Raw genomic sequence first — 144,179 nt, 5'->3', positions numbered from 1 at the left:
ATAAAATAACATTGTTTTATCGCGAGTTTTTTATAATTTGGTAAGTACAATTTTATATTATAATAATGTTAATTGCAGATAATAAGCAGCAGTGACTGAAAATAACAATTTATTATATGGGAAATATTTTTCCCTGTGGTCCGCAAAGTATTTATTTGTGTAGTATTTCTGAGGTATTGTGTTAGTTTGTAACTTTGTTTGTAAGGGCTAATCTTCGGAAATACTAAACCGATAATGAAAAATCTTACACAACAAAAAGCTAGACTATTCAGGAGAGCTATATTATGACTTATTATATTATGATGCTTCATTATGATTGAGTGGAAATTAGCAGGAATACGCTAAAATTTTACAAACTATTTTTTTTCTAATAGTATATTATATTTTTTCTAGAAATGGCTAGAAAGGGTTGTAGAGAATTTCATATTGGTGATGAAGATATAATACAGCTGCTGATGGCGGATAATAGCGACGAAGAAGATGACCTACAGTTAGACGAAGAAGACCAACAGTTTATTGAACAAGATGTAGAAAATGGGACTGCTGTAGTTTTTATTGAAGATTCCGTTTCAAATGAACGGGACCAGAACAATCAAAGCGCGTTATCTTCTTCTTCAGAAACTATCTCTATTTTCGGTTGGAGAAAGAACTCATACGTACCACACGAGTTTCATGAAAGTGAGTATGAATTTGGGCGTATAAATATACTCTCTGACCGGCAGGGCATGTTGTTACCAATGGAGATTTTCATGGAAGTTACACAACTTGATCATTATCTGATATCATAGTAAAAGAAAGTATCAAATATGCACAACAGAATGGGAGACCTTTTACTGTTAGTTTTGACGAAATGAAGGCGTTTTTGGGCATGAATTTTGTTATGAGTTACCATGTTTTGCCAACCATTAGAAATTACTGGTCAACTGATGAAGACATGAGTGTCCCGTTCGTCGCTAATGTTATGCCTAGAACTAAGTTTGAGCAAATTCGTCAAAATCTACACTTTAGTGATAATGATAATAACCGGCAATCAAACGATCGAGCATACAAAATTAGACCCGTTATGCAACACTTCAATTTATGTTTTCAAGCAGCAATGAATAACTCAAAAAGACAATCTATTGATGAGCACATGATCAAATTCAAAGGGCATAACATAATGAAACAGTACATCAAAAATAAGCCAATAAAATGGGGGTTCAAGATGTGGTGTCGAGCCGAGTCTTCAACAGGTTACTTGTACCAATTTGATCTGTACACGGGCAAAAAAACAAACACCGAAGTCGGACTTGGCGAGTCTGTTGTTCTAAATCTATCGGAACAGCTAAAGGGTCTAGGTTGCGAAGTGTATTTTGATATTTTTTTCAATTCGCCTGCTTTACAACATAAACTAATGATTCAGAATACAAAAGCATGTGGTACTGTTCGCACAAATAGAAAAAACGTGCCCAAATCATTGCCGACGGATAAAAGTATGCAAAGAGGTAACATTTATGCTGTAAGTTCAAATGGAATTACATTTACCAAATGGATGGATACTAAAGCAGTTCACATGTTGACAAATTTTATATCCCCAGTGCAGACTATTACAATAAAGAGGAGGCAAGCAGGAACTGCCCAAAAAATAAACGTTACTTGTCCGGAGGTAGTTATGCAATATAACAAATACATGGGTGGTGTGGACCTCATGGACCAGCGCAAAGCCTGTTATGAAGTTGATCGAAAAGCAAAAATTAAATATTATTTGCGCCTATTTTTTGATATGCTAGATATTGCCATGAATAATGCGTACCTAGTCTACGTAAAGTTGCATGAAGCTCACCGAGTGGAAGGGCCACTTTTGACTAGTCTAGAGTTTCGCCAGCACATAGCACGGGGTCTAATAAATAATTTTACATGCAGGCAGCGATCTAGGCCAACTTTAGTGTCCTCTGAAAAGTTACGTATTGGCAACAAACGCAACTTACCAGCTCATAATATGCAAAAAGCTGAGAAAATGAAAAGGTGTGTCAACTGCGCTAAACGGCGCATAGAAAATAGGACATATAATATATGTGTCATGTGCAATGTACACTTATGTTACACAAGTACCCGAAATTGTTTCGCGGAGTACCACAACTAACATTTTTTTTTTTCATTTTTATTTATATTTTTTATGTTAGGCACTAATAAATAAGAGTTTATAAAATCAACCTGACTGTTTCTTTATTTACCCATATGGCCCATAGGGAAAAATGTTTCCCATGAAATATTATAAAATCTGTTTGATTTATAAATTATTTTCAGTATTATTTCTCTTTTTTACATGCAATTAAACTAAAATAAATAATCACACACTCATAATTCGTCTTGGATATCTTATGGTCATGTAAGGGTTAAACAGCGAAGGTTAAATAATTTATTGCTTTATCAATTCAACGTTATCAACAACACCTTCCTGGCGATTGCCCCCAGGGTAAATCTTAAATCCGGGAAAAAGTGTCATAGATTCCCAGGTAACATGAGACATCAACAACCTTATCCACATTTGTGAATAATACGCAATACAACAGTAACCAATTTACGACAACAATAATTACATCTATACTGAAAACGCATTCAGCCGCGACTAGCAACTGCAGAGAAGACAGTCGGTGACAACTACCCATGAGTGGCTAGCTCAAGAAATTACATTAAGTGAGTTTTTAGTTTGTAATTTAGAATAGTTTTTTATTCATATATACATACATACATATGATCACGTCTTTATCCCTTACGGGGTAGACAGAGCCAACAGTCTTGAAAAGACTGATAGGCCACGTTCAGCTGTTTGGCTTAATGATAGAATTGAGATTCAAATAGTGACGGGTTGATAGCCCATCGCCTAAAAGAAGAATCCCAAGTTTATAAGCCTATCCCTTAGTCGCCTTTTACGACATCCATGGGAACGAGATGGAGTGGTCCTATTCTTTTTTTTTTATTAGTGCCGGAAACCACACGGCACGGCACATTATTTTTTTTTTTCATTATTATAAAATAATTAATATTAGTGTATATTATTTAATTAGTTATATTTGATTAATTGTATAAGATAACAAATTAATATATTTGTTAAAATATTACAGATTCAATAAAAATCATGTCTCTTAGATTAATACATAATCGGCTAACTTTATATAACTTCGGGTTTCGGTTCAAGTTATTAATGCCACCATTTCATTTTAAAGTGAGTCCTGCCTGCAACCCTGAAAACAGGGAGCTCTAACAACAGAGGAAACAAGCTTCTTTTTTTAAAGAACCGTTACTAGCACCCACCATAACCACAAGGTACGAGCACCAAACACATTTATGTCAGGAGTGTGTACTGGTCTCGCTCCATTGCCTTGCTAAATGTAATTATTCTACCTCTCATCATGAGTTATGTTAACCACAAATGGGGGGGAGGCTGGTTTTCTGAGATACAAGCATCTGCTTAGTTCAGACACCAGTCTCTCATATTCTTACCTTTGTTATGTATTTACTACTTACTTGATATTTGAGAGAAAATAAAATTATAATAAATAATATTTGATTGATTGGATTGATTGATTTGATTTGATCTTTGACTCTCTGGAGAGGCAGCCGGATACATCTTTGGACCATGATCATGCAAGCTACGTTGTTACACGCCTCCATCTTAGCTCCGCAACCTTTGTTTGAACCTAACCTGTCGAATCGTGGTGGTGTGTTGCTATTACCATAAACATCATTAATTTTGAGAAATTACATTACGCGCAGACCATTAACCGAGTATTGGTTAAAATTAAAAGCAGAAGCTACAAATCTTGAATGCGTAACCTTAAGTTGGATTTATCTTTGTTTTTCTTACCCCGCAACTTCCTCCCCATAGTGTTTACTCAACGGCTTTATAGAGAATACTTATAGCAGACTTTCATATAAGACTTTTACAAATGATACTTAGAAAATATTGTGAGTCATATAATAGCAGCTAAGCATATGTATGTAACAACGCTTACATCAAAGTCCTGGTGAAAAGTTAGTATTTAAAACCATTTACTTTGAGCATATTTAATGCATCTTATTTGGTCGACAGAACCTCGGGTTATTAAAAAAAGAAACATATACAATAATACGAATTAAAAAAGTCCTTAATTTAAAAAATATTGACCTGATATCCAAACATAAATGATTAATTTATCATTTTCTAGACTTTACTAAGCTCGCCCTTCAAACAAAAATACGCAAGCATGCGAAAAATATTAAAAAAATTTACAACGCCACAAAATATTTTACGACACCTCGAGCGAACTAATTCGTCTGATGAACAATGTCTATGCAATCAGAATGTATTTATTCTCACCGTATAAAAAGTCAATATGAGAGGCAATAAAAAGAGGATCGAGAGAAATAATAAAAACTCATAGACCACCATGCAAATAGACAACAAATATACTGGCTTTCTAAAAGCAAGATGTCACTGCAAACTACAACTGTATTATGTCTCATTCATTGTACAATAAATCATACATGCATACATATGGTCACGTCTATATCCCTTGCGGGGCAGACAGAGCCAAAAGTCTTGAAAAGACTGAATGGCCACGTTCAGCTATTTGGCTTAATGATAGAATTAAGATTCAAATAGTGACAGGTTGCTAGCCCATCGCCTAAAAAAGAATCCCAAGTTTATAAGCCTATCCCTTAATCGCCTTTTACGACATCCATGGGAAAGAGATGGAGTGGTCCTATTCCTTTTTGTATTGGTGCTGGGAACCACACGGCACACAATAAATCATTCATTCATTTATTCAAAAAACTATGTAGTGTATGAAATATGCTGAAATAATTATATATTTGTGCTGGAATAAAAGATGATAATTTAAGTAATCAGTCAAGACGTTTTTTTTTTCTTACTTTAAATTATATATTAAATATACACTTTAGGTTGCTATTCTCCTGTAGTTAGTCCCAGCTATGTTGCATCCTAGCCCATATAAGAAAGGAGCGGTGTATGTGTGTGCTTGTGACCATAATCCTGAAATCAGCATGACCTTTGCAATTAAGATTGCATACCAACGTATGCCATCATAATTTAATGAACATGCCTTAAAAACATTTTCCTATTTGAACATTCCAAGTTTTCTATTCAAAGATATTTGATCTATTTCTATGTGCATCTATGACAGTAACCTCTGGAGTGAATGGAATGAGAAAAGCCCTTGTAAAGAATGTTTGCGTAGTGGATAAGTAGCGATCAGGGGACACCTCCCCCAGCTCAGCGGCGCGGTGAAAAATTAAAACAGTTTTTTGTGTAACCTCTATATAGGTATCTAGTCTATGGAGATGTTTAGTTGAAACTTCCATTTCCGAACCGCTATCAGTTAGCAATACAAAATAACTAAATGTTATATTGAGACAAGTGACTGTTGGATACTTAGTCTTATGTCTACCGCATCACAGACAAACATATTATACCTATTTCTGTACATTCTTTTTATAAAAATATGCCATGTGGTTCCCGGCACCAATACAAAAAAGAATAGGACCACTCCATCTCTTTCCCATGGATGTCGTAAAAGGCGACTAAGGGATAGGCTCACAAACCTGGGATTCTTTTTTAGGCCTCTTTTCTTTTTTATCTGTCGCTATTTGAATCTCAATTCTAGCATTATGCCAAATAGCTGAACGTGGCTCTGTCTACCCCGCAAGGGAAATAGACATGACCATATGTATGTATGTATGTTTTTTTTATAAACTTACAGATAAACAATGCTTACATTTCTCTTATTATTTGAATGGGATTAACAATACAGACAGACATCACGTCAAACTTACCTTGGACTAATCTTACTTTGTACACTTCTCTTTAGACTTTGTCTGGCTTGAACTCAAAAAACTTTTTAACAAATTCATTTACATAACAAGTTTTTAGTCTGTACAAAATATCTACATATTCTGCAATGTTTAGGCGAAGCAAATTTTAGTATTTTTTTCGTAATAATTATCATCGAATCATAACGAAAAAGTAAAACAATATTTAGATAATCACAAAACTTTAATAATACTTGTAAAAAAAAATCTAATAAAAGCCGCTCTTATTGGTAAGAGCAGATATCTTGCTTACTTCAAAGTTACTTTTCATTCATTGTTATTAATATTCTTATTATCATTCAAAGTTTCGGCATCAGTGGTAATAATTACATCTTTTTTAATGAATTAACGACTTTTGTTTGTAAAGAGTGATTAAAATAATGAAAAGTGTCATTATGAGTGCCGTCAATTCTCTCAGAGGGACCGTTAGTGTTTTACCGCTCGTTTTCTAGTCATAAATGATGACTACACAGTCTAAAACACTTTTATATCAATGGTTATATAAGTTTTCGAAATTTATTAGTGAAAATCGACTTATATTAGATTGATAGTAAGTATTTTGATTGGAACTCCAATGTAATGTAGTTATCAAAAGAAGAAACTTAATATCTGAATTATATTTTGAAGCAACTTTCCATGCCTTGATAAGCTTAAATATATTTCTTTCCCAGATTTTATTGTACTTGTACATAAATATAATTTTTCTCCTAAAGGCAAACTTTTAAAATAAAACAGGTATTAACGGGTAAATTTATCATAAAAAATAAAATTACTAATTAAATTTGAACAAAAATATTTTATAAATTTAATTTGAATATAAACTTACAGTTGTGACAAACCGTCTCTGTGTAATATAATTATATTAGTTAAAATTTACTTACAAATTAATTATAAACATTCAAGAGTTTAAGATTATCTCATCCGGTGTTTTGAACTTCAAGTTACATTATAAAGATACCACAATTTTCACGGAAGTGCAATGAAAATTTTGTTATCTCGCGAATGCTTGGTTTTCTGCCATAGAGCGGCTCCAAGTATTAAGCTAGTTCACATTGGTCGAGTTATTTAGGCAAGCGTAACGTTATAACGTCTGTCGGTATTATTCGAAATAAATAGATTTACTGTTTTGTTTTATCTCTCGACCTTCTATAACAAGACTCTAAAATGGAAATTATTTCTGACATATGATCTCTGCAGATGTCTCCTACAATATTGAAAGGAAGCCCAAGCCACTACTGAAAAACAATATAGATTTTCAAATTAAGAACTCCCCATTTGATCAAGAAGAAAAATAGGTTCTTAATATTGAATATTTTTAATTGCGTTTTTATCTAATTAAAGTACTAAGTGTTCAATTAAAAAAAAAACATAATATTTGTTGATGGCAACATTTTTGTTTTGCTGTTTCCTTTTCCGTTTCTATTCCGCTTTGGTGTGCGTCGATTTATCTTGTTAAATTAATAAATAAAACATTTTAAAGATTTCAAACGTTTTTATGTTCTTTCCCGAACATAAAATTGGTGCCGAAACCCGGGAACATATAAATATAATCTCAAATTTAGTAAAAAACACAAAATTGTTAAAAAATAAAAATCCGACGCCGTGCCGTGCCGCCATTTTTGACGCCATTCAAGGAAAAGCTTTATAAAACACGCATACCAACAATTCGGGAAGCCAAGGCAATATTATAATTATAAAATGGCGCATAAATCTGCGATTTCAAATGATCCAGCATTCCAGAGAACCAAACTAATAGCCCAAATTGGACAATTTAAAGGGCAGCTAACAAGGGCGCAAAAATTCGCCATGGAACAACAAGAACAAGTACTCGTCGATTGCGAATCCATCGAGCTACGAATTAAAGGTCTCCAAGATTCGCTGGTTTCTTATAGAAACCACAAATTGAGTTTGCAGCTTCTAGATGATAAAATTGACGACTCTAATTTTGAGGAGGATGACTTAGAAGAACTGTGCTTATTTACAATAAGCAGCATGAAGAAAATATTAAATTCTGCGAAGGGGCCTGAAAACCACAATAGCACGATTTTTAAGGATACCACGCCGGAGTATAGCGCCATGACCAGGAAGTTACCTCAGCTTGAAATACCATACTACGATGGAAAGGATGTGGTGCAGTACAAAACCTTCATGGATATGTTTATGGCAGTAATCGGTGGTGATACTAACCTTGCTCCTATACAAAAGCTATTCTATTTAAGAAAATATTTGAAGGGAGATGCGCTAATGCTGGTTGAAGGTCTACCTCTAGTAAATAGCTCTTATGATGATGCATTAAGGTTGCTAAATAATAGATATGACAATAAATGTATTCTAGTAACTCATCATATTAATAAGCTGCTAGACATACAAGCAATCTCTAAAGGTACTGCGCAGAACTTAAGACAGTTTGTTTCATCAGCTCGTCAACTACTAGGAGCTTTAAATGGGCTTGGTCAAAAGACGGAGCATTGGGACATGATAGTTATTACCATTTTAATGAGAAAGTTAGATTCTTATTCTTGCAGGGCTTACTTTACAGATAGAAACCAAGATGCCTTACCAACCTTGGATGATTTTTTCAAGTTTGTGGAGAAGAGAGCTTTGAGTTTTGAAGAAAGTCAGCATTCAGAAGGTAAGTCTCACATTCTTTCTAAACCTCATGTCTCAAATCATGCAAGTACATCCCCATCTTGCAAGTTTTGTCAATCATCTGATCACAAGTTGTTTATGTGTCAAAAATTTCAATTATTAGGCATTAATGAGAAGCTAGAATTTGTTGAAAACAATAAACTGTGTAAGATCTGTCTTAACCTTCATAATAATAGATGCAAGTTTTTCTTTAAATGTGGTATTTGTAAGAGTAAGTCGCATCATACAGTATTGCATGAGGATGATAAGGTGTGCTGTCAAAATAGTGCTTCTTATGGGAGTATGGTGTTGTTGCCTACAGTCAAAGTTAAGATTTTTAAAAGCGATGGTTCCTTTATATTAGCAAAAGGTCTTTTGGATTCTGGGTCTCAGATTTCATTTATTTCTTCCGATTTAATGTGTGAGCTAGGTTTGCCCACATTCAAACATGAAGTTAATGTATCAGCCTTAGGTCAAAAACAGCAATTAATCACCAAGGCTGCGAATATTATGTTAAATTCATTGCACAATGATTATATATGCAATGCAATGTTTTCTGTGGTAGACAATATAACTACCTATCTGCCACAAAACAAATTCAACTTAAAAGATATAAATTTGCCAGACAATATTAACTTAGCTGATGATGAATTTAATATACCAGGCCAAATATCTTTCCTTCTCTCCTCTGACATATTCTTTAAAATTATGTTACCGGACAAAATTGAATTATGTGAAGGAAATTTATGTCTGTTATCAACTAAGTTTGGCTATGTTCTTTCTGGAAATATAAAAAGAGACGATATTTGTCTTGTCAATTATAATGAAAACCCTGTTGTTTTAAATGCTATTTCTAGTAATAATGAGAGTGTAGATTCCCTCCTTCAAAAATTTTGGGACGAACAACATATTCCTGAAATTGAGAAAGAGGGTATAGCAAAGACCGAAGTGTGTGAAGCCGAATTTAAAAATTCGGTACAGATAATCGATAATCGATTTCAGGTGCGGTTGCCACTCAAAATACCAATCGAAGATTTAACATTGGGAAACTCATTCAATTTAGCATTGCAACGATTAAATAGTTTAGCGAAAAGATTTAGCAAAGATCCTGAACTAAAGAAGAATTACACTAAGTTTATTCAGGAGTATTCTGACCTAGGACATGGCAGGTTTATCGATTTAGCATCATCAAAGATGCCCATCGATCAATATTACTTTATGCCCCATCACCCTGTCATAAGAGAGCATAGTCAGACAACCCGTCTCCGAGTTGTTTTTGATGCAAGTGCCAAAACAAGTTTAAATTTAAGTCTTAATGATGTTCTTTATAATGGGCCCACAGTGCAAAGGAAGTTGTTCGAGATATTAGTATTATTTCGCTCATATGAATTTGTAGCTTTGTGTGATATCCGTCAAATGTATAGGCAAATAAGAATTGATCCTTCACAAAATCATTTACAAAATATCCTTTGGAGAAGTAATGTTAATGATCCATTATTGTGCTTGCAGCTTCAAACTGTTACATATGGTGTCAGGAGTTCCAGTTTTCTCGCCACGCGATGCCTGGTTGAGCTAGCAATAAGGTATGGAGACAAGTATCCATTAGCAGCCAGCGTGTTGTTGAATAATACCTATGTCGATGATTGTCTTTTTGGGTCTTACAGTATTGAGCAATTAAAGCAGGTATGTAATGAATTAATTACTTTATTAAGGCTTGGAAGCTTTGAGCTACATAAATGGAGCTCAAGCAGCAATAAGGTATTGTCTGATATTCCAAAGGATAAGCAAGTATTTTCTGAACATCATCAATTTGATAACAATGAAGCTGTTTTAAAGGCTTTAGGATTATCTTTAGATATGAAAAATGATCAATTTAGAATATGCAAGCCAGAAGGTAAACTCCCTAAAGAGTGGACGAAACGAACTGTCTTAAGTTGTATTGCGACATTTTTTGACCCTTTGGGCCTCGCTGGCCCTATTGTCACAAAGGCAAAAGAATTTATACAAAAACTATGGATTGAAAAACTGTCTTGGGATGATCCACTACCTGATAAATTGTTATTATCTTGGAATAATTTCTTTTGTGATTTAATGAATATGGATCCCCTTATAATAGACCGAAATCTTAAAATATGTAATGCTGACCATGTAGATCTAATTGGCTATTGTGACGCATCAAATATTGCATTTGGCAGTTGTGTTTATATAAGAGCTATACATGGAAAAATGGTGCATGTATCATTAGTTTGTAGTAAATCAAGAATTGCCCCTGTTAATGCAAAAATATCCATACCGAAACTAGAGTTAAATGGTGCAGTATTGCTGGCCAAATTGTTTAAGAAAATATTATCATTATTTCATAATGTTAATTTTAGATATAAGTATTTGTTTACTGATTCTCAGATAGTACTTTGGTGGTTGAAATCTGATAATAAGCCACAATATATTCAAAATAGAGTACATACTATCAATGAGTTAACGAAAGAATGTAATTGGTTTCATGTTAATGGGTCAAACAATCCGGTTGATTGCTTGTCTAGGGGTTTAAATCCCACTCAATTGGCTTCTTGCCAAATTTGGTGGCAAGGGCCACAAGAACTTTATGATGTAAATTTCATTCCCAAAGAAATTAGTTTAAATAAGGTTATATCAGACGATATTGATGATCTCAATGTTGTTAATTGTAGCATACAACAAGAAATGTTTCCTATTTCAAATGTATCAACGTTAACTAGGTTGCAACGTATATATGCTTATGTTCTTAGATTTATAAATAACTGTAAACTTGCCAAAGATGATAGGAATTTAAGAAATCTCACTGCTTCTGAAATTAGATACTCAATGTCACGCTTGATTGTGTACATTCAATCTTTACACTTTAATCAAGAACTTAAATGTATGGCAAAAAACATACCTATAAAAACAAATGTTAAATCTCTTAATCCTTTCTTAGACAAATTAGGGATAATGCGCGTTGCGGGAAGGTTGGAAAATGCCAATGTGCCTTATAATCAAAAGTATCCAATAATTTTACCAAATAAATGTCATTTTACAACACTTATCATACGCAATGAGCACTTGTCACTATTGCATTCAGGATTAAAATTAACTTTGTCTAGTTTAGTGCAAAGGTATTATATTGTAAGTGCAGTAAGAGAAATAAAAAAGGTAGTTCATAGATGTACCATATGTTTCAAATTTAGAGCAGAACGGGCTAGCCAATTAATGGGATCACTACCTGGTGCTCGAATTACTCAGGATAGGGTGTTCAATCAGATTGGAATGGATTATTGTGGGCCATTTCAAATTAAACAGTCAACTCTTCGCAGATCCATTATTAGTAAAGGCTATGTGCTAGTAATAGTTTGCTTTGTAACTAAATGCATTCATTTAGAGTTAGTATCTGATCTCACTACTGAATGTTTTTTGGCAGCTTTTAAAAGATTTTGCTCCAGGCGAGGAATCCCAGCTACCGTTTTCTGTGATAATGCATCAACTTTTAAAGGTGCTAATAATAAGTTAAGGCAATTATATCTTTTGAATAATTCTCAAGTCCACAAGGACAATGTTTCAGATTTTTGTACAACAAGGGGAATTGAGTTCAAATTCATTCCATCTTATAGCCCTACTTTTGGAGGACTTTTTGAAGCTTCTGTTAAACTTTTTAAATACCATTTTAAGCGCGTTATTGGAGAAATTTGCTTCACATATGAACAGTTCTACACATTAATGGTTCAAATTGAAGGAATATTGAACTCAAGACCTTTGACATCATTATCACAAGATGTTAATGATTTTTCTTTTTTGACTCCGGCTCATTTTTTGTGTGGAGCTCCAATAAATAGTATTCCTGAACCAGATTTGACCTCTAACAGTAACACAAATATTTTGAAGTTCTGGAGAAAATGTACAAAGATCCAACAGGATTTTTGGAAGGCGTGGCATAAAAATTATTTGTCTCAGCTTATATCACGGCCCAAATGGCATAAGGCTAAGCAGAATATTAGAATGGGGGATTTGGTTTTATTAATTGGAGATAACTGCTCTCCACTTAAATGGCCTGTTGCTAGAGTCATAAATTTATATCCAGGCTCAGACGGTAAAGTAAGAGTAGTGGAGGTCAAGTATGGTCAGAGTGTTCACAAACGAGCCATAAACAAGGTAGCTGTATTGCCAATTTATGATGATTAATAAGTTTAATATTAAGAATATATATGTCAACGCTAAGTTTATTAGTTTATAATTCAGGAGCGATTAGTTTTATTTTTTTGCAAGGCTCCTCGCCAATTTATGTTCAATTAAAAAAAAAACATAATATTTGTTGATGGCAACATTTTTGTTTTGCTGTTTCCTTTTCCGTTTCTATTCCGCTTTGGTGTGCGTCGATTTATCTTGTTAAATTAATAAATAAAACATTTTAAAGATTTCAAACGTTTTTATGTTCTTTCCCGAACACTAAGCATATAGAAATAGACTGTAAATTTTCTGGAATGTAAAGTTTTCTTAATTTACCGGTTTTCTTTTCACAAAGCATTTTGTTTGAACTCGTCTAATGTGAACCATGTCTTAGTATCCGACTTTTATCAGCCACCCTCGAGGATCAATTAAAGTCTGGCGGTAAAATGTTAAGGACAATTTTAGGTAAACTTTTCGTATAATAATAGCCTTTAAGTATAAACACAGTCTAAATTTCCTCAAGAGACTTTTGGGTATTTTTATATGAAATATTTTTACGAGAATCGTCCAACTAAACTTATACAAAATCATAGACACGTGGTTTTAGCAAAAAAAACTACACGCAAATTTTTATACAACGTACTTTGTATTATAATTTACTACTGTTACGTTTTCCTTGCACATGTTAGTCTCATAATTAAAGTTTCTAAGTTCTATAGCGAAACAGAAACAAAGTGTGAGCTAGTTGCGTCTCTTGTCTAGCAGCCTGACAATATTCCTAAATCTTAATTCTATCACCAACTCAATTCTATAACGTGACCTTCGAATTTATATCACTACATACGAGTATTCTAAATTAGGATTCCCCATTTTCTCTATATGTAGGCATGTATCTCTAAAAGTTGGGAACAGATTATGTTCCTGTTTAAAATATTAGAAAGATGGTTTTCTGAGAAAGGTTTATAATTTCTAAATACTACCAGTTCGAAGCAAGGGCGAGTAGCTAGTGTAAAAATAAATTCACCTTGATATCCAAAAAGTCATTATCCTTTCCCCAAAAAGCCGGCGTCGTGTTTACAATAAAACGTTTAGTGTAACAAACTTCCATATTTTATTATGATCGTTATCGTAAATGGTGCCGGATACCCGCCATTTAAAAGTTACAAGACAACCCTCGCTTTACCGATTTCATTACAGAATTAAACTAAAACTTGAAACAAACTTGGTCCAAACTTGGATTTCGCATTTCGGATATGTAATATCGTAATAGAATGGATTTAATATTAAAGCAAGTATTTATGAGATTTTGAAATTTATGTCAAAAAAAGACGAATTTGTAAACATCTTTGAGTGATTACCGATATTTTAGAAAAGGACCACTTCATCTTCTTCTCTAGATGTCAGAAAAGGATTTAAATAATGAGAGCTTTTACTCATAGCGTAAGAGCATAGGTTAGCACTCATACTAATTTACACAAAAAAAATATACCTACGGTCGAATTGAGAAACTCCTTTTTTTGAAGTCGGTTAAAAAGTGTTATTGTAACATGGCCGAGGAAATTTGAAACTGTTCATACATAGGTATGCGTAACAAACATTTTCAATCGGAAACGTTACTGATTCGATATGGACATGGACAAGCTACTCGTATTTGTCACTATTTACATGAAACTCGTTTAAATATTGGCTCTAAACGTGGCCTATCAGTCTTTTCAACACTGTTGGGGGTACACTACCCCGCAAGGGGTATATACGTGATTACATGTATGTATCTATATATAAACAAAAAGTAATATAATCGATGATGTAGCTAAAACAAAACAAACCCGCTGAATCTAGTCTATCACTACATCGGAACCCTCGCTCATTGGACGGAAAACACATAAATTGTTAGAGCTCCTTTTAATTGTCCAACTCTCACAATACCTCACCAATTACTACCCACTTACGTTATTTATTTGTTTTGCAAAGGGAACTGGTTATTATTGCCTTGGAAACCTCGTCAAGTACTTGTGTTACCTTAAGAGTATTTAAGTGTTTGTTCTATGTATTTAATTTGATGATTATTCGACGCTACAGAAGAACGATGCCTATTAGAATGAAAATTCGGGGAAAAATATTAAAAAGTTGTGATGTGTAGAAAACGATTGCGAATTCTAAATTTGATAATTCCGAAATTCCATTTGAGAAATCATATTTATTAATGAAAACTTTTTGCAAGCTAAAACAACATATTGACATTTTCTGCTGACAGTTATTGTTGATATTTTGTGACCCGTCAATTTACTTCAAGATAATCGGCTTCATAATTATTATTATTGCAACTTAGACGGAACCTTAATTATATGATTTTACTTTAACACCTTCATGGCAACACACCGCAACATTTGAATAGAGAACGAAAAAAAAAATACCAGCGACGATTTTTTTTTATTTGGAATAAAACCCAACTAGTGAATCGACAAACATTCGTTTCGATAGTTCGCGCCTTTTAAGTGCCATTGACGTGCGTCAAAAAAAAAACACTTTTTCGCTCCAAAAACGTGTAGTCTCAATTGTGCTAACTTACACAGCATTGTTTACGTCGGACCAATCAACAGCTCGCTAACAAAACCAATCAACTTCGTCTCGCCTGTATTTGCTTAAAAGACCGTCACTTTTTCCTTTTGGACCCTCGTTTTGACCCTAGCCGTCACCCAGTCCACAGGTACGTTCCCATTGTCACCGATTTTTTGGCATCTACGAAATTTTTCCAATAATAATTACAGTTTGTTATATTCGGTTTCGCTAGAGAAATACTGACATAAAATGCAGTCTGTCTTTAAATAAAGTGTTCCGTAATTTTTCAATGCTATTTTAATGCTAGGTACTTCATTTTGGTACAATATTGGTGTGCTCAATCAAACATTAACATACCGATAACATTAAATATAGATATTTTTAGTTATAACTGGCTTTAGTGCTTTGCGACGAAGGCTTTATTCTAAAGTACAAAAATTTCAGTAGGTAAATATAGGAAAGCCCATCAATTGCGTACTTATTATTTTATCTCCGGAGATCCTAAATTACCAGATCTAACACCCACAATCAGTCATTTCAGTCAACAGGGCCATCACCTCTAGTACCATAAGGAAGAAACCGTTTCACGGATATATTTGATTAAAAAATAACGTCGTCAGAAGCGTCGGCGCTGCACACGGCCAGCACAATAGGAGCAAAACTCCTGAACGTGCGGCTAAGCCATCATTGTCACGTTTCTGCCAGTGGACATTTACCTTTTGTAGTTCCACTATCTGCGGAACCAAAAGACGAGGATCCAGTTTGAAATTGGAAATTATTGGCCCTCCGTTGTGCGCGCATCTTTTATTAATAGGCCACTTTTTAGTGACGGCCGGGCTGCGCACAAAAGTCAAATAGTGCCTCCTAGAACAATTGAAACCGATTAGTCGGGTCGCCCGCTTTCAGTCGCCCTTAATTGGTTTCGTTTCAGTTTGGGCTAGGTTTGTTTTGTGAGACATTTGGGCTTGATTAGTGTTTGAATATGTATGTATGTGTAATATTGATTCTGCCTTTTCAGGAGAATATAATTCTTAAGTTATGAATAACTGAAATGATGCATATATTATCTTCCTAGTCACCAGTAAAAGGCAATCATTCTAGTGGATTTATGTTGAACGTGTTTATTATAATTGGACAGATGAAGTCTCAGCCTACCCGGAAAACAGGCATGATCATAATATATTATGTAGCCCTTTGACAGTAAAGGTCTTCAAAAAAAAAAAAAACAAAATTTTTTATTCATTATTATAGGATATTATTATATCGCTTAATAATTGTCGTATGGTTTAACAACTTGGTTGACGTCAAATAAATTACTTAAAAACTAAGTTTACTGCCGCTTCCAAGGCGTCAGTGCAGAAGAAGCGGTAACAAACTGCACTGCAGCATTTTCATCAACAACGTCAACTTCACAATATTAAATTATACTTAGAATAGAATGTGGACGGGAGAATACATTGTTCACGGGAGATTTATATATTTATGAGATTTAATATTGAAAAAAGAAAAAAAAATAATATATATATATTTATATATAAATATATATATATATATTTTATGGATTGCCAATTTTAAAAAGATTTATGTACAGAGTGTACTGAAATTTTGATTTAAGTTCAAATTAAACTACAATTAATTACGAGGTTCCTGTGCCAAGCTCGAGCCAGATGTTTTTATCATTAAGGTAATCATCAGTCCTATAATAAGCCTTCTCACAAAGTACTTTCTTTACATACTCTTTGAATTTTCGGTTGGGCATATCAAGAACAGACTCCGGCAACCTATTATAAAATCGTATACAGTTCCCCATAAATGATTTACTGACTTTGCTAAGCCTATGAAACGGCATGACTAATTTATGTTTATTACGTAAATTTCTATCAGTACAGTCTGTACTTCAATCTTCGCAATATCTAAAAGTCTTAAAATAGGATCACTTGAACTATCAACTTATCTTATTTTAAGACTTTTATGAAGGGTATGAATAAAAAAAATATAGATCTCTAAAATTCAAAAGAAAAGTATTTGTGAATACACTCTAAACAAGAAAAGGTGGGAGATCGTAAGTCTATAAATTTTCCGATATTATTCAGAACGGGTAGCCGCGGGTATAAATCAGGTAGGCTCCAGTTAGCACGTCCATTAGTGGCCCACAGATTCTACAAAAGTAGGTAAATAATTTACATGATACCTTTACATGTAATAAAATGTTTTATCTTAAGGCCTTTCTTTCTTTCGCCGTGTTAATTTTACAATAAGAAAACATTGAGAAGTCATTATTATTATAGGGTGATTCTAATTTTTTTTTTCACCGCTGAAACTCTGCTTGATTGCAAAATTGAAAATGTATAAACAAACATAAACATATAGCCTACTTTAGAACTTAAGATGTCAGTAAAATATATTTCCCCGCACCACGCAATAGGAAATTGTAAGAAAAGGCGATTTCCTGGGAGAGGATTCGAACCACTCTCCGAAAAAGATTTAGGATCGCTACATAAGTAGCCATACTTACCTCCTGTTTGAATCTATTTTAACTCTTGACGTAAAAGTAGGGTTATCTCCGAATTCACACATGAGGATAATTATTAAAAAAAAAATTAAATGACTTACATTATGAGATTAAGAAGACGCTATTTATAGAAACCAGTTTAAGTAAGAATAAAACTTGTTTTTGTATTTTTGTATCTCAGTCTTCATCACTAAACGGATAGTAAGAACAAAGTCGACGTACTTCTCTATCTGTCTTAAAGATTTCGTCTTTGAAAAGCCGGAATGGGTCGCTAGTTTGAAATACAAGAAGGGTCGTTAAGATCACATCGGCCACTATCAAGCTAAAATGCAAATATACACAATGCAACCCAACAATAATAATTAAATACCTACATTAAAAATGGAAATGTCCACTCGCGTATAATTTCACAAAACGGTCCCCAAAAATATTAATGTATTAAAATAACTCGCAGATTATTTTTGTATCAAAATTATGCACACTCGAGTGGGTCGACTTGTATAAATCAGGGCGAGAATTTTGGGTCTCTCATTACCAGTATTTATGCGAGATAAAAATATTAGGGACATAATCGGAAACGGATGAACGGGACCCTTAGGAAGGTAAACGCGTTCAAATTTAATTTAACACTTTTTCCGACCAATGTGAATTTGGGATCCGAGTACAAATATGTAAAGCATTCGGTTTTTGTACGAATGTTTAAAAGTGGAATGTCGTGTGTTCGAAATATGTAATTTTCCTTGATTTTGAAATTACTTGAGATATTTTTCACTCTTCTTGCACTATTCATATAATTTTACAGTCTTCAAAATGATAATGGTGCCAGAGAGTGTAAGAATAGTATTATTAAATGAACTCCAATTGTCACCGTTATGTCACGTAGAATTCAGCATCAATATAATCTTACTCGTAACCAAAGCACATTTGAAACTTAAATAAAGGCGTAATGACGTAAACACGGTACTTAATGTGTGTCCAGTATTTATGTTAAACTTCTTTAATATATGAAGATTAAACTTGAATAAGCTATCTATAATTTTTTAACCTTTACTATACACGCTCTTTTTTAATCGCCTCACAACAAAAGCCAGCATTTATCATGGCCGCACAAAGTCATCTGATGTTCAGGACAGTTTTAAACGGCTAAATTAATTTCCCCAGATTTCCTTTAAGAAGTTGTACCACCCTGGGTGGGGATAATGCGATGATATATAAAAAAAGGTCCCGGTGAAGCTGAACCCCTAATAAATTATACCCTCGATAACAATGGGAATTTTTGCTGCCCCTTTGTTGCAACTTTTGATATCACCTGAAAGTACTTAGGTCGTTAGAAGTGAAAATGTACGGTGAAAAATATATCTTGTTTGCTGATAATTGGCCCATAGCTTCAAAACAAATACTTACTAGGACAATTGACAAAAGCTAAATTTTGAAAAGTTTAAAACAACTATTAAGAAAGTATATAAGTAGGTATGGCAAACTCAACACAGTTTTTATCGCGCGAAAAACTATCGCTGTTTCGCCTTTTGAAACGGGACAGTAATAGTTTTTCGTGCGATAAAAACGATGTCACGCATGCTACTACAGGGGCAGTTTCATGTTATTAATTTGAGCTTTTGAAATCCCTAATAGCGTTCAGAAGCTACTTACTTACTAGTTCTAAAACTCCAATTTATGCTAATAATATTGATCTGTAAGTGAATATGACAAACAAAATGGCAACGGTCACTTCCTTCAATATAACGCTACAATACTTTTGTCCCAAACTATAAAAAATAAAGCCCTAATATCGTTAAATGGTCCTTTGGGGAGTGACTGGCCAAAGCGGAAAATTTGGTCGTCAGGGCTGCCACAAGCAACATGAAATCATATTTTTATATTTATAATGCAAAATCTTATGTGGTCTTAGTCTCTTGACTGTTGTCTCTGTATACCCCGTAAGGTATATAAATCCTCGGGCTGGACGATTACGTCAGAGGTGCTAATTTTAGCGATAATAATAAATGCCCTACTTATGGTTAGCTCCATTAACTCAAACTAATTCAATCAAAATATACAAGTACATCATATAAAATTCTTCCATTATTGAGTAAATGACAGACAAAATACAGCTGAAACTACTGAGCCTAGAAAGTTGGTACGACACACTAAGAGAGGATTTCCCGAAATTTCCACGGGGACGGCAGTTCGAACGAGAACGGGTTTATATTTTACACGGGCAGAGACTCTAGTAATCCATCAGGAGGCAACCCTAAACAATCGAATGGGCTGCGGACAATTTATATTGCAATAATCCTCGCGGACATTAAGGCGGGCTGGGCGACAGTGTCGGGAGGTAAAAAACGTTGCTAGTTTCAGCCAAAAAACGGCCACTCATTTATCGGCTACTTCGCACTTCTATCACACCCCACACTCACACACATGCTTTGATTAAGCGACGCTTTGGGGTAGAAATACTCAAGTTTTGTCATGAAGTGTTTTGTTCCATGCGTTGGATCAAAAATTCAATTGTTTGTTCAATGCTTTATAATTATTCTTCCTCCTTGTGTGTAACAAGTTAGTGTAAAATTATAGGTAAAATGTAGTATTTGGTTGTTAATGTTGCTTACATATTATTGAAGTGACAATTAAGTAAGTCGTTATATTGTTAAAAGCCCACAACAACGACTCTTGTATATGTGTAAATTACTGAATTTGTAATAAAAATATTGTCTGAAAGAAATGAATCGCAAAAATTCCTTTTGAGAAATAAATATCTTAAACCGAAAAAGGAACTTGTTTTCTTTTTTTTTCAGTTGTCTATACTTATTTTTCATATAACTGTTCCACGTCGATTATGTTATATGTGTGACATGTTTCAATTCAAATAACCAAATAAACAGATCGTTTATTTCCCTTCCAAAGTCAACAGCGAACGCGCCATTGGGATGTAATTGAAAAATCGCAACGAACTACCGTTTCCATTATTCAGTTGACAATCACGGGAATTTTCGAAAAACAACGCGAAAAAGGCCCGTTGTCCGACGACGATTCTGTTATAAAAAATTCAAGGAGTTAATCGCATGGTTGGTAAACAAACGAAATTCGATGAATCGCCTACGATTCGCGTCAATTTGCAACACTTACCTTGCGACAACAAAGTTACAATGCTTTTATGAGTCGAAATTATTGACGTTTAAAATGCATGCTTGTATGACAGTTCAATGATATGGCTTCCTATAAAAATATTAATAGCGAGGTAATTCGGTTAATTAAATGCTCTTCATTAGCATTTTCCTTTTATGGATGCTGCAAATAACTTTTTTTTAAGTGAATGATAAAAACCCAAAGGTAAAAAAGAAATATTCGGTTTTAGTTAGTGGTTTGATTTGAAGGTACAAAAGTTTTTTTTTTTTTTTTTTTTTTATTTGGTTCACAAAACTGACATGACACAGTAATAAAACAAAACATAAAAGTACAAAATACACGTACAAAAGTGGCAAGTCTTCTAGATGTGAACACATCGTGCATACAAAAAATACAAATTTCTGTTAAAAATTACAGATACTAAAAAAAATTTTAAATTAGGTTTACTTAATCAATTACTGACATTTAGCTAGCATTATGCTTTTAATTGAATTTATAGATGCACTAAATATATCAAACTGAGAAGAGACTTTATTGAATTCAGTGCACATGCGATTTATTGGCGAATATTCCAAATATAGAGTACGAGTGACTGGGACATGGAAGGTTTCTCTGTTATGAAGTCGACTACTCTGACGTGGAATAGATACGGAAATCTTACGGAGTAAGCTAGGACTGTCAATAATTCCCATCACTAATTTACGCAAAAACAGAAGATCGGCAACATTTCTTATCTGATCTAATGGAATTACACCAAAATACTTAAGTCTAGAATCATACGACTCTAATTTACGGCATAAATTTTTAGCAAACGTAAGATGGTATAAAAATCTTTTTTGGATTCTCTCCAAACGTTTTGAATGTACCTGAAAAAAGGGGTTCCAGATTATACTACAATATTCCAGAAGTGACCTTACAAAACAGTTAAATAATAGAATAGTAATTTCTGGCTCATTGAAAAATTTTGATTTGCGTATTATAAATCCAGCTAGTTTCGCACCTTTCTTTGCAATATGATCAATATGTTCTCTAAAATCAAGGTTGCTATCCATTATCACACCAAGGTCACGTGTTTTAGAGACCTTTCTTAAACGAACATTATTGATGAAATAGTCAGAATTAAAACTAGTTTTTTTTCGTGTAAACTTTATATGAAAGCATTTCGCTTCGTTAAGGACCATTTCATTTTGAACACACCAGTTGCTAATTTTATTAATGTCGTTTTGTAACTGAACAATATCATCGTTGTTGCGAATAACACGATATACTTTGAGATCATCAGCAAACATTTGGTAACTTGATGATATTGCTTTATCAATGTCGTTAACGAAAACAAGGAAGAACAAAGGTCCAAGATGGGAGCCCTGCGGTACACCTGATAGTACACCCTTGGAAGCCGATTTAAAACCTCTTATTGTAACCAACTGAGATCGGTTCCTTAGGTACGACTCACACCATCTAAGTAATGACCCACAAATTCCCGCGTGACCCAGTTTCTGAATTAATAAAGAGTGATCAACCACATCGAATGCCTTTGAAAAATCAGTATAGATGGCATCAACCTCAGCTTTATCCTCCAAAGCATCATAGATGTCACAGACATAATCAAGAAGGTTCGAAGCGGTTGACCGACCCTGTAGAAATCCGTGCTGATGCGTGTCGATAATAGGTTTGACATGTGACATAATTTTTACCTGGACCAAGGATTCAAATAACTTAGGAAATGCAGACAGAATAGAAATAGGTCTAAAATTACGAATATTACAATTGTCTCCTTGTTTGTGTATGGGAATGACGTATGCAGTCTTCCACTGAGTGGGAAAGACGCCCCTATGAAGTGACTTATTAAAAGTAAGATATAGGGGCTCAACTAGCTCCACTGCACAATTTTTGAGAAATATAGGAGGAATATAATCAGGCCCTGGTCCTTTATTGATATCAATTGATTGAAGTGAATTCAAGATTTCTTCTTCCGAAAGATGAAAATAACCAAGATATGAATAACACGATGGTGAATCTAACGCAAGGGATGGAGAAGATTGCTTTTGCTTATATACAGAATGAAAATAATCTGAGAAAAGGTCACAAATCTCTTTGCCACCATGGGCAATATGGTCATCCAAAAACATTTCATCCGGTATGTCGCTGCTATTAGATCGGGTAGATTTTATGAATGTCCAGAAGTTTATATGCGTTCTTGTGCTATCTGGGTGCGATCGATGATCCAGAAGTTGGCTAGGCAGATAATAACCTGACCCTATTACCCAACCTAGTTGGGTCATAACTGTTGCATTAAGTCAAAGTGTTAATTCCAACAGTCACCTCTTACGACATCAACGAAAAAAATATATACATCATATTCTAATGTACCGAAAACCACACGGAACTCATTCTTGCTTCCATTTCATCAGTAATTTTTATTTTTCTAAGACGATTTCCCCCAAAGCCGGTACTAACTCAAAAATTGTGCGTACCAAATCATTATTTTTCTTGCATATGCGGGCTCATCCCTCGAAGGGGTAGATAGAGCTGAGTCATCAAAACAATAAACAAAGTATCGGAAGATCGGGCCCCATTTTATTATATTATTATGCACACCCTATGATTTACGCTGCATAACTCAATGCACGTCGTTTCATTCAACATATTTTCATTAAAATACATTTAAAAACAAAATTGTTGCTGTGTGGTTCCCGGCACTTTTAGAATTGGTCCACTCATCATAAAAGGCGACTTAAGGAGTAGCTAATAAGCTTGAGTTGATTTATATTATTTATTTTTTATTAATAAAGGTATCTAATTTTTTTATGTTTGTGTGGTAAATTTATTATCGGTGGCTTGAATGTGCTGGTTTCCTTGTATTTTTTTCTCTGTTAAAATTTAAACTAAAGCAACTAAGGCAACGGCACAACGCCGTTTCTATCGCGCGAAAAACTATCGCTGTCCCGTTTCACGTCATGATTAAAAACGGAACAGCGATAGTTTTCCACGCGATAAAAACGGCTTCGCGCGTGCCACGCTGTGGGAGCTGAAGTTATCGAAAGAAGGTTCATAAAACAACTAATACTATGAAATTCCAATGAGTGTTCTACGACGGAGTTATACTGTTATCTACATACATACATACATACATTTAATCACGTCTATATCCCTTGCGGGGTAGATAAAGCCAACAGGCTTGAAAATACTGAAATTCCACGTTCAGCTGTTTGGCTTATTGATAGAATTGAGAAATTAAGATTCAATAGTGACAGGTTGCTAGACCATCGCCTAAAAGAAGAATCGCAAGTTTATAAACCAATCCCCGTTATCAGTATTTCGCTAAATACTTTAGAAACGCGAGGTTTTCGCACCATTATCAATCAAGGAGCATTTCCCGGTACAAATTTATCACGAGCTTCTTATTGTGACCCGGATAACACGATATCCACCGGATATCCGGAGGGGAGCCGACATCATATTATCATCATTATGATGAAAAAATTGTGAAAGATTAATGTGGACTGGAAAAACAAAATCAACTATTAATATTGCGATATTGTTGTGACCTTTTTAACTTAAACAAAGAGAAATTTTAATTTAAAAATGAATAAAAATATACCTACATAGTAAAGGAACGTGAAAATAAACTTTTATAAATTAAATAGAAATAAAAATTTAATTAATTTTTTAAGCATTCATTCAGTTGTCTACCTACACTTTCTTAATAAATGAGATATTTGCAGCATTCAAAAAAAGGAATACTTATAGAGAGCATTAAAAACTCACCATCAATATTATTATCATAGGAACCACACATGCATGAAGAAATAACAAATATAGATGAAGGGAAAGTAAGAATCCTGCCAAGTAAAAGGAGGAGGTCTCTGCCTTTCCCGCCAGGAAACAGGCATGATTTTATGTATGTATGTATATGAGTGTAATATGTTTGAATCGACACATTTTCCCCAAAAAAATATAATAAAATTCATTTTCAACACAATATGTAAACGTTAATTTTGTTTTTATTTCATTGTAAAAACAAAACAATTATATTTTCTATTTTTTATATTCAATTACTACCAAAAACAAAATTCTCTTTTTATCAAAAAAAAAAAAAGTAATCCCACGACACAACTTTCTCGAACATTTAGCGAATGTCCGCAAATTCTTTCGTTGCAAATTTTGAACGGTGTTTTTAAAAGGGCGCTGCATATTATTGGCTGATAAATGATATCTCAGTCACCTAGGCGGGATTAGGATGAAAACAAATTTTCCGTTCGCGCCTTCATCAATTCTATCCACACGTATATTCGCTTTTTTCCAGACTTCAAAAAAGGAGGTTCTGTTTTAGTTCCCCTTGTAACGATCATTTTTTTTCGAACGAACTTATTTACAAACTTTAGATTATCTAATGCTTGTTAATAAGTTCGTTAATAAAACCCTTTGACCTCTTTCCAAAACACTAAATAGGTATGAAAAGTTTAAAAAAAATATTTTAGAATTACTTTATGCATTGGTATACTATTGCATCATCAGAATATGCCTATGCGGCCTTTGCCTCAAAAAAATTACGAGAGCAAAAACAACTGTCAACAAACAATAGTTTACAAAAAAAATTAACAAAGAAATTCGGCCATGAACCATACATTCGTAATGTTAAATTAAAATTGCAAATTATTGTCCATGAAAATTTATATGCTTTTAATTTAAATCTACCGTTTGAAACAACCATACGTTAAAAATATAATTCGCAATACCCACTTATTTTAATGTTATTAAAAAAAATTATTTTTTAAAAGTATGTATTTACTGGTACATATTTTAATTTGTTACTTAGGTACATAAATGTTGCAATAACACAAAACAACATCAAAAAACAGGGTCCTACTGTAATGTTATTACTATTAATTACTGTTCTATTCTTACTTTTATTTTTCGTATCATTTTGTATACTTGAATAGGTAGATAATTACTGCTTGAATTAAATAATGATAAATTTTTCGGGACTTGAAAATCATGACAAACTAGCTTTTACACGCAGCTTCGCCTTTGCTTCGGTGAATTTAGTGCCACCTGCAAAAGAATACAGGTGTTTCACACATCCCACGAGGACTGTAGTTGTGGAATTATTGATTCATTAATATACGAGAAATGTAAATGAAAATATAAAACTTTACAAGATTACAAGTTATAGGTGTGTAAATTTGTGTACAAATAAAGTTTGCGCAAATGACATAAAAATTTTAGTTGCCACTGACAACACAATGTTATTACTATTTTGGGCACTACGGGAATAAAATTGCACGTGGCCCGACACGCACTTGTCCAATTTTATCATAAAATTTTAATAATTCGTCCAACCATACATAATCCAGGAACAATTGAAAGTACTGGGTATTTAATCAATCGTCTAGAAAGTTGGCGCGATCAATATGCGGATATCGTGTTAACCGGCCGAAGGAAATGCTGAAATTTTTCAAATTCCCGTGTTCTGGCGACAGCCTTCTAGAATTAGCAGAGTTATAACGGAGGATTGTCTAAGACAATGAGTAAATAGAAAAATGGAGTTTGATTTTTGATGAGATGATTATTTTATTGAGTCATGATTATTTACTCGGTAAAAATGTTTATTCCTTTAGTAGCCTGTGATGATCACCGCCAGAAAGAAATGGAGTTATCCCGTTCTATCATCATCACTATCACATACATTTGTTTTAATTTTTAAAGACTCTACAAAGATTCTAAACTCATTGTTCAGTGCGAACCTGAAATGGCAAAGTGGCGGAGGCGGTAGACGCCCACTTGTGGGCGTTCCCCAGAGACATATTAAAATTAATACTTACATAACGTCTTGTAATAACGAGACGAAGAACCTATGTCTTGTAAAATTATACATGTCTAGTCTAGTCTATAAAGAGGTGTTAAATGTTTTTCTGGATCAGTTTATCGTGATGAATGAAAATAGTAAAATTATCAATGTAAATAACTAACGACACTTATAAAAGTTATGAAGAATAGGTACTTGTTATAATTACAAATGTTTTGTCTTAAAATATTATGAGTAATTTTTAAAGGACATTTTTTGATGCAAGAAAAATTAATAAGATATTTATACTACTAAATGTACTACTAATATGTTTGACCGCAGATCCGTATATTATTCATTTATCGAAAATCCCAAAGGAACAGTTTCGTTTTTTATGTAATCGCCTGTGTAGAATAGAAGTTTACTAGAACAGTTATCTTCTTAAAATTCGCACTATTCTGTTTCCTAATAAATTAGGCTCATTGCTTTATGTACAGACAAAGAACTTTCTTATGGCATGTTGAGTTGAATTAAATTTTATGAAAATATATTCCTATTTAAATTTGACCATTCATTTATTAGATCAAAATAACTAATTTGTGATAATTGAAAAGGCAGGTCACTAATTTTTTTAATGGAATAAATGTGGAATTTTTACTGCAAATTTCATTTTAAATTTTACTATCTACCTCGTAACTATAGTTAATACATATAAGTATAGTTCGTAAAGAAAAGTTCTTCTACAAGGTAATAATTGAATTAAAAAATTATTATAAAAAATCAAGACTGAACATCACACGTCTACGCCGTAGAGCCATCTACGTCGTAGGCGGAGTTTCGTAGTCGAAACCGAAGCTTTCCGATCGCCTACGACACTCAGCAAGATAACTCACCATTTAAACTTGACCTCGGGTCCTTTTTACTCGAACTCAAATTTCAACAGTCTTGTAATAGCGTGAAGGGGGGAGGGGAGGTCAAAGGAAATTGGTTGTGTGGTTGGAGGATTTCAGGATTCTCTTACGTAACAGTTGAGTGGACGCCGCGGTGCGGATCGGTCGTGTTTCGTGCTTAGGGGAAAATATAAATAACAACAACGTGTTTGTTGTCGTAAACAACTTTGTTTGGGAGTAGCGCGCAATTTGAGGTAAGTCATTTTGATATTTCTTTTGATTTTATATTTTCTTTCTTTCCATTTATATTTAGTTAAAAATATATATTTTATTCTGTAATATTATATTATGTAGTTTTTTTGTTAAAATTCAAGTAAATAAATAAATCACATAACGAATTTGAATACAGAATACATTTTATTTGATTTAATTTTATACAGCCATTGAATATTAATTTGATTAAAGCTAAATTAAAGGTACTAAACATTTCTTCATTTTTTAATTTCATGCCAAATTTTTGGGTGTGGTTTTAGCAGTTGATGATACCTTTATACGGATATCCGATTATATTATTAATTAACCTCTAATGTATAAAGTATTACCGCAAATACTTATCCGCATACTTACCTCAATAATTATAATGAAAGGTTGGTTGTGTCATGTGTGTATGAAGGCTAAATTCCATTTCCGATTCAGGCAAATATTTAATCAGACTTTTGGTCTTCATCTTCCTTCTGGCTTTAGTCCCGATTGCATCCTCTCGTCTCTGGAGATGAGCCCGGGGTATACCTTGGAATGGTCCAAGGATCCTAGATTGGGTAAGTCAGGTTTTTACACGAAGCGACTGCCATCTGATCTCCGCAACCTTTGCAGGAAAACCTAAACCGTATTGAATCGATCATGGATACACACCCAGTCGCCTGAATCTGCAAGTTTCCTCACGATCTTTTCCCTCACCGTAAGACCATCGGTTAGTATCCAAACTAATGTGCATAACTTTGAAAAGTGTCACCTGTACATGGCCGAAGTAAAATTTGAACCTGTGCCTGTGCCAATCATTACCACTGAGTCCCTTAACGAATCAGAGTTTTGTTATATTATATTAAACTAGCTGTTGCCCGCAAGTCCGTTTGCAACACGCAAACGGACTGGTAATATGAAGGTTAAGGTGTGAAATTTATTTTGGTGAATATAAGTAAATTTTAAAAAAAATTAAGAATTAAGTGTATTTAATAAATTTAAATAAATATATACGGGACAAATTACACTGATTGAGTTAGCCGCGAAGTAAGTTCGAAACTTGTGTTACGAGATACTAACTCAACGATACTGAATTTTATAATAAATACTTATATGGATAAACATCCAAGACCCAGGCCAATCAGAAAAAGTTCTTTTCCCATCATGCCCTGGCCGGGATTCGAACCCGGGACCTCCGGTGTCACAGACAAGCGTACTGCCGCTGAGCCACAGAGGCCGTCAAAACACCTATATTTTATTTACTCAACTTCACCAAAATAAATTTCAACGAAATTTGACTTTACATAGGATATAATTTGGATTCACAAAAAATACTTATCGCGAAATTCTCACAGCAGCGGAGCCCCGGGACACATACAGTTTACTTCAAATATTTAATAATCCGTACTAATATTATATAGAGAAAAATTATTCGTATTTTTGTTTGTAGCTATTTTACTCGAAACTAATGGACCGATATTTTATCAGGTAGAACAACTTTTGCTAAGACGTCATTTCCGTTCATTTTATAGAGTAGCTGTAATCTTACATTTTTTTTTTCGCCAAAAGAATATGCTCATCAGGTTGTATAAATTTTGTTAAGATGTGTTTTCCATAATTGGGATGATTTAGTTGGACTAAAATGGTTTCTTATCAGCTGTTCCAAAATAAATTATACCCTATATGTTGACCAGGCAAAAGAGCGTTACAACAAAAAAAAAAATCATTCAAATGCGTTCAGTAGTTCCGGAGATTAGCGTGTACAAACAAACATATCTATCAATGACCTCTACTAAAAGTGTAAGTTCATTCCTAATTATGTATATGTATGTAGCAGTTAGGTAAAGGGCCCTCGCATGACATAGCTTATCAGTGATATATCAACTCTTGAAAATACTAGAAATATCGGTAAATTTTTTTGGTGTTATATTATATCGAATTGTTAGATAAGCGTATGAAGTAGCAGATAGTCACTAGTTCATACTTAGACCATTACTCTAAAAGTTGATAGGTACATACAAACAAAAAAAACACACATGTTTCCTTTTTTTTTTGAATTTTATAAAAATAAAAAAATGGTTTGTTACGCGTAGGTGGCAGATTGCAAACCGAAAATCACTCAAATTATCAGAGTATCATATTCAGTACAATCCTTAAAAAAATTGTATTGACTTTTGTGTGTAACGAATAAACTCGAAAAATACATTGAAAAGTCAACATTTGATAGACATAATGATAAACTTTGAAATGATGGAAGACGATTTAAAACGAGAAAACTTTATTTTTAATAGGAGCACATGTACACTTCGATAATGTCACAGAGTAGAGAGAGCAGCGACATGAAGTGAGTGAATGAATCCATGATTCTATAAAGGCGCGAAGTTTGAATTAAATTTGACACATAAATTGTACCATTCCTACTTTGTTCTCGCGGCAGCGAATTCGCGGGCAAAATTGAAGTATGAAATAAAACGTCACTTGTATCGGAAGCTGCAAGGGCGCTGCACCCTGCACCCTTGTTTATCTGTTGTTTGCGAGGGTCGCCTTGTCTCGCAAACACCTCAAGGGGTGATTGGTGGATGTTTATTTTAATAGTATAATTTGGTAGAAATTAGCAAATGGAAATTATTTTCTTTTTATAATTTTATTTTAACAAAAGCGATACAATATATAGTATAAAAAATATAGCACCCCATGCAATCTTATGTATGCATACATGTGTATATATAAGTCTGAATGCTTTACGGGTAGACATAATCAACAGTCTCTAAAAACTGACAGGCCACGTTAAGCTGTGTGATCCAATGATGGAATTGAAATTCAAATAGAACATATTTATTTATGTACACAAAATTATATACAGGAGCATTTAATACAGTTATTCTAGTACAAAGGTGCTACTTATTTCAAAAGAAATCTCTTCCGGTAGACCCATGAGAGGAGATATGAACATACATACATATAGTCACGCCTACATCCCTTACAGGTAGATATAGTCAACAGACTCAAAAAGACTGAAAGGCCACGTGAAGCTGAATGATTAAAAAACATTGAGATTCAAATAGTGACAGGCCTTTGCTAGCCATAGCCTAAAACAAAAGCCACAGGTGATAAGCCTTTTTCTTAAATCACTTTTACAATCTACACGGGAAGAGAAATAACTGGCCCCCTCAACATTAACATTGGTACCGCACCCAGCCAAGCAAAGCCTGGCCCAGTCTAGCTGGATATACCAGGGGGCACAGATTTTATAGGGAGTGACACGCTCAGGGATGGGAGAGGAAGGCCGACCAGCCGCAGCCAGTCGACCGCAATCGACCGACTTTACAGCCTATAGCCAATATAGGAGTTGAGGAAGACGGGTATTGCGACGGAGGAGAGCGTTGATGTGTCGCGTCTTTCCTTCTTTCTTGTTTTCTAATTCTTCTTTTAATTGTTCGTTATTAGTTTCATATATTTCGTAGGTATCTCGTGCTGCTGTGATGAGTATCGTTATTTGTCGCGACGTCTGCCCAGTAACTGGCCCCCTCTATGTTTTTTATTCGCTAACAGATCAGCGTGCAATCTTACTGCGCACAAAAATAGCGCATCTTTCTATAATCTGAATATTTAATGGAATAACTAGCTAGTAAAGTCTCTGACTTTTTCCGTAATTTGGAATGTACCGTTAATTTCTGCTCTAAAACGGTTTTTTTTTCCTAAAAGACTAATTGTATTTCTTATGAAAATTTTCGGCAACAGAAAGATTATCTTAACTGCTCTCTGTTACCCCAGCATCACTCTCAGCTAACTAATTAAGAATATCTCTTGAATATTTGATTATATCTGAGGGTAATAAGCTTCAGTTCAAATTAATGAGAATATAGAAAGGAAACGAATTGCTATTTATAATTTATTTGTTGCGAATGGTAAAGCGTAGTCGACGTTGTTAAAATTTAGAATTTGTTTCAAATAGGTATTTATAAGACTTACACAACAGTTTTCGTATGACAAATAACAGATTTTCAAGCTGTCTGACAATAACATATTTACATAAGACGTTTGTAATTACGTAAAATGAGTTAAAAACATAAAAATAATAACATTACGTAAACTGGGCAAAATTTTTACAATTGCAACGTACCCCGAGTCACTTCACTCTAATTTTCTGTGCCTTCTTTATTTTATGATTCGGATTAATAATTCACAGAATTGGCAATTGAATCGCGGTACACCTGTTATTAAATATGTAAATTAGTTATTTATTCAAGTTCTACAAAGGGCCTTTGCCACTTTTGGAATGGAGACGCGTCTGTATTAGCAATGAATGTCAAGTTTTGACTTGTTCGTAAAGTTATTACTTTCTTTGAACTACGTTTTGTTCACAACTTCAGCTTTGGTTATTAAACTTAATTAGTATTGACCTATTTTATAGTCAAAATACTTGAGAATGCCTATGTCTATTAATATTTATATGTGATTTTCTCATCTTTGGTTGTTCTAAGTTGCACTTTAAGCTCCTCGCTACCCTGAATCACAGTATTGTTAAAATAAATAAGTTATAAAAAGTGATATTTTCTAGGAAACCATAGAGCAAAATAATTTAGTTTTGTTATTGCACTATAAAATTTATAGTATTTTATTATATTTTTACAAAAATATTAACAATAGAATGCCTAATCGCATAATATATTTGGATTAATAGTAGCGTTTGCACGTCGTCCTACCTATACCTGAGTACGTAGTCAAAAAAATTCGCAAAATCATTTTTGACGATGGTTGATACTTTTAACAAAAACGTTTACATACCTACTTTATCGCCTTACAACATCTACAGGTAAGGAGAAAACACACGGCACAAATATATCAAATTAACTTTTGAGTTAAAGTTCAAAGAGTTTTTGACCATGCAGGTGCCAGGGACCCAAAAACGGCCTCTGTGGCGCAGCGGTTTTACGCTTGTCTGTGACACCGGAGGTCCCGGGTTCCAATCCCGGCCAGGGCATGATGAGGAAATAACTTTTTCTGTTTGGTCTTGGTCTTGGATGTTTAAGTTAGTATTTCGTAACACAAATCTCGAAGTTAACTCAATCTGTGTAATTTGTCCCGTATATATATATTTTAATTTAAAAATATTATCAAATATTTGACGAATCGAAATTCTTCACAATCGCTTACTCGGCGTTTACACTGAATAATCAAAATTATTAATCGAAGAATATTTAACAATACTCGAAGTATCGCGGTCTCATGGGGACCGTTTAATTTAAATTATTTATTATAAGCCCGCCGGCTACGAGAGCTAATTTCCAAAATAAATATTGGTCCAATCAAACCGCCTTGACTTGCCATTGTTTTACTTTAAAGAGAAATTAATAATTTTATATAGACTTCATACAGATCTGTGAATGCAGATTGTTAATTTAAGGGATAAGGGAAAACTGTACTCTCATTATGAGGACTCGTTTATCGGTCAATATTTTTGCCTATTAAATATAAGCATTATAAACGTTACGTACATCATAAACATTAAAAATATTAGGCGGCGCTTTAGCTAGAAAAATGAACTATATCGATGTAAGCACACTTAAAAAAAACTAGGCTGTTCTAATTTAATTTTGATACGATCTACGGGAGTATATCAAAATTAAATTAGCTGCATATCTATCATTAAAACTTAGCCATTTGTTTTAATGAATATTTAACTAACCCACGAATAACGTAGCAAATTCGCATTCAACAAGTTTGCTGATCGTCGTTTAGGTAACCTTAGTAAGTAATTAAATAGGTGATTAGTTATTTTTTTAAACTTTTTTTTTTGCAAAATACAAATGTATAGCACAATAAGCGGACTTTATGTTAGAAGCATTTTAAACCTATATTATACCGAACATGTGCAAAATAGAGATGCGTTTTGGAACGCATCAGCTCATGCAAGTGTTCTGATTCGTAGACGGAACTTCATACTTTATACCCTAAAACGTAAACATGAGATATAGTCAATGGCATCACAAGACATAGCTTGAAGGAGTATTGTTTTCAATAAATTAAGGCGAGGGCAGACCTCTGTCCACAGCCGCGGGGCTCAGTCAACACAATTATTATACTCGGACAGCTACCCCTGACGATAAACACCCTCTAAATAAATTAACTGGACGCTTACATTCCGAACGCAATGGGATGAGATGGTTCTGTTGTTTATATAAATTAAGTTCTAGGGAAAGAACAAATGTATTTTTATATGTAAATGTATACTTAAATCACGCCATTAATTCTTATGGGGTAGACAGGGCCAACAGGCTTCCTTGATGAATTTGAGATTTAGGTAGTAACATATTGATACATGACATATTGATTGAACATCGTAATACAAAATATGCAGGAAAACAAAAGGATGAATGTTATTCTCATAAAAAAATTACAATGGATTAGGCGTAATACATCGTAAAAATATCATAAGATAACACGAATCGTAAATTTTAGCAGCATTTTTAAATATAAGTATTTCGAAATATTTAAGATTCAAGACTAGAAGTACGTGTCTTGAAAATCATTCCAACTAATTTGCTAATGCAGATTTACAATGATAATGTAAACTTTTGTTTAACAATTACAATTATTGTTTCAGAAAACATCAAAATGGCTGCACGACCACCAACAACGGCAAACCGGACGAAGAAACAAAACCACGCGAACATTCCGTGTCCCATCGAGAACTGCGCACGATTCACCTACGGCAAGCTGCCAGACCATCTCACCAAGATCCACGGCCTCACCGGAGCAGAGAGAGACGCTCTCAACGAACAACAGAGAAAGAGATTCTTCAACGGAGAACTCTGCCAAGTACGATTCCTAAAAGAATCAGCCATCCGCGATCTATGGGGAGCCGATTACGAAGATCCTAGGATCAAAGCGAAAATACACCAAAGCTATGCACTCGTCAAGATTAGAATAATACCTTTAGCTGCAACCCAAAGAACCCGTCCGCTTACAGAGCAAGACGCCAACGTTTTAACTGCCTACAACGCTAGAACAGCGCCTCGGCCAGCGCGAGTCCAAAGACAGAAGACCAGATCGCGACCGTATCCTCCTCCAGCAACAAATCAAGAAGAATGCAGAACATCCAGCGAATCTAGCGAAGAAGAAAACACTAGAAACCCTCTACCACCGTCCCCTCCACCGTCATCTCCATCTTTACCACCGTCCCCTATTCCGTATGAAATTCAACCAGTCGAAACTCGATTGCCAGACATATTCGATTCCAAAATAGACGCCGGCTACAAAGCCGTTATTGATGACATGAAGAAATCTATGACGATGGGAAGAAGTCTTGGCACAAGGAAGCGGAAAGCATATAGAACATACAGACGTTACGCAAAGAGGTTGATAGCGTATCTACATCGGCAGCATTCACCTTTGGCGTACGATGTCGATGTCCTTTTATGCGGCGAAAGGCAAGTGTGTGAGTTTCTGGAACGCATCAGCTCTGAACATAAAACAAAGACGTTGAGAAATTACATTGTAGCTGCTATCAAGTTGTTGGATTCCCGCCTCTTTGCCATTGAAACTGACCCTTCGTGTAAAGAGAAAGTTGCCTCAATGACACGAGTGTACGAAGTATTGCATGGTCGGCTGAACGAATGTGACAGATTGTTAGCCCAAAAAGACAATGCTAGTCAGAAAAAAACAACTACATTCGATAGTGATATCATGGAGCATAGTTTTTCCGATACGTATCATGATTTGCTGTAAAATGTATGTAAATTATGATTACTTAGAAGTTCTTGTTTATAAAAACTCTCTAGACTGTGAATGTTGATGAAAAATTTTCAAATTGTAGCTTATTAATAAGTTCGTTGTTAATATTTCAAAAGACAATGTATCTCATAAACTTATCTAGTACTCGTGCCAAAGAATTTTCTGTTAATTATTCAGTTTTGTTTGTATAGATATTTATAACTACTTATAGGCATACTATTACCATAATTAGATGATATTTGTTTATTGTCATACTTATATCTACGCAAAACAATATTTGCATACTTATAGGATTTTGTAAAAAAAAAATCAATATTACTATCATATTTTAAATTAATAATAAGTCTAACAAATTATTACATAATTATAATAACTTTTGGAATTGTTCCATAAATCTATCTCGAATCGATCTCAAATTGACACTTACATTGTGTTTAATGTTTTCTAAAGGTTGATTAGTAGAGAATGCTAATCATTAGCATTCTCGGTCAAGGTCATCTATTGTACTTATCTTAAAGTCTCGACAAAGTTTTAAATACATAATTAAAGTACATTACATAATATCAGTAATATTTTTGAATTTCTATTATATTTTAGTTAACCATGATGAAAACCGATTACGATACATAGGTAACACTTTTTATTTTTCATGCTGATAAAATTAAAATAATTCTATCATTAAGCCAAATGGCTGAGCGTGGTCTTTCAGTATTTTGATGACTGTTGGCTCTGTCTGCCCTGCAGGGGATATAGAGGTGTTGGTTATATGTGTATATAATGTTAGGTTATGAAAACCCATCGCCTAAAAAAGCAATAATTTTTTTTATATAGCTTCTGCAAATATTGTTTACGTAGATATAAAGTGTAGGCACTTAAAAATATCGATTTATTAATTTATTTATTAATCAATAATTACAATTTGTAAATAATTTCAATACGTGTTTTAAGCAATAACATTTACATGTCTCAATATATATAATGAAAAAAAAATATATATTTAACTTTATAGTTAGAGTAATTCCTTAATTATATTTATTAATTAATTAAACTGAAAGTCATACTTTCCATGTGCAATAAATACCAAATAATTAGTCATTGTATAAATGTAATTTTAGACTATATATATTTGAATACGTACATAGTCATTTTTATTTACTTACTAGCTTTGATTTTAGTTATCTTTACACTAGTCAGTCGATTGTATACTTTTAACTATTTATGTAAAAAATATGATCAATAGCGATTCAGAGGTTTAGCTGTAAAAAGTTAACGGCTACTGTTACTTTCTCATTATTAATAATATAGATTTGTCTTTGTTATTTTTAATAACTTAGGTAATAGCTGTCTGAGCTTACATTTTTTTAAATATAAATGTAAACGAGTAATGGTAATAAAAATATTTCATTCAATATTTATTTTTATTTAAATGATCCAACTCATGTAACGGTCACTTGAGATATTTTTTAATGACTTACTTAACACAAACAAAATTAGTACTTACAAATCTTCGAAAAGATCTCATGAAACAATTGAAGTAAATGTTGAAGGAAGTGGAAAAATGAAGTCTCTGCCCACCTCTCCGGAAAAGAAACGTGATCACTGATTGAATGTAGATCGTATGTATAAATACCTTGATCGCATCAATAATGTAATCATTCTACTGGCGTAATGTGAATTAGGTGAAAATCTATCCACTTAATATCTCATCCACCCGTTACAAACGACTACGGTCTTCCCTTGGAGACTGCTGGATGAAAGTGATGACTGATAAATTAATCTTATTTTGAAGTGGGAGAAACCATAATTTTTACACATTATAAATAAATAAATAATTTTAAAAGTTGTTAAAAAAATTGCAAATACTACTTACAAAAACTTTCAACCTTACTTATTAATTATGAAAGAAACAATAGCGCCATCTATTTTTGTGCCTTGAAACTATTTATGACAGGGTCTTTGAATGCAAAATGTTTATTTAATTTTCCATTACATAATAAAAATATTGTTTTGGATAACTATTTTATTTAAGTATACTGATAAATACTAATTAAATAATAACTAAAACGTATTATTTTTTTATGTTGTGGCAATAACTTAAGAATGGCGTAAAATATGTTGACTGCTACTCACCGCTAGATGTCAGTAGTAATACAAATTCCAATACTACGGATTCTTTATCTTCGTTAGACTCATGTTATCCTAGTACTTGGCGATCGTAACTGCCTGCTCCAGATTCTCCACCAGCGGACGCCTACGTTCCTAACGTTCCATTATTCTACGTCAAGACGCTCGTATGGATTGATCTTTTGAAACACTTTTAATTTTTAATACAGTAGAATCTCTATAACTCGAACCTCGTTAAGTCGTAATTCTCAGTAAGTCGGAAAAAATGCCACATACCCTTCCGCTGAACCCTCTATCTCGAAGCTCTTTTTACTTGTTTGATGATTTTTGTTTTATGCTTACGTCTATAACTAGGTTAGATATTTAATTGTTCTCATGTAGGTAAAAGTTTTTTGTAATATAAGGTTTTTAGGAGATTTTTTATGTTATTTTTTATTTTCTCATTTGTAAAATTACTGTGTGACTGTTTTGTTATTCCGTTTTTATTTAATGACATGAAAAGTATTTCAATAATTTATTTATTGAAAAAATTCACGAGTAATTATTGATGTTACCTATGTTGAAAATCAGTTAATTTTTTTATGTTGATAATAAAGTTAATTTTTCAATTATAATTCAACAATTTTTCAATAATAGCTGAAGTCTTATTACGACGTCTTTTCTTGTTGGCTCTGTGTAACCCATAAGCGATAAAGACGTGTTTATATGTATGTGTGTGAATTTTATAGATAATACAGTATTTTTTACACCTAAATATCGCTGATATATTTACCTATCTTTGCTACGGATGCTTTGTAGTCTTCTGTCTGTCTTAAAATTCTCTGTTTGAAATAATTTAGCTGTAAGCAGTAAGTCCCACGAAAACACCTACCTGAATCTATCGGACGGAACGTCTTTAAATAATTCTTGTTTTTAATCACATTACGTACTTACAGGTTTATTTCAAAACGATAATTGTTATATACCTACAGTGCTTAGACAACAGTGAACTTTATATAAAAGCAATAAAGCTCATATTGACTCTGCGTGATAGTTAGAAAACGTTTGTATAGTAAAAAGAAAAGGGCTGTTTTTAGGGTTTTTCCGGAAATTATTGGAATTTTTCTCCCCGTAAAAACCATGCTCGAACTTTAACGAATATATTAAAAAAGAATTGGCCAAATTTATCCAGGCTATGTTGAGTTATGCGCTTACCAACACATTCTGCGATTCATTTTTATATTATAGATTAGCTTTTTCCCGCAACATCATTCGCGTGTTACAAATTCCATGGAAAAAATAAACCGTAAAATTTATGCGGATACTAAACTGTTTTTCAGCCATTGGGCTCAAATCAGAGAACCAAGAAAAAAAGGTCTTTTAAAATTGTAACTCGAAAAAGCTAATAATACATCCGGGAACACAAAATATTACTATGATTAAGTCGGAGAGAGATTGATAAATCAGACAATTTGCAATCGGGTCATTCGGCAAAACCGTAAAAAATTTGAATAATATTCAGATTTCTGTTATTGGATCGAATTAGGTCGTATGTAAGTATGTATATAAGAGAAGCATACACAATGCAAGAAATAGTGTTATACTATCCCAACTACTGCCCCAAACAAAATTAGTGAGTGACGATAAAGACAGATCGGCAGACGTCTCTCTATATAACTGTTTCGCCAAGTTATTTTAAGAAAATTACTCACAAGCTATTCCCGCAGCCATTCTACCTTGAACTGGTCACGAAGCACCTATTTCGGTTTATTGAATAAACGAACTTTCTGGCCACAAAGAGATTTAATTTAAGACAACTAGAATAGAGAGAGTGGGATGTGAGTAGGTTGTACTGGACGTCAGAAAAGAAAAAAAGGTAGCACGTTAAGAACAAACAATGAGACGAATAAATTTGAAGAGAAAAAACAATTATTTTGTATTAGATGCAGCTTACAGTCCTTAACGCTAATAAATCCTGCTGCAACCAATATTCTCAGGCACTAGGGTTACATCTCATTTTAGTTAATAGCTATCAATCTTTTCAAATACTTCATACTCGAAAGCCTCTTTAGGCAGCATCGCTCTCGATGCTTTACTTACATAAACTAGTTACTGAGATAAGTGAATTATTTTGAACTTAATATTTTGCTAGGTCGTAGGCAGACCTGTGTAGACATCTGTTCTTATAAAGTACTTTATGCACCTTTGTTATACCACATATTGCTCGCGTAAATTACTTTTGTATGGCTCAATTGAAAAGTGCAGTGGCAAACAATGCAGTGCACGAGGTGACGTCACACGCATTCGGTGCAAAGTGCATTTATACATCACCTCCTTCCACTCCTGCCGCCTTAGTGTTTGTTCCTTTTGTGAGCGACACCAAAGGGGCCCTATCCCCTTTGAGCACCCTTCTCTGGGTCATTGATCATCTTTCGGTCAATCACCGTAATGACCTTCATTCGCAGTTATAATTTGTAGAAGCGAAATATTTTAATGAGCAAGATATTGAATTAAAAAATCGACAATATATTTTTTTTTTTGTTGTTGTTAGTTGAAATGTTTTTACTTAGTAGGTACAGATTAACTGTAAAATATAAGATTTATCAAATATCTCGTTGGAGTAATCTACGCTATTTATAATAAATAAGAATAGCTGCCTTACCTTCATGTTTTTCGTCGTTATTTTTAAATATTTTAATATATCGTTTAAAATCTTTATACCTATTGGATATCCTAATTTATTTTACAATACACTTGCGAAATAATTTCAGTAAATACATGCTCGCTCACGCAACAAAGATTGTTTGCAAAAGGTCACCTAGACCTTTCCTTTTAAAAATAGTATCAAGTATAACCTGGTCCAAGATCATTTTTTAATTTTATCTAAAGAGTGACTATTTAACTATTATTAAGTTTACTATTTTCGACAATACACTGACAATCTCGACTACTATATTTTCATGTACTGTAACATTTTAACTATTAATAAAAAAATAGTCATAAAAATTATAAAGTGACAGAGAGAAACAAAAAATTCACATTTTAACTACGAAATACGAGTAGTGAGTTTAGAATCAAACAATTAAATGACTCAAACATTTCTTGGACAACAAGCATTCCACTGGACTCTTCAGGCGTACACCAGGAACTTGTTAGACAAGGATTGCAGAAAAGTGCAGTAGTTTTTTAAATATTGTTGCAGCTGCAGTATTCAGGCAAAATGCACTTAAGTTTAAGATATGTCTTGTAAAATTCATTGCTACTCAAAACGCGTAGGCATAAAATGATATTATTTTTTAATTTCTAAAAACCAAGCTTCATACTTTCAGTTAATTCATTAATGAGTGATATTTGTATATTAGTGGGAGATATAGCGATGAAAACACCAAAGTTAGTGCCCCATAATAAATTAATTAGTTCTACAGTTCGTAAACTATTAAGATGTAAATTAGTAATTTAAGTAGCCTCGTTCCAGTTTATTGGAGAATCCAGAACATACTAAAAATACCTACTTCGCTTATATTTGCATGACACCAATTTGGTTCCTTTAAAAGATTCAATCAAATCTTTTAGACTTTTGGCATTATCAATTCATAGACACCGAATTTTATGAAGAATTATACTACTATTTCATTGTCAAAGTTAAATCTAATTTTATAAATTAAATAAAATTCAATGTGAATCGTTTTGCTGTTTTCTCCATTTTTCTTTTGTCAAAAGGAAATATAAAAGTTTAAAAAAAAAGTTTTTAGTCATTAGTTTCAAGATGGTGTAGAAAAAACTCAAATTAATATAATAAATTAACAATCCTATGTTATTTAGACTACCCACCCACCAAAGAAATATACATATAGCGATGAGAACAGTAAAAGTATTTTTATTTATCTATGGGGTGGCAAATCAACATAAATTAGCTGTCTGAGCAGGTCATAAAAATTGAGAATTGTGAATAAAAAGTAAATTTCGTGTTCAGCTAGGACTGTTTTAAATTATAATGAAAGGCAAGTACATATCGCAAAAATCTATAAGCATACAATGAATTTTATGGTACTTGATGCGTAAAGAGATATTTTGGTCGATTCCAAGTTCTGCCTCGTGTCCATCGCGCAAGCATTTACACCAATAGCGTTTTCCCGAAGTATAAAACACGTTTTATCACCGTACCGTGGCTATTTTATCCAGAACATTGGTCTGAGAGCCATCTATTGGCGAGCTTGTGAATATAAGCGCGCGCGTGTGTTTTGTGTTGTGATTTTTTTTAATATACGAATTCCACAATATGCCTGGACGTCCTATTTGGCAGGTTTGTTTCTCACATTTATTATATAGGGCTTCGACTCTTATCTGTGTAATAACTTTTTTTAAATTTACATAGATAATACCTAAATTATTTATAATCATTCTATTGTAATTATTTGCTGCAAAACCATTTTGGTATGAATTTAGGTTAAAGCAATATAATATTCTATTTTCATGACCTAAATTTTATACTTTTGCGGTAACCAAAATGTTAATAGCACCAACTTATACTCTAAATAAATGGCGGTCAGAAATTTATTTCTTACGTAGCCAATACAAATAATAGTTCTCCATGTACAGAATTAATTTATTACGAAGTAACTTCATCGTTTATTATTTTTTTAATACTTACTATGCTGATACGTAAAGTTCTATTTTTTGATAATTTCCGTTTTTTTGTTGCGTTTTTGGTCTCATAATTTATTAGTTATGAGACCGAAAGTTTGTTTTAATAAAATATTGTCTTTTTCTTAAATTACCAGACTCTTGCCCTGGATATCGCCACCTTGAATAGAACCATGATCTTATCTATCTGTGTGTGAAATTTCATCAAAATAAGTCTTGTAGTTTTTAAATTTATACAATCCATACTTAATTTATTTTTATTTGTTTGCTACCACTTCACAGTTAAAACCACTGAACCGATCTGCATAAAATTTTGCATACATATAGTGGAGTGGAGTACGGAGAAGGATACTTTCCACGCGGGAGAAGCCGCGGTTGAAAGCTAGTTCCAAGTAAAATGTAAAAAAAGTTCTCATTGTAATTATATAAATAATGGATTGGTACTATAAATATTATAAATAATTCTACAAACAAAACATCGTCTTTCGTAGTTGTTCTCGGTTGCATCTTCCTTTGGGACAGACCACGATACAGAAGTGAGTCAGGGAGAGAAATGCTGCAAATAATATTAGTCATGTATTTTTCAGCCTTGAAACACCTGAAAATAACAGGTGGTAAACAACGTAACGCGCCGTTATACGAAATTTTCGTTTTGGCATAAAGCCAGGAATGCTGTTACAGAAAGTTTAAAAATAAATGCGTCGTATTCATCTTATCTTTCTAACCTACAATATTTTAAAAAAAGCATGTGGTGAAAACTCATTCAAATTTTAAATTACAAAACACTTTTCCAGTTTTTATTAATTTTTAACATAATGTTATTGAGGAATATATATGATCTCATGAAAATCATTTTTAACTTTACATTACAACGAAAAGTTTCAATGTATCTAACATTGCGTCCAAATTTTACTGATTGATTATAATTTAAGTTTATTATTAAATATCACATTCACATCAAACTAAATTAACAAAATAATAAAATAAATGGAAGTACTAAAAATACATTAGCTAGGTAATAAAGCACTACATAAATATTCTCCAAACTTACATAAAAATAATATTATGTTGTAGAATTTCTTACGAAAAAAGTAAAAAATCATAATTTATGTTAAATTATATTACTAAGTGCTTATTTTATGTTTTCTTCTCGTTCTTTTTGTTCGGATGATATTTTATGTCGCCAATCATGAAGTTTCCTGGCAAATGGTTGAACAGATGCTGCATGAAGCCAAGAAGGATGTCTTCAATGGTTTTTGACAAAATTGGTCGCAAGGATTCAGAAACTGGCCGCCAATTTGCATTCAAATACGCATTAGTGCTGTCCTCTAGAATAAAAAAATACTCTTGAAATAAAATAAATTAAGAAAAAATTGTGATAATACAAGGTTTTTTTTTAATTTCACCTATATCGATGATTTTTATAGTGATATTATTATATCTAGTTATTTTTGTAATTGTTTGATTTAAGATTTTATGTAAATACTATAAATTTTTCGCTGATATGAATAAATCGGCAAATGTGAGCGAAGGTTGCTTCGATCGACTCAACTACACTACGCCTCAGTGTTGCAATTTGCACTACCACACTACTAGGACTACATGAAATAAAACAACTTCACTCATGCTTGTTCCAAGTCTCACTCAGGCTGGCGTCAAGATTAGAAGCGCCACCTACACAAATATTTAAAGTTTTAGCTACTCGACGGCAGATGGCGCTTCGTTAAATTTTTGCTTCATTATTTTTCAGATAGATGGAACTATGTAATTTAGAACATGTTTGACAAATTTTAGTACCAATTTTAGTACTAGAAATTAACATATCCTATAAAACATCTATTTTATTTAATCATATTGCAAGAAATAACAGTATTGCAGTAAAGTAAATGCCTTTCAAATCTGTTGGAATGTTTCACTCAATGAGAAATAATTTACTTAGGTAGGTATTAATTTTTTTTTATATACTACCTATAACTATTTAAATATAGACAAAAGACTTACCTAAAGCGTTAATTCCGTCAAACAAATTATTCATTCGTAGCGTCAACCCTCCGATGGAATATTTGACATGAGCCCCGGTTACATTAAAGAATATAAAATCGTCTTTTTCATACAGCTTAACGTCGCTTATAATGTCTATGGTCATATTAGCTGTAAACAAAAACAAATAAAATAGAATTCAATTATGTATATTGTACCTTAAGTCAAAAGCACCCATAACAAACGCGTTTGCATGAAAAAAGTTATGAATGTGCATGAAGCAAAATAAGTATGCAGGGAGTATCGTGACATTTTGAAAGATTAAAGCTCTGCCAACCCCTTTGGCGTGGTTTTCCAATATCTCGTACGAATTTTGGGAAATAACTTATTCCCATTAATGTTGTAAAAGGCGACTAAGGGATAGGCTTTTATGTATAGGTAGAAACTTGGGATTTTCTTTTAGGCGATGGGCTGACAACCTGTCACTATTTGAATCTCAATTCTATCTTAAACCAAATAACTGAACGTGGCCTATCAGTCTTTTTAAGACTGTTGGCTCTGTCTACCCCGCAAGGGATATAGACGTGATTTTATGTATGTATGTAAATAAATAGTGTTACTTACTTGGTTCAAACCAACACTGCCCTCTACCAACCAAAGGTATCAGCAATATCTTGCCTTTCAAGTCGTAAGTTCCTTCTATCCTGATTTTAGGGACTCTTACTCTTGTATAGAAGTCATAGGATTTACTGTCCACCCTGAAATGAGACGAATAAATTACAAAATAAAATTTTAGAATAAAAATGAAAGCGGAAAAATTGTTTCTTTTTTTAGGCAATATTTAAATTTTCATGAAAATCATTTCAAGAAAAAATGAATCTAGTTTTGTTTTACAAATTCAATATTAGTTTGGTCCCAGGTTCGACTGGTACCTATAGAATGCAGCAATAAATAATTAAAATTATTTAATTATTTTGTTCATTTTATTTTGTAGACACGTTTAAAGAATGAAAACAGGATTTTAAATTTACCGTTTAAAATTTAATAAAAAAACAGTTGGTTGAACATATGTAGTTTCAGCAGAAAAAAAGTTTATTTTTCATGCAAAGTTTATTTCTTTTTGTCGCTTTGGACGCAAATCGGAATCCGAATCAAGGAATCGTTTTTGCATCGCTATCGAACCAAATGCATAGAGATGAGTCAACTCGATTGCGATTACTCGACTCAGTCGATCAAACAGTCGACGGCGGTACCAGGCGAGCATAAACACTAGGCGATTCAACTTACTGGCTTAACAACACTTCTGTCTTGCCGAAACCGGTCACTGTGACGTCATCCAACGCTGCGTTCACGTTGACCGGCCCTTCCCCTTGTAAGATTCGAATCTTTGGAATTTTCAGCGGGTCTAAAGGTGCCAGGTTTATTTCTGGTAAACCTGTAAAAGAGCATTAAAAAATTTTTTAAGTCACATTAAACTTTGTTAGAATCAAAATTGCATTGATTCAAGATTGCATTCCTTTCAGTTTCAATGCAAGTCGACAAGCTAGCCTACGGAATTCAAACGCTGTATTTGCTCTGGAACTAGTAAATGACATTATTTTTTTCCTTCGACATTCTTTTGATAGAGTCAAAAACCTGACATCTGAATCCATGCTAACTGTGGCCATAGAGTGTTTACTAAACTATTAGCTCTATCTACCCCATAAGGATAAAGACGTGATAAAATATGATAATTTTCACATACTATAGGAAGATTACCATTGCGTGAAACCGAAGCGCACGGCTAGTCAATAATGACGGTTGATAGCGGCAGGTCGCGTGGATGAAGAAACTCCCGCTTTCGCTTTCCGTAAGTTATGTACTGCGTTTCGTAATCAGGCTATGCGACTAGAACGGCTAGATCCTACAGCTAAATATGACATAGTGTAGTGGAATGATACTCATAATCATACAAACATACATTTGATGTGATTCGACAGATTTCGAAAGCGTCGGTGGCATCTTACCGTTAGGGATGCAAGGGCGGTTCTTGTATCAATAAATGTATCGATAATGTTATCGAAGCGATGAATGTGTCAAGAATCAATAATATCGATATTTGAAATATGTATATAAATCACCCAAGCTTATGCTGTAATTTTTTTTCAATCAAAGGCAGTGGTCGACTCTTTACTCGGCTAGTTGGATCATGGAAACTCGCCGTTTTAGGGAACTTCTCATATTATACAGAAGCCTTTTACGTTATATGGACCACAATTATTTTTTAAGACTGTCGACATCTGTAGTATTAACTCGTAAGTAAAGATTATGACTTTATTGTATAAATCTAAATAAATAATAAAGACATCAATCTGAATAAAAATAAATCTACATTGGTATAATAATAAATCGGTCTCTCAGATAGCGCGCGAAATTGGGACAAAATATTTATGTTATAAAAACAATACCAAGCCTAAATAGAAAAGAAATATATATTTTTATATATTATACTATATAAACAATGGAATTCGGATAGGGCCGCAGAAATGGCAAGGAGGTTACTGGCAAGTGGCAAGCGTTATCTTGCGCAAGCGCAAATAACAAGTACTAGGCAACTGCGTTTGCGCAGTATAAACATAGTTCCGAATGAGGCTAACACCAAAATGTTACATATGATATTTGTATATTACGATAATATCTTCCTGTAGATTTATTGTTCTTATTTTATCTTGAGTTACACTACAGCGATAGGTTATGTATCACTACGACTAGGAATAAAGTTAAGAAGTTAAAATGTAAAATGTAGTCCCAGAGAGGATAGGAATGACGATTTTATCAATTGTATAACTTTTATATAATAAACTGACATGGTAGTATACCAACACATCTTTCCCAATTACAAAATATAAAATAAATAGTCTTGATACTGGAGACGCTATAGACCGGACTAAGTGGAAAGGGAAATGATGAAAAGTAGGCTCCAAAGCACAGCTCAAATGTATTTATAATCAACTAGTTTAATATTAAATTATGCCCACAATAATAATAACAATATTTTTATATATATATATTAATATTATATATAAATTGATGGCTTACCTGGGCCCAATGCATTGAATAGATGTTGAACAGCATCTCGCGAACAGTCGTCGAAGTCAGGGTCACTCTTGAGGCAAGTCTTTATGAAGCTTGCTGAAAATTTTATGGAAATCATAAGTTATAGGAATTATTATTAATAAAACATTGATTTAAGTTACACACTTGTAAGTGGCATTTTATAAAGGATTCTGGCGGCGCAATGACGATAATCATTATACGACCAATATTTACATATTAATAATATCAACCTTACTCAAATAGTTTATAAATTCGTAATTCGTCCGTAACGACAAATACACAATACTATGCGTCTTCTATTGTCTATGTATTGCTGTAAGGAAATCCTTGACATTGACCGAATACTTTTTAAGTAGGTAATTCAATATGCCGAAGCGCTGAAGTAAATATATATTGTTTAGGGCACACACTATATAGCTACTAAGTCTGTCTCATAATTATTTTGCGTAGTATAAGAGGATAAAAAGGATCCGACTTTACGCTTTTTGCGCTTTCTCCCAGAAGGGTAGGCAGAAACTACATTCGCCTTGCCACGATCCCTGCATACCTATTTCAATCGCTTCATACACATACACATACACATAGACACGTATAAATCCATTGCTGGGTAGACAGAACCAACAATCTCGAAAAAACTGAGAATTCAAATAGTGACAAGTTGCTCGCCCAACGCATACAAGAGGAATCCCAAGACTATAAGCCTATCCTTTAGTCACCTTTTACGATATTCATGGGAAAGATATATATTTTTTTTTTATAAAAGATATGGATTGGTTCCATTCTAAAGTTCCGGTAACTACACATCACAATCGCTTCATCCACATTCATTATTCATTGAAAATGGTCGGTTTGGGTACTCTTGATCAAAATTTTCGCTTACAAAACGAATTTTATTGTAAAAAGAAGATAAAAATAAAGATTAAAAAAGGGGAAATCATGTGAAGAAATATTTTTGAAGTAAGTATATCAACAAAGAGTTAGCGTGTGGCAACAGAGACATGTATGTCACGCATTGCGAATTATGTTTTACGTACCACTTACTCGAACCGGAATTATTTTACGTGTGCAGTACTGTATACGTAAGTATTAGTAAGGATTCCCTGATACATGGCTAGATTTAATGTAACTCTTTAATGTATCGGAATATGTATGATCTCTTTAGTGTATGAATAATATGATGTAAAGATATTTACATTAACTTCAGGCCCTGAAACTGAGGCTGTAACTGGGAACAAGCAAAGACGAGAGAAAGATATTAATAAACTTAATAATTAGTATATACTCGTATTAAAAAAAGCACAAATTAAAATTTTCTCTCGCTCCAAATAGCCGAATAATGTAAAATACAAAAGTTCCTTTTTTGTTTGCAAAATTTTAATTATTTCAATTTAAAAAAAAACAAGTTATTTGAATTCAAAACTCATTTATCCCATTATCCATTCGCATCTTTGTTTTCGCGAAGTTCAGAATGAAGTCCAAACTACATATTGGCGCAAATTTTTAAGGTTTTGTTATGTTGTAAATTGCAGATGATATATACACTTTCACGTTTAATAATAAAAGTAGTGATGAACCAAATCTTAATAAAAACAATAATGTACTGTCTTACAAGCATCAACGTAACTCATGATATAATTCAGAATCGATTTACGTAACTAATAACTCGATTGCGAAACGAGCCGGCGTTCATCTCGATATGATTTCGCATTGGCTGGTAAGAAAAAAAAATACTTACGTTTCGTTTTAAAATACGCACTAGTGGAGGATAGCACTAATGTCACAAAAATGAGTTGCAATTTCATGATTTATCGATATTTTTATCGATGTTAAAACTTGAGCCGCTGGCCTCAAGAGGTAATGGTTAGATACTAAGGCCCAGAAACGAAGTCTGTGCACAGAGAGTGGCAGGAGGGGATCATGCGCAATTGTTAACTATGTAAATAAACGCATTGCCTAAGATTATACTTATTACTTGTAACAGGTAAACATACCCTTTGATAAACGCTAATTCCATAATGACTCGTTTGGCGCTTACATCCGATTCTAGTACAACACTAAAATTTTAAACGGATATGTATAATGAAGTAAGGTAAGACTAAGTTAGGTTACATGTGACATAAAGTTTCTAAAGCACGTAATCTTATGTACCTACTATCAGCTTAATGCAATATTCAAACTGGACAATTTGATTATATTTAAAATAGATTAGACTTGGTTCAATGGCAGGATCCATAATAAAGTTTCTGCATCGATCTCAATAACCATTATTTCAATTTTATTTGCCGCAGCCATAACACATAACAGGTGCAATTAATTTTAATATACCTACTCTTTGACAAATTACCCTAAAGCACAAAACTAAGTTTTCCGATAAAATCTGATTAAATATGTTATAATTACGACCACCATCACACATGAGGATAACCACTTAGAGAAATGACATAAAGGTCACCAAGGTTTTCCACATCAGGATAAGTATAATAAGTATTTTATTTCCGTCAAGTAAATGACGTTGTTTCCTACACGTTTTCTTTTACCTGTTTATCAGAGAACCATTTACAATTTACATACTTGCTCATCTTCATGTAATTTAAAACGACATGTATACGAGGCGTGGATTTTTAGACTAAGTCTCTATCACGTCACTTTCATATAAAATGTATAAAAAGAGCGCGCCGAAAACATACAGAAAATACTTGTAATGTCTTTGTACTTCTACCTTCATAATAAATTCTCTCTCTTTCTCAACTATGCGTGTTATCGGTTGCCCGGGGTCTGCTTTCCGATTCTTCACTTCACACTGTCTGGTCTCTGACATCTTTAGGAAGAAAAAAATATGAGATGGTAAAGTTTTCAATGAAGATTCTATCTTCTTGTCCTTTGACAGCTAATCAATACACATACATACATAAAATCACTTCTCTTTCCCAGAGGGGTACTCAGACTCTAATTACATCTTTCCACTGTCCACGATCCCTGCATACTTCTTTCGTTTGATCCACATTCATAACTCTCTTCATGCGAGTTCGTCGGTTTCGGGAACTCTTGACCTGACATTTTGCTAGGCAATTTGTTGTGGTACACATACTTTGGAAATTACCACTTCAACTTCATTAGGTGCCCTGAATATAAAACATATAAACATCAAAATGAGCGATGCTCTCCTAATTAATAGACGGATATAGCTCACATGTCGAGGCCTATATTCTGTCATAGACGAATCCAACAGTTGGCTCATGGTCAAAATAAACATGCCCACGCTTTTTTTGGTACTGGAGTGAGTATACTGAATGTTGTATGCAATATGTCATCGCACTCAAAATATACTGCCTGTCGTTGATATTTTGGCAATACTACTTAATAAAAACATGTAGGTAATGTCTATCTGATGGTAAGCGGTTACCGTAGTCTAGTCGAAAAACAGAGGTTGACACGCGCGTGTTCCAATTAGGCACACATAGCGGCGTCATATCACAGAAAAAGCGGTTAAGGTTCGATAAAGTTTAGTAGGCACCAATGCATTTCAGTCTTGCGACTATCCGATATATTTTCTCTTCAGTTCTTATCTCGATCCTAGTTTTTGGAGTACGGAGTAGAGACGCTCAACTGGATAGCTTAATATATTGAGATTCGGAGACTGACTGCTAGTCGATTGCCTAAGAAAACCCGAGTGTACTCCAAAAATAACTTCCTAACTAAAGATAAGTAAGTACCTTTAGTTTTTAATTTTATTGGGATTTGAGCTCAATCTGCCAGTGGTAAAGTAGATAATGTCTAAGGTAGCGTGACGCAAGAGTAAAAAGGCATTATCTTTTCACTCTTACCTTCAAAATCTGTAAGTTTTATGTATCGGGCAGATATTTAACGGCCTCTGTGGCGCAGCGGTAGTGCGCTTGTCTGTGACACCGGAGGTCCCGGCCAGGGCATGATGAGAAAAGAACTTTTTCTGATTGGCCTGGGTTTTGGATGTTTATATATATAAGTATTTATTATAAGATATATAGTATCGTTGAGTTAGTATCTCGTAACACAAGTCTTGAACTTACTTCGAGGCTAACTCAATCAGTGTAATTTGTCCCGTATATATTTATTTATTTTTTTTAGCAGTTTCAACATTCATCCATCTTGGCTTTCTCCTTCCTTTCTTACAACCTTCAACGTACCTGATGATACGCAAGCAAAAAAGCATAGATACAATGCAAATGTCATGCATTTTATACTAAGAAGTGTGAACAGCAAAAATATTACGAAATGACAAATTGCGGAAAAGAACTCGCTTACTTCGACATGGTGACATATGTAGGTGAGAAAAACATGTTGATGATAGGACCCTGTCGAATGAAACATTCAGTGAATCAGAGGCGGTGTGCACAGCTGGCACAGAGTTTGTTTTCATTTGTTTGCCTTTGGAGTGGGTAGCAAGGTCAGTTGACCCTGTCTACCCTGGTGTCGAAGTACGTAAAATAACGTGGTACGAGTAACTAACGAGGTGTTGCCGTCCAGAGCACTAATTAAATTACTTCATTTATACGCATCCTTGCTTGAAAAGATTGTTGAAGGAAAAAAAAAATGTTTTCTATAAAAGATTTGAGTGCGTTTGACCTCAACTACTATCTTAGGCCTCTTGCGTACCGTCAGACAGATTGAGCTGCACATTGAGCACGTAAGCTCAAATAGTGCTTATTCATTCCATACAGTGGTTCTCCTGTTAACATGATCATAAGATTGATCGGAGAGGTTTTCTTCATAGATGGACGATACCGTGATAAAGATTTAGAGAACGCAACGTTTAAAATTAGATTTTGAAGCTCATTTAATATTCGCTGTTAAATTAAGAGATAAACTATATTGGTTTGACAACAAATATAATAATAACATTGACGTCTACAAGTGCCAAGCCAGAGAGCACTTCGTAACTAAACACATTATAATTACGTCAATAAATCACTTACAGTGAATTTAACTGGTCTTTGTGTGTGTGTAAGACAGTAGTCTCTACAGCGAAATATCTTACAGCTATTCAAATACACATTGCATTTTTTTTTTAATTTTCCAAAATTAATTCCTGATTAAATGAGTACTCGACTGTTTGCTTTCACGCTAAAGATAGTTTAAAATCATTCATTAATTCCTTCGACAAACTATATTCTTACCGTAGTTCTTAGGTACTTATGTAGAGTTGGAATTTGCGGCTTTCAAATTCCTGATTAAACTATAATTTGATTTTTTCTTTTACAGTACAAATTTGACTTTCATAAAACTACTATCTTATCTTTCTATGAAAGTTCCGATTATAAACATTACGTATGCTTATGTCTTAAATGCCTTTGCAGCCTTAAACCTCATTTAATTGAAGTGCATAAAAATTTTAGACCAAGGCTAGATATTTTAAATTAAGTCGCTAGACGAGTTTGAATAAGTACGACCATTTTGGGTCGATCATTTTATAGTTGCAAAGTTAATGTGAGTTAGATATTCTGTTCAAAGAAGTGATAACTTTTAAAACAATGCTCCACAATTCATGATAACTTACAGAAATATTAATAATAATTCAACTTTCTATATTTTCATCCTCCTCAGAGTGTAACCAAGTTCGCTTCCGGACATTTTCTCTCCACATGTTATTTTCATAGTTATAACGGTATATTCCGTGTGATCCTGTCTGAAGTATCATCGTCTTTCCCTCTTAAACTTAACGTCTTCTACTACTTATATGTATGTAAATTGTCTACATATAAATAAGTATATGTCTCACACATAATGGTTTGTTCAACACGCCAAGTCAAAGTCACTTTTTATGATATCTATGAGAACCATACGACATGGTTCCTGTACCTTGTCACAATAAGTCAATCAGTAAGTATAATAAAGTCGTAGGTGATGTTCTTATCACATTGTAATTCTTATTTAGGTACGTTTTCTTTTGGCACCAACTCTTAGTATTGTGTTCACGTCAATCTAGCTGGTACAGCAATATTAGGCCAAGGGATTACTGCATCTTCCAGGGCTATTTCGGTCACAGCCACATCCATAGTGTAGTCAATTTCAGATTAAAAATCACGAACTTCAACTTGAAATATACAGTTTTTTGACAACTTGGTTAAATACCTTCACGACTTTGGAAGATATGTTAATGCTGAAGCTTAATGGAAAGTTTATTAAGAAACTTATTACTCAAATGGGCTTAAATAATTTTCAGTTTCAAATTCGTTTACATATATATTCTTAATAATTAAATTTGTTTCATTAAATTTACAAGTAATTCATGATTTTTTTTATATATCTGTATTGTACATAATAGTTGTATGTGTTCTGGTTCATGGTAGAGAAAAATCTCTCTACCATCATAACGTATTCAAGTTGGCATTGTCCATTGGCAGGGTGACACGTCATTGTCCAAAAACGATCATCACTCATATCAACAATTGTCAATAGGTAATCACTTATTTATTTTTTATTAAATTTTCTCTACTATGAGTGACTTAGGTTGTACCTACTAACATCTAAGCCGACAGTTAGCACATCTCATGTGATATTAGAAAACTGTAATTTGGCATGTAAATATGTCATTGGGGATCATAAGAAAATATTTAGAGACAAGTATAGGAAATGAATTTGGTTTTTCCAAGTTGATGGGTCACGTGCAAAAACTACTAAAACATAAATTCTTACAAACAATGTTTATTAAAAATATGTTAAATATTTACATTGGTTTACATTTAAGTACACGTAAAAAAGTCTCAACAAAATAGTACTTGTTATATCAATTAATACTTATTAAATAACATTCAATCTACCACACCATCTTGAATGTATCGTAGACAATAAACAAGCTTTAGATTATTCACAAGATGAAATTGGAATAGAAATTAATGGTGTACTTGAAAAAGGATAAAATGATTAACAAATTTTTGATCTGTAGAACATGTAAGAGAATATTCAGAAAATTACTAGAACCAAACATTTTCGTTTAATCCTAATACAACTTTTTCTTCATTAATCTCTGCAGTTACTGTATAGTAATTTTTTCCATTCCGCATTGTAATATTTAATATTCAATAAATTATTTGAATTGGAATCCATACGGATTCCATATTTAATGTTCATCATTCTGTATCTTAATTTTTTTAGTAGTATAATAAATAGCTTAGAATGTTTCACTTTGGATTAAAATCCATCAGATTACATATGACGGGTGTTACCGAAGCCACCATGGCCAGATTGAGAGGCACCTTTGTTGAAGCCCATTTGGAGATTCAGCTCAGCATTGTGTGCTCTGAGCTGCTCCTCAGTGAAGGTTCGCTCATTCTTCTCAGCCATCTTAGGTCCAAGTTGAGGCCCGTTGTATTCTGGGTGCTTTTGGGTCTGAAATTAACGAAGAAATTTTATAACTGTTTGTTCATTGGTTTCTTTAAAGATTCTACCAAATCTCTCTTCTTTTTAAAGATTCAGTCACTATTGAAAGGAAAACTAGTAAAAATATTACTTATAGAAGAATTGGTAAAATACCATGAGCAATACGAGTATAGGAGTCCAACCTTACTTGATATAAAAATTTAACTTGTGAATCGCACTGATCCGTTCTTCTTTAAGTATCGATGGCAAAACGATTGTTTTGACATGTTACAGTATTAGTAAACCTAATGACAATAATGTGAAATGAATGTAGTCCTTACAATTCTGCCTAAAGAGTAAAGGCACAGAGTAACTTGAGGAATGTTGCGCCTTTCGAAAAGGTCAGCTGTTTGGAAGATTTCCTCCTCGGGCACGCCATATTTCTTGATCGCAGCTTGAAACCTGAAACGTGAGAAGTTAATCTTGCAAAAATATTTTTAAATACTTCATTTATACGTTAGTTAACAAATTAAAATACTAAGTATAAAATAGTATTGTATGCCTTTTTAAAGATGATTTTGTATTTGTCTATTGTTCATGTAGTTAGAATAATCCGTAATTCAAGTTCTCCATATTCCTTTATCGAAATAGCTTTTTTTCTTTTACCTTTGAATATTCTCCATAAGCTGAAAATTGGTTCCTTTCTCTTGGATCTTCTTAACGGAGCCAGGGGCAAGTTTGTTAATCAGTTTGCATAGCACGACGCCATTTTTGAGGATATCTTCATAATCTCCATTGGGTAGAGGCTCTCCAAGTACTGCAGAGATCCAAGTAAGGACCTCCTGTTCTTGTTCCTTGTTTCTGGCCTGTTAAAAAGTAAAAATAGTAAATAGGATGTTCATTAATACTAAACGAGACAATTACACAGCTGATGTAACTGAAGTTAAAGATATTGTATTGCCTGGTAGTTCTTTAAAAAAAGTCAATTTTACCCAGCATTGTTAGACATTTCGTAATAGCCAAAAACTTTTAGAGCCAGCGTCGAGCTTAAAGATAATGATGGTGACCAGTTATGTATATAAACGTGTTAATGATGGTCGTTAAAATACTGTATAGCAACGAGTGTTAGATGTTCGTGATTGCTCGAAAAATATCTAAACACATGCAAGTTTTGAACGTCGGCCATAAAACACGCCAGCTCCAGTGCCAAGTCGTTCGTTGCTGATTCCAGCATCCAAAAATAAACTGAGTGATTATTATGGTTTCTGGAAAGTTTAACTTCTATCGCGATCAGGAAATACACCCGATACTGTTCTTGAGAAGATATTATTTAAGAGTAAAATAACTTTCAATCGCCAATCCAGAACTTTCTTTTCTTAAAAAGAGCTATCAATGATTATTACGCTTTGTGATTATGTTTTTGGAACTAAAGGCTTCATATGCTTGCATTAGAATCCTCTATTTAGAATAATCACTTTGTACTTTATTAACCGTGATAATTTTATCTATTTATTCGGTTAGCAATGAAACATTGACGTCAATAAATCTAGTAAATGTAAAAATTTTGCAGTAACAATATGTTGGCATTGTACCCATCATACAACGTCACTGATCTGTAACGTGAAATTTATTTTATCACTTTCTGCTGCATGATCTCATTTCGCGAAAATTATGGAAGGCCACCAAAACAACAATGTTGATGTAATGAAAATGTGGTTTATTTTATTGGATTAATAGCGTACAGCGGAGATTATCTCGTACTTTTTCGTAAAATACGATTAATGTTTGATTGTTTAACTAAGTAAATTAATTGATTCACGTTGTCTTAGCGTATTGTTGTGAATATTTTTATTAAAGTTCTCATTTTAAAGTCCTCAAGTTTCATGTCCGAATTATCTTTTGACGAAACATGCCTACAGAATACATAATGTCTTTATTGCTGATGAAAAAAATCAAAACATGAAAAAATAACTTAAAAACTAATAGAGGACAAAAGTACATGACATGTTACACCATTTTGATTGATATTTGTGTTACTTTAATATATATTAAACGTCAATTTTAAGTTAAGGGGCATGCCCTTAACTTAAAATTGACGTTTCAATAAAAGTAAAACACATATCGTATATTTGGTTAACAAGAATAAAAATCATGTCAACAGGCGCTCGCGCAGCTGTTAATCCAGAAGCTATTGACGTCATCGAATACATCTTTATTTCTTTTTTTTAATATGAAAGTCACTTTCACGATGGATCACTTTTGAAAAAAGTTAGTAAAGAAGAGGGCGTTAAAAATCTTTCTTACGTACAGGCATTTTGTTTTCACGGAAGTTTTGTCTTTCTTGTTTTGTTTTCGGAGCTTTTGGGGCGAGCTTTCGCGGCGGTCACGGACTACGGACTGCTGGGCAAAGCTTTCCACCGCCCAAATCTAAGACGCGGGGGCGGGCGGCGTCACTTTTTTATTTTGTTTCGTTCGTACACAAACATAATGATGTATAATAAACATAAATATGATGCGGAAATGGGATTTCAAAATGTGTTAAGAGTCGAAGAGATTTTAATGTTGAAATTTTATAAAATCGGCTCAGTGTTTATCAGTTTTACAAATAAAAGAGAAGAAGTTAAAAAATTATATGTGTCGTTATCTGTAGTAGATATTGAAGTTCAAAAGTGTGTTGAAAGAAAATTACGAAACTATTTCTCTTTAAAATTCTCATATAAGTAATAAATCCGCATCGACACTATTTCTCTTTAAAATTTTCTTAGAAGAAAAATTTCCGCATTGTCATCTGCATGGTACAATCATAAAATGTAATTTCAGTTTTAATGACAAAGTATTTTCAGTGCCGTGTGGTTTCCGGCAAAAATATAAAAAAGAATAGGACTACTCCATCTCTTTCTCACAGATGTCGTTAAAGGCAATTAAGGGTTGGGCTTTTAAACTTGGGAATCTTCTTTTAGGCGATGGGCTAGCAACTGCTCAATTCTGTCATTAAGTCAATCGCAGCTGATCGTTACCCATCAGTCTTTCAAGACTGCTGGCTCTGCCTTCCCTGCGAGTGAAATAGACGTGTTTATACGTACATATGTATGAACTTTCGTTTCACAAATGACATGACATGACATTGACATGATATACGAGTTAATTATTAAGTAAATAAATTGTACGGTAACCATAGAGTTATTAAGAGATCGAACTTCGAGGCTAACTCAATCTATGTAATTTGTCACGTAACTATATATATATATTTATATTTATTTTATTTATAAGGGGAATTAATAAAAAAAATCATAAAAAAGGGGAAGAATGATTTTTCCACGTTCGTAAATTGCTGTACCAATAGAGAAAGCCGTTAGATATTCAGATCGCATCCGATACAACATTTTGTTAATATTTCGTACATCCTACTACTATTATAAAGGCGAAAGTTTGTATGGATGTTTGTTACTCTTTCACGCAAAAACTACTGAACCGATTACAATGAAATTTGGTATGTAGGTAGCTGAAGACCCAGAATAACACATAGGCTACTTTTTATCCCAGAGTTCCCGCGGGATTGATAGGGTTTCCATGCGGACGAAGTCGCGGGCGGCCTCTAGTATATAATATTTTTTTGTTATACGAAGGCAAGTAACTCTAATAGTTTTCTAAAAGTAATCCAAATAATATTAAAATCGTAATAGATCACGATTTCGTAATCGCCTAAACCAAAGATATATGCAAGCGTACAGGAAACATTTTGCGTCTAAAAATACTCAGTAAATCTTAAGCCAGCTGCCTTGGATATTTTTTAATATGCATTCGTATATTCTTTACATTCATTAAGATTTATTATGGATATTTACCTAATCAAATTTAGGTTTTTAAGAGAAGTATGTAAAGCTGAGAATATAATCAACTAAGTATATGCTACCACGAATGAGATGAAAAATATGTATTTAGTTATATGTAGTTAAATTAAAAAGTTGAAAAATTAAATACTTTCTTAAAAGTATTCATTTGTTCAACTCAATCTTTCATTTTTGTGAGATAAGTTAGGACATCTTTCTTATCAAAGTGCCTAAGTAACCTAATCTGAAAAGAAAAAACATCTCAGTTTTTAAACTGCGGGTCCTTTAGGGACATTTATGACTTTTAAGAATTATCTGAGAGATCTATAATTTCGGTTTTAAGGTTAACTAAACTAGTCTTCCCACGTAAAAACCCGTTACTCGTACTTACTTCAAATCATAGTGAACCTTACCTCTGAAGTGTTCTGCTTTGAATACAACCGGTACAATCTACGATGAGAAATAAATTTTTCAGCAACGAATGTACGATTTGTTACAAAAATAAAGCGGCAACGCAATTAATCGACATAAATTATGAGTGAGGTTATTAAACTTGGGATTCTTCTTATAGTCGGTGGGCCGGCAACTGGTCACTATTTGAATCTCAATTCTATCATTAAGCCAAACAGCTGAACGTGGCCTATCAGTCTTTTCAAGACTGTTGGCTCTGTCTTCCTCGCAAGGGATATAGACGTGATTATATGTTGGTATGTTGAAGTTTTTTGATAAAAGAATAAACAATCAAAACCAAGATGTTAAACTCACTTTGGGGCTAAAATCGTCTACGTTCAAATGATATACAATATTGCAGGCGATTTTCAGGTCAGATTTATATCAAACTTTCGGTATCAGGACTGATAATATTTTTAGCTGGCCATGAGTGTGGCAAGAGTCGAGACATTTTTAAAAAGATAAATAGACAGCGGGCATTACCCTTGAGTTCAGACGAGATTCGGAATCACGCGTAAATAGAGTGAATTAATACCCCGATTCTTAGAAAAATCTGAGTACCCATAGAATTTTATGATCTTCGGATGTATTAGAATACTGCTTTGATCTGCAGTAGTAAAACAATTAAAAATAGTTAAGGGTCTTTAGAACTATAATGTCTCATGTATATTTGCAACGTCGTCTCACGAGTACCTATAATATTTTCTTAGCAAACTATGTGTGCCGAAGGAAAGGTCCGTTTAACGCCATATTTGTTGAGACAAATCCGATCCGAAACCGATCAAGGCTGAGGCCTTGATCGGTCTTCAGCATCGTCAGCTTTGAGCCCATTTTGTCAATACAAACTTCCATATGATCATGTTTTATATCTACGGGGTAGACAAAGCCAAAAGTCTCGAAAAGACTGACTGACATTTTGTCCGTTGGCTCTCATCATCCCTAGTTATGTGAGCCTGCTTATATAACTTTTTTTTTAGAAATAACCAGTGTTTCCTGTACGAAATATAACTTAATCTAAGATATTGTTCTATGTTTTCTCGACGTACATACATATTATAATAAATAACTACAATGTGTTTTTTGTATTAGCTTTTAGTATGACAAAGTCCATATAATATGGCTCATTCATTCATTTGTTATACTTCATTCATTTTATTTTCAGTTATCTTACGCAATGTATGACGTAAACGAATTTAAGGATTACTGAATTCTCTCTGAGATGTGCCTTATTTATAAACATAATTACCGTTGGATTCTTGCCAAGTAGACATCCGGTCGCATGGTAATCTTCCTGATACTATGGGGTTTTAAGAAGTATGAATAGATCACCAATTCTACTTGATAATATGCCTACACGTTTCTCTATTACAGTCTGGACAGAGCCAACAGTTTAAGTGTATCAGTCTTTTCAAGACTGTTGGCTCTGTCTACCCCGCAAGGGGTACATACATACATACATATATATATATATACGTGATTATATGTATGTATGTATTTATTACCGTGCACATACATCGTGGTGCCGTGTGGTTCCGGGCTCCAAAAAAAAAAAGAATAGGTCTACTCCATCTTATTCCCATGGTTGTCGTTAAAGGCGACTAAGGGATAGGCTTATAAACTTGGGATTCTTCTTTTAGGCAGAATCTTCAGTATTAGAATCTCAATTCTATTAAGCAAAAAGCTGAACATGGCCTATCAGTCTTTTCAAGACTGTTGGCTCAGTCTATCCCGCAAGGGATATATACGAGATTATATGTATTTATTACCATCAAGCCAAGCCAAATCTCAAAGTACATAGTTATATGTTTAATAGAAAACACACATCTATTTTCAATTCAACATGCACTGTCTATTAAACTAAAAATGTTGTAAATCAATGTAGGTAACAGGAGCCAAAGCTACTATCAATCGCCAGGAAATGGACGTGATCGGAATATGTTGATAGTAAGTAAACAAACAACTTACGATAGCGTTCCTTAAACGGCTGTAATGGAAATTACTTTTATGGTAATTACGAAAATGTAATATATTAATTTAGTTTGACCCCACATAAAGATCTCTGTCAGACCCAATGGTTGACTGGTAGATAATGCTTCTAGCATTAAGTCCGCCAATTGTGCTATACATTTGTATTTTGTACAATAAAGTTTAAATTAAGAAATAAATAAAATGGAGTCTGCAACTGTTTTACATCGACTTTAACTACGAGTTGTTCAGTTGTTAGGATTTTTTCATCTTCAAACTATTTGCTGACAAAATTGACTCCTTTTAACCTTATCTACGTCTATGAAGAATATCAAGTTTATTAGACTTTTCGTTAATCGTCTCTTGCGACAGCCATGAAAAATATGTGCAATGGTCCTATATAAACTGCCGGGAATCACACGGCTTAACTTTTACTTAACTTTTTGACTAACTAATAAATAAGTAGTGGAAGTTATAGTCCATTCGCCATTACTCCTACTAAGGTATTGACTCCATAACATCACCATAAGTAAAGCTAATGGCATAAAAGGCAACAATTTACCACACAATGGTTCATGGCATACGATAAAAGTACGAACCATTGTCTGACATTATTGTGCACAAAATTTATGCGAATTATTGCAATGCATCGATGAAGCAAACAAATAAATAAATATTTATTTATTTATTGTTTATTGTAACAATTACAATTTGTAAAGAACAATAGGCGGACTTATTGCTAATAGCATTATTTAACAGTCTACCATTAGGATAAGCAGAAAATCTTTTTGTGGAGGTAATGATAAATAATGTATAATATACATACAAATAATAATTAATAATACATAAATAAACATCCTTATTAATCTCAACACAATTTAAAAATTTGTCCTCAATATAAGCACAAGTAACAATTCGGAATTGTGAGAGAAATACTTTTTGGATGGCAAGTATTTTTTGAAATAATTTAACCTAGGTACTCAATATGTCAATTTGCTAACAAACAAGATAAAGGAATACGTTTGTATGTTTTTTAACAAAATATTAGTAAGGTTATCGGTTTTATGGCTTTTTAAGTCGAACTTGAAGAAGAATTGTTTTAGAAGCCTATTTTAGAATATTTACACTCATCTCGAACACTTCCTACGTAGAAATATTATTTCACCAAGGTCATATAAGTATTCAATCCAAGAGTTTACTAGCTAAAATGAAAAACAGACAAAATAGTACTATTACGTATGTATTTATTAATAGATTTAAAATTTCAAAGGTAAATAAAACGTACATACAAGCAAACTAGGTACAACGAGTAAATTTTTAATGCGACTCAGGAAAATGTTTCATTTTTCTCATGAAATTCATCTCCCTGCTCTTTAGGAGAACTTACAACGGAATAAATCAAATTCACCATCTTCCTTGTAATAACTCTGTATGGTACTACAGGCAGGACCCAGTGGTACTCTGTACAATTGTAGGTAATTTCTTTTTACCTGTATATCAAAATAAATACTTAGATTTGATTTGATCCTTGTCCTTTCATTTTCTAATGAGACCACTTCTGAGAAAGTCTTCTTTCATCATTCATTCATCAAATCATTGTTATCTTCATTTGTTTCATCGATTATTTTTAAGTTTTGATTCCAAGTACACCCCATAAAAACTTGATTGGCCATTTTCGATTCTTGTGTAAGAAACACAATTTCCTTATCCATTCGGCATAATCATTCCAAAAAAATTGTTCCGATATTTAATAATTTATCATCATTAATAATAATCATTGTGATATTACATTTTAAAGAATAAAGGAGAAATGCTTCGGTACAGCTATAAGCAGATACAGTAATAGGAGCGGATGTATTTGTACCGCATAATATACTATGACACCACACAATATTGCTACAGACAACATGATAACTCAAAATGGCAGCAGATTCTTTTTATAAATTAAAATTCAAAGATTCTTTTTAATCACTTTCTCTTCAAATTAATCACGATTATTTTCAGTCACATTTTCTTTATTTCTACTTTGTATTTTAACAGTTATTTAAGAGCACGAATACCTAACCCACAAATGACACACTTATCGCATTTTTTTTTTGTTTTTTTATTTTTTCTATTTTTACGATAACACCACGTATCGAGACGATAAGCCGAGAGTTCGAACTAAATAAAGTAAGCAATATGTTGCCAAACTATCAACACATGTATGTATATGCTTATCAAATAAAACAATAGGTGACTAAACCTCACGACCGTGGCTCGTCCTTCGTTGACAATATGACAATACTTACCTCTAAGTCAGGCAAGAGTATATATACATATATATTGAAATGAAGCGTCTGCTCTTATAGTTACATATATACATATAATCACGTCCCTTGCGGGGTAGACAGAGCCAACACTCTTGAAAATACTAATAGGCCACTGGCTTACTGATAGAATTGAGATTCATATAAAGTGACAGGTCGCTAGACCGTCGCCTCAAAGATGAATCTCAAGTTAAGTCTATCCCTTAGTCGTCTTTTACGACATCCATGGGATGGAGAGATGGAGTGGTCCTATTCCTTTTTTTCTATTGATGCCGGGAATCACACAGCACTTTTATAATTTGTGATCAATATACTTGCCTTGATTCGATAGGTCCCAGGTTTGAGTTGGTTCTCCTTTTGAGTTTCCAGAGGAACCAAAATGATTAGGCTTTAGGATTAATGATTAGAAAATAAGAATTTGTGAATACTGTAGTTTCCCCAGTTTTCCTTAACAACCGATTTAAACATATAGATTTTTAGTAACTAAATCTACAGTAACAATCAATATGAAGAAATAAGTACCTATATTAATAATCAATAAAAAAAAAGAAAAAGCACAGAAAATTATGCTTCATAAATAAAATTTACAAGTGTCTTAAATAGGTAGTGGGTAAACACTCCATTAAGCCAAGTACAACACGGTAAAATCAAACATGTCTGACTTCCTTAATGTTTTTGTTCCAGTGCGCTGGCAAACGAGAGCCTGAGAAGGAGGCCGAAGCCCAAGCCTGGATCGAAGCCGTCATAGGGGAGAGGTTCCCCCCTGGAATGCCGTATGAGCATGCTCTGAGGGATGGCATTATCCTCTGCAAGCTGATGAACAGGCTACAACCTGGCATCATCTCCAAAGTCAACATCTCCGGCGGAGATTACAAGTTCATGGATAATATCAGCCAGTGAGTATTACTGCTACTAAACCGTGTGCCAGCTGCTTCTTTTCCCGTGCAGATTGTAAGAGTAGATCAAGGGAAAGGATATTAAGTTGGAATTCTTTTTTGGCGATAGGCAAGCAATCTGCTACTATTCGAATCTCGATCGAACATTTAGCCATACAGCTGAACATGATATTTAATAACGATAAAGACGTGATCATATATATATACTTATGAGTGCTAGAATTTTTTTAATATGTATGATGAAAAATTATTAATTTAAATAAAAATTGGTCAAAGTAACTGTTTACTACCAAGAAAGTTTATATAAGTGGGTACACATATAAAATCACGCCAAGAAAGTTTTACTTACCTGGACTCATGCCCAACTGCCATATTAGAGGTGCGACTCTGAGATGTGTGGCTGATCGGTAGATGATAGGGACTTGTTAGAACTTGATGATCATATATTGATTTTTTTTACTCTTTGCCGAATGCTCAGACAAAAGGCGAACTTATAGCACTGCAATCTCTTTCAGGCAATCGTGTTAGTGAAGTGATAAGTTGGTTAGTGGTGATTCACTGTTACGCGCTAAAAGATGATATGATAACTTTTTGATTATTGTTTATTAACAGGTTCCAGAAGGCTTGCGTGAAATACGGAGTACCTGATGTAGACCTATTCCAGACCACGGATCTTTGGGACCAGAAGAACATCGCGTTGGTCACACAAACCATTTTCGCTATTGGCAGAACTGTGAGTTTCTTTGCGTTTATTTTCCATCATCTCATTTCTTTTATACTATACATAATACAGGTTTTTATTTAAGATTTCAATAAATTGAAAATCTTGGATCATCATTATTCTCCTAACGTTTGTCCTGGTTGCATTCACATTTGAAAGCATCAAAATATTTTTTAATTCCTGAGCAGCAGGTTAATAGTGTTTAACGTGAATCTCAAATACAGTCACCTGACAAGATTGAATTGAAAGATGTCCTAAAAAAGCGCCTACCTTATTGTATAGTGGATTAAGAAAAGGTATACCTGAGCCACCTTCCGTAAACCACTCAAGGCATAACTTGGCACAGGTATCTCCTAGGCCGTCGGTACAAATTTTTTAACAGATTTCTAAAAGAAGGATGTCAATGTGTTGCCTTATTCAAATGTTTGTCTTGTTAATTTCCCAGGCCTACAAGCACCCCGAGTGGCGTGGCCCTTGCCTCGGCCCCAGACCAGCTGAGGAGAACCGCAGGGAATTCAGCGAAGATGTACTCAGAGCCGGAGAGAACGTCATTGGACTGCAAGCCGGCACCAACAAGTTGGCGTCCCAATCCGGCCAGAACTTCGGAGCGTCACGAAAGATCATCCTTGGAAAGTAAAGTCGGAAGATGATGAAGATAGTATCAATTTTATGTTAGTTTTTAGTCATGTACAATAGAGGCTCTATAATGATACTACATTGATATATGTATATATTTTTTTATGTGTCTTTTTTATATATCTATGTATATTTATTGTAACCAGTTTCTTAACTAATGAAATAAAATTATTGATTCATCCAACTTTGGACAACAACTTTCTATGTAACCTAAGAAATAAATTAAAATATATAGGTACAATAATAAATGTTTATAAGATTTGTGTAAAAAATCTCCCATAGGTACTATTTAACATGATCTCTTTTGGGGAAGAAGAGAATGTAGATTATAACAAAATTTTATTTATTTACTTTTATTAAAAATAAATGTAAATTTTAACATGTCTTTTATTTATTCCAAGACATATATAAGGATACTTAGACTATGTAAATCCAGATGATATTTACGCGTGTATAATAATGGCGAAGTGATATTTATATTTTTCCTTAAAAAAATTCGGTTAAGTCTAACATTATAAAAACTTCTATGATATACCTACTTATTCGTAGTAACTTTATGCTGAAATATATACAGTTTTCTTTATATGCATACCTACTGCGGTAAGTACCTACAGCTGTTTGGCTTATGCTGTTTTTTTTTTTACCAATAAATATTCATGGTCCTGTAATTTATTAAGTCGCAGTATTAAAATCAAAATCCCTTTAAATTTAGTGTCGAAATTTGGTTTCGTGTTTACATTCAGCTGTTTGGTTTACTGTGGAATTAAGATTCTAGTGACAGGTTTCTAGCCCATCGCCTAAAAGAAGAATCCCAAGTTTATTAGCCTTGCTCTCAAACGCCTTTTATGAAGCCTATTTTGAAGTACCAGGAATCACACTGCACTGCTGGAAACCACACGGCACTTCACTTGATATACAAAATTGAATCCATCTTGATCAGGCGTTCACCTGTATATGCCTGCGTTATTGACTAGTAAGTAGGTACCTATCTAATCCAGGTTCATACATACATAGGTACATATAATTACGGCTATATCTCTTGCAGACAAACGGGGCAGACAGAGCCAACAGTCTTGAAAAGACTGAAAAGTTACGTACAGCTGTATGGCTTAATGATGGAATTGAGATTCAAATAGTGACAGATTGCAAGCCCATCTTCTAAAAGAAGAAACCTAAGCTTGTTAGCCTTTCCCTTAGTAGCCTTTTACGATATCCGTGAGAAAGATATGGAGTGGTCCTATTCTGGTGCCGGAAACAATAAGACACATCATCAGCAGTGCCAGCAATCAGCCATTCCGTCTTCTTCTTGATTAACAAAAACATCAGTCCAAGCGTTATAAATGCACAACATAATAATAAAGAAAATTATCCTTGCTTGTGTAATGATAATTTCCATTGTCATTTATGAAGACTATGTTACTTCTAGGGGTCTCATATGCCCCTGTGCCATAGATAGAAAAAAAGATACGTTATTTAGTTTGTTTGTAACGTTTGGCCTACTTATATCATCAAAATCGATCCAGTATTTTCTATATGAAAACATTACATAACCTTTTTTTTTCTATCTGACCTAAAGTAGCAGCTGCTTCTTTAGACACTGAAAATCAGCGCATTGTGTAACCTCATCATACACATGCATATGCTGAGTGGAAACGAGACCCGCCAACGCTACACTTATCATACAATAATATAGTATACCCATTAAAGAAACAATTCGTTGCCAAACAAACCACTTAGCATCTCAAAAAAAAAAAAACCCTTGTGGTCACATCATCTAATCTTTTGTTTTTTTTTTTTTCTATGTTTATGAACAATGTACCTAATATTACATTTTACGCCAAATAAAGACTGTATTTTTAAAAGCTTTTGTTTAATTAAAACCTATGAATTTACTTGCGCGGTGTTAAAAAAATTATATGTATAGATTAACAATAGAAAAATTTATCAGCATAAAGACAACCTCTGACTATTTTAAAATTATGTCAATAGTTCAATATGTAGGTACTACAAGGTTGAACTGGGTTCCGGTTTCCGCCAAAAATTTTTTTCTTTGGCTTTTGATATAGGTATGTAAAACTATAGATCGACAAGACCTTAGCGTAACTGAATACAGATTATAGCAGGGCTTGAATCATCGTAAAAAAAATGGTATCGTTATTACTGTCAAACAGGGTTACCGTTTTAAATAACGTACCGTTCTACTAGCGAATGATATTTTTGGCTTCATTTACCGTCAATTAACGTTACCAGTAAAATTAACGGTAAGAGGTATCGTTAAGACTGTTGAACGTTTTTTTTTTTTTTGTATTTACTAGTATATTCATATAACTTTACTGATTGATTTAATGACAGATTCGCCGTGAACACTTCTAATCGCGTCGTGTATCGTACGTACAGTTGCGTTGCGACAAAAAAACTTTAGGTACCTATATTTGATAAAACAGAACAAATTTTCATTTAACACAATGGTAACGATATTTATATCGCTAATTGGTAACGTTAAATAAAATTAATTTGTTTCACTATTCTTAACTTAATTTAATTACGTTATAAGATTTTATCATCGATATCACCCCTTTAACTTTTTAATATTCCAAAAACTTTTTTAAATATAAAAATCAGAATAATCTCTAAATCAGATAGGATAGTTATGATTATGAAAGTGCATAGCAATTGAACGTCCTTTTAACATTTCAAAGTTAAGTCTCGTGACTCTTAACTTAGGCACGCTGGCCACGCTACATTACCATTTCTACAAATTTAAATTCTATGCTATAACACGTTCAACATAGGCTTGATTGTCAGGCTATAAGCAAATGTTACCAACTTTATACTTTCGGCGATATCCTTACGTTTTTCTTGTGAATTCGGAATTTAATGCCATTTTTATTCAGAGTTTCACCCATTGAAGTTTTAAAGGTTAAACTTAATCAAACTTCTATGAATAATACTACTACAACTAACCTACATAGCCCTCCCAATAATAAAATATTTGGATTTTTTTGAAGCCCCTCAATACATAAATATTCAATAGGTAATAGCACTCTATAATGAAGTGATTTCTTTAGAAATATGCAGAAATGATTTACTACTGTTTTTTTTTTGTATTCATTATTCTTATTATTATGTTTTCAAGTTAACAATCGTAAGTCATTTGTCCTTGCGCATCCGGTAAACAAATCTTTTTCTGAAATTGTAAACGACATATATACATACATAAAATCACGCCTCTTCTTCGGAGGGATAGGCAGAAATGATATCTTACCACTTGCAATGATTTCTGCATACTTTTTTCGCTTCATTATCATCATAACGCGTAATTGAGTAAAAATTATCAAATTTATTGTGAGGAAGCCTACTATATACCACGGGGATTTATTTTAATTAATGATGAAACATGTTTTTGGAATTCAAAACATAAGGAAAATCCATTTCTGTAAATTTTATAAATTCGTGTATAATATTCGTATATCAAAATTTGGCGTTTTTTTATGGCTCGGTTATATATGTTTCAACAGAAACAGTTGGTAACACAGTGTGTTATTATTTTCTATGGTCGTATCAGGGGCCGTACATTCTTGTTGTGGGTTTTATTTTTGTACTGCGTAAAATAAGTTAAAAATGTGCTGATAAATTGTTCAAATGTGCAATAGAACATAAAAAATGATAACGTTTGGCGGTGCAAGCTCGTCGGCGGTAGATGATACAGGTGTGCGACCGTAAGACCATCTGAAGTGAACTTTGATATAACCGATGGTTTATCTTATTTTTATTATTATTTTCTTCTAGGAGAAGTTAGAAGTATATGTGAGAGTATTGGGAGTGATGGATCCAGTGCTACAGTCCAGCCCGGGAGCTCTAACCAACGTCCCCGAATGGATATCGCTTGTGTCCTTGATGGAACACAATCTACAAATTTGTCCCATAGAAAAAGAGCCTTGGAAGAAGTTAGAATGGCTTCAGAATTAGTAAACGCCAATTTACATTACATTACTGTAAGTTAATTCAAAATTAAAATCTTAAGGAAAGATTCTTCACTTCCACAAAGGTTAAACTTCTTTCAAATAAAATTGTAAATGTGAAAACTTTTAAAAATTCAAATAGGTATCTATTGAAAATGAAAATAGTTCTACTGCTGGTTTGAGTTATTATTTAGTTTTATGTGAGCTTGTATAACATCTATATATCAATATCAAGTGTTGGTGCTCAGATATGTGCCTATTAGGTAATGTTATAAAACTTTATAGATCAATAAATGGGATGACTTTTGCAATCTTATTTATCTATCTATTTTATATTTTTTAATTTATTTTGACATGAAAAAGCAGTGTGATTTTTGATAGAGATCAATGGTGAACTTCAAGGGAGACTTTCTTAGCAGCAGGTAGCCTGTATCAGGCTTAAAAAATAGTTTTTCAGTCACCAATTAATAGATATAAATTTTTTCAGTATGAGAAGCTTGATTTTGGTGAGACAGGAGTATTGGACACATTCTACAATGCGGATGTTGCTATTGTTGACATAAGTGTACAAGTGCAACGGATAACACTTCTTTATCATCTGGGCGTCAGGGAAAGTTTTGGAATGAAACAAAATGTGCTACTGTATAATGATACAGATCCAGATTCTACATTACGAATTAAGGTGAGGTAGGAATATTGCTCTAACCAAGTGTTGTAAAGATTTCTAAATTATTTTATATTGGAATAAATAACCCATTCACTCAACTCAATAAAAGTGTTCCATATGAATTTTGTGTTTTGTAAATGGAAGAATGTTAGATAATGCTTAAGGTGTCAAATCACCAGACATGAATCTAAAAACATCATCGATGTTAAATTGTACATTATGTTATATTTTTAACATAAACTAGTGACCCACCCCAGTATCACATTGTTGTATACTTATAAACCTTCCTCTTAAATGACTATGTATTGAAAGAACCTGCAACCAAATATAACAACAGACAACCTAAGGTGATTTTATTTTTGTGATTAATATAATTGAATTAGTTAAAAACTGCAACAAATTCAAATTCAAGGTTCAAACTTTATAAAGCATGAATTTGAAAAAACAAAATATATATGTATATTAAATATTGGACTACTTAAATAGACTTTAGAAAGCAAACTATAAATCTGTAATAACAAGAGAGATTGAAAAGTGTGATTGTCCATCTTTCACGTCAAAACCACTGAACCAACATTCATAAAATTTCACATACATGTAGTGTGGTGTACGAAAGCAGATATAGATTACTTTTGCCGGGAACAAAAGCTTGTTGCTTATAAGTTAACAAATCTTACTCCTATAGGAACCTAGACCTATTGTACTGGTTATACAATGTATGAATATTGCACAAAGCAATCGGCCACTCCTATTATATATTACTCTCAATTTATGAATTGTAAGATCACTCGGAACTTTATCACATAGTACCCGTTACAATGTTGATCGGGTACATATCAGCATATATGCACAATATTTAGTTGTGCTAACTAAAGATAAAGATTTTTAATTTGTTATGCACATACTTTCAGATGAGATATAATTCAACTTTTTGTCTTGTCTCGGCTAATTTTAGTTTCAGTAATAAGTTTATTATGACTGTCAGTTTCTTAAAATTACAGGCCACACCTGTAATTTTATTTAGGTATAGTTTAGTATGAGCTCTTAGTATGTATGTCTATTATTTACAAAAAGATAACAAACAGACTACCTACAAAACTCAAGGTTGTTTATTTATTGAAACTCAAGGTTATTTATGTATTTATTTGGGAAATATACAATTGCAATAACTCTGTAACAATACACACATATTACAATACATAAATCAATAAAGTTTCCACTAGAAAATAGTACATAGAAAATGTTAAACACCACTTTGAAAATTTCGATTTTTATATAATTAATCAATGTCAAAACTCAAAGTAATCAAATTTTAAATTGGTTTAATTTAAAAGTTTATACCTTTGAGTTTTAAAGCTTAATAATAACAAACTTTATTTAAAAAATTTCTGAAAGCAACTACATATTTAATTCTTCATTAACATTCCCAATCATTAAAGATAAAATATTATCTCACAAATTTCATAGATATAAACTTAGTTTTGATAATGTTAAACTAATTTTATTTTGGTTCAATGTGGTTTCCGACACCAATAAAGGACTTAAACAGAGCATATAAAGGACCACTTCATCTTTTTCTCTCATTCGTGGGGGTAGTCGTAAAAGGCGAATGTAGGCTTAGACATGACCATAAACTTGGGATTTTAATTTTAGGTGATAGGTTAGCAACCTGTCACTATTTGAATCTAAATTCTATCATTGAACATGGCCTATCAGTCAATCAAGACTGCTGGCTCTGTTTACCTCACAAGGGATATAGACGTGATTATGTGAATGTAATTTTTATTTTTATGTTTTCCAGATAAACCTGCCCAACCACCCATTTGTGTCGTACAAACAGACCGACATGGGCACTTGTGTGACCACAAACCCAGCGGCCACGAAGTTCAAAGGAGAGGAAGCTGCTGACCCCAAACAACATTTGGCTTTACGTCTCAAGCATATATTGCAGGACTTTGAGATAGAAACTAAGTAAGTAGCGGTTGGAAAAATGGTTACTGGTCCATTATCCATACTTTTCTTTCTGATATTATAAATGTGAAAGTCAATCTGTTTGTTTCGCTTTAAATACTGTACTGATTCAAATTAATTGGTATGCATTTAGGTAAAAGTCCGCATTCCAAAAAACGATTCTCATTTTTCAAAAAATCAACCCCTAATATTCTAAAATGGGGGGTGAAAAATGTATGAAATTTTATCATAAATGTGTGGAGAATGGAGACAGAGATAGGGTACTTCACACCAGTTTATATCACACTACTATCATAAAGGTGTGTGAATATGTTTGTACATTTGTAACTCTTTTTGCAGTAATATATAGGTAGGCTGACGACGTTAGCTCGTAGTTAAATTTATCATTACATTTAGTATTTTGCTAGCAACTTACAACAATAATGATTAATTAATTCATCTTCAGAGCACATCTTCAGGAGAAATTTCTAGCAGATCTGCGCAAAGCTAGGGAGACCCACAGTGGTCAAGAACTGGCCAATGTGTTGCATGCGATGCGCCGGCGGTTGGACGACCCAGCGGTGCTCTCAGGTACAAAAAAAAACGTTAAATTTGTTTTTTAAAGTTTAAATTCTTATTTGATAGAATCGTCGAGAGTGATGAATGTGGGGGAAGCAGGAGTGGTACGAAAACTAAACCTTAAGTCAATTTTTCTAAATGATATGGCCATGTTTTATTTTTGTTTTTTTTTTCATTCTTTTTTAGGCAATGGGCTAGCAACCTGTCACTATTTTAATCTCAATTCTATCATTAAGCCAAATAGCTGAATGTGGCCATTCAATCTTATCAAGACTGTTGGCTCTGTCAATCCCGCAAGGAATATAGACGTGGCCATATATATGGCCATATTTTTGTTCACGACCTTGCAAATCTATTATGGCCTGCACAATATGCATTTGGTATTTAGTCGGTTTTTCACGACATCTCATAATGGTCCTCATATAAATTTAATGAGTTCGCCAATAGCGTTTCTCTTTCTAACCTACATATTTTTACATGCATACATACATTAAGTCACGTCTATTTCCCTTGCGGGGTAACAAGGCATTAATGATAGACCTATTTTTCCTTTTTATAATTAAATACGAGTATACAAACATTACGAAACTGGTTGATATATTTTTTTCTTTTTTTAAGGTGACACCATTGTAAGCATGCTGATATCATACAGAGAAATACAGGATTACGACGCGATTGTACAAATAGTGGACGATTTGAAGATGATAACTAATGGAAAAACCTATGTGAAAATGCCTATAATCAAATTTTTGTACGCGTTTGCTATGAATAGGTGAGTTGATTTAACTTTGTGCTTTTTACGCTTTACCCATAAACATTTGTATAATGATGATTTCAAAATTAAACATACACACATACATACGTATAATCAGGTCTATATCCCTTGCGGGGTAGACAGAGTCAGTCTTCATAAGACTGAAAGGCCATGTTCAGCTGTTTGGCTTAACAATAGAATTGAGATTCATATAGTGACAGGTTGCTATCCCATCGCCTAAAAGAAGAATCCCAAGTTTATGAGCCTATCCCTTAGTCGCATTTTACTTTGTTTTAACATCCACGACCAAAAACCAACACAAAAGGCACTTTCAACAAATTTTCTTAACATACTCAGAAAATTCATACAGCCTTGAAGATCTGACTTAACATATTTTGTAATGCATTTAAAAAAAAACTCCATTAGTCTTTTCGAGCCTGTCGGCTCTGTCTACCTCGCAAGGGATATAGACGTAATTCTGTGTATGTATGTTAAAACTATTTTTTTTGTAGGCGTAACAAGGAGGGCGACAGAGAAAACGCTCTAAAAGTGTGCGTGCAGGCATTGGAGACAAAAGAAAACAGATTTCCAGACATGTTGTGTTTGTGCGGGCGCATCTATAAAGATAAGTTCGTGGAGTCAAAACACACTGACATGGAGAGTTTAAAGAATGCTATTCATTGGTAAGTGTTAATGTAAAAAATAATGTCACTATTTAGAATAGAATAGAATAGAAAAGATTTATTTTAAAAATTGGATACAAGGTATAACTTATTGACGTCACATTTGTTTCCTGTCATTTATTTGAATCTCAGTTCTATTATAAATCCACACATCTGAACGTGGCCTATTGGTCTTTTCGAGACTGTTGGCTTTGTCTACCCTGCAAGGGATGTAGATGTACCTATATAGATATGATTATATGTATGTATATATAATTTTGCCTGTGGTTTCAGTCGTGTAGGTATATTCGTTAAGCCACAGTTTCCGTAGTGACGCCGTTTTTATCGCGCGAAAAACTAGCGCTGTTTCTCTTTTTATAATGAAGGGAAACGGGTTTTTTGCGCGATAATAACGGCGCAGCGCGTGTCATGCTATGGGGGCAGTGCACCTTTTGACCATGATCCTAACCTTTGCATGGGAAAGAGATGGAGAGGTTTATTGTAAAACGCCGAGAACCACATGGCATACTTGTAAACATTTTTTAATTTTTTTATTTAACGTAAAATCTGATCTTTTTTTCAGGTACAGACAGGGTTTTGAAATACAAAAGAACGAATATGCAGGCATTAATTTGGCAACGTTATTAGTAATAGCTGGAAGCGACTTTAAAAATTCACAAGAATTGCAACAGATTGGTAAGTAAAAAGTATTTCAAATACAAAAGCATTGTTATTTCATTCTTGTTTTACGCATCATAATTTTTGGAGGCTTAATCTGTCTTCTTTGTTGTGCAAGAACTCTCTAATTGCGTTTTGTTATAAGCATTAAACAGTTATTCAATAAAGGTATGCAATGTAAGTTGAGCTGTAATGATTCCCATTCTCAGAAAGCAGCTTAGGTGTGTGGTAACTACATAAACCACTTGTTTTCAAGTCTTTATTTCAACAACTTACACTGACGCTCTTATAGTAAACGTATTTGCTTTAGTACATACATACAAACATAAATCACGCCTCTTTCCCGGATGTTTTAATTTGTAAATAGATAAGAGATGAAGTCTAAATAAAATAAGAGTGAATAGGCATTATTTGAGTTTGCGTGCACCACTTTAGGCTTCATCGTGTTTTGATGCATAGATTGAAGTCAAACGCACTCAAATTGTAATAAAAAATAAAAGTGTATTAACTTAATTCATAACACAAACAGTCCGTTTTAATCGCGTAAAAACTATCGCTATCCCGTTTCACGGCACAATAAAAAGCGAAACGGCGATAAATACTACATACCTACTACAAGGGCATTACCAAAAAATGTGTTAATATCTATATATACTATCCTCACATTTCCAGCTATGGTCCTGAACCACCTGATAGGCAGAAAAGGCAGTCTGTCATCCCTAAAAGAGTACTGGGACGTGGCGACTTTCTTCGAGATCTCGGTACTGGCTCAGGACTACGTGAAAGCAATACAAGCAGCGGAATGTATGTTCAAGTTGAAACCGCCCAATTGGTATCTAAAGTCCACTATTGGGAACATAGAACTTATTGATAGGTAAGTTAAGAACAGGGCGTATATATATATATATATATATATTCATATATTATTAAGCCGTTAAAGTATAGCTGGTACAGTTATACATACATACATATGGTCACGTCTATATCCCTTGCGGGGTAGACAGAGCCAACAGTCTTGAAAAGACTGAATGGCCACATTCAGCTATTTCGCTTAATGATAGAATTGAGATTCAAAGAGTGACGGGTTGCTAGCCCATCGCCTAAAAAAAATCCCAAGTTTGTAAGCCTATCCCTTAGTCGCCTTTTACGACATTCATGGGAAAGAGATGGAGTGGTCCTATTCTTTTTTGTATTGGTGCCGGGAACCACACGGCACAGTTATTAATGTCTTAAAGCTCTGATATATTTTAAGGGCTTTATTATAATATTGTGCGATGTATAAAGTGATAACTGGTCTGAAGTCTCAACCACTAGACATCTTGTCAAGTAGTTGTATCCCCACTTAATTTCATTGACAAAAGCTAGCCTTAAGGGCTATGTAAGTTTCCGAATTCATTGAGACGTCCCTTAAAACGATGCTTCTTGAGCTGAAAGCCTAAAGTACTTTTGTCATATATTAAGCTAAAGGTATCTTTTCATTATAGATTTAGAAAGAAAAGCGAGGAAACGTCACCAGAGCAACAAGTCTTCGAATTTTGGATGGAGTACTTCGTTGAGGCCACTAAGGACACTTGCGACAATATCATAAGGTTTCCTGTGAGTTTTCTAGATACATTTCTATCTATTAAGTAAATATTTTATAGTATATATATTATATAAGTGTTTAAAAAGTAAAAATTTGACTAATGTATTACTACTGCATATTTTAGCGAGTCGTTGATAAGTACTATTTTGCAAAGGATTCATTTGTATACGACTCATGAGTTCCATTTTAAAATTTTTAAGAAGAAATCTGCGGGAGTTTCTTTCTAATACACTCAGGAATTATAATAATTAACAATGCATAGTGGTCATAGCTTTCGTCCTTATTTCTGGCCGTTTATGCTGTTTATAAAAGAAAAAAGTAGATTTCAATATAAGGATGAATTAGGTAGTATTTAATTTTAAATTCGGAACTATTTATAGGTGCTGATTCTAGAGACGACGAAGGTATATATGCCATCCTATGTGAACGTGAACATGGGCGCCGAACAGAAGTCCGTGGAGATATTCAATCTGTGCATGGAGGACATGAGAGGGGAATGTAGGCAGGTTCACAGGTGGCTGTTCACGTCTGACATGATACGGAGTTACAGGTATGTTGGCTTCGTCCATAATACATACATACATAAACTCACGCCTCTTTCCCGGAGGGGTAGGCAGAGACTACCTTTTTCCACTTGCCACGATCTCTGCATACTGCATTATATTTCCTTCGCTTCATCCACATTCATAACTCTCTTCATGCAAGCTCGGCGGTTTCGGGTACTTTTGACCTGACCCTTTACCAGGACGTCCATAATAATGTGTAATATTTTATTGAGTAGCATTTTAAATACCTGCGAAATTTTCAGTTATCTCCAGTACAATTGACCCAAAAAATTGTATAAATTAGTCCAGAAGTCCTGATTTTCCAAACAAAATGGCACTAGACGATCGGTCAATGTATGGGATAGCAATAGTTCTTTTTTTTCGCTTCTTTTATCTTTAATACAATTATGAACTAAATTTGCTCCAAAACATTTGGTTGGTGTTTATAAATCTACCAGTTAGACTTAGCCCTTTGATTGAACTAAACATCGCCATTCAATTACATAACTAATTTTACAATTAAATCATTGTAACTTTCAATACGATGAAAATCATCGAACTGCGTGTTGAAGTTCAAATTTAATAAATATTTTTACAGTTTGTACAAACGCGACGAACGCTGTCTATTCCTTTACGTGAGCGAGAACTCCGATGACTTCCAAATATTCCTGCCCTCGGAATTGTACAGGCAGCATCTTCACGACTTGCTCGGGGAACTGACAGCTGACCATGAGAAAGTGGCTGACCTCGACACCACTAATATGCAGGAGCAATTGAAGGTAATAACCATCGACATATATCACATTATTTTAAAACTGCCTTCAAAAAGAAAATGGTGGATCTCACTTTGACCTGTTTGTATGATTGTCCGCGATTATCTCGCGTTTCGCTGAAACAATTTGATGCGGTTCTAGGAGAAAGTTTTGGAAAATTAATGGACATCAAAAAAGGAGGGTATTGATTGGACGCAGTTCTTTTTTTACAAAAGTAATTTTATTCTTAATCTGGTAGGCAAAGTCAATAAACACAATATATGTACCACGTTTGGTTGGACCGCTTAATAACAATCATTAAACTAAATACTATCTTTTTAAAAATATATACACTTTTACTAATAAATAAATCCTTACGTTTTAATTTTTTCTGTAAATGTTTTTTTTTCTAATTGAAAATTCTACGTTCGAGTGAAACGGCCAAACAACATTTTCAGTACGAATACGAGCTAGACGACTTCAACAAGCGAGTGGTACTCGGCAAAGGCACCTATGGCGTAGTGTACGCGGCGAGGGACCCGAGGACGCAGGTTCGAATCGCGGTCAAGGAAATACCTGAGAAGAACTTAGGCGATGTACAACCGTTGCACGAAGAGATATTGCTACATTCGCAGTTGAGACACAGGAATATTGTACAGGTATTAATAGAATTGTATATTCATTAAAGCACTTAGAAATTAAATATCGTTTTAAAACTGCCACAAAAAAATAGGTTATCAATACTCCTAATACAGATTCGATTATTATGAAATTTGAAATGGATAGCGTAGGTAAGCCATATTTTTCGTGGGTAAAATGGCGGGGAATGCTAAACAAAATGTAAAATTAATTTCTTAGCGTCGTGGGCTGTTTTATCAACGATAATCCGTAACGACTAGCGCCATCTATTATGCAGTTTATTCTTTTAACCTCGTGGAATTATCTTATTTCTCACTGATAATGTCATACTAAGTTAAAAGTATTTTTGTCTAATTCAACGTGGTTTCTGAACAAATTGATATAGTTTTTTTGTAATGACATCTTGGACACAGTAGTAAGATATTTCTGAACAGGACCAAGTTCGAGTAAAAACAAACAATGTTTTTGTTTTCAGTACATTGGATCAATTTCAGAAGATAATTACTTCAAGATATTCATGGAGCAAGTTCCCGGTGGATCGCTATCCGCTTTACTCAAGTCCAAATGGGGACCCCTGAAGGAGAACGAGGCTACTATAGCGTATTATACTAAGCAGATACTTGAAGGTAACTTATCTTTTTTTTGTATTGCATAATTTTCTCATATAACTAAATAATCATTATCATTTTTATAACTTAACATCGAGAATCTATTTTCTTTTAGACCGTCGGTGGTCGAACTGGTAAGTGTCCGGTTAAAATGCGTAATGCACAGATAGATATAAGGTCGAATCCCGCCTACTCACCAAAAGGGAAAGCATCGCGAGGATACCTGCTCATTCAGGGGAAGACTGGATTAACCATGATCCATTCATCCATTCTATGATCTGGGTTAGGTTCCCCTGCAAAGATTGCAGAGGTCAGACGTGTAAAATCCTGACTTATCCAATCCAGGATCTATGGTCAAAGCCATACCCCAGGCTCCTCTCCAGAGTGGTGAGGATGCAATCGGGATTAAAACCAGTCTACCCTGTAAGGGATAAAGACATGATTATATGTATGCACATGCAAACACACGTTATATTTATGTATACTATAAATTGTTTCAATATTGTTCTTCCAGGTCTAAAATACCTCCACGACCAGAAAATAGTCCACCGCGACATCAAGGGCGACAACGTCCTCGTGAACACGTACAGCGGCGTCGTCAAGATATCGGACTTCGGCACTTCCAAACGGCTCGCCGGACTGTGCCCCTCCACGGAAACCTTCGCGGGGACATTGCAGTATATGGCCCCTGAGGTCATTGACAAGGGGCAGAGAGGATATGGTGCTCCTGTAAGTATAAATTTAAAAACAAAATTTGATTCATTATAATGAGACATTTCATATAACTTAATAATTGCCATATGATTTGGTTTCGCAGCATTGGTTGACGTCAAATAAATTACTTAAAACTAAGTTGGTTGGTTGCCGTGTGGTACCCCGCACCAAAAGATAAAAGAATAGGACCACTCCATTTCACTCCCATGGATGTCGTAAAAGGCGACTAAGGGGTAGCTTTATAAACTTGGGATTCTTCTTTTAGGCGATGGGTTAGCAACCTGTCACTATTTGAATCTCAATTCTATCTTAAAGCCAAATAGCTGAACGTGGCCTATCAGTCTTTTCAAGACTGTTGGCTCTGTCTGCCCCGCATGGGATATAGACGTGATTATATGTATGTGTATGTATGTATGTAAAATTAAGTTTACTGCTGCTTCCAAAGCGTCAGTGCAGAAAAAGCGGTATGAAACTGCACTGCAGTCACTGCATCCAAACTTAGAATAGAAATGTGGATATTCATACAATGTACATATGTTGCCAAAGAAGCGTCGGTGGTCGAATCGGTAAGATGCCTGATCAAAACGCGGTTGTGCATAAAAAGGCACCGGTTCGAATCCCAACGCGATTTGTAACGATTTGTAACCAAACTCGGAATAAATTCCAGAGAGGCGAAATCGCAACTAGAATTAAAGTCATGTAAAAGAAGAATGATACGAAAATTATAATGTCTGATATTATCATGGACACAAAAAGTTTTGTGGGATATTATATAACGTTGTTATTTATTTTTCAGGCCGACATTTGGTCTCTGGGTTGCACGGTAGTAGAAATGGCGACTGGAAACCCACCGTTTATGGAACTAGGATCGCCACAAGCTGCTATATTCAAGGCAAGTTTACAATTAAATATATCTTAAGTTGTTCTTGAAAAAGGCTTTGTAGAAATTTGTGGCATTTCTGTTTTTGGAGCTGAGCCATGAATTTAATAAGGCATATGTCTTCTATCTTTTTCGGTTAATCTGACTAGATGATACCTAGAGTCTCTAGGTTAGATAAGACATAAACTTTATCCTCATACATGAAAAGTCTGTATGATTATGATATCATATAGAGATAATTCATTTTATAAAAAGCAATCTTTTTGAAATGACTGCAATGTTCAAATATCTGTTCTAGTCTAAAAGTACTGAAAATTAGGAGAAAAAAGGTTTTATAAAAAATAATTAATAATTAACTAATTGTAATCATAATTCTAGGTGGGCTATTACAAAATGCACCCTGAAATACCGAGCGAGTTGACGCAGAAGGCGAAGTCTTTCATACTTCGATGCTTCACTTCGGACCCGGAAAGTCGAGCTACAGCAGCCGAATTGATTGAAGACCCATTCTTATGCGAGTTAGTATTTGCTTCATATAAATTAATAAAAATAAAAAGAAGAACTAAAAATATTACAATTATATTTTAGTAATTTTCTTGTAACACTAAATCTTTATTTTCCCTCTATCATCTTAATGTGACTATTGAGGTGATAGAAGAGGTCAGAAAAAACTGGACTCACCCAATCCAGGATCCATGGTCAAAAATAAACCCTGGGCTCCTCTCCGGAGAGGTGAGGATGAAACCGGGACTATAGCCAGGAGGAAAAAGAAACCTGTATCGACCTACTAGGTATAGTCAACAAAAATGCAGCGTCTAATCCAACAAACATAAGTAAATAATTATATATTCGAGACAAATTACATAGATTGAGTTAGCCTCGAAGTGATTTCGAAACTTTACTGACTCAACTATACTATATTTCAAAATCGATACTTATATCAAAGCATAAATCGAACATTCAATTTCAGAAAAAAAAAGCAAACTGGCCGTTTGGGCGGCAACATAGATTACAGCCGCAGCATATCGGTGCCCGCGGACAAGGCGCGACAAGTCTCCCAGAAGAAGATCTCCGAGCCGTGCATACAGGGCGCCGCGCCCGCCTCGCCGGACATCGAGTGAGTGCCCCGCCGAGTTCATAAAGCATGGAGTTTTCCAGAATGTTCCATTTTTTAATTTCGTTCGATGAAGCTTGGGTCCTATTTCTTTTGTTTTTTTTTTTTTTTTTCATGTGACTACAACGGAAAGTGGGTTGTTAATTAAATAGTTGATTGAAAATTATGTGAGGCTAATCGTAATAATCTCAAACAAAATATATTTTTATTTGTATAGTATAGCGATTTCGTCTTGGTTTTTGGCAAGTTTCGAAGAGGCACAGTAACTGTTTGGAAAATTGATAAAACTTTATTTAATGCTGATAACATACATACAATATAATTATGTCTATATCCCTTGCGGGGTAGATAAAGTCAATTGTCTTGAAAATACTGAAAGGCCACGTTCAGCTGTATGGCTGAATGATGGAATTGAGATTCAAATAGTGACAGGTTGCTACCCTACCGCCTACAATAAAAATCCCAAGTTAATTAGGTATCCTATCCCAAAATCGCCTTACACGCTATCCTTGGGAACACCGTATGGTTACCACCATTTATATGGTTTATGTGAATTTCATTTCAAAAACAAAATAGTCACATGTATTTCAGTTAAAAAGGTATATATAATAACAAAGGATCATTTAGATGTTATGTTATTATATATACCTACCTGGGTACAAGAAACTAGGGCCCTTGCTAAAATTTACCAATAGTAGTTAGAGAGCTAATATGGACCAGTATATTAATTGCTTCTCTTTGTAAAATGCACGGAAAACAGGAATGAGTTATATAATTTAACTATAAAAATTTTTAATGGGGTAGTTAGTAAATTATCAAAGTTATAATGTCTGCAATTATGTAAAGCTTTCCTTTAGTTTTTACGCCCTTATTGTGGGTTAAAAGCGGCTAAGAGCATGATAATTTGGAATGTATTGCTTATATTAATTACCTTAAAATTTTTATGGTTTACATTAAAGATAGAATTAGTAAAATTAGACGTATTTAATAAATTAAACAGTTTCATGTACATATATGGTACATTTTAGTATTTCTATACGTGATACCAGTGTCATAAATATAGTCACGTCTATATTCCTTGCGGGGTAGACAGAGCCTTGAAAAGTCTGAAATACCACGTTCAGCTGTATGGCTTTATGATACTAGTGTCAGAAAACAATATTTAGTCTTTAGGACAGCGCAACGCGTATTAAAAATGAGTCATATGCATCGGCAATAAGGTTCAAAAACATAAGTCCATATTAGTTCTCCAGGTGCGCCCAGTGCCGAAAAGGAAAGAAAAAATGTCACTAATGCATGGCTTCCCATCCGTTTACTTATTATCAATGGATCATTTCTATTTACATTGTTCATTATTTGATGAGATGATCCGTTGTTCCGTTATAAGTTTTTGTTAAGTTTTCCAAATATCGCCATTCATGTGACGTCATCAGCCATCATGCATTGGTGTGGTCCAAACATATTTCCTTTCCGTTTTAGACCAAGGCTGGTGCAGAGATTAAACGCCAATTTATCTGTTATGCGAAGATTTGAGATGATTGAGGAATCAACGATTATTATCTCCAAAGAAATACTTAAGTCTTGGAGTTTCACCTGAATGATCCTATCGAATTTTACGATCATGACAAAAATATTAATGTTTATTAGGTACTTTAAAGTTTATTTTTAAGCTAGGGATTGAATCTGCCCTTTCACCACTGGGATGAGGGGCCGCCAAAATATAATGAATACTAGTTTCGCTTGCGGCTCGGCCCGCGTGAAAAGTACCTTATGTACTCCACACTATGCGTATGCAACAATTCATTGATATCGGTTCAGTGATTTTGACGTGAAAGACGGAAAAACAAACACACTTTCACATTTGTAATATTATAATTATCCTCATAATCAGAAAAAAAAAACCACGAACGCTACGCTCTGAAGCCCGCATATACAGATAACTTGGTCGTACAACACAATTCGCTTTCTAGTAACACGGTAAAATTGCCACAAAATTATATCGATAATAACCAAAGTTTTCTTGCTTTGCACCTAAGCCTCTATTTGTTTGCTATTAAGGGTCAAAACGGTCCGGTCAAACCCGACCATCACTAGGACGGCTTCGTCGATGCTCTCACCAATACTGATATGTTCACCGGACTTGAATAGCAGGTAAATATATTGTGAACCGCACAAAGCACTGCCATGTAGTTTAGCCAAATGAAAATAAAAGAACTGATAATTTGAAATTACTTTGTATATACTTAGGGGTGATTATCTATACGGTGTCATCTTTATATACTTCAATGTTAGTTCAAGGCCAAATTAAAGTATATCTCAATCCCTTTTAGAAATATTTATTTTTATTTTTATATGTCAAGTTATTCGAAGAAAATTATTTCGTGACCAGTTAACAAAAAATTTAGTGTAGATGCTATATCTTTAATGGTTTTAACCTGTTGTAGTCGTATTTTTGACAGTTTTTTAATGCAATTGTTACATTATTTTTAACTATTCTGTTTAATTGTTGGGAAAAGGTGAAAAGCAAAGTATTTAATGAATAATTTTAATAAAAGAGTATTTGGAAACCTTTGGCTAACAATGGGATGGAATAGTTTCACCATATATATATTCTTTTAACACTTTATCTAGTAGTTATTATAATAACTATCACCCAATGCTAAGGCATGTTGCGCACCTATTTTTATCTAAGATAATTCACGCTTTTTCACACATATTTTATATTATTTTCGTAATTAAATTGTATATCTACTGATAGTTATTTACCCATTTCAACTAAAATACGCATCAAATTAGTCGAATTGTATGACATTTGTCATGTGTTTTAGTTGTAGTGGTAAATAAGTTTGGATTTCAAATATTGCTTTTTATTCTGTATTTATGTTTTAATTTAATTATGATAACTTGTTACCATTAAATGTTATCAAAATCGGTTCCATTTAACTTCGAAAGGTGAAAAATTAATGACGAATTTTATGTTATATCATTCTAAGCTACAAGTAACAGAAATATAACTTAACTGATAGTAAGCGGTTACCGCTGCCTATGAATGCTCCCCACACTTGTGGGTCAGATGCGTAGTGAAGGAAGGAAGCGTTAAATGAATTGCAATATCTGATTCTCAAAGGAAAAGGCAATGACAGTATGAATAAGTTGGGATTTCTTTTATTTTACAATGTGTTTTGTGTCCAGCACGATGCCTAACACTCCATCGACGGACGATATGGACAGCACGGATACACTTCTCAACCGTCGGAGTTCTTCGGGAGGTCTACTTTCACCAGAGGTAAGTAATATTATCAGTAATACCACATAGATTTCTGCACTTATTATAGCTAAATGATTATATACTATAAAAATGCGGCCCAGAGTCCATATTTTAGATATTTTAGCCGAAATAGCATTACCAAGCATTGCTTCATACTAACTGTTACAAACTGTTATCAATAGATGGCGTTAATAAAAATACTCTATTTCAAAGAATAGAGCAGCTTATGTGTTACCCAATATCTGCAACATTATTTGAGATTTCGTGCAACACCTTAAGACCCTATCTTGCTTACACAATATATTTTTTTGTACCTAATGAGAGACCTGATGAATCATTATAATGTAAATGTAAATAAATAAAATAAAATCACTTTGTTATACCAACTTATAAGTAGTTGCAATTTGGTACATAAAAGAATATATTAGTAGTCTTTTTTTGAATCCTTCCAATTCTTTTTATAATAGATTTGAGTGCGTTTGACGTCAATGGTGGTTATAAGCAAGATGAGGTAATGCACGCAAGCTCAAATAGTGCCTATTCACTCTTAACTTGGCTTTCAATTAAAAAAAGTTGGTATTTTAATGTAAGCAAATTCCAGGTCGATATGCCGAACGTGCCCCGATCTTCCATAGACGTAGAACATGACGGTTTCTACTTATTAAAGAAGGATTCGCAACGCCGTCTCACTCTCTCGCGTGTGTTGGAGCAGGACAGCGAGAAAATCTGCTCCAAGTGGATGCTAAGCATACAACAAGATTTCGGGAACACCGTTTTGACAATGGTAAGTACAACTAAAGTGCTAACAGATTAATGAAAATTTTCTTAAATATACTCGTACATAGTAAATCTTGCTGATCGGATTTTCAAATTAAATAAATGTAAATAGTAAACCCCTGACAGTAGAACACAGACTCCAAGCAAAGTCACAAAACATAGTTATGGAAGGTCTAACTGGGAACATGCAAAGACATGACAGAGCGAGGGAGAGAATGGACCTCTAGCTAGACTTTTTCGCAGATTAAGAAAGAAATAAAAAGTAAATTATTAAAATGAAACCTTTTCACTATACACTATCGATCTTTTTTAATTTTTGAATGCGTAAGAAAAAATTTAAGCGCTTAAAAGTATGAGTGGAAGATAACAAATTTGCTATAGGTTTAGCTAACGTTTTCATGACGGTAAGCTATAAAATCCAAGCAGCTTATTCACGATGTCGGTTTTACTGTAATTTGTAATGAGAAATAAAGGAGATAAATAGTACCAATATATCCCTTATACAGCGTAAACAACATGTAAGGTTGGTATATTAAAATAAAATACATCCAAATAACATTAAAAACTTTCATTTACGTCTAAAATATTAGATTCATTAATAAAAATCTATATTGAAATGTATATTGATTCGATCAAAAGAAGACGATGGTTTAATCCTTATTTCAGAACTCTTTCATAACAAAAACAATATGATACCAGCGTTTGCCCGCAGCTCCGCCCGCATTAAACTAAAATGGCCGTTTCCCGTCTCTGTAGGAATTTCTAGAAAGAAAAACCCATATGCGACCTCGATTATAAATTATTTCATCAAATCGGTCCAACAGTTTAACCGACAAAGCGTAACAGACACAGACCGACTTTCACACTTTAAATATTAGTAAGTATGGACTTATATAAATATATTATGGATATTTATAAAATTCATGAAGGTTTTCTATTTCTTGGTTTCTGTATAACTTGTAAATAAATCTTTATGTGTAATCCTCGTTCGTTCGTGTCCTCCACATTTACTTTAAGGTCCACGCATATTGATGTTTCAATTGCTTGAAAAGTGAATGGTATGTCGAACGGTAGATTGTTTTCATACGTTATGTTATGTATTGGATACCAGCCCTGAAAGCAAAGAAAATATTTTTTTAGTACATTATCATTCTTCTTCTTCTTCGTCGTGGCTATAGTCTCGGTTGCATCGTCACCACTCTGGAAAGGAGCCCGGGGTATGCATTTGACCATCGTGAGGAAACCCCCACATTCAGGCAATTGGATGTGTAATCCAATCTGGGATAGCTCAAATGAAATATTTAAATCGGATAGATTCCCATTATGACCGAAGTCAGAGGCAGTCGTTTCATGCTTTTACATGATTTTTTCACTCCTGGAGTGAAGTCAACACTAGGTATCCTGGATCATGATACCGAAAAAAAAGTGAGCAAAGAAAACCCAAGGTATCCTGGGATCATGATACCAAAGCAAAAGTTAGATTTTCCCAATATTAAATTTTTTTAGAAAAAGTATATTAAGCACGAAATATTACTCGTAAATAATATTCCTTCAGACAATACTCTATACAACATACTACCTATTTACAACTAACAATTGAGTATGCATGAAAGGAAACAAGTATGCAGTGATCATGGCAATTGGAAAGATGAAGTCCCTCCCTATCTCTCGGGTAATTTATATGTTTGTTAGATTTTTAATTACTTACCGGACCAAATGGACACGTCGCGTTTTTTGGAAATTGTTTCATAATAACTTTCCCAACTAATGGATCCTTGTTGAAAAAATCGCACAGTTTGAATTGTATTCTTATTGGCAGCATGACGTATTTTCCACTCAATATTTCGTATATTTGCACCACACACTGAAACATGTAATAGGTTATACCGTACAAAAACTTATGTACTCACTGATTTGGAATTAATGAATGACATCAAACATTTAAACTAATGTTTCGAATTGTTTATACAAATTCAGCTTTCAGGCTGGTCTGGAAGCGAAGAAAAATGTGTGAGCCAGCTGCTTCTCTTCCAGTGCAGATGGTTAAAGTCGATCAAGGAAAAGTCTTCTATAAACTTGGGATTCTTCTTTTTATCCATGGGCTAGCAACCTGCCATTATCTGAATCTCTATTCCATCATTAATCCATCCCGCTAAACGCGACCTCCAAGTCTTCGGAGACTATTGGCTCTGTCTACCCCGTGTAGGATAAAGCCGTGATGTACCTATGTACTAACCGTACAATTGTTCCCAACTGTAGTTAACAGTTCCAAGGTCAAGTTGATATGATAATTGGAACCCCTGCCGCTTCTTCTCACATTTATCGCTGCATGATTGAGGAACTTCGGGTTCGCGTACACTATCTCGGCTCTGGTTGGGATAGCTGATAAACCCTGAAACAGCGAATTGTTGTATACATAAGGAACATTAAAACATAATAATGTTCCAATACGATATCATTAGAATTGTGTGTTTGTATGTTTGTTCGTTTGAGGCAGAGACTACATCTTTCCATTTGCCATGATCCCTGCACACTTTCGCTTCGTTCACGTTCATAATTCTCTTCATGCAAGTTGCCAACAGGAAATACATATATTATACTGCAAAAGGTAGAAAGAGAACAGGACGGGAATTATCAACAAATTCACCTGAACAGCCGCTATTGTGGCGATTATAATTATCAACCACAGTATCTTATACATTTTTCAAACGGCTCTCAGTTTCTATATAACTACTCGAACAGTCCTGAGTTCATACTCGTATGTTGTGTATTAATAAATAATTCATTTTGAAAACAACAAGTTTATTCAAAGAATAATAAATAGGTACGTAATGCTATCGGTATGAAAATTAGTAGTAAACATTTTGTTTATAAGTGCAAAGATCCAATTTGTTGTTTTCAGCAAAAAATAATAGGACCATTATATCTCAGGTAGATTAGATAGGGTAATGGGTGATTTGATGAGAACAACATTGAGCGCCATTTTGTTAAGGTAGGTAAAGTCAACGTCATAGAAACATGATACCCTGTCCATACAAATGTACATACATATCACGTCCATATCCCTTGCGGAGTAGACAGAGCTAACAGTCTTGAAAAGAATGATAGGCCACGTTCAGCTGTTTGGCTTAATGATGGAATTGAGATTCAAATAGTGACAGGTTGTTAGCCCATCGCCTAAAAGAAGAATCCCAAGTATATAAGCCTATCCCTTAGTCACTTTTTACGACATCCATGGGAACGAGATGGAGTGGTCTTATTTTTTTTTATTGGTGCCGGGAACCACACGGCACATACAAATGTGATGATTTAAAATCAAGCCTTGTTCCCGTAGGGATAGGCACAGATTACCACGATCCCCGCAAACTTCTTTTGCTTCGTTCACATTCATAACTCTCTTAATGCAAGCTCCGCGGTTTCGATTTTATATGTCGGATGACTGAAAATATATCGGGATTTTTATAAGTTGTACTTTCTGTGTCCATGGTTTTTTATTCTTTATTCGGATCTGGTTAAATGTCACACTATTAAAAGCATTTACACTAAATTTCATGCTCATTATCTAAATCGTATGCATGTAATAAGTTTAAACTTTACATTTTCATTGTATCAGGGAAAAATAACAATTAAATGTCAGATACACAATCCATAATCACGGAAGTTTGGTCGAATTGTTACATAGTGTTTTGTTCCTTATTCGGTCGGTCGGTTATTTATATGTAGTTTTATTTAAAACTCACCTATAAGTGGTGATAGGGTAGGATTATTTTAAACCGATGAGCTTCCATGTTTTATGTAGTTGAAGCGAAAGAAGTATGTAAAAATCGTGGAAAGTGGAAAAATGAAGTTTCTGCTTACTCGTCCGGGAAAGAGGCGTGATTTTAGGTATATAGTATGTATTGAACTATACGTTTTTTTTTACTAAAAATCACGTTGACTTAAAGACGTTGAGCGCTAGCCGCTTTCATCTGAGCCATGTAGAAATGCACGAGGAATATATTGAATATAGGAATATTGTGACGTCAATAAGTGATACCTTGTATCCAATTTTGAAAATAAATCTATTCTATTCTAATATACCTGTCCTGTGTTTACTTAAAGCTTAGAGTATGATGAATAATTTTTCCTATTATCTCCATCCACAGAACCACTTGGAAACCCTTCGGTGCGCGTTAAAAGACTACATAATGGATCAAAACCGACATGTCATAGAACAAGCAGTGACTTCTCTGAAAGAGGAGTTGGAGTTTGACTCTAACGCGATACATGAACTACACTCAGCTATATACATGTTCCAAGAAGCCGTGAATGTAGTATTGAGAATGCATAGTATAAAACCTCATTGGATGTTTGCCCTGGACAATCTGGTGAGGAATGCGGTGCAGGCTGCTATCACTGTGATATCACCCGGTAAGTAAAGTTTTTTATAGACAAATTTTTAGTTCGTTTTTTTGGGTTTTATTTAATGTTTGTGGTGCAACAGACGCCATATAGGCTATTTTTAGAATGAATTGAAGTTATTATAGTGTTAAATGCATGTTGATCCATCTCATTTAATATTAAAAAAGAATAGTCTATGCTTTCGAGTGTTGTAAAAAGTTTGTTCAAATAGAGTATAACAATAACAATTGGTTCGAAGGATGAACGGACTTGCCGGTAATTTATACATTATTTATCATAGAAAGTATAATAGGCAGACTTAAAGCTAATAGCATTATCTAAGAGCTTAATGCAACCTGTACGCATTAGCTTGTAAGCTTACCTTTTACATCTTAAGACGCACCGCTGACCGTGACCTCCTACCCCGCAAGGGATATAGTCTTGATAATAGAATAGATTTATTTTCAAAATTGGATACAAGGTATCACTTATTGACGTCACATCACTTAAATCTCATAACTACTACCGCTTCCAAAGCGCATGTGTAGAAGAAGCGGCGGAACAAAATACACTGCATATAGATCTCTTAAATCTAAATCATGGACGAATGCACATTGTCTACATTAAAAAACATGAATGAATGTATGTAGAACTAATATGTGTGTATATATATCTGTTTATACAGAATTGTGCCGTGTGGTTCCCGGCACCAATAAAAAAAATAATAGGACAACTCCATCTCGTTCCCATGGATGTCGTAAAAGGCGACTAAGGGATATGCTTATAAACTTGGGATTCTTCTTTTAGACGATAGGCTAGCAACCCGTCACTATTTGAATCTCAATTCTATCATTAAGCCAAATAGCTGAACGTGGCCTATCAGTCTTTTCAAGACTGTTGGCTCTGTCTACCCCGCAAGGGATACAGACGTGATCATATGTATGTATGTATGTAATACAGAATTGGGCGCAAACTTGGCGGGGGAGTCCCGCCGTAGCGCGGGATGCGCGGCCGACGCGGCGACTCCGTCGGCGTTGTCCACGGCCACCTCGACGCGGGACCACCAGCTGCTGCAGCTGAGGCAGGAGAACCACAAGTAAGAACTCTTCTATAGGATCATATGTATCAAACAAAATCATTAGATAAGTGTAAGTATAACAACCCGCTAGAGGTAGCGGGTATGTATGTATGTAGAGGTGAGGACCTCTACATACATACAAACATATATATGGTCACGTCTATATCCCTTTCGGGGTAGACAGAATTAATAGTCTTGAAAAGACTGAATGGCCACGTTCAGCTATTTGGCTTAATGATAGAATTGAGATTCAAATAGTGACAGGTTGCTGGCTCATCGCCTAAAATAATCCCAAGTTTGTTAGCCTATCCCTTAGTCGCGTTTTACGACATCCATGGGAAAAAGATGGAGTGGTCCTATTCTTTTTTGTATTGGTGCCGGGAACCACACGGCACTATAGGATCTGTATCAAAATCATTAGATAAGTGTATGTATAGCGACCCGCTACCTCACCTCTGTATGTAATTAAGACGTTTTAAGATTTTTTTCTTGCCTCAACATTGCTCTGGCCACTTTTGCGGTCTTTGTTATCTTTTATTTTGAGTCGTTGCACTTAGGTTTCTCATTATCCCAACTATTCCGACTAATATTATAAATAGGAAAGTAAGTTTATTTGTTACCGCTTCATGGGTTATCGTCTGAATTAATCTTCTTGAAATATCACGTATTTTAGAGGACATAGGGTACCTGTCATCCCGGTAAAAACTACTGTTCTCGTGGCATTTGTGAAAAATCTATAGTATTCTTTGTTACATACATACATACATAAAATCACGCCTCTTTCCCGGAGGGGTAGGCAGAGACTACCTCTTTCCACTTGCCACGATCTCTGCATACTTCTTTCGCTTCGTCCACATTCATAACTCTCTTCATACAAGCTCGGCGGTTTCGGGTACTTTTGACCTGACCCTTTACCAGGACGTCCTTAATTTGATCAAGATACGTTCGTCTAGGTCTTCCCACTCCGACCTTTCCCTCCACACTCTCCTTGTATATCTGCTTAGTCAACCTGCTTTCATTCATCCTCTCCACATGACCGAACCATCTTAACATACCCTTTTCTATTCCTGTAACTACATCTTCTTTCACATCACAACATTCCCTTATCACGCTGTTCCTTATCCTGTCACTCAATTTCACACCCATCATACTCCTTAACGCTCTCATTTCCACTGCATTTATTCTGCTTTCATGCTTCTTTTGCCATACCCAACTTTCACTCCCATACATTAATGTCGGGACCAACACGCCCCTGTGCACAGCCAGTCGAGCCTTTTTGGATAGTTTCTGACTGCTCATAAAGGCATGCAAAGCTCCATTCACCATGTTCCCCGCGTTCACTCTCCTTTCAATATCACTATCATACTTGCCATCTGATGTAAACTTTGATCCTAGATATACAAACTCTTTCACTTGCTCCACTTTTTCTCCTCCAATCAAAATATTACATGCTGTCATTTCTTTCTCCATTTCAAAAACCAGTGTTTTAGTTTTACTTACGTTCACTTTCATTCCTTTCTCTTTTAAAGCTTCATGCATACAGTTTACCATCTCCTGTAACTCCTCCGCTGATGACGCCAGTATAACCTGATCGTCGGCATAGAGCAGACATTTGACGAGTAACTCATTCATCCTTAATCCACTTTTAGACTCTTTCAAATCTGTCAAACAGCTATCCATAAATAGGTTGAACAGCCACGGTGACGCAACACATCCTTGCCTAACGCCTTTCTCAATCTTAAACCACTCAGTGTGCGCTCCGTTTATCCTGACACAAGCACTCGAATCCTCATATAAGGATTTCAGTGCTCGTATTAAGAGACTGCTCACCCCATGCATAGAAAGTGCTGACCACAATTCATTCCTCTCAACTCTGTCATAGGCCTTTTCCAGATCTACGAATGTGCAATAGACTTTTTGACTCTTGGCCAAAAACTTTTCGGCTATGCACCGCAAGGAAAAGACCTGATCAGTACATCCCATTCCCTTTCGAAATCCCGCTTGAGCATCCCATATTTTGTCATCAGTTTCATTCCTGACTCTATTAATCAATACCTTAGCATACAATTTGCCGACGACGCTAAGCAGGCTTATACCACGATAATTTTTGCAGTCCAGCTGTGACCCTTTTCCCTTGTAAAGTGGCACGATAACAGCCTTACACCAATCTTTTGGTACTCGGCCGCTTCTCCAACACAAATTGAAAAGGCAGTACAACTGACTAGCTACTACGCCTTTTCCTGCTTTAAGCATCTCGACCGACACTCTATCACACCCAGCAGCCTTTCCCGCTTTCATACTCTTAAGTGCTTCCACAATTTCGAACACTTCAATTTCGCCTTCCATCTCATTCTCTTTTTCTTCGCTATAGCAGAAATCTTTCTTATTTCCTTCCTTTTTTTCAAATAAACTTTCAAAATAGTCCTTCCATATCTTTAGTACACATTCTTCTCCTTTCACAACGCTACCATCCTGGCACCTGATCCTAGTCAGCTCTCTGGTTATAGTATTTCCTCGGGCTGACCTTACGGATTTCCAGAATACTTTCAGATTTGACTGAAAGTCTTCTGATAGCCTTTTATCAAAATCCTCTTTATACTCTTCTTTCTTTCTAATCACAGCTTTCTTAACCAAATCTTTCATTTTCTTATATTCCTTACGTGCTTCATTCACATCTTCATCTATAACCTCTTGCATTCTTAAGTTAGCTTTTGCTGCTAACAAATCCAGCCATGCTTTCTTCTTTAATCGCACAAGTTCTTGCACATCTTTACTCATCCACGCATTTTTGTGATTTTTTCCTTTCCTTCTTCTACTTACACCACACACTTCAACAGCTACTTTCACAATTCTTTTTTTAAATTCCTTCCATCCATCTTCAATATCGCTCATTTCCTCTAAATCTTCAAATTCATCCTTCAGTCTATTAATATACTTCTTACCTACATCCATATCTTGCAAATTTTCTACTTTTACTCTTTCCAAAGCGCTGGTTTGCTCCCTTACCCTGTGCCGCCAGCGATTGAAGATACCCCTTATCCGGGATATCACCAGTAAATGGTCCGAGTCAATGCCAGCACCGCGATATGCACGGGTATCCAGCACTTTGTTCTTCAATCTTTCATCTACAATCACAAAGTCTATCATACTTTTTAAAATACCTTCCACTCTTGTGTAGGTGTGGATCTCTTTATGTTGAAACATTGAGTTCGACACAAAAAGATCCCACTCTAGACAAATTTCTAATACACTTCTTCCATTATCATTCACCTTTTCGTCACCAAACGCACCAAGCACCTTTTCATATCCATCACGCTTTACACCCACCCATCCATTAAAATCACCTAACATAATAATCTTCTCATTTGGCTTGGTAACTTTCAATACTTCTCTTACACTATTCCAGAACTCCTCGTTTTCGCTTTTTGCTGATGTTGTACCCCTCGAACCCACATCCCAAGGTGCATAAACACCTAGAACGAAGATCCGAGTGATTCCAACTTTCAGCCTAATCCATAGAAGACGAGGGCTGACACACTCATACTCATTCACGCACTCAGCCATTCGTGCAGAAAGAATTAGACCGACCCCTTGACAGCCTCGGCTGGTACTGGAAATTCCAGACCAATACGCCGTGTAAGGGCCGTGCTGCGTCGCGTCGCATCCTTTCCGCTTCGTTTCATTCACGCACAACACATCCAAACGTCTTTCATCCATCATCTGGCATACTTCCTCAATCTTATCCTTCATTCCTCCTCTTACATTCATCGTCGCAAAGCGGCTTTCAGCAGACCGCATACCGCTCCCGCCGGGAACGAGACGTGATGGGGTGCGGACACCATCGCCGCCATCTAGGTGCTCTTTCAAAAAATTTGCATCCATGCGATTCCCACGAGACGCTAGGGAAAAATTTTGTCCGCCCCAGCAGAGCCCCGCATGCCAGGGTAAGGCTAGCCATTACCTGGGGGTCGCCCAACCCCATGGCGGAAGTGGCACGCTCGAGACTAGGCTCGCCCCTAGCCATGCATCCATCGGCGCGGCAGACCTTAGATTGGCAGGGATTTACATTAAAGAGGAATCCCAAGTCTATCCCTTAGTCGGCTCTTACGACATCCGTGGGAAAGACATGGAGTGGTCCTATTCTTTTGTAATGGTGCCGGGAACCACACGGCATTGCCGGGAACCACACGGCATATTCTTTGTTGATGGCACTAAATTCGTCGCTTTTGGTAGGTGGTGCTAATTTCGTAGTTTTTTGTAGATATTAACGAAGGTATGGGTAAAAGTTAGTAGTTCATAAGTAGTATTTATTTATTTAAAACTTTATTCCACAAAAAATGTACAAAGGGCGGACTTAATGCCGATTGGCAGTCTACCAGCTGACCAAAAAGTTAAGTTGGTGGTACGATAAAGTATGTATTATTAGTAAGTTGTATTCTTTTCAGACTGCTTCAAGATCTTTTAGATAGCTACCAGCAGTACCAGGCATTGCTGCGTCAAATGCTGGAGGAACAGAAATTACAGACTCATGTCATCAGGGAAATGGTCGATAGGAGATGTCCGTAAGTACATTATGATATTTATTAGGTATTTCTTAGATGTAATTTTTTGAAATGTAGCCGCATTATGTATAAGAATTTTCTATATAGTAAACATACGTGCTGCATATATGGAAATTTGCATATTTTGATGAATGCTTACATCAACGCAAATAATTGAACTGAAAATTTTAACATAATCCATATTTTACTTTTTATTTTATGGTCAATGGATAAAGCATTTATTCCATTTTTTACTTTTTTTATACTTTATATAAACGAAAATATTTTATGTTTATGCCTATTAAACATTATTCAGATCTCAAGCCGTAATTTCTTGATATTTATCAGAAACCCAGCCAGGGAATCGAGCCAAGAGCCCTCGGAAGACTACTTCGGTCCACTAAGAGAGTGGGCCCAAGCCAAAGGGGTGCCAGTATCGGCCGCGCGGGCTCTCGCTCTACACGCGTACTCTCTAGCTGACTTACTGCAACACGCGCAAAGAGAAGACATCGCTAGGCTCAATCTGAAGTAAGACAATCATGAATTACTTTGGTATACTAAAAGATAGCTGAGGCAATTCTTTCGAGGAAAAACAAGTGGATATAAGTACCCTTCTTTTCGAAAAACTCACATACAGGGTGACTTTTAATTCAACTGCATAAACTGTTAAGTGTACTCATCTAAAGGATAAGTACCTATCAAAATCCACGATCCTAAATACGTCATATCACCCCGGCCAGCGGAAAAGCGACGCGTAAGATTCAGAGGTCAACGACACAATTCATTCAGCTGAGCGATCTCGACAACTCTGTACTTTACTTGATCTTGAAACTAGAAAAATAATTTATTTTTCAGACATTTATTAACATTTTTAGTTTTAATTTCTTTTTCTAGTATTGGTCTGTATTAAAGCATGTGACGTTGTTTTTGAGGGTTTTTTAAATGTGATAATGATGACGTTTAATTTAAATAAAAATAGGCTCAAACGGCTCAGAAGCATGGGTATAGTCTATGTTTAAAAGGATGCAGTTGTTTTAAATGTCACTCTGTATATTCCTTCTTATTTTTTCACGGAAATTTCCCACATATTCGTGGATATTAATGTTTATTTTTTTATCAGGGGAGGCGTCGAACTTCGTCTCTGGCGCGCCATAGTCGAGCACCGAGTACAAGCCACGTCCAACCACCTCCGCCGCACGAGCAGCACTGAAACCGACATGGACACAAACTCCATAGTAGTCGTTGAGTGCCAACGTTGCAAATCTAACACGCCGTCGAACTCGTCGTGTAGTGCCAACCCAACGATAGTGATCAGGGATGGCAACGTGCAAGTGAACGGTAGCGGTGAGTTGTATAACGATGACAGCCCTTGACTATTGCGCGGGTGGTGCGCTCTACAGTAAGGTCTCGTTTTTGGCTTCCAGTGTTTTTGGTCTATGATTTTTTTACCTATAGGTACCTAAACATAACGCATCTTTCCGTTGGTAGATATTTTATAATTTTTGTAAGGGTGAACGCAGACTTGGTTCGTAACGGTGGTCGCTTTTGTTTAGGTATTTAGTTGGAGAGGGCCAAATCTGTGTTGACCTTAAGTAAATTCGCCTTATTTATCTTAAGAGATAGCAAATGTTTTTGGAAAATATATTAACCTTTTTGTACTTTATGTACCAAGCTGTATTTTATATCAAAGGTTACAGTAATAGTCTAAATGAGATTTAATAATAAGGCGGTTCTATGGTTCTCAAGAAAAAAATATATATTTTATAGTACATTTTGTACTTGAACAACAGTTCTATTTTTTTTTCACGATTTGTACAATCTTGGTATAAGTGAAAAACTCATATGTGTTTCACATAATAAGTATTTATGATTTTTTTGTAAGTTATATACATCACTCGTATTTTAGAATTATACTTTTGTAAATATTTTTTTATTAAGTAATTTTTAATATAGATCTGAATTGATACCCAATGACTAAACACTGGAGGCTAACAGATAATGAAAAGCAATTTAAAGGCAATAGTATCAAAATCATAGTTTAGGATTAGTAAGACCGATCGTACAAATAATACTTAAAATATAATTCTGTTATATTATTGTTGTGAACTAATAATAATTCTGTTTGCCATAAGTTATTTGTAGTGATTCTCATAATTTTTGTGGCTTTAGTACCGGTTGTGTATTCTCTGGAAGAGCCCAGAGTTCGCCTTTGATGATAAACGAACGAACTTCAACCTTGAATTGCATCGGTGGTCGAACGATTAAGGTAACCGATTAGCAAAGCATGATGTGTAGGTACAAATACTTTGATAAGTCATTATTTATTTATAATTTATTTACCAAGCACAATATTCATTTAGAACATCATATTATTCTAGTCTTACTCAAACAATAAAATATTTAAACAATAATTACATTTATGTAGTATGTAATTGAACAACTATTAATAAAAACATATTCATATATTTTATCAATTCAATTTTTTTTTATATATAGAAGACCGCGATGGTCTTGTATCAATAAATTTTCAAAGTAATGCACATTAGTTTGATATTGCTAACGATGAAAACAAAAAAACATTGCCAAAAACGCACACACAGGCAACTAGATGTGTAAACATGATCTAATACGTTACGTTCACTTGCAAAGGTTGCGGAGATCAGACGGGAATCGCTTCATATAAAACCATATAGACCTGATCATCTGCACTCCGGGATCCTTCTCTAAGAGGTGAGGACGCAACCGGTACCAAAACCAGGAGTATAATACAAAATGTGACGTCACTTATGCATAAAATTAATCGTTGTTTCGTTTGTCAGTACGTGCTATTTGCGTAGTCGCTTTCTCACAATGCTATAAATAAATTGCTTGAGGCCGTGAGTGTATCACCCATACGTTTTTAAGGACACTGTGTTTTGTCTATTTTTTTTAAGTATAGAATAAGGACACATTTTAGTTGTCTAAGTGTAACTTTGGTTGTAACGAAACGAAAAGACGTTTTAAAAAATTAATTCTAGAACGGAACGTTCTAAGATGATTATGATCTGATATTCAGGGGCAGTTGCTATAGGTTTCTCATATGCAATTTTTTGTCTGTGTAAATGTACAGTCATGAGTAAGAATATGTTCATGTTATAATATAACAGGTATTGGCAAAAGTGTATTTATTAATGCTCGTGACTGTACTGAATATAATAATAATATAGTCGATTGCAAAAATATATAAACATATATATTCATGATCTAAATTTGTGTTTATGGTTATTTTTTTTCCAGATGACTATAACTAAAGTACAGTGAAATGAGACAGCATATAATTCTGAGTGTCTATTGGTATCAAATACCGATTAATCATAATCAGATTAATGCTCTGCCCAGTGTACAGTGGGCCACATAGATAAGTATACTACTTTCGCATTGTAGAATTGGAAGTTTAGTATACTTTTCTATGTGTCTAGCTATTATTAGTCTAAATGGCTAGGCTATTCGTCAATTACATTTGTAAATATGATTTGTATTTATAATATCATTACAATTATTAATAGTCACTAGTTTTAACAAAATGTTACAGCATAATAAAAATTAATTTTTAACGTTTGCCTATAATCGGTGCTAACTGTGTGATTTAAGTGCCTTTGAGAAATAAGCTTCCAATAATAATTTGCAATATATGTATTACTCGTTAGTTCGTTACGTTTTTTTGTCGTATTTTTTTTAACATAATGAACAGTCGAATCTTTATTATAAAATTAACTTCCAGAATTCTTTAGAAGAATTCATTCATTAATACTTGATTACATAAAAAGCGGATTTAATGCCATTTTGTACCACTCTACCATCGTTCAATATCATGTTAAGGCAATATAATTGTATGTGACTTCGTTAAATTCACACCTATTAATATAATTTTATGCTGTGTGGCAATAGAAAAATATCAACGTAAAATCATGGAGGAATCATAGAGAAATGTATAAAATTATTAAGCCATCTAGATGAACGGGGGCCTGTCTACTCCGTAAGTGCAGATGCATAAAATGTTGACTTCCTAACGAGTAAATATATTGTGAAATTATAGATCAGTAATACTTTGAGTGATAAAATGCTTCCATAATAAGGTGAAAACTAAACTGTTAAAAGTATATATTTATAAAACATAATACGCCTACTATTTTGTAGGTATAACTTAAGGAACGCTTGTGTATTATTATTTTTTTTTAAATATTGTCAAAAAATTTTGTCGCATAAAATCAAATTGTATACGTTAATCTTGAGACGTGCGAGATTCGACCAATCAGGTAACGTTTGCAAAATAAGATCATTTGATTTGATTCAAGCGCTGTGATTGGTTGATTTTACACGTCGCAACTTGAAACATGTAATCAGTTTTACCTTCTAACATCAGTAAATAGTGAATATATCACTGTACATTATTAAACATAATACGAGTCAGTAAGAAAGTTACGCAGGATTTTAGGCTGTGCGCTCATTGGTGTAATATGTAGTTTGTATAATATTATCGTAAGAATCGAACGAATTGAATCATTTTTGTGTATGTATAGTAAGTTAATAATCATACATAATAAGTATTTTCTTTTATATATCAACAATCTCTATGTTTTGCGTACATGACGAAAACTGTATTAATAAAGAGTTGATGTCAAGATTTTCAACTAAATGAAAAGCAATCGCCAACAGTGGCCGCCTTTTTCGCATCACCTTATTTATATAAAATAAAAATATATATATATTTATTGGACAATTACTCTAAAGCCATATTTACACTATAACAACAAGGGTAATTTAGAGCAAATAATGGAAAAGCAGGTAAATGAAGAGTTCCCATTAAGATGATTGCCTGGTCCAAACTATGTTTATATGTACATTTTTGGTGGACACTTGTCGTATTTCACTAACAATCATGAAAATATATAACCAACCTGTCACTATTTCAATTAGAATTTCATCATAAAACCATACAGCTGAACGTGGCCTCAGTCTTTTTTTCAATACTGTCCGCTCTACCCCACAAGGGAGATAGACTTGATTATATGTATGTATGTTACCCGATAAATGAACCAAAAAATATCAGAAGAAAAGATCAATCAATCTTTTTTTTGCCATCTTGTTTAAAATTTTTCGTAAGTACTTGCGTCCCATATCAATAATACGCATTTAGCAGGGGCTAAAGAAAATTAAAAAAAATGTTAGTTGCATTGTTTGTGTATTAATTTGAAAAAAATAAATTGTCATATCATGATAAATTATCTACTTTGTCTAATAAATAAAGCATAGAGTTTGTGTTCGTTATATATTTAAGTGCCATATATGTAATTAAGTTGAATTAAATCGTAGTCTTCGTTATTAAAATGTCGTCGAAACATATACAGGGTGAAACGATGAGGTGGTAGTATTATTTTGGATTGTTTGTAGAATATAAATGTTTGAAGCTAAACATACGAAAAGGCTATTCAAGATGTACCTAGTTTTGGTCACAATTCACCCGACGAAAAAACGAGAAACGAATTAACATTTAAATATTAAAGATAGGTACAAATAAGTAGTGTTTCTTGCGATGATATATAACTCCTTTTCGTACAGCGTAAGTTCAATCTCAACGTAATACTAATATTGGATTTGTGTGCAAATTTTTCAAAGTATGACATATATTTAGGTTTTTGCATTAAATGTATCATGTAAATGTATTATGTACTGCATAAACCAATTATAAGACATAGTATCTAATGTGATCTCCTTATTGAGGCAAAACTTCATCGTAATACAACTTTGGATATTTTTATATTTTAATGTGAAAACTTTCTAAAATTGCCGAATGAATTCAATATAATAACATTAGGCCTTAAATTAACAAACATTAGACATAAACTAACGGTTAAATCCTCGAAGTATCTACTTAATTATAAAGTAAAAAAGTATATAAGTAAGGCAAATTCGTGTCATTGTTTTAACTCAATACTTCTTTGGTGCCTTTAGTGAATTATGTCTTATGCTGTGCGCAAGATACGCTCACGTAGATTATAGAATGTTAACTATGCACAGGAGTTAATATCTCACACCTATAGTTATATTGAATAGAATATTAAAATTGTTAATACTTTGTAGAAATTAACGCTCGTGTTATTGTTATTTAACAGAGCTTTTTCGATTCTATTGATAAATATAAGATATGGTTTCGTTGTTAATAATATCATTACATTACAAAATATAAAACAATGATGCCTTCCGCCGCCTTTAAAAACTAACCGAAGGATTTTAATGCAGTTTTTATTGAAACAGCCATTCTCGTGATAAAAAATCGTCGTCTCGTCTGCCTTGAAGGAAAGACTCTGTCAATCTGGTAATTTGTCTAGAAGTAAACAGTTAACATCATTAAATTGTTATGTTGTCCTGATGAATTTCAAAAACAATGACTCGACTTAATTTTCAAACATTTTATTAATCTTGTTTGTAATATTAATTTTCAAGTACAAATTACGGTATTTTTAATAAGTTTCTACACATCTCGTACACTTAATTTAGTTTTGTCATCATGGTTAATGAAGCTAACTAGTAAAACTGATCTTATCAATAAATCAAGTCGGTTATTGAAAAAAAAAACCATTTAAAATTACTAAAGGAAGCACAAGTAATTGTAGTACTGTTAAAATTTTTAAAAATAAAACAAAATAAAGTTTTGTTATCTCCGTCTATCAAAATTTTTAAAATTGTTACTAGTATTGAAAAAATTTATACGTACATTGTACAAGTGAATCTTGAACAAAAATAAAAGTGTTGTCTATGGATTACAACCAAAAATATTATCTCTGAATAACTTTATTGATTGTTATGTAAATCTTAAAAGAAATGTGATTATAATGAGTAGCTAATAAAAATAATACAAAAATAATGGTTTATTATTTTGCTAGTTAATAAAAATAGGTAATTTTTTCTTTGATGTATTTGAAATATTTTCAATTTTTGTTATAAATATGTACAACTTTTTAGCCAACGTGTGGTTCCCGGCACCAATAGATAAAAGAATAGGACTACTCCATCTCTTTCCTATGGATGTCGTAAAGGGCGACTAAGGGATTGGCTTATAAATTTGGGATCCTTCTTTTAGGCGATGGGCTAGCAACCTGTCACTATTTAAATCTCAATTCTATCATTAAGCCAAACAGCTGAACGTGGCCTTTCAGTCTTTTCAAGTCTGTTGGCTCTGTCTACCCCGCAACGGATACAGACGTGATGATGTGTATGTATGTATATTCTTCAATATTTTCATGCAATCTCCTTACTATTCTGATCCTTTACCAGATCATTTCTGATTTATTTACATATTTATACATACATACATATGATCACGTCTATATCCCTAGCGGGGTAGACAGAGCCACCAGTCTTGAAAAGACTGATGGCTCTGTCTGACTGATGGCCACTCTCAGCTGTTTAGCTTAATGATAGAATTGATGATTACATATTTATAATGTTAGAAAAAAATCTAATCGTACTTTTTAAACTGTGTGGCCGAAATTAAATACGTTTCTTCAAAATAAGGAACTAGTGAATTCGCTATTAAGCCCGAGTAATTTCGACTCTTACTAATATATTATTTAAATTAGCATTTCAAATTGTAACCCACAATAAGGTACTGTCAAGCCGCACCCCATACATTATTCTCCCAATGTTTGGGATAAACTCTAATTTACATACGACGTATTAACTTGTGGCTAATGGTATTTGTACAACGTATATCTTGAGATGAGTGACGTAATCTGGAGGGTTAAGTATACTTTCAGTGTTCAAACTGATTGCAGAATAATTATTTCTCACTGAAATAATTACATCAGTGGAATATTAAAATTCGAAAGTTGAAAATTTGAAAGCTGCGTTTATGATCACGTACCTGATTTTAGTCATGTTTTTGCAAAGATTCACTTCGTGTGATTTCGGATTGCATTTCGAACGTCAGGAACCTTTGAAAGAGAAACTAAATGTATAATCATGGTTACCTCTTTACACGCTTCCAGTTATCTGAGTGTACAAAACTGCACTAACTTAAAGAAAAAAATATATCAACTCAATGGCAATACGGCTTCCCACTCGATTTACATTAAAAAGCCGTCGGAAAGTAATAGAATTAACAATTCTTTGTGACCGTGCAGTCAATTGAAATTCAAATAAGAAGTCTGCAGCATATCTAATATAATTAAGACGTCTTGTAATTGAGTAGACATCCACCCTACTGTTTATATCGAAACTTCCTTAAAAAATTCGGTAAGCGCGAGCTGGACTAGTGTACGGTGTTCCGTAGTTAATTGTGATATGTAAAGATTTGTTTACTTAAGTGTTGTGTGAGTGACTGAAAAATTATTAAGTAAAGAATTTGATTATGAGAAACGACAAAAAAAGCGCGTTACAAAAACATACATACATATAATTACGTCTATATCCCTTGCGGGGTAGGCAAAGCCAACAAAAGACTGGTTGGTCACGTTCAACTGTTTGGGTAAATGGTAGAATTGAGATTCAAATAGCGACAGGTTGCTAGTTCATCGCCTAAAAAAAGAATCCATACTAGTTAGATAATGTCAGCGTTAACCGCCACCGACCCAAATACGCATTTTATCTACGTTTGTGTGCTATTTAAACGTGCGTTTTTTTGCTCTAAATACTTACGTAGACACGTAAGTATTAAGTTGTTAAACTTTTTTACAGATAAATCGGGTCATTCCAATATATTGTTTGAGGTGTCAATACAACTATTAAAGTACTTAATATCGTTGCCATAATTTGTACAGTACATATCTTATATAATCTTTATTTATTTGACGAAATATTCGTATTAAAATAATAAGTTTACATTCATTCATGTTTTTAATGTAGACAATATGCATTCGTCCACGATTAAGATTTAAGAGATCAATATTTGTTAATTGATGTCCGGTGAAAATGCTGCAGTGTAGTTTGTTCCGCAGCTTCTTTTACACATGCGCTATGGAAGCGGAAGCGCTACGCAATAAGTGATACCTTGTATCCAACTTTGAAAATAAATCTATTCTATTCTTACACAGAGCTAAAAATCACGGAACTCTAAAAAAGTAATTAATAAATCTGAAGAAAATTGAGACGCTTTCAACAATGTCTGTGTTAGCGATTAATTGACCGCATCTAATTGACCTCGGGACTAACTTATAGTGGGGTCGTAGGTTCGAATCTTACTAATAAATTTGTACCTGCGCATTACGAATATTAATGTAATGACTTGGTTTAATTTATTAAACAATTATGAGAGGAAGTTTCCCATTAACTGTGGTTTATAAAATAAACAAGGGATCGTACTCCAGTAAAGGTTTATGGGTACGTGGGTAACGATCACGTTATTAGTTATTTTTGAGAGTTAAATCGTAATAATAGCTGTGCCCGCGACTTCGTCCGCGTGGAATTGTTTTTATTAGACATCATTGAAGCCCTCAAGGATGAATAATTTACCCCGTTTTTTTAACATTTTCCATTATTTCTTCGCACCTTATAGTTGCAGCGTGATATTAAATAGCCTAAAGCCTTCCTCGATAAATAGTCTATTCAACACAAAAATAATTTTTCAAGTCGAACCAGTATTTCCTGAGATTAGCGCGTTTAAACAAACAAATTCTTCAGCTTTATAATAATAGTATAGATAAGATTTGTGACCTTCTGTCCTGTGTCCTGTCCTGTGAGTATCAGCTTTGTCTACACCGTGGAAATAACATAATTCCAGCTGTTTCCCTTCCCGCACAGATTATAAAAGTCTATCAAGGGAAAACTTTTCAAATTTGGGATTCTTCTTTTGGGCGATGCATCCAGCTGTGGGTCCGATACCTAGCTTAACATAGCCATTAAGATTTTTGCCTCTGTCTATACCGTAAGTGACACGATATGGAGCCACGTGATTAAAGTATATGGGTTACCAAGTCTTAAATTTGCGGATATAGGTTGTTAGGCATTATATCAATTTTCCGGTTCAGTAAAGCATATTACAGGACACACCTCGTCTATTTATATCTTTTGCGAATTTAATCCAGCAAATGTTGACTAAAAGTAGGGCATACCTCGATCCTTTCAACTGTCAATCAAAACATTATCATTGATTCGTAATAATTCATCGGTATACCGTTCAACTCGTAGAATTTAGTATAATGGACTATACATTAAATGCTGTGCTATTAAAATCTAACTTAATAATAAAAAAATGATGTCTGATCAACTATGAAAGTAGGTACTAATAACTTTTATTGGTAAGAGCACAAATAAAAAATATGCACATATGTGCATAATAATGTTTTATTGCTCTAAAACTGATGTATTTTTTTTATTTTTCGAATAATACTTTTTTTTTAATTTCTAAGGACGCGTACCTTACGTCTTCTATTTTATCATAAATTGTAAGAACAATAAACAACTTCATTATTAGTTTTTTCTTATCTCTATTTAGTGCAAAACGATAAAAACTAAGTGCAAAATCAACACCTACCGAGGATATATGCAAAATTAACATGCAGAGCACACGGTGCTTGGCTCGCGTCCAAAACGCTGTAACTCGCATAATGTGGATTTATATCAAGCACGATCTAAGACGTAGTCTGAGCCACGGGCGCTGACCAACTATGTTGATAGACAGCGAATTTTTAAACTTATAAAAGCAAGGTATAGGTATATATAACTAGCTGTCCCGGCAAAAGTTTAAATAATTTTTAAGGTAATTTCTGGTTAAAAATAATGTTAAGTGTGGACAACCCTTATCACTAAGGGGTATGAAAAATAGATTTTGGCCGCGTCTCAGATCTACTTAATATGCTCACAAAATTTCGTGAGAATCGGTCAATCCGTTTTGGAAGAGTACGGGAACGAACATTGTGCCACGATAATTTTATATATTAGATAAACACAAGTTGATATAATTTGTTGCAATAATTATAAAAGTTGGAATGTCCAGAAAAAATAAAATAGCGACATAAAATTTTAGGTTTCTCCATAATGTACACCTACTCGTATGTATATTATGAGGCGTTGTGTAGGTAATACGTGGGAAAAAAAATATTTGAATCTACTAGTTCATAACAAGAACAAAGAAACATAAAGAAACCATTTTGCAATTTAGCTATGGATACGAAATAATTTTGCTGGGTTATTTATTAAGTACCTGGGCGACCGAGCTGAACTTAGTATTTAATGAAACTGTTTCAAATGACATCAGAAAAACCAAAAATAAAAAGGAAAAACAAAAATATTTTACAAGAAAACTTGCTTTATCTATTGACTATCATATCAGTGTTCAGAGTAATTTGAAAGTGATGCTAAACGACTCCACTTATGCTCCTTAGCCGTGGATTCTGCGCTGAAGATGCAATTTAAGATTTATTTACATAGCAGTTGAGTGAAAATGGGAAAATTTTAAGTGGAAGTTTTTCGTCTCTACTAAAAGGTTATTGACTAATAATTTGTTTAAGTTTTTGCTTTTAACACTTGTTAAAAAATGTAAATTAAGTTGAGTTTTATTGAAACGATTTAGACAAATGCCACTGTGTAAATTTCTGTGCAATAAAAATATTACAAACACACAAACTATTTTTATATCTTATTACAAAATATTCAATTCAGTTGTCGCTCAAAGAAGCAACGAAATATAAATAACATCAACACCTGATATCACCTTAGAAACTCTTTGCAAGAGAGAATTCCCGTCCAATAACTTTACTCGTAGTTTTACTTAAGAATTCCTCCGATACTTGCGATCCTATAAACTACGTCTTTGCCTAGCAAGAGTGTCGGATCTGCACTTTGCCCAGGAGACACGAGAATCGAAATCGATAGATCGGAACGACAGACGTTTCCACCACGTGTTGAGAGGTCTTAGATAATATAATATAAAAGCTTTCAACATAACAACGCTTCAAAGCGTGTCTGAAGTATCAATTCTGCTTGTAAGATCGCTACCTAGCCATTGCTGATGGCTGTATTGGAAAATTGCTCGGTCTATCCGCGCTCGGAACGAATCTTTATAGAGCGGATTTTTATTAAAACTTTACAGTCTTCATAATACAAATGTTCCTAGTATCCGCTAGATAATCGTCTGTTAAAAGTTGTTATACCCATTTCAGCAGTGTTGCACCGGCACTTTGGAATAGGACCACACCTTCTCTTTCTCATAAATGTCGTAAAAGGTGACTTAGAGAAGGCTAATAAACTTGAAATTCTACTTTTAAGCGATGGGCTAGCAACCTCAATATCATCATTAAGTCATACAGCTGAACGGTCAGCTTTCAGTCCTTTCAAGACCTGCTTTATTTACCTTGTAAGGGATAAATACATTATTAAATGTATGTTTATATTGTTACGCGAAACGCTTTCCGAACCGCTGGCTTGTGCAGAATCGAAAGAATGCGACTGCCTCGTGATATTTTACCACGAATAGAAAGGAACTTAGGAATTCTTCACTTTGAACAAACGAGAAACAAATAGGTTGCGGAAATGCAAACTCGCTTTCGCAAGACACGCAGTTCAAAGAGAACGAGAAAGGGAAAACGCAATAGAAACGAATTTTCCACATTTCATTAAATCTACGCGCCCTATAATACATCTTCAGAGTATTTGAAATGCATTGAAGTAAACACGTCTCTATTTACTATGAAAGGAAGAAAATATGTTTCTGTAGTCGTTTATAAGAGCGTTTCTTTGATAGGTAAGACATGAAATAGTTTGATACAAGTTTTCAAGCCAATAAACAGTTTTGACAAAAGCGATAAACATTTTAGTGAAATAGTAAATTAGTTTATTAATATCAGTGACTGTTTGCGTTGAGACAGTTTGTGTTATAAATATAGAAGTTTATAAGCAATATTTGTTTAGGCAGACGCGTTTCATTTGCATATGGGATCGCAAGCTGTCTTAATTTGGTTACAATAAAGGGTACAGAGGGGGAAACCGTTTTTTGTACGTAACTATGTAGCAATTAGCTAAGAATAACCTTAAATTAAATTTAGCTTAAACAGGGGTTTTGTATGATAAGTATGTAAATATAAAAACAGTCATAATGTAATAACGGATGGATGGATTAACTAAAAAAGTGTTAAAAATAAGAAAAAATAGTTTTGAGCTTTGCGTTTCATTATATTTACTTACCCTATTATATTATAAATATTTATATTTAAAAAAATATATTTGAAATACTTTTAGATATACAAAAAGCAATGTTGTTACACAATTTAATTTAATGTTTAATCTGTAGGCGATGGATATATCTAGATAAAAATAAGTTAAATCTGGACATATAGGTATATCTATCGTAACACAAGTCTCGAACTTACTTCGAGGCTTAATCTGTCTAATTTGTCCTGTGTATATATATATCTAAATGTTCATGTTCGAATTTAGATGAAGCGAAAGAAGTATGCAGGGATCGTGGCAAGTGGAAAGATAGAAAAAAAAGAAAGAAAATTCTATATATGGCGCAGATGGTAACATTACATTGTTCATAATCATAGAAATAAAAAATTTGATGATGCGACCAGAAGGGTTTTCACTCAGCATACTATGCATATTTATTTACGCCAATAATACAACGGTAGTAGTACACCTCTTAAAGTATTTGGCAAGGAATTCTATATAGAAGACGTAGTCTTTGCTTATTCCTCCGAGAAAAAGGCGCGATTTTATGTTTGTCATTATAACATTTCTCAATAGGTTCTCGTGTTGTAGTTCTGTACTTACTTTATTTCTTGCTCCGGCTTAATGGAAAGGGCGCAGTCGGCGGGACGCATATGTCGATGCAATTTATTGTTTCAATCTGTATTGTTGACTTTAATTACATTTTCATGGATATTGTATGCGTGTGAATATTTGCCTAATTTTGGAACCAACGTTTTGACTACAGTATGGTTTTGATTACAACTTTATTCCTTGGCGTACATATATCTGTATGAATATCCATCGGCAGTCTACTACGGTTTAAAAACAAAACATTGTTTTTTGGATATTAATAAAACTAAGTCAAAATCTGTTTGTGGATATTAAAGGACAACTAAAGATGTTAGACGGGAGTCAGTTCGATTACATTATTCCTGACTTATCTACTTGCTCCTAGATGATGGTTAGAAGTGAATATTGGAACCCAATTGGAGTATGTCAAGGAAATAAAAACAGTAGGGGTCTTATTATTAATGCAGACTCGAGTGATTGGGTCCCTTTTTTACTTTTTGAACCTTAAATATCCATAAAATATCTTGGTAAACACTATCACTTCATCTTAAAACTCGCTAGAGAAAGCCTTTTTATGACAAAAGTTCTATTTAAAATAGGGATTGAATGCACAAGTGCCCTTAAGAGACCGAAGACCGCTCGCAATAAAAATACCGTCTGGGTCAATCAGGTTAAGTGTTTTGTCCAGTTTCGTATCTGGGAGGAATATGTATATTCTGCTAGCATTAGCCCACGTGAAAAGTACCCTATGTCCTTCTCTGTGCTCGACATTATATGTAAACAAAATTTCATGGAGATCGGTTCAGTAGTTTTGACTGAAAAAATAGACAAACAAACACGCAAAAAATATTTTATAATATAAGTGTGGATTTCAGATTTATATGAGGGTAGATGGAGAATGCTGGAATGGGTACCGCCAATGACAACTATGTTCTAGGTAGGCGGTGGCAGTAAAAGGAAAACGTGGTACCTGCTTTGCGATTGACAATAAATTGTGCCCGCATTGGACGGTGTGAGGACTAGTTTTTACCCGCAGCTTCGTCCGCGTGAATTTAGCGCCATCTACAAAAAGAAACGTATTTAAATTTAACGTCACCTACAAAAAGCGACGAATTCAGCGTCACCTGCAAAAGAATACTGCCTTTCCGTAGATTCCACGGAAACTATAGTTTTTCCGATAGATGAAAGTTATCCTATGTCCTTCTCCAGACTTTAATTGTAAGAATATAGATAGAACCCATAAAGAGGTACAAAACAAACAAATAAACTTACTTGGGCATTAATAATATTAGTTGGGATTTTTCACTCGTTAGTAGTGTTTATATTAAATTATATTATTTTAGGTATATATGTTATAGGTATACTTGGGTCATTTTAGCAAATGGTGCATTGTGTATTTCGTTGCACAACGCACATTGTTTCCTTATGACATAGCTCCTTTTCTTTCATACATATTTAAAAACGATAATCCAAGTTCCAAACGGTACAATTAAGTTAAATATTTAACTTTTCTAGTTCAGTATGATATACCGTAACTTTAAGTGTCTTTTCTAGATAGAAAATAAAGCAAAATATTGATATATGTACGGAGAACATTTATTTTTCTTTGGTTCTTACCGATTTATTTTGCCGACAAAAACTGACAGTTGCCCAATCTTTCATCGTGGCAGCTGATATTGAAGCAGCCAAGGTTTATACATTCCTGCCGTATCCCTGGGATATCCGACATATTTCTTGCGTTTTTGGAATGATATTTATTGACCTTTCGTGCTCCACGGGAAAAGTGGTAAGAAATTCTGTAACGAATTCTTGTGTACGAATGCCGTACTTACATTAAAATATATAATGTTTGTTTTTCATCATGTTTCACATCATGCCCTGACAGTGATTCGAACTGAAACAGATGAATATAAATATACAATAAATAATAGTAGTGCCCTTATATGAATTTCTCTTTATTTTGTGTTTTATTCTTATTTTCCTTAAAGTTCATTAATACATATATAAATAAATAAAAAAAATTTTTTTTTTCTAATCCCAGTAACTATATTTCATAAATTCCTTTAATAAATCTCCACAATACTAATCTACCGTTGTCATTGAACCCTTAGGAATAAGCTCTAAGATACACGCGGCTCAGACGATCCTTTGAATCAAGTGGGGGGGCAACAGGTAGGCTGTCGAAGGTTGAAGACTTGCTAGGGCTCGACTCTAGTGGATTAAGATTTCATAGAAATATGTATGTTTAAAAAGTATGGTTACTCGTACATGTAAAGTATGAATTTTGAGGTTCAAAAAACTGCTAATTATATTCTTATGTATCAATTAGTGTGTAGGAAGTATAGTGGAAAGTTAGGGAATATACACTACAGAAGACAGAAGGACAACAGAGGAGAGAATCTTTATACTTTATTTTAGTTTTAGTATTAGGCAGATGTTCAACCTTAGGCAAGTTGGACATCTGCCTAATACTAAAACTAAATAACAAATTGTCTATTTTTTTTTCTCTGCAATTAAATCTGTATTTGAATAACAGCGGCTTAGAATAGACTTTACATTTTTTACACTTCATGGTGAGTAAACCATCAAGACTGTGCGTTCCGCATTCTGCGTAGGTACTTTCGTAATTTTGTAATAAGGTAAAAAAGGCAATCATAATAAAATATCTATTAGGATGTCCTGGCAGAGGGTCAGGTCAAGAGTACGCGGAAGCGCCAAGCTTGCATTAAGAGTTATGAATGAGGATGAAGCGAAGGAAGTATGCAGAGATCATGGCAAGTGGAAGGATGTAGTCTCTGCCTACCCCTCCAGCAAAAATACGTGATTTTATGTATGTATCTATTAGTATGCGTTATTGCACAAAATTATCAAGTATATATAATAATTCTAATCTTATTATTCTTTAATTAGTATATTCTTTTTAAAAGTAGGTACTTATTAGTAAGCGTTTCAATACATAAGTAGATAAAATATTCAAGAACATAAGCTTCGCCTTTTTTTCATAATATTTAAGTATAGCTTATTCAAATGTTACAGAGAGAACTCGCTATCAAGATACCCACGAAGAAGAAGGTGTCTCTCAATAAAAGAGTAACACAGAGCACTGAATTGCCCTGCTTTTCTTCCTTGCTCTGGGCAAAGTACAGTAAAGATATATTGGCAGTCTACGAAGGACGCTGGCAGACTTTGTGTTAATTAAAATAGTCGCTTTGATTTTGTTAATGAGAAATACTGCGACGCGAACTGAGGCTTTGAAGTTAAGTACCTACTTAATGTATATAATAATTTGTAGTAATACTTATACGAGTATGATTAATCGAACAATGTATTCTCTCGTCCACATTCTATTCTAAGTTTAATTAATATTGTAAAGTTGACGATGTTGAAGAAAATGCTGCAGTGCAGTTTGTTACCGCTTCTTCTGCACTGATGCCTTGGAAGCGGCAGTAAACTTAGTTTTTAAGTAATTTATTTGACGTCAACCAATGTTGTTAAACCATATGTTTTGACAATTATTAAGCGATATATAGTATCCTATAATAATGAATAAAAATTTTGAATTTGAATTTGAATAAATCATTGTTTCTTAAAAACAATTAATAAAAGCCAATGTTTGTAAAGAATGTTGTCGCGTTTCGCTGAACAGATTTTGATACGGTTTTTAGAATAGTGATTGTTACATTAAGGAGAAGTTTTTAGAAATTGAACCGACTGCGAAAAAGGAGGATATCGATTGGAGGCGGTTCTCTTTTAATTAAAATTATTTTTTTTCTTCTAAAAATACATTAGACGCGAAAGGAGTATGCAGGGATCGTGGCGAGTGGAAAGACGTAGTCTCTCCTCACCCCTCTGAGAAAGATGTAATTTAATAAGAAGCTTTATTTGTATCTATGTATAACATAATAAAATTATGTAAGAGAAGAAAGTGTTTGTTTGATTAATCCACACAGTTTTATTTTTTATTCACTATTAATTCACGTTATTTTCATTGTCAGTTTTTATTTTAACAGCAGATTGCAATGACTTCATCAAAATGTTGGTGTTCCGTGTTTTTTTATGCTTTAAAGTCTCCTTAAATTATTCAGCTGGTACACTGATTTTCATCGAAATTGAGTTACTCGTACAAAATAGATTTGCACGCATGACGGATGGTTAGCTAACGACAGTAAAACCATAGTTAAAGAAACAAAACCAGATGGTTACAATCCAAACGCATACAATCTTGCAGCTTAAAGTTGAAATGCCAGAAAATGTTTAAAAAAAAATGTCATAAATAAAATTTTGTATGTGTTATTTTAAAAATATTAATATTCATTGATACATGATGTTCTGAATTATGATATAGTCTAGTCATGCTTGGAGAAATAATTAATTAGTGATAGCGTTCTTGCTTATGAACCCACAGATATGAATTCTATTCCCTATCAGGTCATGTAAAAAATATTCGTCCATATATCATATTATTCATATATCATTTCTGAGTTTCGAACATCTAAATCCATACAATTCAACAGTTGTTGTTTTTCATATTTAATGGCTACAAAAGCAAAGATTGCCTTCTGTAAAAAAAATTTTACTGCGCTCTCCACGCAATTTTTAAGGCAAGGGGTGAAGGATGGTGACCATTAATCTCTGCGTCTAAATTTCGATACAATTATGAAAAAAAAATTGAATATTAAGCAGCAAACGGCACGTGTGCGAGCCAAGATAAATGGTGTCCCTTGTGATTTATATACGGAAAAGCTGGAAGAAAAATGGTGTTGGAGGTACTTAGCGCAATCTGGAGCTAGGGTCTCTAAATAAGGATGTCGCAGGTAATTAAAGGCGCCGATTGGATATGTGTATTTTGGTATGTATTCAAATAGGTATATCTATGTTGTAAGCCTATCCCTCAGTCGCCTTTTACGACATCCATGGGAAAGAGATGGAGTGGTCCTATTCTTTTTTTATTGCCGGGAATCACACCACACACCTAAGTTTATTTTTCGAAATTCAAATTCGAATCATCAATATCTCAAGATCCTCAACATACCTACCTACCTAAATTGGTATCATAATAGTAAACACAATTCGGCGGTATATCTATAGCTGTTCAGTTATTGACAAAGGACTCCCGTCGCGACGCTCCTTCGGGAGTTTTGAGACAAAGTAAAATGCAAATCGTCATGTATTTCCAATTAGTGACGCCCACCTCCACAACAACTGGTGGGTTCCACTTTGTGTCTGAAGCTTACGGCAGAAAAAAGTACACAATAACGTCTATATGCCTTATAGGGTAGGAGCCAACAGTCTTGAAAAGTCTGAATTGTCACGTTCAGCTGTATGGTTTAATGAGGGAATTGAGATTCAAATACTAATTAAAGTAATAAAGAATTAAAAGTAATTAAATTGATATCTAACTGTTTCAAAAATAACCGACAATGTTATTAATATAAATATGGATTAAATTTTATGAGAGCTTTTGGCCAGAGATTAAAAAAAATATATAGCATATTGACTTATGATAATTAACTTTTTTTAGTAATATTTTTTTTATTATTACATGGTATAAACATTTCAGAGAAAATAAGTTATGGATAGCCCTGTTCTAATGATACACATGGGTCTAATAAGAGGTTACCAAGGAGAATACAATTGAAACTCGAGTGCTTAAGATGCTAGTGCAGTAAATAAAATATTAATACTCGTTTTGCTGAACATAACTTAATGTTAATGGCGATGCTAAGTAAAAGTACAAAATAGTATGCGATAACTTTTGAGTGAACGAGTGTTTTTGTAAGTTTAGGGAGTTTTACGGTAACATATTGTATAACTGGAAGAGGAATACTATGTCTAACAATGGACGTTGATATGATGAGAAGGCGAAGATATGAAAAACTAGCTTCCGCCTGCGGCTCTGCAGCGTGAAGAGTACCTTCTCCCTCCTTTACCACTACTCCTCTACCTCCTGGCTTTAGTCCTGGTTGCATTCTCACCACTCTGAAGAGGAGCCCGGTGTATGCCTTTGCCCATGGATCCTGGATTGGGTGAGAAAAGTTATTACACGAAGCAACTCCCGTCTGAATTCCGCCCTCTTTGCAGGGGAACCTAACCCGTATTGGATCGATCATGGTTAGACGTCCAGTTGCCTGACTGTGCAGGTTCCCTCACAATGATTTCCCTCACCGTAAGAGCATCGGTTAGTTTTCAAACTAATGTAGGGACATAACCTCGAAAATAGTCATTGGTGGCCTTCGAATTCGTATCTGTGCCTTTTTGCACTACGCGCATTTTATCCTGGCACCTTACCGATTCGGCCACCGAGAATCCTTTACCACTGTGTGTATGAAAAAAATTAGTGGAGATGGGGTTCAGATGATTTGGCATGAAACACGGGCAAACAAATAAAAATTGTTTTCATTTTAATAGACTACAGAAAAATTTGATCACATTTGGAAGTGTTCAATTCAACATTCTACATCAAGGCGACGGGCTTGCAGCCTGTCAGTTTATATGAATCTCAATTCTATCAGTAAGCTAAACAGTTGATCGTATCATTTTAATATTTTCAAGACTGTTGGCTCTGTCTACCTCACAAGGGATAGGTATAGACGTGATTATATGTATGTATGTATGTATGTCAATTCAACATATACATAGTATCCAACCAATTATTTATTTATAATAAATAATAATTTATGTTTAAATGCTTTACCATCAACAATGTATGTTACGATAAACATATTGGTCTCATGAAAACAACGAACAACTCAAAGACTAATTTAACTTGAGACTAAACAGTAATACCATTACAGAATGCATCACGCGCGGATGGATTTCTATACGGGAGTAGGAACGGTACTGTAGATAGCTGGCTTAATATAACAATATTAATTATCAAGTGCAGTGTTGCCAGCTTAGTGCTTTTAGCTAAGACTAGCGCTTTCTGCCTTTTTTAGTAACGATTACTTGGTGTTAGCGATTAGCGGAGTTCGGCAGTCTGGCGCTTTTTCAAATGGTAGATATGTATATAAAGATTTAAGACAGTAGTTTTTACAAAACTCGACGGATGAAGTTTTTTCTCGTCAATATTGTCAATGTAATTCATTGTGTCAATGTATGTTATTAGTTTATGTTATTATTTATTACCTATTATTGGCTATGTCTTATGTAATTTGTAGGTATTATCTAATATTTAACAAATTTCCACGTTTGACTACTTGACATCATCAACATTGACACGGAATTTTTTTTAACACTATTTGTAATCTGGCGATTCATTAGGTCCAAAGTTAGCGCGTTTTTGTCTAATACAGTTGGCAACATCGTCCAGATCGCCTCACCGATTCCTTTGTGCGTTTAATAACATCGGAATGTACACGGCACTTTGTTTAAATATAATTGAATCGCACTGCAAAACAGTTATTAAATATTTTTAGAGCCGCTTGAATTCTTTTGAAATTGGTAACCAGCGGAGTGTGAGAGTATGATGTAATCGCATTTATGATAGATTCAATATTAATTTTCATCAACAATTTTCTGCTCGAAAGCCACGTTAAGTTATGGAATAACTAAATTATGGAAGTAAGAATCGTGACAGTGGCATAGCTATCACCAAAATTTGTTTTTCGTGTGATTGTTGGCTGTATCCTGTACCTACGTTAATTAATAATCTAATATGAAAATTAAAACTTGCATAATTAACACGATAAAATTTTGTTTTGAAATATTTGCTACATTTCTACATGTGGTAACTCTTTACGCGCAAGAGTAGATCTGCGTATTTCCTGAAAACCACACGGCTAAAATAAAGAGAGTTTAAAGGAGAAATACTTATTCAACTTGATTTTGATAATTATTGTTATACTGAAAGATAATAAACTTTTGCTGTAGGTACAAATATAAGATATGTAGATAAATTATAAAAAAATAATACATTTATGTGTCGTTTATTCCTTTGTTGTTCTTTAATAACATTAGCTATATAGTTAAATCTCCATCAAACGCAAATAATTGCATAATGACGGTCTGTCTGTGCCCAAGTACCTACGCAGAAATCAATTTGTTTCCCCCTAAATCGTCAGCAAAATGGGCGTTGTTAATAAATTCAAATTTATTCTCGATTGGAGCATACAATAATGTTTGTAAAGATGTTTAGTTCATGTAGATTTACATGTATCCAATGAAAATTTGTTATTATTAAAAGAATCATAAAAAAAACTTTCGTAGTAATTACATGTTACAAATGAAAGGTATGCTTCTTAATTTTTAATTATATTTTTTTTAATGCAAGACTTAGGCTTTTTAATGCGAGGTTTTTAATTACATTTCGAGGACGCGGCACATAAAATAAATGGTAGAATCAAGAAAATAACAACGTTCAATATAATGATAGACCAATTGACAGAGCAATTTAGCTTATAAACAAAAGGTGTCTTTTGCAAAATATCCCTTGCTCGTAAAATATCTCTTTCGCAGATAAAAAATATTATGCATAGTTTAATATGAGCGTATGTATTGCTTAAGCTAACAGTTTATAAAAGCCGCAATTCTGTTTCGCAAAAACGAAATTATTTAATTTTCATTCAAATTCCTAACAGATTATAACTTTTGATTTGTCAATAGCTACGCGCTAAACGCGACAGGGATATTAATAGGAATGACCTAAGTAATGTATTCTCATCATACCATTGTACCGTAGGCATATCTTGCTTACCATAAAGCAAATTATGACTAAATGCACTGCGATTCCTATTACATTTTCAAAAACAATTGTTTTTCAATGGTGAATAAAATTTTTACTTTGTACTTAATTAAATAAGGTAAAAATATCTATAACAAAAAAATTTAAGTAATATTTACTTAATTCAATTACATTTCCTTTTTCCAGCTGCCTTCATGTCAGAATAAATAATATTGACCACAGTACAAAAATATGATTGCATTGTAAACATTTGCTCAAGACTTGGAAGCTTGGGATACTACTAAAACCTAAACTTAAGTTAAACACAAAATTAACTGACGAGATACATAAAAGTCAGATCAAAAGTATTTTAAACCTACAAACTTATATGAAAGAGTGATGAGTGTGGACGAAGCGAAAGAAGTATGCTAGGATCAAGTGTTAAAATGTTATCTCTGTCTATCTCTTTAGGGATGAATGTAGGTATATATTTAGATTCACGTCTTTTTCCTTTTCCAGGGTAGACAGAGCTAACACTATTGAAAAGACTGAAAGCTCACGTTCAACCGTATTGCGAAATGATGTAATTGAGAAGACTAAAAGAAAGGCTTATAAACCTGGGATTCTTCTTTAAGGCGATGTGCTAGCAACCTGTCCCTCTCATCTCAATTCTATCATTAAGCGCAACAGCTGAACGTGGCCTTTCAGTTTTTTCAAGACTATTGGTTCTGCCTACCCCGCAAGGGATACAGACGTGAGTATATGTATGTAACTGAAATTCAAATAGTGAAGTATGTATTAAAAGTAAGTAAATAAATATATTTTTTTTCAAAGATAGCAGACAAAGCTAACAATATAAATAATAATATGCATTTACTACGCTTACAGGAAGCTATGTTGCAGCCTCGGAAACTAAGTAAATGCACCGCGGCCGGAGGAAAATCGAGATTAAATTTACATTGTTGCTTTTACCGGGTTCCGTCTGCTAGGGTAACGTATTCATAATCATAAGAGACATTGACCTTTACATCTGAAGAACCTAGACATCATAATTAATTTTTAGTGTAAGAAAAGGGTATGTTTCGACTGCATACCTATATATTTAAACAACCCAGTAAATATTTATTGTGGACTAATTATAATTCTTCTTCGTATAGGATCGATCATGGTTACACATCTAGTTGGCTCAATGTGAAGGTTTGCTCACGATGTTTTCTCTCACCGTAAGTATATAAGTATCGGTTAGTATTCAAACTAATGTACATAACTTTGAAAATAGTCATTGGTGCTTAACAAACTTCGAACATACCTAGTCGGTGTTCAGTCAGCACCAATTACTATTTTTGAAGTTGAAGAAGAAGAAAGAAGAGACAGAGGTGGGATTCGAAGTCTTACCTTTCTGCGCTTCACGCATTTTAACCGGGCACCTTACCGATTCGGGCATTGGCGCTCATAAGTGTGGACCAACTATAATAGGATTACATACATATATACATATGGTCACGTCTATATCCCTTGCGGGGTAGACAGAGCCAACAGTCTTGAAAAGACTGAATGGCCACGTTCAGCTATTTGGCTTAATGATAGAATTGAGATTCAAATAGTGACAGGTTGCTAGCCCATCGCCCAAAAAAGAATCCCAAGTTTGTAAGCATATCCCTTAGTCGCCTTTTACGACATCCACGGGAAAGAGATGGAGTGGTCCTTTTCTTTTTTGTATTGGTGCCGGGAACCACACGGCACTATATTAGGATTTAATATAACTTTAAGGTTATCACCGAATAAAATAAGCTACACGTGTTCCTCATTCCGTAATACAATAATACGGCCAACAGCCTGTTGTCACCTCAATGGTCGAAGCAGGATATAGCTGACCATCGCATTATAGTACAATGGGGATCGACGGTGTTATCAGGCTAAACTAAATGTTAACTGTGTGTTTTGAAAAATTACACGTTTATTCGTATCGTTATTATTTAAATTTTTTACATAGCTAGTCTAGGCTTTAAGGCTCATAGGTCATTGACATAGAATGGCCCAGAGGGCGCGACGCCATAACAGAACGTTGCAGGATCACCCAGCTAACTTATGATAATTACATTTGGAGTAAACCAACCAAATGCTTAAAAGCCAGGGCATAACAGAGTAATACAACGAATTTAAGTAGGTGTAATTAAAGTAAAAGCCTTTGACATCCCATGGTATAGTTTTTTCCACATATTAATAAAGAGAACATTTTTTTTTATGTTTGTAACGAATAAACACAAAACTGCCTAATGGCTTTGTAATTGAACTAGCTGTGGCCGCGACTCCGTCCGCGTGGAAAAGTTATTTTGGGCAACATTGAATCCCTCAATCCCTCCCTCCCTTTTTTCACTTTTTTCATTATTTTTTCGTTCTTAATAGTTGCAGCTTGATGTTATATAGCCTAAAGCCTTCCTCGATAAATGGTCTATTCAACACAAAAATAATTTTTCAATTCGAACCAGTAGTTCTTGAGATCAGCGCGTTAAACAAACAAACAAACATACAAACTCTTCAGCTTTATAATATTAGTATAGATTTGATTCAAATTGTGACAAGTTGCAAACCCATCGCCTACAAGAAGAATCATAAGTTTATTAGCGACCTTAGGCGCCTTTTACGACATCCATAGGAAAAGATGGAGCGGTCCTATTCTTTAGTGCCGGGAACCACATGACACTACAATACAGAATCAACAACTATTAAAACTGTAGGTAGCACTTATATTAAATCATGACCTTACATATCATTAAATCTAAATAAAACGCTTTCTTACACAGTCTTCTTTGCATCCTGCTTTTTATAGCCACGCGATGGTTCAAAACTAGCATACAACGATTTTCTAAGTATATCACTTTCTTTGATGATTCTCTGAGCTTTGAACGCGTTTCTCATTTTTTCTTTGTCTTCACTAAATGCTTGGTTGGTTGCTTTTTTAACAATTTCAACGTCTAAATAGTCCAAATTCAATGACAGATCCATATAAAGTCTTTCCAGGTTTGCCATTAATGATGTAAGATTATCTTTTGGATCTTCCATATCCCCAAATATTTTTGTGTTGACATATTGAACGCACGTAAAAAGTTTGCTTGCCTCAAAGGACGCGAACAACTCATGGAATTCATTAAAAAGTATTCTTTCAAAAATAACTTTATACGATGCTTCCTTTTCTTCCTCGAAGCGAATTAAATTATTACATATATCAACATAGTTTTGAAGTTCTTTAGCATCGTCTTCTACTTGAGCTTTGACAGAATCTCTGCCCTTTAAAACTGACGAAATAATATTCGCTGAAACAGCTGCAATATTTAAATAATTAAGGCATTGTTTCCTGTTATCCTCGAGAATATCTAATAGTTGTATGGGTTCAACGAAATATGGGCGCGATTCTACCTTTAGATGTTCCAAATTGCTTATGTCAAATGATCCACCGGATCTGAAAGATATTTGGGTCAATAACGTAGAATTTATCGTCGCCGTAGAAATATCTGGTTTACAATCTAAATTTTGCGTTTTCGACCATATTGGAGTCAGTCGGTTGAGAAACTGACGATAACGTGACAAGTTTTCAAATGTTGCAGTTAGGTTGGATAATCTATTTCTTAGTTTAACATATTTATCACAAAGAATATCTAGTTCTTCTGACTTTCTTTCTAATTCAAGTGCTTTCACTTCCGCCAGTAATTGGTACTTTTTAGATTTGTGATAATTTAACTTAGCAAATTGTACGAATGAACTTTTGCATTGTGCAAATAATTCAGAGATCTTAGCATATTCGCTCTTTTCAAAGGAATATGATGTATCTATTTGTATAATTTGATCTAGAATGAATGCTGCGTTTGCTTTAAACAAAAATATATCTCTTATGTTGGACATATATACTTTTATATCATCACCACGTCTCAACGGCCTGCCTTCTATAATTTTATAAAAGGTATTATCAATATCGCATACTGTATGAACATCAGACATTATAAATGGTTCCTGTTTTGGTTTTTTAGGCTTCTTGGGGGTAGAAAATACCCTATTGAATTGATGAACGTCGAAAGGATTTTTTGGGCTGATATTTTCAATTACTCTGTCTTTCTTTCGGAATGGTTTATTCTTGAGTACAATCTCTGGTTGGATGTTTTCTTTATTCGTAACATTGTTTCGTTCGTCTAAAGGTATTTTCATGATAGGATTCCTAGCCAACCGTCTCTTTGCTATTTCTTTAGGTGTGGGTGTGCTTCTGTAATTAAAATGAGAATATGGTAGACATCAAAGGGAATTTTTTAATTAATAAAAGTGTTTCCTTTGCTGAAAATATATGTAAGGTACTCACTTTTTCATCGTGTAGCTACAACCGTATTGCTAAACGGCAATATTAAAAATTATTGCAAACACGAAGAAGAAGAAAGCTAGGTAATTTCAATTTTTAACTTATAAATTATTTTTTTATAATAAAAGAAAATATTTCCTTTTTGTATTCTTTCAATTATTCCTCTATGTCAGAATAATGTCAAGTCAAACTAAAATTTATAAAACATTTTTGTACGAATAATTTACATGGCTGTTTGGGCACTATACATTTGCCTATCGTCATGGATTTACGGTATCAAAATACTATTAACTTTCCATATTGTAAATAAACATAAAAAAAAACCTAAATTGGGTCAGACTTTAACAAAAAACATTGTATAATGTTTATTATAATGTTTTTACATAAATATATACTTGGCGGTATGGGAACTTTATCTCTTTGTCTAACCTCATAGATAAGATGTCTGGAGTTACTGTAATGGTAGCATTAGGTAACATTACAAACAAAAAATTAAGCTTATAAAAATCATTATAGACCTTCTTACACTTACAATTCTAAGTAATAAATAAATATTGGCCAAGACAACAAAACTCAATCTTAACAACAACAAAGGAACCTTCCAGAAAAAAATAGATTTCCTGCAAATCCTCCTGCAAGATTTAACACTATTTGAACACGACGTGTCCGAAACACTTAAGATTATTCCCTGACAGGGATTTGTAAGGCCGTCAGTCAATTTAACGCCTCGCCACGGCTTGACCGCGGCGCTGGGGGCCTGGGGCCGCGGGCCATCTCGATGACCAAGGAAGTGCTGCTTCTGACACCTAGCTGTGTGGTCTGTGTCACTGACTGCTAGTCTTAAAACTACTAAAAAAAGGTTTTAGTAGTTTTAAGTTTTAAGACTGCTAAATAAAAAAAACATCATACCAAAGAGTATGATTGATTTTTGTACATTTTCCAATCAAATTAGGTAGTGATGAAATTTATTTATTTCAGAGAGTGCCTTCTCCAAATAATAAAAAAAAATACGGTAAAAAATAAAAAATGTTTCAAAAATTACTTAATGTCTTATTTATTTACTTAATGTCTTATGTGTTTGTTGTAAATAAAAAATGTTTTAAAATTACTTAATGTCTTATTTGTTTTGTTTGAACTTATATGAAGTTTGATTATTCACCGAACTTCTCCATTATCTTAAATCGCTTCAGCTCATCGTTTGCACTCGAAAACGGAATGACCCTTAGAAACCACCCAGAAACTATGCCAAGGGACGACATTGATCATGTTAATTAAATCTCCTTTCTTGGCCATCCCGAAATTAATTAACCCTAGTCCAATATGTGGTCAAATGAATTGAATTGTTTTCAATTAATTTCCCCATAACTATGACTGAAATATGTATTATTAATTTTGTGAATAGTTCGTAATTAGTTTTGATTGTGCCGTTTTGAGAGGATCATGAACGGATAATCGGTAAGTCGGAAATGATTTGTTTTTAAGGGACCAAGTGACATTCTTCTTAGGCCGGAACTTGCCAAACATTTTTCAATATTTGGTAACTTTCGTGTCTTTTCTATCTTTACCTAAATTTCACCAAAATTTGTTTTGTATTTTTTAATTTTATATTTTTATAAGTCATTGCATACTGTCAATCGTTTACTACAAATAAATCTTCACAATATTAATAAATAATAAATAAATAAATAAATAAATATATACGGGACAAATTACACTGATTGAGTTAGCCTCGAAGTAAGTTCGAGACTTGTGTTACGAGATACTAACTCAACGATACTATATTTTATAATAAATACTTATATAGATAAACATCCAAGACCCAGGCCAATCGGAGAATGTTCGTTTCTCATCATGCCCTGGCCGGGATTCGAACCCGGGACCCCTGGTGTCACAGACAAGCGCGCTACCGCTGCGCCACAGAGGCCGTCAATATTGTCACCCTATACTTCTAAATCACTTGTATTAAACAGAATTATAAATCAGCCGGCACATCCCACGCTTTAGTTAAAAGTTTGAAATTCAGAGAAGAAAAATAACTTAAATTAGTGCCTTTCCTAGTTATTATGACGGTGAAGTTTGAAACTAACTTGCGCGAGTTGGACAAGTTGTAGTAATAAATTCAAGTCGGCGCTGCACCTTATATAAAAGTTGGGAACAACAATATCTAATTGATTGCGGTGGTCGCGGTTAACACGGGGAATTGTGGTTTTGACTTATTGTGTTTCGTGTGAAGTGGAAATTTTAAGGCTAGAGAAAAATGTCGCGCTTGACTGTCGCCGTGTTAATTATTAGTTAGCACAGTAAAAGTTAATTTATACTTATACATTTGCATGTAGGTACATAAAACGTCAATAAAATACAACAAAAATGTTTTTTTTTCGTCTATTATTATTTCTGCGTCTATGATTATCTGTTCGTTTAAATGTACAAGTTTGTATGGACACCATGTAAGTGTTTATGTATATATTTTTAAGTCTCCTTTAATTGCATAAAGTTTAAGTAAAATTAAGGAAATAAAAACAGAAGCGTTTAATATTTATGTTCACGCTGAGAGTCTGATTACCCTGCAAATTTAATCAACCCGCGGCGATTATGCTAATGTATAGCAAATGAACAGATTTACCCTATTCAAATTAGGCTTAGTAGGCGAATTACAATGTTATTTGATATATAAATAATGCGCCTTTAAAATCACATTATAAGATCTTGAAATAATTTTCGTTTAAAGATAAGGAGGTAGATGTTCGTAACACATACATACAAACATATAGTCACGTCTATATCCTTTATAGTGTAGACGTTCACTTGTTTGGCTTAATGATAGAATAGATATGTTCGTACTACTCAACTCTACTACTTCACTTATTTCCACTCAATCTATCACAACTTTTCTTATGTCATTTTAAATTTTTCAAAAAAAAAATGTATGCATCCATCTTTCATTTTTTTGCGGACGCTTAAGTGATGTGAAGAAGGGACAAAATGTCATTTATTAGGTATGTACCCAATACGAGTAAATGACATTTTTGTCCCTTATGTATGTATGTGTACATACATAAAACAAAGTCTCTCTACTTGTCACTTTCTCTATATACCTAATGCTTTCACTTCATCCACACTAATCACTGTCTCACGCAAGCTCGGTTAAGGGTAATCTTGTCTATGTACCTACGATTTGGATTTACCTATAATTCTAAGTAAATACAAACAAACGTATGCAACTGATTGCCAGCAAAGCCACGGGCGTATGGTTAGCAAGACGAGTGGTCAAGACGTCCCTACAGCTACATTGAAAGGGGCTCCGACTCAATGTATTAGATACGTGAGACCCGTTTACACTTACATTCATATTAAAAACGAAGAGTGAATCTCTTCTTTGATTATAATAAGAATATAAGTTTCGAACTTGCTTCGAGGTTAACTCAATCTGTGTAATTTGTTCCGTATTATATTTATTTATTCATATATTTTTTGAAACAATATAGTAGTATAATACTTCTTTTAAATAAAAACTTATATAAACTTGCGTTAGTCAGATAAATTTTGGATGTATGTAAGGAAGTGTAGGGCGCACAAATAATAAATAAATAAATATATGTATATGGGACAAATTACACTGATTGAGTTAGCGTTGAAGTAAGTTCGGGACTTGTGTTACGAGAAACTTACTGAACGATACTACGAGTATTTTATAATAAATACTTATATAGATAAACATTCAAGACTCAGAAAAAGTTCTTTTCTCATCATGCCCTGACCGGGATTCGAACCCGGGACCTACGGTGTCACAGACAAGCGTACAACCGCTGCGCTATAGAGGCCGACCTACAAAGAGATAGTATCCAGAAATTAATTAGAACCGAAACGGAAAATAAACATCATTGTGCGTTTATTGAAATGTTATTTACCTCAGAAATATATACAATACACTTACACTCTATTACACCACAAAAGTTAAGCAAATTTACATTCATGTAAATAAAATTGCAGCGGTAATAATGCACCATTAGATAATATTTTGATTCGCATTCCAAATATCGTTCTCTCAATTATTACTCTTACATTTTTTAGACGATGAAGAAGAATTTAACTGGCGTGTGTAAAAGCACTTTTAGGGTAAGGACTTGAGGTAGACAGTAGACAGCATCTAATTTAATTTATTTGAATTGTTACTCCTGCCTTATTATAATTATAGTGATCCTTTAGTCACTCTTGGTTTATCCCTAAGGACCAACCCTTGACCAATTGCTGTCTTGACCACTTTGTCTGTTTAGTTTCAACTTACTTTAGTGTTTATTAAGAAGATTTTAAGAATGTTTATGTCAAATAAACTCTTTTTATGTGAATTTTTTTCTGTCACTGCTCACATGTAATTTTTTTTTATACAATCGAAGCGACCCGTCTTGAGGGAGGATTTTATGACTACATTAAAAAAGTAGAAATTCTCCTTAGTGTAAGTTCTAGTTCTATTTTTTAAGAATATAGGCAGAAAGCAGAGTATTAATTTAAATAAAATATTATACAAATTATATCTTATATATAAAATTCTCGTGTCACAATGTTTGTCTCCGGAGGAGTACCTCCGAAACGGCTTTACCGATTTTAACCAAATTTTGCATGCATATTCTATATATATATATAGTCTGAGAATCGGCTAACATCTATTTTTCAAACCCCTTAATGTTAAGGGTTGTCCACACTTAATTTTTTTTTTAACTACAAATTACTTAAAAATTATTTAGTATATTTATATATTTCACAAAAATGAAAATACCTATTTTGAATGAATATAGAAACGGAGGCGGTGATAGACTTATACTTTTTAAACTTAAATACAGAAATCAAAAATTCTGAACATGCAAAACATAGAATACAATTTAAAAATTCATACAAAATCCTCATGACTGTTACGATCAGGGTTTTGCTAAACTTATAGTCGGATAAACTCAATACCTTTTGCAGCGATACAATCGATTTTTATGCGCGATGAAATCGAATGAATCGCGTCGTTAGCATTGATTACGCTGTTGAATGCATCGTCTTATGATCGTCGAAACGAGTAAAAATACTCACCTATCGATTCGTATTTACTCGATATTGAAATAGAAATCACTTTGAGGATCATGTTACAAACTGGTTGCATAGAATATTTTTAGGTATTTATTATATAGAGAATGCGACATGTTTTTGCTCATGTCCTTTTACGTCTTTAAATATTGAAAAGTGTTTTTGTTCAACTAACCTTCCTTTTTGAAATGTCAGAGATAGGGAAGGTACTCCAAAAAACTGATTCTGAAGCTTTGTGCGTGTACCAATGACTAAGTATTTTTCAAATTTATGTACATTAGTTTGAATACTAACCGACACTCTTACGGTGAGGGAAAACATCGTGAGGAAACCTTCACATTCAGGCAACTTGATGTGTAACCAAGGATGCAATACGGGTTAGGTTTACCTGCATAGGTTGCGGAGGTCAGATGGGAGTCGCTTCGTGAAAAAACCTGATTCGTTCAATCTAGGATTCATGGTCAAAGGCAAACCCCGGGTGCCTCTCCAGAGAGGTGAGGATGCAACCCGGACAAAGCCAGGAGGAAGAAGAGAGAAGTACTCTGAAAAGGTCAGTACCTTTTCAGAGTTCTTCTCTCTTCTTTTTATCAATGTTTAGAAGTACTTAGAAGCTATTTCTAGAGCGATTTTTTTTAAAGTAAGTATACCTCTAAGTATTATATCACATCTCTCTCCCTAACGGGATATATAGAGCCAGGAGGCTTAACAAAAACGTTTACATTAACGTTTATTGTGTGTCACGGCCCACGTGTTCACGTGATAGGCAATTCTATCATTCAGATAGTGACAGTTTACTAGCCCGTCGTCTGGTTAAGAATTAATATAATAATTCTCCATTAGATAAATCAATATCTGTATCACCCAAATAAATGTAAATAAATAAGAAGATTACGGAATAGCAATCCTTTCGCGTTCAATAACACGTGACATCGTCACGTGCACCAAACAGCCCACTTTGCTATAAAATGGTTGCCAATTCTCTGCCAAATGCCTCAGTGGCACCCTGCCAGCCTGTTATCGAGTAATCTCGCGACTAGTGTTGTCACTCGATAGTCTATCGATAGTATGGATAGGTCCATCGATAGTATCGATAGTGTCGATAGCCCAGTTACCGTAAATACTATTGACAATATTATTGATAGTATCGACAAAGACATACCGAATTCAACGTCGACATAACCGATACTATTTCTGCTGAATATTGCAACAACTATCTCTAGTATCGATAGCCCATCGATAATATAATAACAATACTATCTAGGGTAACTGGGCGGTATATTCAATTGCTATGTTATATTTAGCAGTTGGATAGTCTATTTTATAAGTATGAAAATAGATGTAAGTTTTAAATTATAGTAATTATTTTAAAATTAAATTATCGTAATTTTAAAGCACCGGGTATAGCCGTGTGTAATTTGACACCTCAACCGACGTATGTCAAAAAAAGCAAAGAAAATGGCCGCCGTCTGATGAGAGGTTATAGAATAGAATAGAATAGATTTATTTTCAAAATTGGATACAAGGTATCACTTATTGACGTCACATCACTTATATCTAATTATAACTACTACCGCTTCCAAAGCGCATGCGTAGAAGAAGCGGCGGAACAAACTACACTGCAGCATTTTCATCGGACGTCAATGTACAAATATAGATCTCTTAAATCTAAATCATGGACGAATACACATTGTATACAATATAACTTATATTATTACGTTTATACAATCAATAGTATTTTTAGTTTTTGATGTTTTTGAGATAGATGATTTCCGAGGTCAACTATCGACAGTTAGACAGTTCGGCAACGCTATTCGCGACACACAACCCTAAACTTAACTTATAAAGTGACATTCCTGAAATGAAATAGGTGTAATTTGAACGGAATTGTTTGCGAATAAATTAGCAATCTTGTTAGGGTTGGTAATGTTAGATCAGAATTAAAAATGTTATGTTAGTGACTTTGTCTTTATTGTTAATGTAACTCAAGCACGCCAATTAATGTAACGAAAATCGAAAAATGTAATGACAGATGGTGCCTACATTATATGCCTATCTGTATGCGTAATTTCAGCCTGATCGGTCCAGTTGTTTGAGCTGTGCGTAGATAAATCAGATTAAACTAATTGTACATGAAAAATCTACTAATGTCTTAATATAACATAACGTAAACGAAAATTTTCATAACATAACATATAATCACGTCTATATCCCCCTGCCGGGTAGATAGAGCCAACAGTCATCAAAAGACTGAAAGGCCACATTCAGCTGTTTGGCTTAATGATAGAATTGAGATTCAAATAGTGTTTCTAGCCCATCGCCTCAAGAGGAATAATTTATTTTCTTCTTTCCAAATTCGAGATAAATAAGGTTCACTTTTATATTTCTTTTTAACATAAGAGTAGCAAAATGTACTCTAAAGCTAGGGAATTAACAGCACAATATCTCGGCGAATTCACAATGCTCTCATAATTACGCTCCTTGTTTATGTGAACACGCCTTTATCCCTCTTGAATCGCTAATCGACGCAACCCTTTACAAGAAATGTGTGGTTCCCTGTTGTACGGAATATTTGTCCCCTTTCGATGGTTAGAAAAAATAAGTTATAAAACTAATTTATATATCTACTAGAGAAGGGCAACAGCCACTTGATATTGCTTTGAAGTTATTTTATTCGCAACAACTCAGCTCAAATTAAAATAAAAAATACTATTAAACAATCTAAAGAAATTATTAAAGGTATTTACTAGGTAAGTTATACTTTACTCTGATCAATATGCGTTAAAATTATCCAAAAGCATTATGCAATTTGTACAAGGGCTTGGTAAAAAAAAATGTCAAAAATTACAATGTTATTCTGTCCAATTTTTACAAGGCTAAGAGATAGCGGTTAGATACTTTTTAACGAGAAAGAAAAGAGGTAGGAGATTATGAATATGTCGGAATATTTTTTATTTATGCGATGAAAAGGCAAAAGCGACAGTGGGAATAAACCTAGACACCATTCTTTTTGCAAGCCGATGTTGCTAATTAGGTCCTGATTTTATCTTTTCCTTACTTTTCTGCGGGTACATATCAAAGGGAATCAGTTTAATGTTTGCAGGCTTTTTTGCCCTGTTGCTTTTCGGAAATATACAGTTTTACATAATGAATGGACTATTTTGCACATTGCGAATTTAAATTGTATAATAAGAAAAACATTTTTGAAAGTTTCGACACTATATTGTATCCGTAGGGAAAACATATTTAAAACTGAACTAAACATTTGTTCCATTATGTCTCTCTAGTTGATTTCGTTTTTATTGTTAATTACAGCTCCAAATTCTTTAAAGTTAAAATCTTATGTCAAATATTAACTTCTGAATCAAAATTTGTATTAAAATACTGAATACAAAATGCGACGTTACAAACACGCATAAGCCATTAATTAGCGAACAAATCCTTCCCCCGTTACAAACCCACTTATAATAAGGCTTATTAAAACAACATAACAGATACTATGAGGATTTCGTAATTGAGACGAAAGAAAATTCCGAGCGCAAATATTTATTTCAATTAAGAACCCTTCTTTTCAACTGCGTGCAATTGACACGGGAGACAGTTGACATCGGAGGAAAAGGGTTGTTTTCTTAAGGAAATTTGATTGAGGGGGCACTTAGGCACCTACTTAGCCTTTTAAAGCCGTGTAATTAAGTAAGGACGTAATTGAATAAGTATTTATTTGTGCCAACGACTGTGAAATTGAAGAAGTTTTGTGTGTTCGCGCTCGTTTTTAGCGTTAAGGGGAAGTTAGCGAGTTTTAGAGAAAGTTGATAGATTGCCCAACCCTTTGGCAATTAAACGTATAACAAAAAGTGTAAAGTATATGAGAAAGGAAAATAAAATTAAAGACTTTGATACGGTGGTCGCGGTAAGATTTAAACTTGCGTAACACGCCTATTTAGTCGGATATCTTAAGCGTTTGACCATCGACCAAATTTTGCAAACTACACAAAATATAGCTATTACAGTCTGGATATTCAAACCAGCATAATAAAAATAGCTTTTTAGTAGACATAGAAATAAAAAGCGATGTGATTATATTTCAACTATTTATTAGTCGTAAACCACCTTCAGGAAACTAAAACAGAATTGAATTGCATATTTTCCAAAAATATTTGACAATACTACATTTTGCCTCTGGCGTTCAGTTATTGATAAAAGCGAGATAAATTTGTTTCCCAAAAGAGGGTAAAATGCAATAAAAGACAGGTAATACATTTTCTTTGTAGATTTTACGCTGGACCGCACATGGAATATTTTAAACTAACTTTGGTCCTTCGATAGCACTGGACGGCCCTCTATTGAAGGGTTTCTTGTGAATGTATGAATTGGATATCATTCTATCCAATACACGATAGGTGCTGTTTATTTAAAAACATATTGATAGAATACAACGTTGGTTAAAAATAAAGACTGTTGAAGTGTATTTTATTTATGTACATTTAAAATGAACTACAACACTACTAACAATGTATAAAAGGGGTCGCCGCGAACCGACTTGTGTTTTTTTTAATAAGTACCTAATAGTTTTGTTTCTATAATATTTATTAGTTTTACCCGTTCCAGTGAGAATTTCAGGAAATTGTGTAAGTGCTCTCTAAACTGACTAAGGAAAAAAATGCCAAATCAATGATACTTATACTTATTATATAATTGCATTTTCCCGCAGCTTCGCCTGGGCACATTATCGCTTTCTTGGTAACATTAGCTTCGCTAACATGACCCTCAATAATTCCTTCTCAGAACATCTTTCTAAGTTTTGAAAATGGTCACTTTAAAAGCATGAAAAGGTGACAAGCAAAACTAAAGTTTCGTTAAAGACATAAATAGAATTTGTAAAGGAGACTAAAAGAAAAATAATTAATAAATGATGGACTGATGCAGGCAAGCAGACGCTTTAAAGAAGACGAAAAATATATAAATTGAAAAATAAATAAATAAATAAATATATACGGGACAAATTACACTGATTGATTTAGCCTCGAAGTAAGTTCGAAACTTGTGTTACGAGATACTAACTCAACGATACTATATTTTATAATAAATACTTATATAGATAAACATCCAAGACCCAGGCCAATCAGAAAAAGTTCTTTTCTCATCATGCCCTGGCCGAGATTCGAACCCGGGACCTCTGTTGTCACAGACAAGCGTACTTACCGCTGAGCCACAGAGGCCGTCGAAAAACTATATCGATCTCACAAAATTAATTTCCAGATGGTATCTTTTCATAGCTGGTGGCAAGCAACACCAATCGTGCCACTAATGGGATGGGACAATTGAAACTGCTCCTTGGAAAATCGAGCAATAAGTATGCATCACGTCGTCGGCGGCTGCGGCCGATGCTTTCTCGAGATGTCTGGCTGGAGTCCTACCATGCTATTCTCGATACGATTGAAGAAGGTACTCGCCTCGATTAAGAAACCTACGAGTATATAGGTTTTATTTTTATACGTTTAACACAGAATGTTTGGAGGATAAAGCTGAGTGGGGTTTCATAAAAAATAAACATAAAGTGAAAATTACATACACATTTACCCATTTTTTGCAAATCGGTTTATCAGCTGATCGGACTTAGAATGGTAAAGTAAAAAAAAATCCTGCTTTTCTTAAAGCATATTTTACTCAGTTGGTTTCACCGTAGCAAATTAGCTGTATGAATCTGCTACGAGGAATTGTAGCTATGTGCTACGAAAACTGCTACGATAGGGCTACAATCTGTTTGTCATACTACAATCTAACACCTCTAGTAAGTTTGTATTAATTGGTATCCACAAAGGTTTATTATTCTAAAAGAAGTTAGTTTAAATGCTTAAAAGGGAAAAACTATTTCTTCTACAATTTATAACATTATTTCCTGTAAAATAGATATTTTACTAAACAGTTCCATACAAACAAATAAATTTATCAAATACGAAATTTATTAAATAAATAATAATTTCCCCGTTTTAAATTAACAAACACCATCGGTTGCCTCCGGGCTTACAATATTCGCGACACCTTTAAATACACTGTATAATTAAAATAAAATAATAATTTATTCATCATTTGGAAATTCATAGCCATTGATAAAATTTCTGCGAATTGATATACAAATACCACGACAGAAATCATTATAGCTATTTATTTTTGTAAAAGGAATATTAAGGTTAGGTATTTATTTACCGATCTTATGCATTCGTCCACGATTTAGATTTTAAAATCTATCTATGTATATTTGTAACTTGACGTCCGGTAAAAATGCTGCAGTGTAGTTTTGAAAAGAAATCTATTCCATTCTAATCTATGTATAGGTACCATACCTCGTCGAAACGACTGATCGTTATCAACAACAAAACTATCACATAATCAACAATTAAGGTTCTATTAGTTAAATGCAACAAATAATCTATTATTAATCCTGATAATATAGCTTTTGCTTTATATGATTTTGAAAATGCGGAGAACTATGATAATTATTTTACAAATGATGCCCGACGATAAAGCTGTCGTTAGTTAAGTACATTAGAACAAAAGGCGGTCTTATCGCATGATGCAATCTCTTCCAGGCAACAAGATATTTTTATTATCATTGGTATACCTTTTAAGGCTGGAAAACATAAAATTCATTCATTCAACTATAACATCTGGACAAATACTATGATAAACTCGCACTCATCAGCTAATCATAAATATTTTCTCACGAGTCGAACATTTCATATAGTAGGAGTCCCAAGAAGACTCAATACCATTAGTACGACTCTTACATTCGCCTCTCTAATACGAGTGTTTCAACGTGTGCTACATATACATTGGGAAATAGATGTAAGTAAATAGTTATTGAAAGGGACGTATAGGGATCTCAATGATACTACATGGTTTTTTTGCGTCTACCCGAAGAGGCCAAAGAGCAAGTTTTAATGCATTGAATCTTGGACATGCGATTCTATTGATGGTATAACTTTTAATATTGTATGTCTTCCCACGCGATTATTTGGCATTAAGTATGTTATTAACATACTTACATATAATTACGTCTATATCCCTTACGGGGTAGACAGAGCCAACTTCTCGAAAAGACCATCGCCTAAAAGAAGGCTACGACATCCGTGAAAATGTGATGGAGTGGTCCTATTCTTTTTTTCTATCGGTGCTGTGAGGTTCCCGGCACCATGCACTGTTATTAACTATTAAAAAAAAATCAGGTTTGGTTCGATTGATAAAATTACAACTAATCAATAGATGTAAAATATTAGTTACAGATTTTACATCTATTGTATTTGTATACTGTATTGTATACTTTGACGAAAACGCTTTAGCACACTCTGCGCTTTATAAACGGTAGATATGTATTTTATATGTTAGTCGTCAGTAAAATCAATCTTGTATCTAATACCCAAAAAAAGTACTTAACCGAAAACCAATTTACAAATGAAACGAAAGTATGTCTCTAACTACCCTCAGGCACGGCATGATTTAGATATGTATAAAAATAACGTAAAATAGAAAACGTTATTGCTTCTTACATCATCACGAAAATCCCACCGACACTGAAATACCAGGAGAGCATAAGTCGAGTAGAGAGCGCAAGTGTTCGCAATGACCACTACCAGCGGTTTACGGTTATTTGAGTGCGGGCGAACGTTAACGTCCTAATTTATAACGTTAATACAGGCATGATGGCTAGTACGGAGCGCCCATCCCGCGATATTAGTGTGTGACAATGTGGTGGATAAAATATGCTTTGTTATGCTTTGGTTCGTGGTGAAAAAAGAGGCATAGACAAAAGAGATTAGAAATTTGCCACTAAGCAAGTTCGTTTGTGAAACAATTAGCGACCCGCAAATGCTTCACCCTTGATACGTATATAGTATTTATACATACATACATACATACATAAAATCACGCCTCTTTCCCGGAGGGGTAGGCAGAGACTACCTCTTTCCACTTGCCACGATCTCTGCATACTTCTTTCGCTTCGTCCACATTCATAACTCTCTTCATACAAGCTCGGCGGTTTCGGGTACTTTTGACCTGACCCTTTACCAGGACGTCCTTAATTTGATCAAGATACGTTCGTCTAGGTCTTCCCACTCCGACCTTTCCCTCCACACTCTCCTTGTATATCTGCTTAGTCAACCTGCTTTCATTCATCCTCTCCACATGACCGAACCATCTTAACATACCCTTTTCTATTCCTGTAACTACATCTTCTTTCACATCACAACATTCCCTTATCACGCTGTTCCTTATCCTGTCACTCAATTTCACACCCATCATACTCCTTAACGCTCTCATTTCCACTGCATTTATTCTGCTTTCATGCTTCTTTTGCCATACCCAACTTTCACTCCCATACATTAATGTCGGGACCAACACGCCCCTGTGCACAGCCAGTCGAGCCTTTTTGGATAGTTTCTGACTGCTCATAAAGGCATGCAAAGCTCCATTCACCATGTTCCCCGCGTTCACTCTCCTTTCAATATCACTATCATACTTGCCATCTGATGTAAACTTTGATCCTAGATATACAAACTCTTTCACTTGCTCCACTTTTTCTCCTCCAATCAAAATATTACATGCTGTCATTTCTTTCTCCATTTCAAAAACCAGTGTTTTAGTTTTACTTACGTTCACTTTCATTCCTTTCTCTTTTAAAGCTTCATGCATACAGTTTACCATCTCCTGTAACTCCTCCGCTGATGACGCCAGTATAACCTGATCGTCGGCATAGAGCAGACATTTGACGAGTAACTCATTCATCCTTAATCCACTTTTAGACTCTTTCAAATCTGTCAAACAGCTATCCATAAATAGGTTGAACAGCCACGGTGACGCAACACATCCTTGCCTAACGCCTTTCTCAATCTTAAACCACTCAGTGTGCGCTCCGTTTATCCTGACACAAGCACTCGAATCCTCATATAAGGATTTCAGTGCTCGTATTAAGAGACTGCTCACCCCATGCATAGAAAGTGCTGACCACAATTCATTCCTCTCAACTCTGTCATAGGCCTTTTCCAGATCTACGAATGTGCAATAGACTTTTTGACTCTTGGCCAAAAACTTTTCGGCTATGCACCGCAAGGAAAAGACCTGATCAGTACATCCCATTCCCTTTCGAAATCCCGCTTGAGCATCCCATATTTTGTCATCAGTTATCATATAGTCATCATATAGTATTTATCGTATTTCAAATTACTTATTTATTATTATGGGCCATTTCAAACATCATTTTATAATTGTCATTTCTTTTGTTTTTACAAAATTGGTTGGCGTCGAATTAATTACTTTTAAAACGAAGTTTACTGCCACTTCCAAAGCATCAGTGCAAAAGAATCGGTCTCTCTATAATTATGAGGAAATGTAATATTATGCTACCATACCGTATCTCTTCAGCCAACTCGTACTTGTTGTTATTTATATTATTTTCCCAACAAAATTACATCTGAAATAAGCAACAAATTCAAAGAACTTGTTTTTCAAAGACCCGAGAGAAGATCGCGCAAAATAAAATGTATTCAACTAAGTACTAAATAAGTTTCTTTGAGGAGTCCGCTTCAAGAAGGTTCATTACTGTTTAATTTTGTTATCTGGGGATCATTTTCTAGAATTTTTCTTGTACAAGTATCGCCGTATCGGGAATTTTAATTGGCAGGATCCTTTTTTAACAAAAGCCGGTTCAAACTCTCAAAATTTATTTCTGATTTTAATGATGTGGTGAATCTTTTGCTGACGATTTTTCTTTCTGAATTTTCAATTGAATAGTTCAAAGTTTATGTATTTGCCAGGTGATGCCTGGTAGAGATGAATAGGATACATCGTCTTCTTCCTCCTGGCATTAGTCCCAGTTGCATCCTCCCCATTCTAGAGAGGAGCCTGGGGTATGCCTTTGGATCCCTGGACCATGTATCCTTGGATTGGGTGAGTCTAGTTTTACATGAAGCGACTCCCATCTGACCTCCGCAACCTTTGCAGGGCAACCTAACCCGTATTGGATCGATCATGGTTACACATCCAGTTGCCTGCGTGTGCGAAGAAAGCTCCTCACGATGCTTGCCCTCATCGCAAGAGCATCGGTTAGTATTCAAACTAATGTACATAACTTTGAAAATAGTCATTGGTACATGGCCGAGGTGGGGTTCGAAACGGTTCCTTTTTGCGCTACACGTATTTTAACTGGGCACCTTACCTTACCGATTTGAGCACTGACGCTTTTGATAGGACTCATCGTATCTGTTTGTAAATGTCTTAAGGGCGACTAAGTTGAAAGCTACTCCGTCTACTAATTTTAAGATAAGAGTTGTTTTTAGGAGACAACCGACTACAAAATTATAAAATTTTTGCATGTACTTAAATATTTTTAGTACTTTACCAAACTAAACTGTTTGGTCACACTTACATCTAGTATTGTGGCATTTTATTAAATCGCCCTTATCAAAGTTGCCATGGCTAATTGTAACTCTGTTGATAAGCTGTTGTTGCTGTTGACCGCATGACTCAAATATGAATCAGACAAATTTTGTTTATCGTGATATTCTGTAGTTTTTCAGGTCAAGGCACTGAATAATTTAGAAGGAAATAAATTATTAAGAGTGATTACACCTTTTGGCTTAATGAGTAAATTTCTTTGTGTCGATAAATAATAGAGAAAACAATTCGATTTATAGAGTACTAGAGGCCGCCCGTAACTAAGTCCGCGTCCCAATCATAATGTAAGAATCAATCCCTCGGAAATTCCGGGATAAAAAGTAGCCTATATGTTATTCTGGGTCTTTAGCTACCTTCATACCATTTCATCGTAATCGGTTCAGTAGTATTTGCGTAAGCTTGCGTAAATAGTAACAAACATCCATACATACTCACAAACTTTCGCATTCTTAATATTAGTACGATTTGTGCATTCTATAAAAAAATAAAACGGTACAATAGTTTTCGTTATTAGCCCTTTAGTGTCGTTTTCAAAGCTTAAATTTATATTAAAAGAAATAATGAACTTCAGTATAACAAATACGTAAAATTTATAGCAAAAGTTAAATGACTCGTCCTATTTAATATTTCACAATAAGCGACTGTTACAAATCGACTTATTTTCGTTACATGAGTCAAACGTAACACGGCCTCGTGACGTGACTCACACGTGACTCAGACGACAAAGAAAGCGTGTTGATATAAATTATATCACTTTTGAATGAAACATGTGCGTTTTGTTAAGGTTTTGGCGCCACATTATTTCGCTCACAAACAAAATTTATAACTTACATACATGTCACTTCTTGTCTTAACTTGTTAAAAGCTTCTGTTAAACACTGAAACATATCTTTTTCTCATTACAGTGAAGTTTGTAAGTCAGGATTTTGATGCATAAGTTGTTGCTTTTGTCCTCAAAGCAAATGCATATTTGAAAATAGAAGTGTGAAACAAAAGTATATATGAAAAATATTTCTTTAGACGGACTGGCTGAGTATTATTTATTGAGTCATTTATTAATTTTTTTTATTATATTATTATAATCCCAATTCCAACTATATCGCAACTAATATTATAAATGCGAAATTAAGTTTATTTTTGTTTGACACCTCATTGGCACAGATCATCGAAGTACTGAATTAATCTTCTTAATATTTATGAGTCTGGAGAAGGACATAGGGTACCTTTCATAACGGTAAAAACTTTAAGTCCTGTGACATTTGCGGAAAACCTATATTGTTTTGTAGGTGGCGCTTTTTGCGGATGGCGTTTTATTCGTGACTTTTTGAAGGTAATGCTTATTAGTCGCTTTTTTTTAGTTGGCATTAAATTCGTCGCTTTTTGTACATGGCGCTTTACGCACGCAGGCGAAGTTGCAGATAAAGCTAGTAAGTTTTTTATAAATCGAAATGAAAAGAAAAACATTATAAACATAAATTTAGTTCTCAAGCTTGTTTGTACTTGCTGAAAAAGAATCCTGATGACACGTAGTCAGGTCCGAGAGTATAATATATTTTTTGAACAAGCATATACGAGTACAATAGAATTAAGTCACTTACATGACATAAATTTTATTGTTTCTTTTCCTTGCGTTACGTGTTACTTGTAACATTTTGATTAAAGGACAATAAATAGAAATTAAACATAATACTAACTCTAAACACAAAAAGCTTCACCCACGCAGACGAATCCATTGCTGAAGCTGTTCTATAAAAATATTCATCGAAGCATCCAGTGCCGCCAGTCCGAATAGTTTTCACGAGTCGCATTCCCGGAATAACTTGCGCGATGCGTCTGAAATCTTGTCTAACTGCCTGACATACCGACCGTTCGATTGCAAACGGACATTTGTGGTCTACCAACCCTTGGCTGTAAGCTTCGTCTATAATTTACACAGATTTATTATGCATAAGCTGTTACTGATACTGAATAATTGGTTATAACTATAACACACATACATACATATGGTCACGTCTATATCCCTTGCGGGGTAGACAGAGCCAATAGTCTTGAAAAGACTGAATGGCCACATTCAGCTATTTGGCTTAATGATAGAATTGAGATATAACTATAAATACTTTGATTTTAAGTTATAATGGAGAGGTTAATGAAGGGTAAGTTGAATTTACAAATACCATTACGGCCGGTCTAGAGACTTGAAATTTGCCATGTAGGTTCTTTATGTGGTCTAGGGGGTTTTTATGAGGTCTGCACTAAGAGGTTTTCCGAAAATTACCGCGGGAATGGAAACTAAAGTTTTCGTTTTACACGTTCATTCTATGAGTAACGTATCAAGTTCTCAGGGTATTCGTTACCGGGACAAACGCCAGGGTAATGGTGACATCGACACAATACTCTGTTACTATTTGATTCGGTGCGTGTCGAAGGTCACATGAAAGTGAATCATCACCATTCGTTTGGTTTCCGGAATTTTTCTGATCATGATTAGTCATCTACATCTAATATTTTTTGCAAGAGAATTACACTATTTTCCATCATTCATTATTACAGGGGAATGATGAGAAAAGTGCTCCTATAACCATCCCTGATTGGGTAAGTCATGTTTTTCATTAAGCGACTCACGTCTTGCCTTCGTAACCTTTGCAGAGGCACCTAATCCACAAAGGATAATGATTCCAAATCCTGTTTCCTTAATGTGCAGGTTTCCTCAGAATGTGTTTCCTCATCGTAAGCGCACAGGTATCAATCAACCTTAAAACTAAGAAAACAATATTTGGTAGTTTTGGTACATGGATTTGGTCTGAATCTGCGCGTCCTTATATTTTCTTATTCGGACATCTTAACATTTCAACCACCACCGACCGTCGAACATAAAATTAATATAAATATAAATAAACCTCAGGTTCTTTGTTAGCATCATACTAATTCTTCATATTCGCTAATAACATGTGCATATTCACTTATGTTAAACAGTGTTGGAGTTACTTTTTAAAGTAAACTGTATTTTAAAGAGGCGAAGGGCATACTTAACAAAGTGTAAAAAGATTTTAACATTCTGTAAATTTCCAAGAAAATACGTTTCAGAGTTAAAGTTATTTTCTCAAACTGAGTACAATCTTAAAAATTTTAATGTACCTATAACAATTGGAGATTTTGTAGAATAAAAATAATAGTCAAATCTTTTCAAATCCGAATAGTAATAAAAAGCTTACCATAATAACATAAATTATAAAAAAAATAATTTGAATCCATTCCCGATGAATATCCTCTTACTTTTATTTGCATTTTGGTCATATTCTTTAGTGCCCAGAACCACACGGCCACTTCATTATTACAGTAAAATTTAATTGAATATTCCTTTACAAAATACACTTAAAATACACTAGAGGATATAAGCCCCGAAGCGAACATTCAACCAATACATAAAACATGTGAAGTTTGAAACTCTTGCCTTAAAACTTTCATTCTACTCATGTTCATGATGGAATTAAAACTAGCTTGCATCTTCCTAAGCAATACCATTTACAAAATGTAACGATATCATAGACATAAATTTAATAGATAACCACAGTTCATCTAGCTGAACTTTATATGAGTTTCTCTGCTCAGCATGAAAAGAAAAAACGGAGGTTTTGGCTTTATATATTTTTTTATAATTTTATATCTATATAACTCAATACGGTACACATATTATATTTGGTTAACTTTGTGAAATATTTCGATGACCGGTTCATTTTATACTCTTTTATTAGTGTATTCGTATAACAAATATTATGTAACTTGTGAATTTAAGAAATAAACCAAGAAATTTCTAATTTTCTTAAGCTTTTTCGGTAGTGTTTCCATGGAAAAAGGTTAGTTTGGTAATATGAGTACGACCAATATATTAAAATTAGTTAAATAAAATATATAAACCTTTGTTACAGATGTATGTATTTATTACAATGTCATGTACAGTCACCTTCAGAAAAACATGTCAATTTTTCATACATATCTATTAAAACCATTGAGGAGTAAATTTTCTCTACTTGCAATGTCTATTTTAATCATGTCTGTTCTGTACAAAATCTAACATGAAACTGATGCGAGTACACGAGATACGAGTATTACAACAAATTTACGTCGTCCATTTTTCTTTTTGTAAGTATGTTTCACTGCCGAAATAATTTCTCTTTGTAGCGGTAGTATCTTCGATTTTACAAGACGATATCAAAAATAAAGCAGCAAAATCTGCTTAAATATGAAGTATATTTTTGAATTAACTGTTTTCTATATATGAGTGTCGAACTAATGTTACTTAATAAGTGATTTATTATTTCATTTATAGACTTCTTTGTAATTTGTCTTTTTTACTTTAGTTATTTAACTCAAAATCCAAAAACACTATCATGTTCAACAATTTGAGCGTAAACTTATAAAGGAACAATACAAATTTATTAAAAAAAAAGTACCTCTCTCTCATTATCACGATACAAAATATGTCCAAAGGTCGATATTTTTACAACCTCATCAACCGAATGGTGCTCCAACGTTTCAAACATCAAATAAGCGAGACTCCATGTGCAAGGGCCTTAAATTACTGAAAAAGTAATGAGGGCAATTCTCATAAAGCCAGAAACGGTAATAGCACTTCATCAGTTGGCGCATAATTTGGAGCCACGGCAGCCTCGCGTTAAAAGAAAAATATTTTGAGAAGAATTTTTCAAAAGAAACTTTGATACACCGAGATTGAGCTATGAAAGGCTCTCCAAAAGTGTTGTTAAATGAAGAAATTAAGGTGTTTTAAAGTCTTACTGCTCGTGTTCTTGAAGTTAAGAGAAGCCAAGGATCTTTGAAGTACATTTTTTTGCACTTTTTTTTTGGTAGAAAACATGCTTTTAGTTTTGTAAGCATTCTACTCGTCTATATTAAAATATGAATTTTGCGATAGCTGTACAAACAAAACTTGTATTTAACTGATATTTATTCACCGATTTAGTAAATATTTATCATACATATAAATTTAAACTGAAAATAGACAAAAAATGCAAACTAAAGACCACTGGCATCCTAAACAAATTATTTTAGCTTAAATTTTAGCTTTAATATGTTAAACCATTGAAGTGTTATTTAATGGAACTGTCAACACATGAAACTAATAAATATTGTTTTTAAAAAATAATTCATATTTTATGGAAATTAAATATTTAGGAGATAACTTAGATATTTACCAACTACTTTTTGAAAAAACAATAATAAAATCTAAAAAGAGCATCGGAGGCCGAGTCGGTAAGGTGACTTTTAAAAAATACATAATGAGCATATATAATACATCATGCGCGATACATTGAGGGCACATATTCAAATCCTATCTCGGTCATGTGCCAGCGACTCTTTTCTAAGTTATGTTATATGCAATAGCCAGGTGCTAATCAGATGCTAGCATACGGTAAGCTAAATCATCGTGAGGAAACCTGCACATTCGACCAACAGAATGTTACCATGATCAAATACGGGTTGGGTTCCCCTGCGAAAGTTGCAGAGGTCAGATGGGAGTTGCTTTGTGTCAAAACCTTCCTCACTTAATCCCGAATCATGGTCATCAGAAAAGGCGCATATTGGGTTTCTTTATCAGCCGTGGTAGTCGTTCTGTGAAAATTCGTAAATACAGTTTTTTTTCTTCAAATAAAATCATTATTCGAAAAGTTATTTATTTTAAAAACTTGCTTATATAGAATTCAGTTTGGCCGTCTCCATAATGTAATAATAACTCAATGTCCGGCGTAAAAGGGAAAATTGTGAGACCGTAATTCGATTCTGGGAAAGTCTGCTATTCCAAAATGCTCGTATAACAAAACTGAAGGTGAATTATTCAGACTATACTCGTTATAATTTGATGGGTTTGTACGATGGAAGTCACGAACCATGGCTTTATAATGATATCTTTTTAATACCCGACTGACAAGACGTTTATATCTGACATTTTAAAGAAACAAGTGTTTATTTGTACGTAATGCTACGAGTATTTTGGAACACGAATGTATGTATCTGTAAGACTCAGTTCTTTTTTGTAATAAATAAGATATTATAAAAAAAATACATTAATATTACAAAAAAAATAACAATTAAGCTAGATCGAGCATAAGGAATACGAACATACATAAAATATGTCTACAAAAATAGTACATCTTTCCATTTGCCACGATCCCTGAATTATTCTTTCGCATCACCCACATTTATTCTACACCTTACATTCGGAAACTGCTGAAAAACCATACTAATTCTAACTATTCCAATAAATTTAAGCGAAATAAAATAATCGTAAAATATTGTTAAAAC

The 144,179-nt window shown here is 34.0% G+C and overlaps 9 protein-coding genes across 11 annotated transcripts; 5 read left to right on the top strand and 4 right to left on the bottom strand.

The window, feature by feature from the left end:
* Positions 1 to 850: 850 nt before the first annotated feature.
* Positions 851 to 2,122, top strand: LOC132902494 (piggyBac transposable element-derived protein 3-like). The gene has a single exon (XM_060947738.1). It carries the CDS (start codon positions 851 to 853, stop codon positions 2,120 to 2,122), a length of 1,272 nt encoding a protein of 423 aa, XP_060803721.1.
* A 5,089-nt stretch (positions 2,123 to 7,211) lies between these two features.
* LOC106129035 (uncharacterized) lies at positions 7,212 to 10,119 on the top strand. The gene is made up of 2 exons (XM_013327468.2): positions 7,212 to 8,482; positions 9,988 to 10,119. Exons 1-2 carry the CDS (start codon positions 7,549 to 7,551, stop codon positions 10,047 to 10,049), a joined length of 996 nt encoding a protein of 331 aa, XP_013182922.2. The 5' UTR covers positions 7,212 to 7,548; the 3' UTR covers positions 10,050 to 10,119.
* Positions 10,120 to 27,677: 17,558 nt separating this feature from the next.
* Positions 27,678 to 35,547, top strand: LOC106130882 (uncharacterized). Its single transcript, XM_013329818.2, has 2 exons — positions 27,678 to 27,783; positions 34,377 to 35,547. The coding sequence occupies exon 2, from the start codon at positions 34,388 to 34,390 to the stop codon at positions 35,498 to 35,500; it is 1,113 nt and encodes a 370-aa protein (XP_013185272.1). The 5' UTR covers positions 27,678 to 27,783; positions 34,377 to 34,387; the 3' UTR covers positions 35,501 to 35,547.
* A 6,207-nt stretch (positions 35,548 to 41,754) lies between these two features.
* LOC106130917 (muscle-specific protein 20) lies at positions 41,755 to 65,850 on the top strand. The gene is made up of 4 exons (XM_013329863.2): positions 41,755 to 41,912; positions 63,903 to 64,114; positions 64,727 to 64,847; positions 65,281 to 65,850. The coding sequence occupies exons 1-4, from the start codon at positions 41,889 to 41,891 to the stop codon at positions 65,470 to 65,472; spliced, it is 549 nt and encodes a 182-aa protein (XP_013185317.2). The 5' UTR covers positions 41,755 to 41,888; the 3' UTR covers positions 65,473 to 65,850.
* On the bottom strand, positions 43,271 to 49,183 carry LOC106130916 (circadian clock-controlled protein daywake). The gene is made up of 6 exons (XM_013329862.2): positions 49,065 to 49,183; positions 47,312 to 47,404; positions 45,521 to 45,668; positions 44,858 to 44,991; positions 44,255 to 44,404; positions 43,271 to 43,581 (listed from the first exon to the last, which is right to left on the bottom strand). The coding sequence occupies exons 1-6, from the start codon at positions 49,129 to 49,131 to the stop codon at positions 43,391 to 43,393; spliced, it is 783 nt and encodes a 260-aa protein (XP_013185316.2). The 5' UTR covers positions 49,132 to 49,183; the 3' UTR covers positions 43,271 to 43,390.
* LOC106130918 (myophilin) lies at positions 53,995 to 57,115 on the bottom strand. The gene is made up of 4 exons (XM_013329865.2): positions 56,973 to 57,115; positions 55,331 to 55,530; positions 55,006 to 55,126; positions 53,995 to 54,694 (listed from the first exon to the last, which is right to left on the bottom strand). Exons 1-4 carry the CDS (start codon positions 56,976 to 56,978, stop codon positions 54,512 to 54,514), a joined length of 510 nt encoding a protein of 169 aa, XP_013185319.1. The 5' UTR covers positions 56,979 to 57,115; the 3' UTR covers positions 53,995 to 54,511.
* A 3,169-nt stretch (positions 65,851 to 69,019) lies between the features above and the next one.
* Positions 69,020 to 98,059, top strand: LOC106130902 (mitogen-activated protein kinase kinase kinase 15). Of its 3 annotated transcripts, XM_013329844.2 has the most exons (26): positions 69,020 to 69,180; positions 69,261 to 69,466; positions 69,921 to 70,115; positions 71,902 to 72,071; positions 72,517 to 72,641; positions 73,248 to 73,401; positions 73,896 to 74,066; positions 74,629 to 74,741; positions 75,396 to 75,597; positions 76,208 to 76,319; positions 76,689 to 76,858; positions 77,452 to 77,632; positions 78,064 to 78,264; positions 78,720 to 78,870; positions 79,367 to 79,581; positions 80,363 to 80,458; positions 80,825 to 80,964; positions 81,417 to 81,563; positions 83,619 to 83,711; positions 84,753 to 84,846; positions 85,430 to 85,612; positions 89,751 to 90,015; positions 90,946 to 91,081; positions 95,509 to 95,625; positions 95,953 to 96,132; positions 96,725 to 98,058. In XM_013329844.2, the coding sequence occupies exons 1-26, from the start codon at positions 69,135 to 69,137 to the stop codon at positions 96,975 to 96,977; spliced, it is 4,116 nt and encodes a 1,371-aa protein (XP_013185298.2). In that variant the 5' UTR covers positions 69,020 to 69,134; the 3' UTR covers positions 96,978 to 98,058. The 3 variants fall into 3 exon arrangements, with proteins under 3 accessions (XP_013185298.2, XP_060803674.1, XP_013185299.2); XM_060947691.1 differs by lacking the exon at positions 83,619 to 83,711; XM_013329845.2 differs by lacking the exons at positions 69,020 to 69,180; positions 69,261 to 69,466 and having other exon boundaries at positions 70,032 to 70,120; positions 96,725 to 98,059.
* On the bottom strand, positions 86,518 to 87,430 carry LOC132902485 (uncharacterized). Its single transcript, XM_060947692.1, has 2 exons — positions 87,314 to 87,430; positions 86,518 to 86,718 (listed from the first exon to the last, which is right to left on the bottom strand). Exons 1-2 carry the CDS (start codon positions 87,425 to 87,427, stop codon positions 86,527 to 86,529), a joined length of 306 nt encoding a protein of 101 aa, XP_060803675.1. The 5' UTR covers positions 87,428 to 87,430; the 3' UTR covers positions 86,518 to 86,526.
* A 22,737-nt stretch (positions 98,060 to 120,796) lies between the features above and the next one.
* LOC106130838 (uncharacterized) lies at positions 120,797 to 122,002 on the bottom strand. Its single transcript, XM_013329769.2, has one exon. The coding sequence runs from the start codon at positions 121,994 to 121,996 to the stop codon at positions 120,797 to 120,799; it is 1,200 nt and encodes a 399-aa protein (XP_013185223.2). The 5' UTR covers positions 121,997 to 122,002.
* Between the last annotated feature and the right edge of the window lie 22,177 nt (positions 122,003 to 144,179).

This window comes from Amyelois transitella, chromosome 14 (assembly GCF_032362555.1).
Source record: "Amyelois transitella isolate CPQ chromosome 14, ilAmyTran1.1, whole genome shotgun sequence".
NCBI classification, from domain to species: domain Eukaryota; kingdom Metazoa; phylum Arthropoda; class Insecta; order Lepidoptera; family Pyralidae; genus Amyelois; species Amyelois transitella.
This window is presented reverse-complemented; position numbering and strand designations above follow the sequence as displayed.

What these genes read in the sequence shown, in the direction of transcription:
- LOC132902494 (XM_060947738.1), top strand. Translation starts at nt 851, where the DNA reads ATGAAGGCGTTTTTGGGCATGAATTTTGTTATGAGTTACCATGTTTTG.
- LOC106129035 (XM_013327468.2), top strand. Translation starts at nt 7,549, where the DNA reads ATGGCGCATAAATCTGCGATTTCAAATGATCCAGCATTCCAGAGAACC. An exon ending in AGAAAGTCAGCATTCAGAAG is followed by an intron (nt 8,483 to 9,987) that starts GTAAGTCTCACA and finishes TTGTGCTTGCAG; the next exon opens with CTTCAAACTGTTACATATGG.
- LOC106130882 (XM_013329818.2), top strand. Translation starts at nt 34,388, where the DNA reads ATGGCTGCACGACCACCAACAACGGCAAACCGGACGAAGAAACAAAAC.
- LOC106130917 (XM_013329863.2), top strand. Translation starts at nt 41,889, where the DNA reads ATGCCTGGACGTCCTATTTGGCAG. An exon ending in CTGGACGTCCTATTTGGCAG is followed by an intron (nt 41,913 to 63,902) that starts GTTTGTTTCTCA and finishes TTTTTGTTCCAG; the next exon opens with TGCGCTGGCAAACGAGAGCC. An exon ending in TTTTCGCTATTGGCAGAACT is followed by an intron (nt 64,848 to 65,280) that starts GTGAGTTTCTTT and finishes TTAATTTCCCAG; the next exon opens with GCCTACAAGCACCCCGAGTG.
- LOC106130916 (XM_013329862.2), bottom strand. Translation starts at nt 49,131, where the DNA reads ATGAAATTGCAACTCATTTTTGTGACATTAGTGCTATCCTCCACTAGT. An exon ending in GCAGTGTTGGTTTGAACCAA is followed by an intron (nt 44,405 to 44,857) that starts GTAAGTAACACT and finishes TTTTGTTTACAG; the next exon opens with CTAATATGACCATAGACATT. An exon ending in TGACGGAATTAACGCTTTAG is followed by an intron (nt 43,582 to 44,254) that starts GTAAGTCTTTTG and finishes TTTTTATTCTAG; the next exon opens with AGGACAGCACTAATGCGTAT.
- LOC106130918 (XM_013329865.2), bottom strand. An exon ending in CTTATGGAGAATATTCAAAG is followed by an intron (nt 55,127 to 55,330) that starts GTAAAAGAAAAA and finishes CTCACGTTTCAG; the next exon opens with GTTTCAAGCTGCGATCAAGA. An exon ending in TTTACTCTTTAGGCAGAATT is followed by an intron (nt 54,695 to 55,005) that starts GTAAGGACTACA and finishes CGTTAATTTCAG; the next exon opens with ACCCAAAAGCACCCAGAATA.
- LOC106130902 (XM_013329844.2), top strand. Translation starts at nt 69,135, where the DNA reads ATGATAACGTTTGGCGGTGCAAGCTCGTCGGCGGTAGATGATACAG. An exon ending in GACTTTGAGATAGAAACTAA is followed by an intron (nt 72,072 to 72,516) that starts GTAAGTAGCGGT and finishes ATTCATCTTCAG; the next exon opens with AGCACATCTTCAGGAGAAAT. An exon ending in AACATAGAACTTATTGATAG is followed by an intron (nt 75,598 to 76,207) that starts GTAAGTTAAGAA and finishes TTTTCATTATAG; the next exon opens with ATTTAGAAAGAAAAGCGAGG.
- LOC132902485 (XM_060947692.1), bottom strand. Translation starts at nt 87,427, where the DNA reads ATGCTGCCAATAAGAATACAATTCAAACTGTGCGATTTTTTCAACAAG. An exon ending in CGACGTGTCCATTTGGTCCG is followed by an intron (nt 86,719 to 87,313) that starts GTAAGTAATTAA and finishes CTTTGCTTTCAG; the next exon opens with GGCTGGTATCCAATACATAA.
- LOC106130838 (XM_013329769.2), bottom strand. Translation starts at nt 121,996, where the DNA reads ATGTCTGATGTTCATACAGTATGCGATATTGATAATACCTTTTATAAA.